The 137497-nt window shown below is 44.7% G+C and overlaps 5 protein-coding genes and 1 pseudogene across 7 annotated transcripts; 2 read left to right on the forward strand and 4 right to left on the reverse strand.

Moving 5' to 3' along the window:
* Positions 1-15404: 15404 nt before the first annotated feature.
* Atp5mg (ATP synthase membrane subunit g) lies at positions 15405-22147 on the reverse strand. Its single transcript, XM_032909900.1, has 3 exons — positions 22014-22147; positions 16926-17086; positions 15405-15643 (listed from the first exon to the last, which is right to left on the reverse strand). The coding sequence occupies exons 1-3, from the start codon at positions 22063-22065 to the stop codon at positions 15545-15547; spliced, it is 312 nt and encodes a 103-aa protein (XP_032765791.1). The 5' UTR covers positions 22066-22147; the 3' UTR covers positions 15405-15544.
* A 2784-nt stretch (positions 22148-24931) lies between these two features.
* Ube4a (ubiquitination factor E4A) lies at positions 24932-67300 on the reverse strand. Of its 3 annotated transcripts, none has more exons than XM_032911447.1 (21): positions 67191-67300; positions 64938-65034; positions 60316-60477; positions 53667-53897; positions 52776-52888; positions 51610-51762; positions 50669-50828; positions 49926-50128; positions 49147-49338; positions 47002-47335; positions 45619-45739; positions 43338-43642; positions 41983-42115; positions 40787-40974; positions 38060-38160; positions 37844-37957; positions 35491-35665; positions 33891-34071; positions 32853-33000; positions 31233-31390; positions 24932-27743 (listed from the first exon to the last, which is right to left on the reverse strand). In XM_032911447.1, the coding sequence occupies exons 3-21, from the start codon at positions 60434-60436 to the stop codon at positions 27617-27619; spliced, it is 3258 nt and encodes a 1085-aa protein (XP_032767338.1). In that variant the 5' UTR covers positions 60437-60477; positions 64938-65034; positions 67191-67300; the 3' UTR covers positions 24932-27616. The 3 variants fall into 3 exon arrangements, with proteins under 3 accessions (XP_032767338.1, XP_032767341.1, XP_032767340.1); XM_032911449.1 differs by having other exon boundaries at positions 24934-27743; positions 53667-53840; XM_032911450.1 differs by lacking the exons at positions 64938-65034; positions 67191-67300 and having other exon boundaries at positions 53667-53840; positions 60316-60439.
* Positions 56078-57389, forward strand: LOC116907136 (annotated as a pseudogene).
* Positions 67301-70381: 3081 nt separating the features above from the next.
* Positions 70382-76243, reverse strand: Cd3g (CD3g molecule). Its single transcript, XM_032910376.1, has 6 exons — positions 76117-76243; positions 74923-74946; positions 73623-73850; positions 73003-73134; positions 70867-70910; positions 70382-70465 (listed from the first exon to the last, which is right to left on the reverse strand). Exons 1-6 carry the CDS (start codon positions 76169-76171, stop codon positions 70400-70402), a joined length of 549 nt encoding a protein of 182 aa, XP_032766267.1. The 5' UTR covers positions 76172-76243; the 3' UTR covers positions 70382-70399.
* Positions 76244-77623: 1380 nt separating this feature from the next.
* Positions 77624-82237, forward strand: Cd3d (CD3d molecule). Its single transcript, XM_032910455.1, has 5 exons — positions 77624-77762; positions 80711-80929; positions 81340-81471; positions 81857-81900; positions 82092-82237. Exons 1-5 carry the CDS (start codon positions 77708-77710, stop codon positions 82161-82163), a joined length of 522 nt encoding a protein of 173 aa, XP_032766346.1. The 5' UTR covers positions 77624-77707; the 3' UTR covers positions 82164-82237.
* A 10395-nt stretch (positions 82238-92632) lies between these two features.
* On the reverse strand, positions 92633-103727 carry Cd3e (CD3e molecule). Its single transcript, XM_032909845.1, has 8 exons — positions 103664-103727; positions 103443-103544; positions 101176-101193; positions 98288-98302; positions 95704-95919; positions 94565-94732; positions 93993-94039; positions 92633-93251 (listed from the first exon to the last, which is right to left on the reverse strand). Exons 2-8 carry the CDS (start codon positions 103489-103491, stop codon positions 93195-93197), a joined length of 570 nt encoding a protein of 189 aa, XP_032765736.1. The 5' UTR covers positions 103492-103544; positions 103664-103727; the 3' UTR covers positions 92633-93194.
* Positions 103728-137497: the final 33770 nt, after the last annotated feature.

Here is a 137497-nt window from a genome sequence, read left to right on the forward strand (position 1 = left end):
TTGCTTTGTTTTTAATATGAATTTAAAATGGGGGAAGGGACAAAACCCGAACAGGGAGGAAAAAAAATGTGAATGGCTTTGAAACTGAGCAGTTTCCAGCTGGATAGGTTTAAAGTCAGATTTAAATGACAGTCAGTGTGGCCCACTGCCTTATCTAATGCCCTACCCTACATGAGCTCCTCAGTCACAACTTGTATTTTTAAATATGTATTTAATTGTGGATGTGTCTGTGTGTGAATATGAGAGTGGGTGGTCACATAAGACAGAGCCATCAGATCCCCCTGGAGCTGGGGATCTAGGCAGTCGGGAGCCACCCTCCAGTATTGTCCCTAAACGAGATGTCTGTGTTTATGTAAGTCATGGATAAGTCTGAATGTATGGGCTAAGATTCCCTGCAGCCACCCAGTCGATTTTCTAAGGCTACCAGGACCACAGGTCAGTTGATCTAATTCAGAACAAATTTTTATCCGTAGATGGGATGGAAAATCTAGGTGAGGATTAAGGTCATGGCCAAGGTACAAGAGGAGAAGGAAGTGTGAGTTAATAATAACCTAGGTTCTGCCGTCTTAATTCCAGGAAGCTGCCCCTTAGCTAGGTGGACAACGTGTTGATTGACAGACATTCTTAGAGGCATTAGAAGCTGCTGGTTCTAGAGTTCTAAGATGGAGTCCATAAGGAACAGTGTCAGTACTGAGTTACTAGAGATCTGTCATTTAAAAAGACCATTGAAGGGAGAGTTGGTTGTTTTCTTTCCAGCAATCATAACTGGCCTGAAAGATTTCCCAAAAGCCATCCTTCTTGATTAGTTGGGTAAAGGTATTTTGGCATGGCTTCATTGCTTAACTAAAAATAGTACCAAGGGCCAACACTACTGTCCCCGCATGCTCAGAGGGGTACATTCCCAGCCCCTTGACATGTTTTGGAATATATACCATAATGCATACTTTAAAAACATTCAGCCGGGTGTGGTGGCACATGCCTTGAATCCTAGTACTCAGGAGCGGAGGCAAGTAGATCTCTGTGAGTTCAAGGACAGTGTGGGCTACAGAGTGAATTCCAGGACAGCCAGGACTGGTACACAGAGAAACTTTTGCCTGGATGGAAAGTTGGCTCAATGATTAAGAGCCGTTGTTTTCCAGAGAACTGGAGTTTGATCTGCTGCACCCACATACAACCATCCATAACGTTAGTTCCAGGAGATCCACGACCCTCTGCTGGCCTCTGCTGATACCAAGCACGCATGTGATGCATAGACATGCCTGCAGGCTACATACCTAAACATATAAAAAAGTTACTACCTCTGCATAGTGTATGCAGTGCATGTATGTAACCATCACATGGCACCTCTGCACAGTGTATGCACATATGTAACCATCACAAGGCACCTCTGCACACTGTATGCACGTATGTAACCATCACATGGCACCTCTGCACAGTGTATGCACGTATGTAACCATCTCATGGCACCTCTGCACAGTGTATGCACGTATGTAACCATCACATGGCACCTCTGCACAGTGTATGCACGTATGTAACCATCACATGGCACCTCTGCACACTGTATGCACGTATGTAACCATCACATGGCACCTCTGCATAGTGTATGCACGTATGTAACCATCACATGGCACCTCTGCACAGTGTATGCACGTATGTAACCATCACATGGCACCTCTGCACAGTGTATGCACGTAATAACTATTACATGGCACTCCATAAATACCTATCATTTTTATGTGTCAGCTCAAAATAATTTAATTTACAAATTCAGGGGTAGACTCTTGAATAAAGCATACCCACTACTTGTCTTTGGGGAGATGACAGTACAAAACATAAACAAAATCAGAAGACATAGCTGAAAGTTTGGGACAAACTTTCTCTCACTGGTCTTGACCTCACCAAGTAGGCTAGGCTGTCTTTCTAGTGCTGGGATTATAAATCATCATGGTTTTTATTGCTATTGTTATTTGTTTGTTTGTCTTATGAGACAAGGTCTATGTAGCCCTAGCTGGCCTGAAACTCTATGTAGATGAGGCTAGCCTGGAATCACAGAGAACTGCCTGCCTCAGTCTCTCCAGTACTGAGATCAAAGGTGTGTGCCACCACCTTAACTTTTGAGTACTCTAGGCTTCAACTCATCACCTCACTGACTGAGCTATCTCCCTATCTTTAAGACTTCACCAGGTATGATGGCTTGCTTCTATAATCTCGGAGGAGTCTGAGGGCTGTGGGGCCATCATGGGCTACACATTGAGAACCCCATCTCTAAACAACGATGCACTGGCTTATGTGTGTCTTATGTCAGCTTGACAGAAGCTGGAGTTATCCAATTGGAGGGAACCTCAATGAAGAAAATACTTCCATAGGACCTAGCTGCAAGGCATTTTCTTAGAGACCGATGAGAGGGCCCAGCCCATTGTAAGTGGAGCCATCCTTGGGCTGGTGGTCCTGAGTTCAATAAGAAAGCTGGTTGAGCAAGCCATGTTGAGGAAGCCAGTGAGCAGCATCCATCCATGGCTTCTGCATCAGCTCCCGCCTCCAGGTTCCTGCCCTGTTTTCAGTTCCTGTCCTGACTTCCTCCAGTGATGGACTATGATCTGGGAATGTAAGCGGAATAAACCCTTTCCTCCCCAACTTGCTTTTGGCCGTGGTGTTTTGTTGAAGCAATAGAAACCCTCACTAAGACATCAGAAAGTTGAGCATGTGTGGTGGCGTGTTCTTGTACACTCAAACCTGTGACGCAGGGCAGGAGAATCACTGTCGGGGGCCAGCTTGATCTACAGAGAAAGCTGTAGCTTGAGATACAGAGTGAAACCCTGTCTCAAAAAAAACAAAACAAAAAAACAAAAAACTGAGACAAATGCTTTTTGTTTCTTTAAATTGACAGGCTGTGGGTAGCTATGCCAGTGTAAAGACCTGAGTTAAAGCAGCCAGAACCCATACAAAGCTGGACATGGTCTCATGGACCTGTAACCTCAATCTGGGAGAATAGAGTATAGGGAAAGGGTCAGAGACAGGAGGATTGCTAGAACTGTGAGCTGCCAAGCTAGCTCTGAGTACAATGAGAGCCTATCTGAGGGGCCAGGGATAGAGCTGGACTCCAATGTCTTCTTCTGGGCCTTCCAAATGTTCATAGCTGTCCATACCCACACACGTGTGCATAAACCACATACATCTCCCTCACACTCAAACACATTCATACATATGTGGTAACTAAGTAAATAACTATTTGTAAAAAAAAATTAAAGCTAAAAATTAGGCTAGGCAGTGGTGGTGCACGCCTTTCTTTGATCCCAGCACTTGAGAGGCAGAAGCAGGTGGGTTGCTGTAAGTTCGAGGTCAGCCTAGTTTACTGAGCAAGTTCCAGGATAGCCAGGGCTACACAGAGAAACCCTATCTGGAAAAGGAAAAGCAAATAAATAAGTAAATAAAAGTTAAAAAACTGGACTGGAGAGATGGCTTAGCAATTAAGAGCACTGACTGCTCTTCCAGAGGTCCTGAGTTCAAATCCCAGCAATCACATAGTGGCTCACAACCATCTGTAATGAGATCCGATGCCCTCTTCTGGTGTGTCTGAAGACAGCTACACTGTACTTACATATAATAAATCTTTCTTTAAAAAGTTAAAAACCAACAACAGAGTCAGGCGTGATGTTATACACGCTTTTAATCCCAGCACTCGGAAGCAGACAAATCTTTGTGATTTCAAGGCCAGCCTGGTCTACATAGCAAGTTCAAAGTACAAAGCCAGTACAAAGCAAGTACAAAGCCAGCCAGGGCTGCACAGTGGGACCCTCACAGCAAACAGACAAGCAAATGAACAAAGGAGAATTGATTTTGAAATGTGAGCAGAGAGGAGGTCGTTACACCATTGTGAGTTGTTTGAACTTCTCAACTATTGAGGGTCAGGTTTTCCACTTTCCCTTACTCCTTTCTCTGGTTAGAGCCCTCTCTACCAACACAGAGCCCTTCCAGTTGTTTAGGACCCAGGGAAAACTGTGCTACCCAGGGCTCTGACACAGGGCACACCTTGTATGCCATCACTTGCTCCGGCTCAACTGAAATAGATTATCGTCTCTGTGGGCTGGAGTTGAGATGTAAAAGGGAGAAAGACATCCCCTTCCCCACTCCAGTCCTTCCCAGTGTAGTAACCACCACCTCCTGAAGAGGAGAGAAGGTAGCAGGAGAGGTCAGTCAAGGAAGACATGTGACTCCCTTATCTTAATGTGGGAGTTTACCATGTTTTCTTCCTCCTGGGAAGGGCGGCTGTGGGGCAGTTGGGCCGGATGATTATGGTTAAGCAAACAGGTTCAGGGGCTCCAAATCCAGGTCCATTTGGCTTCAGCATTTACCTCTGGTGCAGTGGGAGTGAAATTTGGACCCCAGAACTGAAAATCAGTTTGCTGCTGTGTGTGGTGCTGCACATAGACTGAGGCAGGAGGATCTCTGTGAGTTCTATTTAGTGAGTTACCAGAGTTACAAATCGAGAATCTGCCTTAAAAAACAAAACAAAACAAAAAAAAAACCCAAAACCAAACAAAACTAGAGAGAGAGAGAGAGAGAGAGAGAGAGAGAGAGAGAGAGAGAGAGAGAGAAGGTATCATATAACCAATGTCCACTAAGAGGACAAAGCTGTAATGAGGTTGAGGGTAAGGCAGTGAAGGAGCCCCACTCTCCTGTCTGCTTGGTCATTGGTGCTTTCATTTTTCTCTCCATGACTCCAAGTGTCCCTGGACGTGGTGGCCACTCTTCCATGGTGTTCTAATTGGTGGTGTTTTAGAACTCGTCTTTATTTTTGCCTGAGACAGGATCTCACTATGCAGCTCTGATGGCCTAGAATGCACTGTGTTGATTGGCCGGAGCTGAACTTATAGCAATCCTGTCCCTGCTTTCAGGGTCCTGCCATTATAGGTCCTGCTGTCAGGCTTGGCTTAAATGACTTGTTCTCTTGCGTTCCCTACCCTCTTGAGACCCAGGGTGAGGTGACATTGGGGTAAAAATGCAGGCTGTCCTTAGGGGAAATGGTAGCTTTTTTAACATGCAAGCTATAATTCCAAACCACACAACAGTATTTTAATTGCTTTTGGATTTGACAACACCGGAATTGGAGTTTCTGAAGATAACCCTTTTTTTTTTTTGCTTCATGCGAGAAGCCCAGGGTATAATTCGTATCAAAGCCCATCTATGGGTTGCATGTTGAAACCCCTGTAAGGAAAACCATGCTGTTTATGATGTTCTTTCAGCTGCACAGAGGATGTACCCCGAAATGCGGGCTTGGCAGAGAGAGAGTTCAGATGGTACATTTCTGAAGCATTCCAAGGATTTTCAGGCGTCTATTGCGTAAGCGCCCCCTCCCCCCCTTAAAGGCGCTTCAGCTGCCCACCTCCTGTCTCTTCCTTCCTGGCCTCAGGCACAAGCATCTCTGCTCCAACAGCCAGCAAGCAACACAATGAATCAGGATTCAAATCTGTTTGAGCGCTGGAGGTTGAGATGCAGGAGTGAGTCAGCTGGCACCAGCTCGGGAGCAGTCTCAGCCTGCAGGCCTTCAGGAAGTGAGTCCCCCAGGCCAGCATCTCCCTCGGTGGCAGACTGCCACCAAAGCCTGCTGTTTATCAGCCCGGGACCAAATGCAGCAAATAGAGTCTGCTTTTTTCCTATTTTGAAACCCTACTATATAAGCCAGATAATGTGATAGGCTAGGATTGCAAAGGTGACTTGGATACCCTATCTTCCTTAAGCAGTTGCAGTGGACGGAGTGAGGGAAATAAGGGTAAATGTAGCAATAGAGTACAGTGATGTGGGCTATACAGGCATCCATAAAAAGCAGGGAGGGCAATTTGGAAAAATTTGAAGAGACGGCTCAAAAGAGGTGATGAGCTGAAAAAAAGGGAAACAGAGATGTGCCGAGTAGAAGAGGCTAGGACCAGAGGCAACAAGAGAAGCTTTTATATAACACGGATCCTGAATTGATAAGCCGACTCTCCCCATCAGAGGTTGTACGAGTGAGTTCTGTGTGCTTGGCGCTCGCAATCTGCAGCACCTAGTTCAGGCAAAGTGTGCCACTTGCTGTGCTTGGTCCCAGGCTGATAAACAGCAGGCTTTGGTGGCAGTCTGCCACCAAGGGAGATGCTGGCCTGGGGGACTCACTTCCTGACGGCCTGCAGGCTGAGACTGCTCCCGAGCTGGTGCCAGCTGAGTCACTCCTGCATCTATATTTACATGGGTGCAAACAGGGTAGGTGTGCAGATGATGTCTCCGAAGTGGAAGGGCTCCAACTGCTTACATTTTCTTAGTCAAGTGGGAAGCAAGATCATCTGTTGATGGAAATAATCATGGCCTGAGGAAAAGAACTACAATATGATTGGCACGTCTTATGAAGTGCCGTCTCAAGGTTCTGATTATGAGTATAAAATGAAACTGGTTCTCTCAGTTGTTTTCTCCAGCGTAACTTAGCTTCATGGGTGAAATACAGAGTGCTTAGATTAAGCCAAGGATGTGGTTTTGGCAATTTCCATGGTGAGAGGCAAGGAAGTTGAAGGCGTGCTTGAGAGAATGATAACCAGAGACTGTTAATAAGTTTGGAGAGCGGGGGAAAAGTCACGGTTATGAGGATCAATTTGCTCATGGTCAAACTGTGTTCAAATAAATGTAGGTGTGCATTTGGGGGATGGGCTGGTAGGCAGTTAGAAAGAGATGCTGGTTTCATAAGGACACAGGGAAAAGTACTAAAGAAAGGTGGGCGCTGGTCGTTGGGAGCTTGGAGAACTGAGATAGGGCCTGGGAACTTTCATTTCTTAGACCCTTGGTGGGAGCTGGAGAGATGACTTCTCAGGTAAGGGTGCTTGCCTTGAAGCCTGAAGACCTGAGTTTGATCCCTGGAACCCATTTATCTTACAAAAGAATCAACTCCCACATGTTGTGCTCTGATCACGACAAGTGTTCCACACACATACAAAATAAATAATTTTTTTCTTTTTCTATTTTTCAGAGCTGGGGACTGAACCCAGGGCCTTGCGCTTGCTAGGCAAACGCTCTACCACTGAGCTAAATCCCCAACCCCAAAATAAATAATTTTTAAAAAGATCCTTAGTGGCAGGATGCTGCAATTTTGGCAATCAATGACCAACATGTATGCTGAAATTGCAGAGTAGTGTTGTAGCAGTGGTTCTCAACCTATGGATTTTGATCCTAGAGGGTCACATATCAGATGTCCTATATCACAATCACATTTACATTATAATTCATACCAGAAGCAAAGTTCGAGGAAGGCCACAAAATAATTTTACGGTTGTGGGTTACCACATGAGGAACTGTCTATATAAAGGGTCGCAGTGTTAGAAGGTTGAGGACCACTGTGTCATAGAGTGACAGTGAACCAGGAGACAAAATGGCCATGAGATAAAAGAGAGTGTGACCTGGTGATTGATTGGTAGGCAACCAGGGGAGTAGTAGACCTGATATTTAAAAGCTGGTTTTTATGAGAACTGATTAGAAACTGTGTGGCTAAACAATATTTGGTAGCCAAAATGGGACTAAGGCAAGGTTATAGATGGATGGTGAGGAGCCCATGCATGGAATGTTCTGCGTGTGGGAGCCTTCTGTGTGGGGAGCAGGTGCAGGGAAGCGCACTGCTAAAGTGTATCCCTAGTAGACTGTGTTGATACTCATGACAAGAGTGATCAGGACCTGGGAGAAGTAAAAAGCAAGCTAATTAGGGAAGAAGTCCCACCAAGCTCTTTAGCATTTAGGATTAGGAAGATCACTATCTAAGAGAAAATAAACCTTAGTATAGTTTGAGAGTAGAACCAAACAGAATTGAAGCTGTAAGAAAGCAGTTCAGAATGATCTGTATCAACGTGCATCAGTGCATTTAGACAGGGCTGTCTAAATGGGGATCCTGAGAAAAGCCGGGACACCGTCTATGACAGCACTGTTGCAAGGACCCATTTGAGCTCCATCATTTACTACCCACAGGTCCTAGCCAGTCCCCATTGTTCCTCCTGCTCAGCACTAGACCTGTAAGGTGGGTAAATCCTGTATGTAATGTGCCTTAGAGAAAGTGGGGGGCTAATTGAGATGGCCAGTATAAGTGCTTTAAAAATATGAACACTTAGCTGGGCAGTGGTGGTGACAACTTTAATCCCAGCACCCAGGAGGCAGAAGGAGGTAGATTGCTCTGGGTCCCAGGTCAGCCTGTCTACCACAGTGAGCTCCATGCCAGCCCAGGCTACATAGTGAGACTATAATATAACAATAACAACAACAAAAAATTTTCAAAAGAAAACAAAAGCCCAAACAATAACAAGACAAGAAGGAGGGAGGAGGAGGAGGAGGAGGAGGAGGAGGAGGAGGAGAAGAGGAAGAAGAGGAGGAGGAGGAGGAGGAGGAGGAGGAGGAAGAAACAAATGTATTGAGTGAGGAATACACAGAAGAAAGACAGGTATTTAAGGGATGATCAAGTGAGAGCAGTCTGTTACCCAAAGAAAACAATAGAGATATCACAAAGTAGAGGATACCCAGCATGGATAGTTTCACACACACCCCCTCCCACCTTCCTCCTGTCTCGTTCAAGAGCACTAGTGATCAAACCTAGGGCCTGGCTCATATAAGGCAGGCGCTCTCTTACTGAGCTATAACCCAACCTTGGCTTTCCTAGTGGTCTCATTTCCTAGCTGGCCTCTGCCTCCTAGCTGCTGGGATTACATGTATGCAGCACCATGTCTGACTTCATATTAGTGTTTTTTTTAATTGGATATTTTTAAATTTACATTTCAAATGTTATTCCCTTTCCTAGTTTCCTGTCCATAAGCCCCCTATTCCATCCTCCTCCCCTTCTTCCATAGGGTGTTCCCCCTCCCCACCCACCCTCCCTTCCTGCCTCCCCACCCTGACATTCCCCTACACTGGGGGGTTCAGCCTTGGCAGGACCAAGGGCTTCTCCCATTGGTGTCCAACAAGGCCATCCCCTGCTACATATGCAGCTGGAGCCATGGGTCAGTCCATGTGTACTCTTTGGGTAGTGATTTAGTCCCTGGGAGCTCTGGTTCATTGGTATTATTGTTCTTATGGGGTTGCAAGCCCCCTCAGCTCCTTCAATCCTTTCTCTAATTGGGACCCTGTTCTCAGTTCAGTGGTTTGCTGCTAGCATTCACCTCTGTATTTGTCATGCTCTGGCAGAGCCTCTCAGGAGACAGCTATATCAGGCTCCTGTCAGCATGCACTTCTTGGCTTTATCTAAGCAGTGTCTAGTTTTGTTGGCTGTGTGTGTGTGTGTGTGTGTGTGTGTGCTGGATTCTCAGGTGGGGCAGGCTTTGAATAGCCATTCTCCAGTCTCTGCTCCAAGCTTTGTCTCCATATCCACTCCTATGAATATTTTTGTCCCCCCCCTTTTTTTTTCTGGGGCTGGGGACTGAACCCAGGACCTTGCGCTTCCTAGGTAAGCGCTCTACCACTGAGCCAAATCCCCAACCCCTTGTTCCCCCTTTTAAGAAAGACTGAAGCATCTGCACTTTGGTTGTCCTTCTTGAGCTTCATGTGGTCTGTAGATAGTATCTTGGGTAATTCGAGCTTTTGGAATAATATACCATGAGTGCATACCGTTTGTGTGTGTGTGTGTGTGTGTGTGTGTGTGTGTGTGTGTGTGTGTTTTGTGGGGGGAGGATTGGGTTACCTCACTCAGGATAATATTTTCTAGTTCCATCCATTTGCCTATGAATTTCATGAAGTCATTGTTTTTGATCGCTGAGTAATATTCCATTGTGTAGATGTACCACATTTTCTGTATCCATTCCTCTGTTGAAGGGCATCTGGGTTCTTTCAGCTTCTGGCTATTATAAATAAGGCTGCTATGAACATAATGGAGCACGTGTCTTTTTTGCATGTTGGGGCATCATTTGGGTATATGCCCAGGAGAGGTATAGCTGGATCCTCAGGTAGTGCAATGTCCACTTTTCTGAGGAACTCCAGATTGATTTCCAGAGTGGTTGTACTAACTTGCAATCCCACCAACAATGGAGGAGTGTTCCTCTTTCTCCACATCCTCTCCAGCATCTGTTGTCACCCTGAGTTTTTGATCTTACCCATTCTGACTGGTATAAGGTAGAATCTCAGGGTTGTTTTGATTTGCATTTCCCTGATGACTAAGGATGTTGAACATTTCTTTAGGTACTTCTCAGCCATTCAGTATTCCTCAGCTGAGAATTCTTTGTTTAGCTCTGTTCCCATTTTAAAAAAAAAAAAAAAAACATTTATTTTACGTATTTGAGTACACAGTTGCTGTCTTCAGACACACCAGAAGAGGGCATTGGATTCCATTACAGATGGTTGTGAGCCACCATGTGGTTGCTGGGATTTGAACTCAGGACCTCTGGAAGAGCAGTCAGTGCTCTTAACTGCTGAGCCATCTCTCCAGCCCCTGTATCCCATTTTTTTAATAGGGTTATTTGGCTCTCTGGAGTCTAACTTCTTGAGTTCTTTGTATATATTGGATATTAGCCCTCTGTTGGATGTAGGATTGGTAAAGATCTTTTCCCAATCTGTTGGTTGACATTTGTCCTATTGACAGTGTCCTTTACCTTACGGAAGCTTTGCAGTTTTATGAGGTCCCATTTGTCGATTCTTGATCTTAGAGCATAAACCATTGGTGTTTTGCTCAGGAAATTTTCCCCAGTGCTCATGTGTTCGAGGCTCTTCCCCACTTTTTCTTCTATTAGTTTGAGTGTATCTGGTTTTATGTGGAGGTCCTTGATCCACTTGGAGTTAAGCTTTGTATGGGTCGATAAGAATGGGTTCAATTTGGATTCTTCTACATGCTGACCTCCAATTGAACCAGAACCATTTGTTGAAAATGCTATCTTTTTTCCACTGGATGGTTTTAGCTCCTTTGTCAAACATATTGTCTTTAATGAAAGATTCAAAGGATGAAGAGATGACTCAGCAGTTAAGATCATTTGCTGATTCTGTAGGGGACCTGGGTTTGTTCCCCAGCACAAGCATGGTGGCTCTAGCCACCCCAATTCCAGGAGATCTGACGCTCTTTTTGAAGCTTCTTGAGCACTGGGCACACATTTGGTGATATAAGGGCAAATACACATAAAATAAAAAGTCTACATTGTTGTTGTACAGGTGTTGCCGAGCAACTGTTGCGGATGAAGTGGTGTGGGCTGCAGAAGCTACCATCCCTCTCCTCACGCTTCCTCTTTACAGACCGGAGACCCAGGACACGCACCCTATGCTGTCTACCCCAGCTTTTGTCACAGAGGACTGAAATTGCCTGTTCATGGTTCAATTGTTACCTTTTTTTTTTTTTTTAATAAAAAAACCCCTAAAACCCTCAAATAAACAAAAACAGGACCTCACTATTTAGCCCTGGCTATCCTGAAATTTAATTTATAGACCAGGACTGCCTTTAACACACAGAGATCTACTTGTGTCTTTTTTCCAAGAGGCATGGACCACCACTCCAGCTTGTTAAAATCTTTTTTTCTAATAATTTTATCTTTACTGTTCTTCAAATGCTGGGATTTCTTTTCCTGGTGTTAGGGATCAAACTCAGAGCTGTGTTTGCTGGGTAAGCTACATTCTCGGCCCAACAGTATAGTTTCACTGCCTCTGAGAAAGGGTCTCACCATGTAGCTCAGGCTGGCCTTGAGCCAGTGGGTAACCTAAGCTGGCCTTTAGCTCTTGATCCTTCTGCCTCAGCCTTGAGCCATAGGCTTGAGTGCCACCCACCTGGCTGAATTCAGTCAATGTTCTGATTCATGCATCCCAGGTTGGTCTCACTTTTATGTGGCCTGCTTTACACTTTTGATTTTTCTGCCTCTCAAGTGCAGGCATTACAGAACATGGGCCGCAGGCCTGGTTTATGCAACTCAGGGAACTGAGTCCAAGACTTTGAGTGTGCTAGGCAAGAATTCTACCAGCTGAGCTACATCTCCAGCCCCATGCCATCCTTTTTCTAAAACACACACACACACACACACACACACACACACACACACACACACACACACACACACACACACACAAAACGTTGTCAGATGGGTATGGCTGGGCACATGTGGAGGTCAGTGGGTAACTTGCAGGAGTTTCTTTTCCCCTTCAACCAGGGGTTGAACATCAGGTTTGGTGGCAAGTACCTTTACCCACTGAGTCATCTTACTGGTTCCAAGGAACAGCTCAGAATAGCCTCAAAGTCATGATCCTTCCACTTATGCCTCTTCAGCATCTCCTGCTAGTGTATATAACCAAGCAGTGCAATTCTCTCCCCCTCCTCCTCTTCCTCCTCTTCTTCTGGAGACAGGATCTATGTAGCTCTGGCTGTTTTGAAACTCACTCTGTAGACCAGGTTGGCCTCAGAGATCCACCTGCCTCTGCCTCCAGAGCGCTGGGATTAAGTGTGCCACCATGCACAGCTCCAAGGCAGTGCAGTTCTTAAAGTGGCATAAAAGACATTTCATGTTGTTCTCAATGTGCTGGCGATCATCTTACTTCCGTCTCCTCTCTACTACTTCACACTAGTGTTCTTCCAGAATGCCAGAAATATAAGGTGTGTTACTTTTTCGTGTCAGTTTCCTTGCTACATAGCCAAGTATGATCCTGACTTTTTTGTGGAAGAAATTTTATCTAGATTGAAACATTGCATCCTACAGGGAAGCTCCTTATGCAGGAAGATAAATAACTTAAAATAGCTTCAGGAAGCCCCTGAAACTGACCAGATTCACTAGGTCTCTCCCTACCAGAGTTAATAATGAAAGCTGAGAGCCCCTCAGATGGAAGGAAAGTGAACCTGAAAGAAGACTCCTAGATCTGACCATCACCTGCTTGAAGAGGTTTAGCCTAAATGAGACCAATTTATACCAACTTGGCAAGAACACTCTTCCAACCTTTTGCAGTATGCTGTAGGTTTCCCTAGCTTCTCTGAGCTATTACCTGTTGCAGTGGGCTTTGGTGGTGCCACTTTGAGTCATTTCTGCTCCTGTAAGGAACCCCAATAGAATCCATTGGTTTGCCAAGTTAGACTTCAGTGGTATCCTTATTTGGGTCTGTCATGAAATTCCTGTTTGAGGTAAATGTGTGTTGTATCTTCCCATGAAATGTTTGGTCACACAATACTTAATTTAAAAAAAAATGTATATGGGTGTTTTTGCCTACATTTAATATGTGCATGCCTGCTGTCCAGAGGCCAGAAGAGGACACTGGATTCCCAGGAACTTGTTAGAGATGATTGTTAGCTGCCTTGTAGGTATTGGGATGAACCTGGGTCCTCTGAAAGAGCAGCCGGTGCTCTTAACTGCCAAGTCCTTTCTTCAAGCCTTGACCTTTGACCATCCAGTTCCACCTGCCCTGCTGGCATTACACATGTCCACGTTTTTCTCCATAGAACAGCTTTGTGGTTGTCCCATACCCTACTCTCCACTGTTCTTGGACTGCATTCTCCTGGTTTGAGACTGGGGCTCTAAGTAACCTAGACTGGCCTCACACTCCTGCCTCAGTCTTGAGGTTTTCTTTAGGTCATCTCCAGAAAGCCTCTTTTGGTCCATCTTCTCAACATGGTCTGGGTTAGCGTCTTCCAAGTTTATCTTCCATTGTCCTCATCTTAAAACCAGACAGAGCTCTTAGAACTGGGACCAGTCTTGAACAGGTTTCTATGCTAAGGAAGTACTTGGATGGTACTCATAAGCAACTGAACTACAATGAAAACCAAGCCATCAGTATTCACACATTCCATGAAACTCCAGTCTCTGCAAGGAGACAAGGTATGTGGGAATGATAGGGACCAGCAGCCTGGTGAAATCCAGTGATCACTACTTGCAGCTATTTTAATTCAGGAAAATGCAGACGCAGTGTAAGTCACAGAGGTGTGTTGTGGGGGAAAGCAGTAGAGAAGACGGAATGTCTTCTGGTGTGACTGCTGCTTTACAACGGAGCATTACATATGAAAACCCACTTGAGTTTAGGCTACAGCAGGCACTGGCTGAATTCCTATCTTGGTTGTGTTTTTCTCCTGGTTAGCTTTACTGGTCATGTACTACATAGAAAGGAAATTCATCTAAGTCGTCATAGAAGTATCCCTACAGTCCTGTGCTATGCAACTTACATGACAGAGTATGTACAGATACAGCATGACTTAGTTTGGATCACTTGTGCTCATTTGAACATTACTTTATATTTTACAAGAGAACAGTCTCCATAAAGACCTTGCGCATATCTAGAAGAGCTGTACTGTTTCTTCATTAAGGTATAGAAGCTGTGTTCCAATTGTGGGACTAAAAGGACAAAATTAAACACTATTACTGAAGGAACAATACTGTACCACAGGCTTATGACTTTAAGAACAGGTTAGAATAAGACCCCTGAGCCAACCAGAGACTGCAGGGTCTGCAGCCACGGCAACACTGGATCAGCACCTCTTCTAACATCCTCATGAACCGCTCCACAAGACAAACTGATACTAATCACTGTTTATTTCAGCCCATAATACACTACTTAGACCCTTGGATGACACCACTGGAAATGTTATCTACTGGATCTTGCAAAACTACAAAACCAGATTAATAATATATCCCAGTTAGACTATTCTTTGAAGAAAGACAGGATCTGTCTATATAGTCCTGGCTGTACTGGAACTGAATATGCAGACCAGAATGGTGTTGAATTCAGAGACCTTCATGAACACTAGGATGAGAGGTTCCTGTCACAGACTGTCCAGTTACACGGGTCTTTTACCGTGCCCTACTGTCAAAGACGTTATAATCGTATAGCTAAGCATACTACCCTCTTCCTTCTTGATGCAAATATTCAATCTGAGGACTATATCAACATTTTAAAGAATATTGTTTATGAGACAATGCCTCACATAGCCCAAGCTGGCCTTACACTCCTGTCCCTCCCCCATATTTCCTTGTGAGACAAAGTCCCATTATACATTCAGGTTGGTCTTGAGCTCCTTGACTCAAGTGATCTTACATCAGTCTTTTCTGTTGTTGGGCATATGCACTACACCTGTTTAAAGTTTCAGCCTCTTTCTCTTTAGAGATAAGAGCTTCATTGTTTAACTATTACTGGCCTGAAACTGTGTAGTCCATGCAAGTTAGCTTTAAATCTGAAGTGAGCCTCCCAACTACTAGGATTACAGATTTTTTTTTGGTAGGTGGGAGAGACAAAAGTTTCTCTGTGTAGCTCTGGCTGTCCTGAACTTGCTCTGTTGACTAGGCTGGCCTCGAACTCAGAGATCACCAACCTCTACTTCCTGGTGTGCACCACCACCACCATTAAATTTTAAATTAAAATTTTAACCATCATACGTCCATGTACTATGTATATTCACAAGTTTTTCCTAATTGCAGGTTAAACAAACATACACTTAAACCTGTATCAGGGTAACAAAGCCAAAGACGACTAACTTACTATCAGGAAATACTGTCACTGTGCAGTACTTGACAGAGGAAACACTGCCACTGCACAGCTAGCATTTTATTCAGATAGCAGTCTCATTACACATGGTTCAAGATAAGAACTCAAATCAGAAGTTAAAGATTGGTCTTCAAACATTATAGCCAACAATGCCACGTTTGCCTATGATCTCTCCGATATAAAACCACATCCACACCTCAGTGGCCACCAAACCATTCAGCACAGCTTCCTGGAAAAGAAAAAGCACAAATTTTAAGGTACTTTAAAAAACAAACAAAAACCCAACACATATTTGAAACTGTTCTCAGGATTAACAGAGAATGTAAGGATGATATTAAAATCACAGAACAGTTTTAGCCAAAGCTAGGAATTACTGATATTCAATGTCCAACTTCTGAGAGCCTTGAACTTTCAATTTTGTGAGGCAAACGAGCCTGAGCTTATAAACTGTTTCAAAGAGATCTTTAAAGGCCCGAACTGGCTTAACCCTTTCATTATTATTTTACGAGACACTTTATGGGTCCTAAAACAACCCACATCCTGGAAGTGGCTCACACATTAGACAGGGCATTCACAGGAAGGCTTCTCTCTGAACAGAGACTTTGGAATAAGATGAAGGACTCTGTCTTCCTCCTTCTTTCACTATCATTTGGATTAATTTTTTCCAAGTACTCAGTATCTATTTTATGTTCCTGACAATAAACAAAAAAAAAAGAAAAAAAAACAAAAACAAAAAACAAAACAAAAAAAAAAAAAAAAAAGCAAACCACACATAGTTCTAGAAAGCATTGCTTCATTCAAATGCAAACTTAGAATTACAAAGTCAAGTTGGGGAAAAAAATCCTTCTATAAACAAACTGGACCTTTTTACTATTATTAATAACATTTTTGGAGGTCATTTTCCTCCTTCAGGTGGACCGGGGGGTATTGAAGTCTCCTGACTGTCACCCTCCCCCAGGCAAAGGCTCTGATCACAGCAGTTACTAGACATCGGTGTACTTAAAGTCAAGTTCCATGGGCTGGAAAGATGGCTTAGTGACTAAGAGCACTGACTGCTCTTCCAGAGGTCTTGAGTTCAAATCCCAGCAACCACACGGTGGCTCACAACCATCTGTAATAAGATCTGATGCCCTCTTCTGGTGTCTGAAATACAGTGAACTTATATATAATAAATAAATCTTAAAAAGAAAACAAAGCCCAAAAACTATATCAGCATGTTATAATATAGTAGATGGCATTAGAAAGGAGAATGAGGTTCCCAGTAACTCGGGACGCTCACCTTTTTGCTCTATAATCACAACTAGACCAAGACAAAAAACGGCTGGATTACTTCTATCCAGATGACAAAATGAGAAAAGAAAATGTCTTTCCTTGGCAGTCAAAAAAGAGACAATCTCTCATGTTGGAGTTTGCCTTACTGGAAAATACATATATTAATCAAAAGAACTGGAAATATCCCCAGGGAAGACACTTTTCAATCACAAGCATACTTTTTCATTTAGCAGAATTACCTTAACTGTGAGGTGTTTGAAGTTACCAGTTTGGGCATTGTGAATTATATTTTTCATGCTCTGAATAGCTGTAGGGATTTCACCAAGGGTTGGGGGAACCAGCTCAACCCTGGCATAGTGCCAAAATGTGGCCAATCGAGGCTTCGAGTAAGTCACGGCAGCTGCAAAACAAAACAAAACAAAACAAAAAATCCAGGGTGAACTCACTACAGATGGAAAGAAGCAGATGTGTGGGCTGGACACAAATATTTATTCATGTATCACATCCACTCACTGCTTGGACTGAATGTGCACCCAGTGTCAAAGTCAGAGTTGCTGCTCCCTGGTAACAAGAAGCTTTGAAGATGCAGGACACCTGTGTCACAGGGACACTCCGCCAGGCAGGAAGCGCTGAGCAGTTAATGTCAGACGCACTCACTAGTGGCCAGCTAGTGCTGTATTCATCTTTGAATGGCAAATCAAATGGTGTAAAGTTACTCAGAGCTAGGCTTGCAAGGACAAAAGCCTATGTTCCTTTGTAGAAACACCAGATTTTGAAGAGAGGAGGTTCAGAAGGGGAGAAGCTATGTAGAATGAATAGTATTAATAATAAGATTGAGGCTCATCACAATATTGGCCACAAGTCCAGAGGAAATTATACCCATTAGTATCCATTCATTTTTGGTATCCTTAGTGATATGGGCTGGCTTAAATCTCTCTTACCAGAGTAGAGCTGCTCCCCTTTCAAACGGTGCACTCAATAAAAATAAAATTTACATGTATTGGTAAGAAGAACCAAAACTAGAATCTGTGCTGGGTGGTGGTGGCTCACACCTTTAATCTAATCCCAGTACTGAGGAGGCAGAGGAAGGCAGAGCTCTGTGAGTTCAAGGCCAGTCTGGTCAACCAGTGAGTTCCTGGACAGATAAGGCTACACAGAAAAACCCTATCTTGGAAAACAAAACAAACAAACCCCTAGAATTAAGCTGAAATTCCTTGATGTAGTCACTATTTTGAATCAATGAATTTAGCAGAAGATATAGTAACAAAAGCAACACAGGGTCTCGGGATGTAGCTCAGCGGTAGTGCATGTACAAGATCTTGGACTGAAGTTATAGCAGACAGTGACGGTGATAGAAACGCATACAGAAACAGATGTATGGTGAGGCAGCAGGAATCTGATGCTGCTGGATTAGGATTATATGTACATAGAGGGGCACAAAACAGTCATTCACTCACTTTTTTTTTCTAAACAGGTTTTCTCTGTAACCCTGGCTGTCCTGGAACTCATTCTGTAGATCAGGCTGGCCTCAAATTTACAGAGATCTACCTGCCACTACCGACGTCACTCAGCTACTTATTTATTCATTTTAAAAGATTTTTTGGGGGGGGGGCGCTAGAGAGATGGCTCAGTGGTTAAGAGCACTGACAATTCTTTCAGAGGTCCTGAGTTCAATTTTCAGCAACCACATGGTGGCTCACAACCATCTGTAATGGGATCTGATGCCCTCTTCTGGTGTGTTTGAAACAGAAACAGTGTTCTCACATACATAAAATAAATAAATCTTAAAAACCAAAAAAGATTCATTTTATTTTGTGTGTGTTTTGCCTGTATGTATGCTTATGTATGTGTGTAGTGCTCAAAGCTGACAGCAGAGGGCACCAGATCCCTTGGAACTGGAATTGTGGTTGTGAGCCACCACATTGCTGCTGAGAACTGAATTTAGGTCCTAAGCAAGAGCTCTTAACTACTGACCCATCTCTTCAGCCCTAGAGACAAATATCTATGTATACAGACTAACGTGCAATTATAGGTATGTCTGATACCTGCTGAGCTGGCTAGTTTTGTGTCAACTTAACAAAAGCTAGAGTCATTTGGTAAGAAGGAACCTTAACTGGTTGAGTAGTGGTGGTGTCACCTTTAATCCCAGTGCCCAGGAGGCAGAGGCAGGTAGGCATATCTCTAAGTTCGAGGCCAGCCTGGTCTACAGAGTGATTCCGGTATAGCCAAGGCTACACAGATAAACTCTGTTTCAAAAACAAAACCCCACAAAACCCCCAAAAACCAACCAACCAACCAAAACCAAAAAAAAAAAAAAAAAAAAGAACCTCAACTGAGAAAATGCCCCTACCAGTTTGGCCTGTGGGGCGTTTTCCTGGTGACTGGTGTGAGAGCATCCAATTCACTTAGGGTGGTGCCACTCCTGGGCTAGTGGTCCTAGGTGCTATAAAGAAGCAGGCTGAACAAGCCACAGGGAGCAAGCCAGCAAATAACACTCGACTCTAGGTTCTTGCCCTGATTTCCCTGGATGATGAATTTCAAGCTGTAAAAATGAAATAAACCCTTTCCTCCCCAAGTTGCCTTTGGTCATGGTGATTTGTTGTTGTTGTTTTAAAGATTTTATTTATTTTATATACGTGAGTGCACCATCACTGTCCTCAAACACACGAGAATGGGATCCCATTACAGATGGTTGTGAGCCACCATGTGGTTGCTGGGATTTGAACTCAGGACCTCTGAAAGAGCTATCAGTGCTCCTAACCACTGAGCCATCTCTCTAGCCCAGTCATGGTGTTTTATTACAGCAAAAGAAACTAAACTCAGACATCTGTCCACTGAGAGAACTTTGAAATGGACTGTAGCAGCAAGGAACAAACCCAGAACCTAGAGGGTAATCTGTGAATTCCATTGTTTAATAAAAGGACCCAGGGCTCCTTGGAGAAATGGCCAAGGCCAAGGCTAAGCAGAGAAAATAAAGAGATGACTTATCATGTAGAACCAAAAACTAAGAAGGCATGTCAAAGGGGGCCAATTAAAAAAAAACCAAAAACCTACAGGCTGCCAAGGCTGGCACAATCTCAGCAATAAATAACGAGATAGAACTAGATACAAGAAGTATGAAATAAACTTAAAAGAGCCTGTGCAATCTACAATTGAAACAACAAACAAGAGAGAGAGGGAGAGGGAGAGAGAAATGGACTAGAAACAGATCTTCCTCACAGAATCCCACTTAATTCATGTAGAAAATGGACTTACCCGCCACTCTAACAGAAAGCCCTCTTGCTCTGGTTACTCGCTTGTAAAGAATGGCTATAGACACATAAGGCCTGTCACTAACAGGATGTCATTGTGATGTTTTCTGAGGGGTAGTGAATGAAGATAGGAGGTGGATTTGCTGAGAATTCCAGGAGAGGGAGGTGTACACATGAAAATGACTAAAACTGTTACATAAATGTATGAAACCGCCAAAAAAGGGCAGGTGCAGAGTGCAAGCAGTAGCCTCACAGCGGAAGACTGCCCGCCACATCAGATCAGCAGATGGGCATGCAGACCATCAGGGCTATCCGTCTCGGGTATCTAAGCAGACATCTCCAAGTGGCCAAATCATGAAAGCAAATATCAGATATAAGAAAGGGAAACAGACACACAAGACAACTAGTTGTAAGGTAATACCCTAGAATGAATACAGACTCATAGGATATGAATGGAAAAGCTGTGAAACCCACATAAAATTTAGAGTTTAGTTAAGAAAAAAACAAAACAAAACAGAAAAACCAGACTTTGACCTTTCTGGGGGAAGTATGATAATAAAGTTACTGACTTCTTCCTTCAAGCAACATTCCTAAGGAACTGAGAGATCCAGTTAGCAGTCAGTATCAAATACTTTTTACATTCACATTTAATACACCAGCCTATGCTGCAGAGCAAAAATCTACTTAACGTTCTGTTTTCTCAGAGCCCTCATTTTTCAGTACTTCTAGAACAAGTTATCTTATAATTACAACAGTGGAAAGGGTTTGGGTTTATGTTTCATGACCAAAGTTTACCTTGGCAATGTCTTTTGTTATTTTGTATTTTATCAATAAAACCAGTTTTAAATTCCTGAATACAAGCTACCTAAAAGATGCAAAAGTCATACAGCTGGGAAAATATCCCTATGAAATACTAAAGTTAGCACCTCAAACCATCAAAGTCCAAATGTCAAAGCCTTTTGGTTGCATTGGTGTGAAAACTGTAGCACTTGCTGCAGAACACCTAATGATTTTACTATGCAAATTCTTTGCAAAACAGTTGTTGGCAGCCTAGGGTTCCGAGGGAAGGAATCCAGTATTTATAGACTCTGGCACTTTAAGGGTTTCAATAGCTCACTATTGTCTGGCTGGTGATGAAGGGGAGAGAAAAATGAATTACTAAATATCCAAGCACAGCAAAACAGGTTCGAAAGCTCAAAATTACAAGTTTTTAAAATTCCACCTTCTAGGGCTGGAGAGATTAAGAACACTGGCTGCTCTTCCAGAGGTCCTGAGTTCAATTCCCAGAATCCACATGGTGGCTCACAACCATCTGTAACGGGGATCCGATACCCTCTTCTGGTGTGTCTGAAGACAGCTACAGTGTACTCACATTTAGAAATCTGACCTTCAACCGCTTTATAATACAGTAAAGAAGGAAATGTAAACTTAATCTCCTGCTTCAGAGATAACAATAATTTCTGCTACTCAGAAGAGAACTGTATCGATTGAATATACTGCTCAGGCTTGTAACGATTCAGTGTTTATCTGAGAGATCTCTGTCTACCAGTATTTTCAAACAAAACAAGCCCACGAATGCCAAGCCATCGTTCTGAAGACGACTGCTGACAGGCATCGTTTTCTATGCTGACTGGGGTGAGGATATTCATCCCCACGCTCCAAATTCCCTTCGTCGGACTCAGCATTCTCTAGCATCTGACCAGGATGGTAAGCAAACATAACTTTCATTTAAAATTTCTGATGACTTTCTAACAACTTCACTGAGACCCAGATCAGCTATAAGGTCTGATGTGTGACCTCTCCCCTGTTACCGTCGTCCTCCCCTTCCTAGATCTCCCGGCACCGTAATGGGGCGTCATGGCGTTCGCGGCGGAGTGAGGCCGGGCAAAAATCACACGACCACACTTAACAGGCCCGGTTAGGGCCCAACAGCTTGTGCGCCCTAGGCAGCCAGGGACAGGCCAGGCGAGGCTGGGGCTTTGCAGTTGCCTCCTGGAGGCCCTCCCGACGCCCGCGGGCCCCTTGGTGCCGCAGCACACTCCTTCCCCTCACGATTCTCTCCCGCGCTGCGCTCACCGGCCACCATCGACGGTGCCTTGTCCGCGAGGTTACGGATGAAGTTGGCCATGGTCTAAGGTGGAAGGTTCGTCTCCCCGAACCACCGGCTGAATGTCACCCCCGTAAGGACCCGCGGAAGGACCCCTTCCTCACTTCTAAGGTCAGGCTGCCCCCTCTATGCCTGTTCAAAATATATAGGTATTGCTTCCGTGTTTGTGGCATCTCATTAGTCAGATTACTTTGTTCAGCACAAGTAAAAACGTAGATATAAATAAAATGAGGCAGGATAACACGTGGAGAATAACGAGATTCCTCAGGAACCAGGCATAACTTGGGACAGCTATTCACGGTGGGCCGGAAGATCGTTGAAGTGGGGAAATGCGCATGCGTCATTGATTTTCTTTGCTTCATCGCCACATTAGCTTGCGGCAGTTTCGTAGCTTTTCAGAAAGCATGGATATCGAGGCTGGAATGCTTCACAAGATGCTTGTGGGTCGATATGTTCGTCTTAAAGGCATAGCAGGGCCAAGGTCAAATAAGAACTTTAAGGGGCCACATAGGCCTTACATTTATGTGAGTCACCCAATCAACGACTTCTTTTTTGTTTTTGTTTTTTCCATTTTTTCGGAGCTGGGGACTGAACCCAGGGCCTTGCGCTTGCTAGGCAAGCGCTCTACCACTGAGCTAAATCCCCAACCCCAACGACTTCTTTATTTGACTTCATAATTCCGTTTTCCTCCGCAGCCAGCATCAGAATTGGGATCCAACCCGGCTTTTGGGGATTTAGCTCAGTGGTAGAGCGCTTACCTAGGAAGCGCAAGGCCCTGGGTTCGGTCCCCAGCTCCGAAAAAAATAACCAAAAAAAAAAAAAAAAAAAAAAAAAAAAAAAAGGGTTGGGGATTTAGCTCAGTGGTAGAGCGCTTGCCTAGGAAGCGCAAGGCCCTGGTTCGGTCCCCAGCTCGAAAAAAAGAACCAAAAAAAAAAAAAAAAAAAAAAAAAGACAAGCCACTAGGAGCTGTGCGGACAAGAGGAATGAAGTCGTGTGTTTTGAGGGTGTGCACTGTGCCAGGCATTTGTAATTCAGTGGAAACATGCTTTGGGTATTGTCCCCTTAGAGACTAAGATTCCTAAATAGTCATACAAAGAGTATCAGTTGCAAGAAAAATATAGAAAGGAACATAAGAATAGGCCTAGTGCTGATCTGAGAAAACGTGGAGATCCTTGATGTGTAAGAAAACATACAAACTCCAAGGGCTTGTAACTTTGACATTATGTTTTCTTTTTCTTTTCTTTTTTTCTTTTTCTTTTTCTTTTCTTTCTTTCTTCCTTCCTTCCTTCCTTCCTTCCTTCCTTCCTTCCTTCCTTTCTTTCTTTCTTTTTTTTTTGGAGCTGGGGACCGAACCCAAGGCCTTGTGCTTGCTAGGCAAGCGCTCTACCACTGAGCTAAATCCCCAACCCCAACTTTGACATTATGAATGAAATCCACCACCACCAAAACCGAAAACCCCAAAACTATGTAGGAAACTATTTGATGAGAACGCGTTCTGGAAAAAACCCCAAACTTTATAAGTAAAACTGATGGGATGGTTAAGTAGCAAGAAAAATTAGAAGTGGGATCAAGGAGTCAGAAGCATTTCAATGTGGGAAAGACAAGCTGCCTTAGACAGTGATGTCAAATTAAAGCACGAAAGACAAACTGGGTGATGAAACCCATTATAACCGCATACAGAAAAGCCTCAGGACTGGAAGTTATAGGCCAGTCTTGGACTAGGGTAAGACTATGCATTTGGGGGAAAGATAGGCCAGCTAAGTATCAGCACGAACATCTGTGACATTAACTAGAAAAGGTTTCAAAACCTTAGAAACCAGATTGCATCAATGAAGAAATACGGAAGCAAAAGAATGTCAGACAACCCAAGAGGAAGGTGGAACTCAGGAGAAACTGAACAGTTAAGGACAGGGAGACAGCAAAGAAGGTAGAGGAGTTTGTTTGGGAATGGTGGGACCTCTTCCTTAAATGGGGTGAAGGGAGAAAAGTTTCCAAGTGAGGAATCTGACAAATGCCACCTGAGTGAAAAGGAAATGGGAGACAGAGAACTTGGGGTGAGCAAGGCTACATTTCAGAGTGTCTGAAGGTCACAGAGAAGAGCGCTGGGCAGTGGTGGAACCCACAGGCTTGTGGGCTGTCCAGTTGCCTGTAGTTTAGGTACTGGAGAGTAATGGTTAAATTAACCTAAGCTGAGATTCTGCATGTCATAGATATGGAAACGGAATAAGGACATGGTGGTAAAGTATTAAAAAGTCTATTATTTAGATTGGGAAGTGAAGCCATAAAGGAGCTAATTAGAATAAATAAGCACTCCTTGAGACTTGTCTTCTGAGGACAGCCTCAGGGTGCCTCCCTAAAGCAACGGTTCTCCACTTTCCCAATGCTGCCACCCTTTAATACAGTTTCTCATGTTGTGGTGACCCCATCCACGAAACTATCTTTTGTTGCTACTTCATAACTATAACTTCGCTGTTGTTATGAACTGTAAATATCTGTGTTTTTCAATGGTCTTAGGTGACCTACAGGTAGAGAACCACTGCTCTAAAGGTCTGTGGTGAGGCCAGTTAGGGTCAGCCAGGTCATACACATTTGCTAGTATCTTGCCTTTGAGAAAGTAGCAAAACCCACTAGGTTTTCAGAGGGGCTTCTGAAACTGTCACTATTTCTTTTTGTGGTAGTGGATTTAGCAATGTGTATGCTAAGCAAACTCTACCAAATTTTCCTTTGAAATGTCTTGATAAGATGCCTGGACTGGCTTTGAACTCACTTGGTAGCCTTGCCTGGCCTCACCCTCCAATCCTCCTATCATTAGTAGTGGGGATTACAGGCAGACACCATACCAGGTTGCCACTCGCTTTCAGTACTGTAAATAAAGGGATAACAAGGGTGGTAAGTCAGCTGCTCATTTATTAAATACAAGTTTTGAGCAAACTCCCCCCAGGCAAGTCTGACAAAAAGTAACCTTCCTGGAATGTTTCAAATACAGTTGTCGATCGAGTTGATTTCAGTCCAACCTTTTTGCTGTTTTGTTCTTCCTTTTCTGCTCTAGGTTCTTCCCCATTTAGCAGTTAGAACATGTGCACTATTTCCTCACATGCCAACGATGTGGCATCAGTCTGGCTTGTCATGGTACCCAGTGGGCTTTGCCCAATGGCTGCTTAGCAACCAGAACCAAATAAAGTAATGAAGCTTTTGTAGAGTGGCGTGCTGAGCAGCAACTGGCACCTTCGCCTGTTCTGTCAGGCTACTTCTCAAGTGGCCCTCCATTTTCACACACCCACAGAAAGCTATATTAAACAAACAACTGCTTGAACTCTAAATGATTTTCCAAGTTTAGTATTAGCCTCTTGGTGAGTTATGAGCTGACTGAAGTTTTCACTTTCCTTTTGTCCTCCAGCAAAGTCATCACGTAAAACTTGGTATGTCAGGAAGTCTTAACAGATTTACAGCTGCGGCCGAGTTCCAGACAAGACACCCTTTGACCTTTGCACATGCACATATGTGTCTTATTGTACCAGGATGGGAGTCCTTAGAGTTTCTTTTTCTGGATGTCTTTAAATTAGTTCACAGAAAGAAGGCACAGAGGACACTTGGTTTCCTCACCAACAGTGGCCTTAAGCTACACACTTGCTTTTGTCATTAAAGGTATTCAGCAGCCTCAGTGGTGTCACAGCCATTCATAGAAAAGTATCAGAAGAGCTTAAAAAACAAAACAAAACACAAACTTGCCAAAGAGGCTTACAGTCTGAAGGTTCAGTTCAGTTCAGAATACAGACAGAGACAAGAGACAGCTCAGAGCTCATCCGCCAGAAAGCTGCTGGGAACAGCTGTCTTCTGGAGGGTCTGTACCTATTTTCCTCCAGTTTTCACTTGTAAAACTGGGCTTTCCCTCATTTTCAAATAAGAGTGTAAAAGCATCCTCCCACATTAGCTTTGGAAAAGTTCAGAGCAGCGGGTAGAAGCTTATTTCATATGCAGTTCATTGCCAGAGAGGGAAAGGAGACTACTACAGACAGGAAATGAAGTTCACCTAAGAAAAGAAATCCTGTCAACATATACCTAAAGGCCCAGGGGCACACTGAATCAGCCTTAACCTTTTGGCATTTACAGATATGCCTGAGGCGTCCCTGTTTACAACAGGTAACATTCTTTAATAGCCAGAGTGAGGTGCTCTCTCTAATCACAAGTTTTCCAGTTGATAACAAGAAAAAAACACACAAAGGACTGCTATTGCAACTGTGTTGGAACTGAAACACTGCTTTCGTATGTTCTTTTGGAACAGTAATGTTCTGTAAAAGAAGCTACAGCCACATTTTCTTGTCCTTTACACCTCGGGGCTGAGATTGATATGATATAAAAACATCCCACAAAGGACTGAGCCCCTTACAGCAAAACAGTTGGAGAAGTGGGGCAGAACCACTTTTAACTACCCAGAGATAAGTAGATTTTTAAAATGGCTTGGGGGCAAGATTTTGCTTCAATCTCTATTAATTGATAAACTAAGGCTAGGTGAGAAGCAGCTCTTAGAAGCCAGGTCACAGCCCAAACACTAGCTATGTACATCGTATAGTCTTCGGGTTTTACCTGACTAGAACAAGTAAGTGAGAAAACACTGCCACACACTATATAAATCTTACTCGGGAAGACATGATATAATGTGGCACTCAATTAAATGAGACCAATAAAAAAAGGACACAGTATCTGTGTGTTTAACACATACATATACTGCATTAAGTGTCCTAAAATGACATTTTCATATAGATACAATATTTATTGCGTATTTTACCCAGGCCTAGTCCTTGAAGCACAAAAGAGAAAAGGGCCCCACGGCTTATTTATCCTCTTACTGGAAGTTCCATATAACACTGTCACTCACTGAAAGATCCTACAGCTACTTTTTTGATGGTGAGATCCTCATAGGAGTGTCTGTGATGGTATCATTAAGTGACAAGATAATACAAACGTTGTATAAGATTACCTCATCCATCAGCCAGAAAATCTATACACACACTAAGGTATTTGCATTTATGTGGAAAGCGACTCTGCAATATTACAGAGCTATAGTAAGGCCAGGTGCTTGAGCCCAGACCCTATGGGTAGTAAATACCCAGGACAGTAGGGGCTTGGATGTCATCAGCTGGCACTGAAGGACTGACATCATAGACTTAAAAGCAGTGCTCACTAAAAAAATGTCTGAACCGTCCTTGGGAAGGGAAAGAATAAAATGGCAGGACATTTTTGTTGTTGGACTTAATATAATTTAGGGTAGAAAAGGAAGTAAGAAGTATAGGAAAACCGAGGCTGAAAATTAGTGATGATTTATAAAGAAGCTGTGAGGAGAATTTCCTGTGAGCCAGGGAAACAACAAGGTCTTAAAAATCGTAATTATCATAATTTGCACAAGAACAATTTTCTAATTTAAACAACAAAGAATGAAATACCGCCACCCCCCCCAAAAAAAAAACCAACAAAACCGAACAAAGAAAAGGGAGAGGATCAGAGGCAGAAAGAGAGAAAGCACAAGCAACTGTCTACACCCTGGGGCATGTTCACGGTGCAGAGTTCACAGTGTTTATTCAAGCTGCTCCTTTTGTTGCTTCCTCTCTGCAAGCCACCGTTGAATTTTTTCTTTCAGTTCTGTGTTTGGCCGGATCTGGTCCATGGTAAGGGGACTACGATTAAAAGGATCTGTTTGGTCACTAGGACAAGAGAAGAATGAAAAGTGAGTTACTTCTGAAAGTTCTAAGACCCTAAGACGGAGTAGAGCATCTGAGCATCCCATTTGCCCTGTGGCTCAAGACATGGTGCATTGTAACTGCGACTCTGGGGTGAGAAAGAAGGAAATGAACAGGATGTGATGTGAGAGTCTTCTTCACTCACTCTGTCTCTACCTCATAATAAACCTTATTCAACTGCATTCAGATTTTTGTTTTGTTTTTGTTGTATTTTTCTTTCAGTGTTCACACAATGTTTCTCCGGGTAGCTTTGAACTCTGAGATCCACCTGCCTTCACCTCCCAACTGCTGGGATTAAAGGTGTGTGCCACCACCTTCCCAGTGCCATTCAGATATTGATCCTAGTGGTTTTGGGGTGGGAGAGATAGGCCAGAAGTAAGAGTATTGAATGCTCTTCTTGATAACCTGGATTCAATTTCTAGTACCTAAATGGAGTTTCATACCCATCTCTAACTCTAGTTACAGGGGGGGGCAATGTCTTTTTCTAACCTCTGTGAGCATTAGGCTCACATGGTACACCTCCACACATATAGACAAAACACTCATATCCATAAGTAAGATAAATCTTAAACATTTTTTTTTTTAAATAGATTTATTCACTTATTATATATGAGTACACTGTAGCTATCTTCAGTCACACCAGAAGAGGGCATCGGATCTTTTTACAGATGGTTGTGAGCCACCATGTGGTTGCTGGGAATTGAACTCAGGACCTCTGGAAGAGCAGTCGGTGCTCTTAACCGCTGAGCCATCTCTCCAGCCCTTAAACATTTTTTTAAATGCTATCTTTGTCATCAACCTTTAGATTTCTCTAAATCAGAAATCCTAGACACTTGTGTTATCATAACTCACCATCTGTAGGGGTTTCCTTCTTTTGAAATGGGGTTTTGTTATGCTTCAAATTGGCTTCAAATTCCTAGACACCAATAACCTCCCTGTGTAAATCTTCCATGTAGTTGGCACTGCAGATGAATGTCACCAAAAGGTTCACTGCTTGTAATTTTAGTGACAGATTACTAGGCCACTATAAACTGTTAAGAGATAAGGCCTTGTAATTGACTTTTGATTAAATTAGCTGATTGCTATGCAAGTAAATGCTGATGATGGTTCAGTGCTGAGAGAACTGATCAATAGCACAGTGCTGGCTCAGCATGTACAAGGTCCTGGGTTTGATTCCAAGCTCTACAAAAAAACAAAGGTGGGACCAGCAATACAGCCCTGTGTGTAATGATGTTTGCTGCCAAGGCTGAAGATCTGAATTTGATCCCCAGGACCCACGAGGTTGGAAAACTAACTCCTACAAGTTGCTTTACATCCACACTTGCGAATGCCACACTCACATGCACATTTGCTCACTTGTGAGTGAGTGTGTGTGTGTGTGTGTGTGTGTGTGTGTGTGTTACAGCAAAACCAACAAAGAAAGACCAAGACTGGCTGTGATATAGCTTAGGTGGCAGAGTGTAGGGGAATTTTAATCCAGCAACAGGGCTCTGGCAAGGGATCTCATCCAAAGCCCTTCTAGGTCTGTGTGATCTGGCTGGAAAACAGACACTCCTTTAATCCCAGGAGATTGAGGCATGCAGACATCTGAGTCAGTCAGCTGGGAGTCAGTGCAGTGCAGCAGAGGCAGTTGGAGCTGGAGAGTAAGAATGAGCCAGAGTATTAGAGCATATTGCCAGAGTTAGTGTGAGGCCAAGCAGATCTAGTCAGTGAGAAGCTGAGAGAAGCCAGATTGAATCAGTCAGCTTGGAGAGGACTTTGGGCCAGGACAGCTGAGTTGAACCAGCCAGCCAGAGTTCAGAAAGAGCTAGAAAAAGCGAGTTATTTTTTTTTCTTCCCTGCAGTGAGCCTCTGAAATGACAATTTCCTCAGGCAAATAAAAGATTATAGCAGAGTGCTTGTCTAGCACGCACATAGCCCTAAGTTGGATCCCCAGTACCACATAAACCAGGCATGGTGGTGCATGTCTGTGATTTCAGCACTTAGGAGGGGGAGACAGGATGATCAAACGCTGAGTCCTCCTCAGCTACACAGCAAGTTCAAGCCTGGGCTACATGAGACCCTGATTCCAAACAGATCATGATATACTTTAAAGACTGACTGACAGGATTGAGAGCACCAGGCTTCTCATAGACATCACAGAACAGCATTGTATAGTGAAAGTGTAAGAATACCAAAGGAAATAGAAAATACATTTTTAAATATTAAAAAAATCCTTAAATTTCAATCAACTTATGTATATTTTAAATAGGCACCATGGTCTTAATACTCCTTTATATCTTTTTTTTTAAAGAGAAGTAAGGGGGCGAGTCAAGCAGTGGTGTCACCTGCTATAGTCTAGCACTTGCTTGGTAAGCAGGAGGATCATGAGTTCAAGGTCATTCCAGCTACAGAGTGAATTTAAGGACAGCCTGGGCTGCATGACCTCCTGTCTTTAAGAAAGGGGGAGAGGCTAGGTTGGGTGCAGTGGTGTTTACCTGTGGTCCTAAGTCATTAGGACGTACTGCTGAAGTAGGAAGACTGCTGAGTTTACGAGCCTGAGCCAGCCTGTGTAACACAGCATGACCCTGCCTCAAGAATAAAAAGTAACAAAGCTGGGGGCCGCAAAGTTGGGTTAGCAGTTGGGAGGACATGCTGCTCTTGTAGAGGACCTAGGTTTGGTTCCCAACATGTCACATGGTGACACAACCATCCATAGCTCCAACTGCAGGGGATCCCACATCTTCTGGCATACATACATGTACCCAAATACTCAAACGCATTAAAAAACAATCAACTGACTGTAGGGAGCTGCAGTAAAAAACTCCAGTTACCAGCGTCCCTTCCTCAAGCTGCAGACTACTCTTCCAAAAGTGAAGGTAAGGGTTGCTTGGTCACTGACGAGCTTCCACTAATCTTTGCCTTCCTGTCTTTTCTCTGGACATCTGCAGGGTGACTGTCCAAACAGCACGCAGCTTGGTGAGTTTATGTTACACAAACTACCATACCCAAATACAAATACAGTAACTGAAGGGAGTGTAAAATCTGAGCTAATTCCTCCTCCCCCAGCTCAAGCCCATTTTTGATATTTTTACAATAAAAATAATTTCAGGTCAGAGCATCATATTTCAGGTTGAGATATTTTATAATGTGGGTACAATTTCTTTTGTTTTTTGAGATAGGGTCTTATTATGTAGCTCTGGCTATCTATAACTTGCTATGTAGATGACAAGAGTTTCAAAGTTATGGCAATCCTCCTGCCTCTGTCTTCCAAGTGCAATTCCAGGCTCCTGTCACCATGCCTAGCTAAGATTACTTAAGGAAGAAGTAAGAGCTATTCCTTTTAAAGTCATAAACAGGTGATAGCAAAATGCTACACCAATGAGTCTGCTGTATGGGAACCCACTGTGCAGAGAGCAAACATATGAAGCTAACACGGCTGCGCTCCTGAGGCAGCTCTGTGGGCGGGCATACCTGAGTAAATGCCTGGCGATGGTGGATCTGTCCACAGTGACTCTGGAAGACGGAAGCACCACAGGGTCAGACATCAGTGTGCTCATGATGGGGTCCAGGAACTCATCGCAGGCATCTGCATATGTCTCCTCCTCTTGTTGTTGGAGGTCTGCAAGAGACTGAGGAGACCACAGCTGGTTTCTAAAGTGAGCTCACAGTGCAGCCCTCAGACTGCTTAGTAACTGCTGCACCTTAATTGTGGTCATCAATAACCCTCCATCCGCAGTGACGCAGACAGAGCTCAGCTGCTGGGAATCATAGCTGACGGGGATGTTTTTAAACATTCTCGTGTGAATGCTGGCATTTGCAAGAGGAGTGGGTGGGAGGGCTGGAGTTGAATAATCACTAAGCCACTCACACAGTCTGTGCTTGAAAGCAGTTCCTGGTATAAGCAGGTTCAGAGATTTTAAAGTGCTCTGACATCTGACGCTGGTAAATACTTCCTTGTGGCTTTCTTTGGCAAAGCCCAGATCAATGAAAAAGGAAATTCAGCTGCGTGGTAATGACGTACAGTGTTAACCAGCACTTGGGAGTCAGAGGCAGGCCGATCTCGGAGGTCAAGGCCATCCTGTTCTACAGAGTGAGTTCCAAGACAGCCAGTGCTACACAGAGAATCCTGTAAGAGGAAACTCACTGTAAAGAAGGTGTCAGCCTTTTTTTGCTTTGGTGTGATTCTTTTTGGAGCCGGTTTCTTTGTGTAGCCCTGGCAGTCCTGGAACTCAAGAGATCTTCCTGCCTCTGTCTCCTAAGGGCTGGGATTAAAAACACGCATCACTACTACCCAGAGAGGAAGGTTTTCTTTTAGACGTCGGAGCCATGTGTTTTCCCTCTCCTCCACTCCTAATGGAGCTCTGCCATTGTCCAACTGGGGGATAAGCTGAGCACAACAGAGCATTTTAATCGCTAAATGCATCTCAGTATAAACCAACCATCAGAAGAAATGTAGGGGACAGAGCAAAGCCATAGAACCAGGGTCTGCAAACTACTCACCCTTGCTCGGTTTTTACTTATTTTGAGTTAGGAACTTGTTGTGTTGCCTAAGCTATCCTTGAACTTGGACTCCTCTTGCCTCAGCTGGGTGAGTGCCAGGCTATCACCAAGCCTTGCCCTTCCTCTGCATTTTATTCCAAAAAGTTCTTTTGCATTAACACTAGGTTTTCAAATCTTTCTTAACACTGGGACAGAAAAGTTAGTCTAAAGAAAGACTTCACAAATGCACATTCTTTTCACCTGATAGAAACATCTTCAATTTCTGCTCTTATTCTTCTGGGGCAGGAAAACATTTAGTAAGATGGCTGCTCCAGGGGGCTGGGGATTTAGCTCAGTGGTAGAGTGCTTGCCTAGTAAGCGCAAGGCCCTGGGTTCGGGTCCCAGCTCCGAAAAAAAAAAAAAAAAAAAAAAAAAGAAAAGATGGCTGCTCCAGTCAGTGACTGACTAGGAGGAAGTATCTGTTTCTACTGCCTCTAGGCATTAGAAAGGTGCCCCTTTTCTCCTGGAAACAGGGCAGAAGCAGCCGAGTTGAAATGGCAGTCTGGAGTTTCTTACTGACTATCTGAGGAAACAAGCTGTCCTCTTCCTCACCTTGATTCTCTCTGCCAAGTTACTGAAAGCCACGATCATATTCCCGGGCTTATTGATTTTCTTCAGGACTCGGACTGTCTGTGCAAAGAGAGTAGGGGAATAGGAACGTCCGTCCTTGGGCACAGTGGCACAGAAATTCTCCTCATCCCTGAAAGGTCAGCATTAGAAAGAAACAGCATTAGAGCACAGGTCAGTGTGGAGAGAGCAGATGGGCTATAGACAATCATCCCAGCACTTCCAAGCCACCAGAGCTCTACTGAACTAGAAAGGCATTTTATCTTGTGTGTATGTGTATCTCTCTGTGTGTGGTATGTATGTATACATGCATGCATAAGGATATCTATGTATGAGGGTGTCTTCCTCAGTTACACGCCAGACTGGTTTTGAGACGTGGTCTCTCACTGATCTAGAACTCACCAGTTTTGTTAGGGTGAATGACTAGTACACTCCAGGAGTCTTTCTGGATTTTGCTGTCCCAGTACTGGGTTACAGTGCATGCTCCTACGTGCAGCTCTTTAGGTAGGTCCTAGGGATCTGAACTCAGACCCTCCTGTCTGTGTGCCAAGCTTTTACTGACTGAGCCATTTCCCTGGCTTCACATCCAACTTTCTTTCTTCATCTTATGTTGGTTTTTTGTTTGTTTGTGTTTTGAGACAGGGTTTCTCTGTGTAGCTCTGGCTATCCTGGAGCTGATTCTGTAGATCTGGCTAGCATTAAACTCAGAGGTCCACATTCCTTTGGACTCCCAAGTACTGGGATTACAGGCATACACCACCACATTAATTTTCTGTACTATAAAGTATTCCATAGCCATAAAAATATTTTCACCAACAGTAGTATAACCAATAATGTTTATCTTTGTACAGATCAAGGCAGAACAGACCAGTTAAAATCTCCCATTTCAAACTATAAAGGGGTCCTTGTCTATCAGCAAGAGATGAGCCTGCCTCCCCCACTATTTTCACACAATAGCTCACCAGCCACTCTGCTATCAAAATATTAGCATCCCCAAGGCTTGCTCACGCCAATCTCAAATACCCAAGATTTAAGTAGATAGTGCAGATGTCTGATACAAGCTGCTGAGGTTTGAAATCAAATTCGCTGAAGTCCTTGACTTTGAGAGCACCCATCTTGGGGCCAACCAGGTGCTGCAGGAAGTAGTTGAGCATGGAGATGATGCGCTCGGCCAGGAACGGGTGCACGAACAGTGACTTGATCTCTGGAGAAAAGCCAAAGTCTTAAAACTCAACACAGCCATAATTTTCTCCTTACATTTAAATTTATTCAAGACCTTTGAGGATTTTTAATTACATAATACGTTTTCAGTGAAAAAATATAGACAAACAAAAATCAAAACCAAATAAACAAAAGGAAAGAAAAGCTACTACCCAGACATGAACACTGTTAAAATATTTAAAACTACATTTTTGTGTGCACCTGCATGTGTTACAGCAAGTGTGTGTGGGTCAGAGGACAACTCGTGGGAGCTGGTGCTCCCAGGGATCAAACCGAGGTTGTCAGACTTGGTGGCACAGGCCTTTACCCATGGCTCCCACATCTGTCCTATATTTGAGACTTCATTTTCATTCCCTTATCCTTTCTCTTCTACTTTCTATCTCTTTTTTTTTCCTGTTCCACTTCAATGACAGTGTTCCTTGAATTTACTTTTTTAACCCTTTCACTAAATATTTAAAGTTACATTTTTAATATTTAAAATGTCTTTTCTGTCATTTGTGGCTTTTGTTCTTGGTTTGTGGCCACCTTATTCTTCTCTGATTTCTTTGTACTGATAAAGTTTTTAAAAGAGCTTTAAAAGTTGATTTCTGCATTTCTCATTAGATGGTTTCCTTTCACTCCTGCTCTCTGGCTGCTCTATCACACACACGTGCACACACACACACACACACACACACACACACACACACACACACACAATCTTACAGTATAGATTTTACAAATACAGCACCCTTTAGTTCTGAGTGCGTTTCAGGCACATGTGGCAAGTGGTTACTAAAGGGCAGTGATGCTCTGATGAGAGTGGAGATAAATGTTGTTTTGAAATCTACTTCATTTAGCCAGGATGGAGATAGTTTTCAGATTAATGTGTAAGAGAGAAACACGGATGATGTGCAGTATCTATGGCAGCACACACACAGAGGCTTTTGGGTGGTAGGGATTGAATCAGGGCTCTGCACATGCTTTGCATGTGCCTCACTAAGCTACACTCCCAGCTCCTTCAGGAGAGCAGCGTATAGTTTCTGACATGTCAATAATGAGCGCCATCATCCTTTTTGAAGTTTCTCTGATGTGTTTCAGTCTCAGGTGTAGAAGTTACAATCACCAGAGTCTAATTTTCTTTTGGATAGGGTCTCACGCATGCCAAGGTGTCCTGGAACTTACTATGTAAATGCCGCGATGACCTGTAACTTGTGAGCTTCCGGCCTCAGCCTCCGGAGTGCCGGGATTACGGGTGTGTGCCACTAGGCAGGCTTTCATACAGGTGAGGGACGCACTCTACTGACTGAGCTGCACCCCCTGTCCTAGATTCTAAACTCTTAATTTTGAGCTGGGCTGATCCCTCAGTAAAACAGACCTTGATTTCTCCATTTTTGGGGACAGCATACTTTCATGTTCTTACCTGATGTCAGGAAGGAAAGGGTCCCAATTGTTTCATTGGACATGATGTTATGGAAACGTGCCAGCTGCCCAAACATCTGCAGACCTGCCTCTTTCTCTCGGCGGGCTTCTGGCGTCAGGCTCTCCCATTCTCCTCGGTCTTTCTCAATCTGCTGAATCTTTATCTTGCTCAAATACTATAGAAACCAGATAAGAGAAATGGAACTGAAGGGCCATGACATTTAAGAGGGCTTAATTAAAATCCAGTCATCTGGGTTTGGAAAGGAGGCTCAATGGTTACAGGCTCTTGCTGCTCTCGTGGAGAGGATCGGGGTTTGATTCTCAGCACCAGCACTGGGGCTCACAACCACCTGTTAACTTCAGTTCTGAGGGATCTGCTATCCTCTTCTGGCCTTTATAGGCATTATATGCATGTACATAATTCAAACAAAACAATACACATAAAAAAAAAAAAATCCAGAGCTGGAGAAGTGGCTCAGAGATTAAGAGCACTTGTTCTTGCACCATGTAACCACCTGTAACTCTAGCTCTAAGAAATACGAATTCTTTTCTTCTCCCAAGCACCTGCATGCATGTAGTGTCAATACATATATGGAAACAAAACACTTATACACATTGATCTTAAAAAACAAACAACAAAAACCAAACCCAGTCAGCAAAGCTGGGAAGTTTAGAGGCCAGGTGAAGCCTTTGTCACTGTAGGGCTAAAGCCTAAGAACTTTGGGAGGAGCAACAAAGTAGTTCATGGGTTAAGGTGCTTGTAATCAAAGCTCATGAACTGCATTTGGTGCCCAGAGCCCTCATGGTAAAAGGAGAAAACAGACTCCTATAAACTGTCCTCTGACCTCCACCTGCACACTGTAGCAAGTGGACACACACAATATAAAACTAAATTTTAAGGGATTTTTGGAAAGGAAAAAATAGTGTCCTCATACAGATTTGTCTCAGCTTGTGTAAACAGCTAGATACTGCCCAGAGCCAGGAGCATAGCCAGAGATGGAAAGGAAGATCAGTGGAGCAGCGTATGGAAGCCAGGCTAAACCACAAGGATGACACGAAAATGGAGTCCTTCCTAAAACATATACATACAACACAAAAGGTTCAAAACTACCTAAAACATACACGTACAACACAAAAGGCTCAAAACTAAAGTTCTACAAACAGACCCTATATCCAGAGGGAATCATCACTACTTAAAACCCTCCCTTCTCCTCATCCTTCCTGTTACAGGAAATAATGAGTTAACCTAGCTTAAGAGAATGCCATCTGCTTCACGCCCTGAATCATATTGTCCTTACTTAACAGACATGGTTATAGCAGGAACTGTTCTCATTTCCTCAGAGAGCCTGGGTTAAGTTTCAGAGTGCAGGCTTATGAAAAGAGCGGGAGGCAGACCCCTCTCTCAAAGCAAGCACAAGTTACTTAGTGGTTATCAACTAGAGCTCTTGACTGTCCTGTAGGCTACCTTCAAACTAACCCACACCATCTTCCTGAGGGTCACTGCCTAGTCACTCTGAGCTCCTGCCCTGCTGCAGGCCCAATGCAGAGCACACAGCTAAGCCAGGACCAAAACCTCTGTAACCTGGAGCTGAAACAATCCTTCCTTCTTTAGGTGGTTTTTCTCAGGTACTCTGTTGTAACAATGAAAGTCTCACAGTCACTGACCAAAATTATGATCCTATGATTTTTTTTTTCTGTATTGTTGGCCTGTTGGTATAGCTTATTTTGTCTTTATCACACTTAAAAAATATTTATGCGTATGTATGTGTACAACATGTCTGCAAGAGGTCAGAAGATGGTGTTAGAATTGGAGTTACAGGTGTTTGTGAGCTGTCATTTAGGTGCTGGGCACTGAACCAAGGTCCTCTGCAAAATTCATAAGTACTCTTAATCTCCCCCAAGACCATCTTTTAAACTCTCATCCAAAGAACCACCCAAGTCCAAAATGACCTTTGATCTAGTGAAATGCTAAACCTAGAAAGCTGTATAGAAAGTGTTGGGCACACTATTATAAAGCACATACGCCAGTGTGCAAGAATGTTTTAGAGCAAGGATTACTCTATTATAATTAGCAGGTCAAAGCGATATACTTTTTGCCAGTTGTAGTGGTTTATGTCTGCAACCCTAAAACTCTGGGAGGCTAAGGTGAAATGATTCCTATGAGTTTGAGGTCAGCTTGAGATAAAGACTGAGAGAGAACTTATCTAAATGCACACCAACCAAAAAACCCAGAACAAAACATAACGAACACTTCTCCACTACACCCCACTACCACCAAGGTCGATGAGCTGAAGCCCTTCTCACTGAGATCACTGTAAACAGTATAGGAACACACACAATATTTACTTTTTTACCTGTATGGCTTCATCCAAAAGGAAGATAGCATCATTCATTAACAGGTTAAGAAATCGGAGGAACAGTGGGGGATTCATAGCTTCTAAATTCTTAGAGGCATAGTCAGCCAAATCCTGTAAGTCCCAGCCCAAGAAGAAGATATTTTAGTGCCAAACCACGTACCAATGGTTCTGAGGCTGACTTGAAGCAAATAGTACCATAAAAGCCTCTCTTACCTTAATGCTCTCCCGATAGCAATCTGTCCCCCACATGTATCTTAGGATGGGATACATAGGGCGGCGGTAATTAAACTTCTGTTCAAATTGGTGGGGGTCCCCTAAAGTAAGGCAAGAGTGAGAAATCAGCGAGGGTGGTCTAACAGAGAATGAACAGGACGTATGTGTATGCATTTTCTTTACTCTGAATGTCAAGGCTGCTGCCAAAATCTTCCCTAGGGGTTCCTCCAGCCCACACTCCTTGGGATGCTGGGGGTAAAACCTAGGCTGTAGCTACAATTCCTACACGTGACATGTCCACAAGACCAGCCGACATTCCCACAGGCAGCACCAACGAGATTCAATGGATGTGGGCAAAAGCAGGGGCAGATGTGAATGGGGGAAGGGAAAGGGAACATGTTGGGAGTTTCCAGAGGAAGTAGGAAGGGGGAGTTGGGAGTGGATATGATCAAACATTCTTTACATGCATGAAATTGTTAAAGAATAAAGATATTCTATTACAACATATGCATAACACACAAAATGTAAGTCTTGTATATGTTGGGTAAGCATACTATGACTGGGGTTCAACATCCCCAGCCTTTGCTAGGAATCCCCATCCACCCCTACAGCAAGACAAGGTTTCTCTGTGGATCCTCGGGTCGCCTGGAACTCATGTAGGTCAGGCTGGTCTCAAACTCAGAGAAGTGTTCCCGAGTGCTGTGATTAAAGGTGTGAGGCAGCATGCCCAGCTTTCTCTAGCAATTTCTAAAGCCTAGAATTAGGCCAAGTGTTTCGTTTGTTTGCTTGACAAATAAGAGGGAAACAGATCTAAAGGGCAGCTTACTTAGTAAGGAGTCAGTACAAAGTTGTTTAAAAAAAAAAAAAAGTGAGGCCTTCGAGATAGCCACTATGGCATTCAAAGTCACATACAAAATGGGACACTAAGTGATCTCCACATTCTTTATAGACAATATCCCAGCCATGGGGCTAATTGGCACTTGATTATTCCAAAAAATCATGCCAAGAGCTAAAAATCTTATACGGTGTTTGAAGTACAAGTAAGACCTCTCCAACCTCGAAGGGTGAAGCTAGACAGATAGATATAGTGGCCAGACTAGATGCCTAGGTTTCCTTGTTCCATTTAGTACAAATGTCCTCGCCCCACCCCCCACTTCTCACACTGACTTTTTTCCTTTCATTTATTCATTTATAACCCTTTTGCTATATAACCCAAAGTATTTTCTTTTTCCTTTTGTTTCCTTTCCTCTTCATTTCTTTCCTTCCTTCCTTCCTCCCTCCTGACTTATCTACCTCCTTCCTTCCTTCCTTCCTTCCTTCCTTCCTTCCTTCCTTCCTTCCTTCCTTTTAGTGTTTTGTTTTGAGAAAGGGTCTCTCTATGTAACCCTGGCTATCCTGGAACTTGCTATATAGACTAGGCTGTCACAGAGCTTCACCTACATCTGCCTCCTGAGTGTTGGGATTAGAGTCAGGTGTCACACTTGGCTCTAGGATGGCTTCTGATTAAGCCGTTCTGTCTCTGTCTCCCAGGTGTTAAGATTGCACCTCTCTGCGTGGCTGAGAGCCGTTTCCAATCTTTACTTTCAGATTAATGGAATGCATTCCATTACAGTTCTCTGGCTGTACGGCCACACAGTGAGATCACCACGGTGACTGCTGGGCAGCTCCTCAGGGAAGGTTCACACATACTGTGACGGTGAATCATCATTCTGACTCATTCTTTATGTGAGAAATGGAGACCCAGAGGTAAGTAAGAGACAAAGGCAGAAAACAAATGTGGGCAGTTAGCTAATAAAATGCTAAATGCCTTTTTTAATGGTAATTGTACATGTTACCAAATGGCAGAAATCCACTTTAAGAAGACTCTTATGTAACTGCTTAGCATGTCTTGACTACTAGTTCAGACAAAGCTCTGCTTAATTGAAACTCAGGTGATGAGAACTGGAGAGAGATAATGCTGTCTACTGGTACTCTTTTAAGTGTGTGTGTGTGTGTGTGTGTGTGTGTGTTTATACATATTTGCATGTGTGTCCATGTGTGTAGGTTTGTACATGTACATGTGGAGGCTGAATGTCTACAAGTGCCTTCCTCAACTTCTCTCCTTTTTGCTCTTTGTTTGTTTGAGACAGGGTTTCTCTGTGTAGCCCTGGCTGCCCCTGGAACTCACTCGATAGCTTCATAATCCCTGTCCTATGAGTCTCATCAATGCCTGCTGGCCTCGAACTCACAAGGATCCCCTTCCCTGCCTTTGCTTCCACTACCTTGCTTCCACTTTGTTTTTTTTTGAGACAGAGTCTCTCATTAAATCAGAACTCAATGATTTGTCCATACTGGATGACCATCAAGCCCCAGGCATCTTCTTGTCTCTGCCTCCTTAGGACTAAATTGGTTGCTGTGCTCAACGTTTAAAAACCTGGATTTTAGGGCTCAGTCTCAGGTCCTCTTGCTTGTTGTTTGTTGTTTTGTGAGACAGAGCTGGTTGTAACACTTTTAGGTGTATGATATATACAAAACAATTAAACATTTTTAGCATCTATTTTCTTACTATAAAATGAGAACACTGTAGATAAACTCTTCAGATAGACAAGTTAACAACACAGTAAAAATAAAGCACCCAGCATAAGCCTGGCACACAGTGAGTGCTCAAGGGATGCTGGTTGACAATCTGTGATCAAGCTGTCAAACTCTTAGTTCTCAGCTCTAGAGCTGGCCGTGTGACTTCTTTACCTGTAAATTCGATGTCCACAAAAACCTTGATCAAGGCTTCAGAGAGTTGGGGAGCGTATGGAAAGTTGCAGAACACACGTTTCCGGTGGAACACACTGGACACCAAGGGGCTTGGGGTCTGGTCCAGGTGAGGCATCACTGCTTCTAACACCTCTGCTAGTTTGGCCCTCAGGTGGGGATTCTTCATTCTGCAGAGGGCAGAGAGCACAATGAGCAGGAAACATAACTCCCTGATCGCCTCTATTCTACACCGGGGCAGTATGGACTGTATCACTATTAAATATAGAAAAGCCACACCTGTCTCAAGTGTGTCAGTACATAGTCCTGGCTTGCCTGAACTCCCTATGTAGACCAGGCTGGCCTTGAACCTGCAGCAATCTTTCTGCCTCTGCCCCCTGAATGCTGGGATTATAATGTACACTATCATGCCTTCCCACTTAGCTCTCTAGAGCACAGCTCACCATGTATGAGGGAGCACTTGGAATGCTTAGGACATTCACTTTTCTTCTCTATAACAATGCATTATTTACTATTACTATTTACTATTTTCTCAGACAGGCTCATTTTGAATAGACTTGCCTTCCAAGCTTTCTGAGTGCAGATAATTAGGTTATAATTATCCGACAGCTCCATAATCCCTGTCCTATGAGTCTCATCAATGCCTGCTGGCTTATGGCCAACTTCCTTTAGGTCTGCTCAGCTCAGTAAATCGGGCTTCTATATATTTCTCATTGATACGTCTTGAGAAATTGTGGACGTCTTTTTATTTTGCAGCAAATATGCCCTTTTGTGCATAAAAATAGTTCCCTTTGGCCCACACACATAACACCCTCCCTTCTCTCCCCCGAAAAAAACCCAGTGAAGCAATTCTAAAACCACAGTATATAGTAAAACCACTAGACTAGATGTAACATCAAGCCAGGATGGTTTACTGCTTATCCAACTCAAACAGCAGGAACAAGCTTTGGTTGAAATAATTAGTAAAAGAGTTTAGCATCTGTCTGCCGCTGGTCCAGCTTCTCGTATTCTGGTTAACTATTTTAACCAGGGGCAAGCACTGGAATCCTATTAGTGCCTTACATGCAGGTTCAAATTCTCGGTGGGCAAAGTCCTCTGCGTACTAAACCTCACCACAGCAGGCAGAATGTTTTGTGCCTCTAACCAGTGACTGGGGCAAGCGTCCAGCACATCCTCACCTTTCTATGCTTCCAGTGAAAATGGTGATAAAATGAAGGACATGCTCCAGGGAATCTGCTGACGTCTCCAAAATGTCCTCAGCAAAGCGCCGGAGAAAAATGAGGAAATCACCTAGGTTATCTGCAAAAAATTCTGAAAAAGATTCACTGGAATGAGCCAAACATTTGTTCACTGGTCCCAAACAACATCCCAGTGCCTTCTTCACATAAATTAATAAAGGTTTAAAAAAGCCCAAGTCTTTTATGTACCAGGGGTGGGGATAAGGTAGTAGCCATAGGATCGCTTATCTGTATATAAAGCTTTGTTCTTATCCAAGTAAATGCACGAACAGCAATGACACAAAGAACTATTAACACTGCCACTCTGTGCCCCCAAGGGTTGGCCACAGTTTAAGCCACCCTTTAGGTGTGGCTAGTTATACTAGGTGACTGCAGTGAGGAGCTCCAGGATGGTCCTCTAACCACTCTCCCCTTTGGCATCAGATCTCTGCAAGGTCCCTTTCTGCATTCCTCTAGACTAGGAGATCCCCTGCTGTATGCAGCAGAGGACATCATCACTGTGTAGACTAGGACATACCGGATGTACGCAGCAGAGTACATATTTTCAAGGTTAGTTAAGAAAGTTTGCAGCTTTCATTTTGGTCACCTGTGCTGCCACATCGTGAATGGCACGAAGAGATGTATGAGGCTTTTGGCGAGCAGCTGGGGCCTGATAACAACCAGCCCTTGTTGAGTCCTTAGAGTCCTATGGTTCTGACTGACAGCTTGGCCATAGCTTCACTAGTACTCTGAGCTAGAATCACATAGCCAAGGGCTTCTGGACTTCTGATGCAAAGGATTGTGTGAGATAACGTTTGCTGTTTTAAGCTGCTATATTTGTAACTTCTTATATAGCAATTCGAGACCAGCACAGTCTTCAAGAACATTTAATCTGATTAGTGACCAACATCTACTGACCCCTCACTGACAAACATATATATACAATCTCCCTTCTGAGTTAGTAAGAGGGGATTTTTTTTTTTTCTAAAAAAAACCTCAGGGGGAGCTAGACAGACAGTTGAATACTTTGAAAGACAAGCAATATTAATGAGAACCTAAGAGCTGTGAAAGCCCTGGCTGCAGTTCATCTTTTACAGGCTGTTTTCTGACAGTCCCAGCATCGGAGACACAAAGCTGAGAAGCAACTGCTGGGGCCCCCCACGCTTGGCCAGGAGATTCTTGTAAGTTTGTGTAGTTTCTCTAAAAACAATGGAATGATAACTAAGGAAGGGTGTTTTGAGGATTAAGCTTCCAAGGTGACCCACTTAAACGTAGGTGGCTATTAATAGGATGTTCCCAAGGGACAGGCTGCTTACCTGGCACATAAGCCAAAGAGCTGTAGCCATCTGGCAGGGGAAAACTTAGCTCTATTGGCTGAGAGCCCTCATTGCCTATGGCCAGTTGAACCAGCAGAACAGCCATGGACACCTGCAAATTCAGGCAGTTCTGCAGCATCTGGGGTTCAGTCATTGCAGTCTTGGTAGAGAGATAGATGGTCATCAGGCGCTCGAACTGCTCACGGAGATTGTCAGCAGCAGGGCTAGAACTCTGCTGAGCATCTCGCCAGGCAACCTGCAGCCGATGCAGATTTTGGTTGATTTTTACCATCTGATCATGCAACCTGCCCCCGAGAAAGCAGAAGAGACTGGGTCAGGGAGGCCCAACGTGGGGGCAGTGTAGACTAGACCATACCAAAAAGCAAATCCTTGTTTGTTTCTTCTAGTGTTCTACTGCTGTAGAAAGTTGCGGGGTCAATGACACAGAGGCATTCACAAACGTTAGCGACTGGACAGAAGCAAGGTATACTGATCTCAGAAACTGTTACCATGTGCACCACAAATCCGGAGCTAATTATGAGAGTGAGCAGTTTCTACCACGAGCTGGATGCAGAGAGCGTGGTTATTATGGAAAGCAGCCATTTTAATGAGGCAGCGTATGAGCAGCCCAGCACAAGCTTTAGAGCACACAGGCGGATCGGAGGATGATCTCTGCGGTGAGGAAACTAAGCAGGTGAAAAGGCTCGGTTTTAACAGTCACACCTAAAGTAGCCACCAACAGGCACATAACCTAAGAGCAGCTAGCAGCACTCTAGAGAATAAGATGACTATTCTTCCCAAAAGCTCACTTGAATATTGAAGGAAAGACCTGGGACTAAAAGCCACTGATAACTGGTTCTACATGTACAATTGTAAATCACTCCTTTGGTTCTTGTGGCCAGCTACCAGGGTGACTGACTGGGAAACTAGATGCCAGGCATCTCTAGGTCTGAACTTAGATTGTTGAGCGGATCAAGCACATGCTGAACTTCTGTTACCACACTTAAAATGTCAACGACAGGTCAGAAACACTGTCTAATGAAGACATATTTTTACTAGCTCTCCCCAACCCCTCGCCACCAGTTACTTTTCTGTCAGAGGAGTTAAAAAAAATACAAAAACAAAACAAAACAAAACAAAACAAAAAACCCTTACATTAAGTATCCTGAGAAGCCACTAAAAAAAAAAAAATCAGTATTTCAGGCCAGGTGTGTGATACACACATTTAATCTCAGCGCTTAAGAGGCAGAGGCAGAGGCAGGTAGAACTGAGGCCAGTCTGGTCTATAGAGTGAGTTCTAGGATAGCCAAGGCTACACAGAAAAATCCTATCTCAAAACAATAAATAAGCAAACAATCAGTATTCCTGGGTCTGGGGAGATGGCTTAATTGAGAAACTGCTCATCTGTCTGTGCAAGCAGGGGACAGGCGTCTAGTTCCTCAGCACCCATGTCAAAGATGAGTGCGCTGCTGTGCTCCTGTGCTCCTCATGGGGACATAGAAACAGGATCCCTGGAGTCCTGTTGAATCAGTGACTTTCAGGTTCAGTGAAAGATCCTTCCTCAAAAGACATGGTGGGGGAGCATCAGAGAAAGCCACCTGACACTGATCTCTGGCTTCTACATCACACATGAGCATGTGTGCCCTGTTCCTGTCAATTAAAAATAAATAAATATGCACTTTCTACAGATGGGACGTATGAGTGAGCTGTCATTTCCTCCTTATGCTGGAAATCATTCTCAGCTAAATAAGGGGAGAAACTGTGGAGTGACATGTGGCTGGTTTGCTAGAAATGGACGCTTCTGGAACGTCTACACAAGCTCTCAGCGTTCCCTCCCTTAGACCCCTTCCTCTCAGGTCCACAGTTCCTCTGTGCTCAGACTGGTCTGTCTGGAATCCCTTATCACCATTCTCTCTACTTCCCTAAGTTTTGTCTCTGGTCTTTGGGCATCAGAAGTAATAGAATTCAAGGGTAGAGAAAGAAATGTAAAATGAAAGTAATCGAATTTTCCTAGATAATAACAAAAAGGTAAGGATTGAAAAGTTGACAAATGTGGAGAAAAATATTAGCACAATGTAAATTTTAAAGAGAGAGAGAAAACAAAACAAAATGAAACTGTAAGCGCAATCTGTATAAAGTTGACTCACATAAATTTAAACCAGTGCATGTGACTTTCCCTGTACCATCCTGACAGGGCTCTTGAGACTCACTGCCCACCTTTGAGCTGTCAACACAACTAACTGGGCCAACAGTTCTTTTCCAACAACATCAAAGGACTTACCTGTGAAATCCCAAGTACAAGGTATACTCGGTCAGGGCCAGGTTCTCGGTCACCAGATTGTAGCTCTGGGGGAACACTGGCTCCTGCACAGCTGGGATCAGACAGGTCTCCTTGTCTAAACCTGGAAGGATCGAAAGGAATGGTGACACACAGCTCTCCAGACTCCGGTCTTGGGCTTCCCTCTCCCTCAGCCTCCATATTCCTACAATGGTATTCCTCACAACACATCTCCAACTACTTTGTCTAAAAACACTTTCTGGCCTCCAGCTATCTACAGAAACAGCTAAATCTCTTTCACTGAACCAATGAAATCAGCAAAAGACTAAAATGAGTACTGATACTGTATAGTTTCCAAGGGGTAGGCAATGGGCCATTTCCATCCATCTATCCATCCATCCACCCATCCATCCGTCCGTTTGAGGCAAGGTCTCTCTGTGTAGCCCTGGCTTTCCTGGAACTTGCTCTGTAGACCAGCCTGCCCTTGAACTCACAAAGATCCACCTGCCTCTGTCTCCTGTCTGCTGGGATTAAAGGCATGGGCCATTACCACTTGGCCATTTCTACTTATTCTATGCTTTTCAGTGTTTAAGTTATTTTTTGTGCAGATATTAGTTTAATTTCTAAGAGGCTAAAATTTAATGCCCCCAAAACCTAGAAGGAAATAGATCAAAACCGACGAGAGAATCATTCTGAGCAATAGATCAGGGCCGATTCCTTTCTCTTCTCCATATTTAAGTTTTCTCTAATCTGGTGCCAGCTTTCTCCCTTTCCACCCTGCACTCTTCACCCCTCCCACCCCCTTGCTCTAACCATGTAGAACTTCTCACTATTCTTCAATACATTTTTCCATAGATTTTTTTTCCAGACAGCCTCAAACTCACAGATCACCTGCCTCTGCCTCTGCCTCTGCCTCTCTCTCCTCTGCCTCTGCCATGCTTGCTGCTGCTTCCCAGGCTGTCACCTCTACATCCGTCACTGTCTGATACTCCTGCTCCTTTGCCAGGTAAACTCTGATTTGTCTGTTAAGACATGAGGACGCCAGCTTCTGTAGAGCTGACCATTCACCCCTTCTGGTGCTGTTTCTACTGTTACCCTACCTGTCTGACCTCTTCTGGAACCTCTGAGTTCATGGATAGCAGCTGTGTGTGACTGCATTTTATAAAAGATGAGGGAATGAATATTCAAGGTTGCCAGAATCAGACAGAAGGTCTCATTGAGGCCTATTGTTTAAAAGGTAACAGGTGCTGTTTTTCAAAAATCCATGTTGAAATCATTTAACTTGTTTTCATCTGTTTGAACGGGGGTACTTTCTCAAAGGCCAAGGGAGCCAATGCCTCAGAGGTAAGACACGCTCTGTTTTGAAGAGCCCAGTTCCCCGCCTACCTCTCATATGTACACTTTTAATTTTTCGTTCTTCATCATTCAAGTCCTTGAGGACACAGTATGTGGGGTTAAAGGTGAGGAGCCGAGAGGATCTGGGTTTGCAGAATGGCTGGCACAGCTTCAGGAGAGCAGCACCCAGATTCAGAAAGAAGGCATCCGAGGCATACATTTGGAAGAAGATTTCGGGCATCTGATTGGCCCAGATCTTGGTGCGGCCTGCATTTGCATGCAAACAGTTTCCAAGCCAGAACAAGATACCATGCTTGGTTTCTGGAGAGAGCTGGAGCAGATTCTTCAGCATCTGGTAGATCTTTTCATGGAACTGAGCCATGAACTGTTTAGCCAGAAAACACAACCACAGAACATTCCAATTTCACAATCCTGGTATTTTCTTTTCTGACTCCTAAGCCCCAGCAAATACAAGTGTTTAAACGCTAATCTTAACCTTTCCCTTTACTCCTTTTGTACTCCTTTTCCCTGTCTCTGTCTGGATACTTAGGAGACTTTTTCTGGTCAGCTGCCAAACTGCGCAGAATTGAGTAGCTTCCCAGTAGGGATTTCTATTGGTACAGTGCGGTGATAAATCCTTGGGATCTGTTTTCAAATGGTTTTCCTAGCATTACTCAACTCTACCACTGTAGTGTGACACTAAGCCATAAACAAAACAGACATGGCTTCAGTTAATGTGTGTTTTTAATTTTTATATTACATTTATTTGGTGTCTATGTATTTAGTGTGTGAGCATGACATGCTAGAAGTATGTATGAGCATGTACAGGAGCAGTCTGTCTCTACTGTGTGGGCCCTGGGGAACAGACTTGAGTCTTCAGATTGGATGACAAGATCTTTACTCACTGAGCCATTTCGTTGGTCCCAGTAAATCTTTCTTTACAAGAAACAAAACACCAAGGGCAGTTGGTTTGGCCACTGTTATAGTCTGCTCAGCACCTGCTTGACAGCACTGTGATGACTGAACAGTTTTGGCCTTCTAATGCCGTGCCCTCAGACTTCTGCTAAATTCTGTTAAGAGGCCTACGCATAAAGAGGAGGAGGACAGGGAAGATTTACAGGATGGTGTTTAGTCTAAAGGTTTATGCTCTGAGTGACAGTCTCTTAGTGAGAAGGGCAAGGACTGAAGAAGGGGTGTGCAGCGCTGTCACACGGGGCAGTTCTCACTACTGCCAAAGTTCATCTCTCTTTTTAGTAAAGGACCTGAAGATGGTCATTTTTTTTTGTTTTTGTTTTTGTTTTTTTTTGTTTCCAAACTTGGCTTTAATTCTGATTATATGCTGAGCCTTGACCCTCATTCAAGGATAAACCTTGACTCTGGTCACAGGGTGAACCCTGATTCCAGTGTGAGCTCTGTCCTTACTTCTTTTTTATTTTATTTTTTTCCGAGACAGTGTCTTTCTACATGTCATGGAGCTCACTCTGTAGACCCAGCCTGCCTCTGCCTCTGCCTCCGCCTCCGCCTCCGCCTCCGCCTCCGCCTCCGCCTGCTGAGATCACAGGTGTGTGCCAACGGCCACTTCTTTGCTGCCTTCCCTTTTTTTGTTTTTTGAGACAGGGTTTCTCTGTGTAGCTCTGGCTGACCTCGGACTCAGAGATGTGCCTGCCTCTGCCCCCCAAGTGCTGGGATTAAAGGTGTGTGCTACCACCACCCTGCCCCTTCCTTTATTTTTCTATAGTACAGGTTAGCCTAGTATTGGCTATGTAGTTCAGGATGACCCTCAACTCCTGATCCCCTGACTCTTCCTTTTTTTTTTTTTTAAAGGTTTATTTATTTCATGTATGTGAATACACTGTAGCTGTCTTCAGACACACCAGAAGAGGGCATCAGATCTCATTACAGATGGTTGTGAGCCACCACGTGGTTGCTGGGAATTGAACTCAGGACCTCTGGAAGAGCAGTCAGTGTTCTTAACCACTGAGCCATCTCTCCAGCCCCGACTCTTATTTCCTCAGTGCTAGGATTACAAGCATGTACTACCCCATCCCCTCAGTAAGGAGGCAATTTTGTTATGTTAATATGACAAAACCCAACCAGACCACTTAGCTTTCCTCAACAGGCTGAAGCAGCCTTATCCCTACATGGTTCCTTGGTCATCTCAAATCAGGGACGGTGACACCCTGGGAAGCAGTCCACCTGATGGATGTTGGCCTCCTGTACTTTGATCTCCTGAGGACTGGAACGGGATGGATTCAGGAAGAAGCCATGATTCTCTACCACACCCGGAGTCTTTAACAAGCACGAGATATTCAGAATGACTCCCAGCAAGGTCTTCTGATACATCTGCCCATTGCTAGGGTCCTTGGGCTGAATGTACTCTAAAAAAACCTGTAGGAGGACAAATCCTATTTACTCAGCTGTATGATGACATAAAGGGATAAGATGCAGGGTCGCAAAGAATTCAGTCTTTTATAGCTCCCACCCTTTTACAGAAAACTTTTAAACATTTCTTTTTTTTTTTTTTTTTTTTGGATCTTTTTTTTTCGGAGCCTGGGACCAAACCCAGGGCCTTGCGCTTCCTAGGCAAGCGCTCTACCACTGAGCTAAATCCCCAACCCCTTTAAACATTTCTTTATGTATCTATTCACTCATTCAATGTGTGTGAGTATAGTATAGAGGTCAGAGGACAACCTGTATGTAGGGCTTGGTTCTCTTCTTCCACCACATGGGTTCTGGGGATCAAATTAGCTCTGCAGACTTCATGGCAAATGTCTTTTTCCACTGAACCATCTCACTCAACTTTGCTGTGTAGCTGAGGATAGCACTAATCCTCCTGTCTCCACTTCCCAAATGCTAGAACTCGAGGCATGTGATTCCACATGTGGCCTTCGATAGTCAATATTCTCGTGCCCTCAGGACAGGAAGCATCAAGTATTGAGATGTCAGCACCAGGAGCATACGATGCTGAGACCTACCTTGGCCATATCCTTCTGCCTGGTGAAATAGAGAAGGATGTCCAGGTATGCGTACAGGAGGATCTGGCAGAGTTCCAGATCTTTTATTCGGCCAAGTAAAATATCAAACACTGGAATCATGACTTCAGGAAATGTTCGAACCTCCTCATCCAACAGCAAGGCTTCAATGACCTCTTCTAAAAACTCAGTCACATCTTCAAAATCTAACAGAAGACGGATGAGAAAGGAAGGAGGCTGTGACAACTGTTGTTTACACAGGTTCCTGCTTTCTGTCTGTCTCTGCTGTGGTGTAGCAATTGAACTGAAGACCTGTGAATGCAAGGCAACTGTTCCACTACTATTTGACCAATGAACTAGATACCCACTTCCCCACATTGGCTCTTTATGACTTATTGACTTTTATTTGATGTGGATGAGTGTTTTGCGTGCACGTAGTGCCTTCAGGGCCAGAAGAGTGCAGTGGGTCCCCTAGAACTGAAATTACATGCAGTTGTGAGCCTCCATGTGCGTGATGAGAACTGAACCGAGTCCTCTGGAAGGGAAGCTAAAAGTGCTCTTTTCCACTGAGCCCTCTATGGTATGTTTGAGAATTCTGCTAGTATTCAGGCTTGAAGATCAAGGCATAAGCTTCCTTCCTTAACTTCTGTCAGAATCACAAAGACTGAGACTCTCTAACACTGATAGAGGAGTTTTAAATTGGTATTCTAAATTCAGATATTCAAAGACCTTGCTTCTGTACTCACGGGCTCCCTGAATAGCTTCCAACATCAAGTCTACCAGCTGCTCATGGATGTTTTGGTCAACATAGATCTCTGGGGTGAGGAGAACTGTTCGCGTGTTGGACACAGTGAGGTTTCTGCACTGCACTGCAAAGGGGAGTAGGTTTTCTGGAACTTTGGTAATCTGCAACGAAGAGAGAAGAGCATACAGCTTTTATAACATGGGGCAAGGGTAGGTACAGTAAACAGGACAGAAAACATCATATCCCCAAACAGTACTGGTTTCTTTTCTCTTGGTTTTTTGAGGCAGGGTCTGTCTGTGTAGCCCTGGCTGACCTGGAACTCATTTTGTACATGAGGCTGGCCTTAAACTCAAGAGATTCACCTGCCTCTCTGCCTCCTGAGTGCTGGGATTAAAGGTGTGTGTGACCACCACTTGGTAGTATTGGTTCTTGGGAACTAAAAGTTCCTGACAGATTTGTAGTTTGGCTTTAGGCCGACATGCCAAAATTCTAATCCTGAAGATAAGTTTAACCCAATTAAGTCTCTCCACATCATTGGAAATGTTAGAAGATTTGGATTTTGTTTGGTTCCTGTTTTATTTTGGTCTCACTACATAGTGTAGGCTAGCCTGGAGCTCACTGTGTAAATATGTAGACCAGGCTAGCTCTGAACTTGTAGCAATCCTGTTTGTGCCTCATAAGTGCTACCACACCTGACTGATCTGATATTTAGCTTTCTTTTTTGTTGTTGTTGTTTTCCTTTTTTAAAGGTGTGCTTTCTAGAGAGGTTTGTATAGAGAACAGGAGACACTGGTTAGCTGGAAAGAAAGATGGACCCCACGCCACAAAAAGGAGACAAGGATTTATGGCCCTATAGTGCCAGATATACCAAAAAATACACATTATGTCAGGAAAGACCCTGAGCCTCTCTCTCACATGCTAACACAGGGCTCATTCATTTACCTCTTCCTTGGCTCTTTGGAAGCAGGAGTAAAGGTAACAGAAGATGTGCCGCTCTCCTGCATCTCGATCAGCAGAGAGGTTTAAAGTTGCAGAGGAAGTCATGCTGATCAAGTGGTTTCCTGGATCTTGAAGCAGTAACCGAGCAAAGATGGCCTATTAAGAAAATAAAATGCTGAACTGTTGCGAGGTAGAACACTACGATAGAAGAAGTTTGATACATGCTTTGGCAAGAATCAGATGTAGTCAGAACGGTGGGCGAGTCTTATTACCTCAGGAATGTTAGAAACTAGTTATATACATAGTTACCGTAAATTCAGGCCCCAGTGTCTGTGACAGTCACGGCAGAGTGGGCACCAAATGGCTATGTGCTCAACATGTTGAAAGCATGAGTGACAAACCTTCACGTAAAATCTACGCTTCCATGTGACTGCTGCGTGTCAGACACTTTAAGTGTGAAAGTGAAATGCCAAGTGACCTCTTTCCTCTCCATCTTTTAAAATCTTTATTATTTTTAACTAATCATACAGTCTGATTATTGTGGGCTCTGATATCCTAGGAAACAGGTGTACTTGATGGATGTTGTCTTCTGTACTTGATCTTCTGAGGACTGGAATGAGGCCAGAGGACATGGGTGTCCTGCTCTGTCACTGCCTCATGCCCTAGAATTCTGATTAACCCGGGAGCTCACTATTTCCCACCCAGCAAGTCCCCTGAGACACTCTGCTCCCTCCTCCTGCTCCTTTCTAGCACTGAAATGTTGTCCCACATGGCGCCATTAGCTTCAGTGGGTGCTGGCCATCCAAACTTGGGCACCATCTTCCCAGACCAGTTCTGGGCTTTTGAAAGTATGTAAAAAAGAGGTGGGCCTTGTCTCAGGAACCTAAGACTCTTAACAGGAGTGATAAGACAGGTTCATTAAAAAGCTTCAAAAGACAGTGACAGTTTGCATAATAAATGCACATGAGAGGAGGGAATGACAACTCTTTTCTGGCAACTCTGATGACATCTTAACTGGTTCTTAAACAGTGGATTTGGATGTGTGGCCAAGGTGGATAGAAGAGTTCAGAGGGGAATACCACACAATGGAAGAGGCGGAGGCAAGCAAAGCCTCGTCAGAATGAACAGACTCATGGCTGCTCTGCGGAGGGCACATAATCAGGAGGTACCTGCTCCACGTTGCTCATATCCAGCCAGTCTTGATCTTCCAGCTCCACTGCCATTTCTTCCAAGTACACGCACCGACTGGGGATGCCGTTCCCACTTTTCAAGTTTGGATCACCTGTGAAAGTTTTCATCTGACAGGTTAAGGACAATGTTCCTGTCCTCATGACACTGGTTTTATGGTCCCTCCTGCCCCTGCCGCCTCCCTAGTGCTGGAGACTAAAGGCATATACTGTTTGCTCAGCTTCCAATAGCTGATCTGGATAGCAAGTCTCTTGAATTCAGAAATAACCACAGTGATCTTGATACACAAAGCAGTTACAGAGCAGGCACTGTGTGGATTCTCAGTATGACATGCAGGGAAAAAATTCCAGACACCAGCATTAACTTTAGTGTTGAATTACAGATAGGGCACAGAGGGAAAACCCTTCTGAACCTCTCACCATCCATCCAAAAAGAAAATGGGGTTAGCTATTCTTTTAAGGAAGAACAGATACCAACATGGCAGAAGTTAGATCTATTGAAATAATGTTTTTAGGGAATTAAAACCTTAGTAAGGTAAACCCTATGTTTTGGGGTACAGGAGTGGGTTTAACCATTAAACATAGCAGTTTTCTTTCTTTCTTTCTTTTTTTAAAGATTTATTTATTTTCTGTATTGAGTACACTGTAGCTGTCTTCAGACACACCAGAAAAAGGCACCAGATCCCATTACAGATGGTTGTGAGCTACCATGTGTTTACTGGGAATTGAACTCAGGATCTCTAGAAGAGCAGTCAGTATTCTTAAGCACTGAGAGCCATCTCTCGAGGCTGACATAGCAGTTTTCTAAGAACCAAAGTAGCTCCTAGCCCGAGCCAAGAGGGAAGAATTCAATGGTGCAAGTCTGCAACTCACTGTTGTCCAGAGTAATGAGGAAGATCCTTTGGATCATGTGATTGATGTTGAGTTGTTCACACATTTCTTGGTGTGTCCGGAAAGAGCGGCTGATCTCAGACACTGAGTAGTCAAACTCATCCAGGCTCTCCGACACACTATTATCCGAGTCATCTGGGCTTGCTGGGAGCTCATCTGCCGGAACATGTAGGCTGTTACACAATGCTCCTTCCTCAGAACCAAACACACTACCTAGAAGGAATGTAATAACAAAAAGGACAATTGCAGGTGTGAAACAAATTATTCCTCTCATTAATGAGCAACTTAAGCCAGGCAAGTGCACTCTAGGATTCACAAATTCTGGCTATAAATCTTGCCTTCTATACAGTAAACTTTTACTACTTCAACCCATAATTGTACCCCTTCCTGCCAAAATTAGCAACATTACCTAACCAGCAAATCTTAGAGAAAAAAATTACCAAGTAGGTCAAATGACTCTAATTATTTTAAACGTATGGCTGTTCCTTAAAGAACAGGTTTTATTTTGGTAACTCTGCACTCGGGAATATATCCTGTAGAAGCATTCCTTGAACCACCGTTCCTTACAAATAACTGCTTAATTCTGCAGTCTTCCACACTCCTGTGCTCATATTCATTTCCATTTTATTAAAAATCCTGTTGTGCTTTTTAGCTGCCTCTCCCTCTTTGGACATTTATTTTGTTCATGAACAATATGTGTTAGTGCGCTTGTGCAGGACAGACGGCAGCCTGTAGCAGCCAGCTTTTTCCTTCTGTATGGGTCCTGGCGTTTGAACTCAGGCTGTCAGACTTATGTGGCAGGCACCTTTTCCTGCTGAGCTGCCTCTCGGATTTTTTTTAGGATAGATTTTTAAAATGATGTGTACACGTGTATTCTATGTATGGGGATGTGCATGCTGAGTCATCTGTCCATCTTTTTTTTATAATGACAGATCAGTACCATACTTTAAGACATTTCCCCCATATTTTGTATGTGTATGTTTATATGCTATGACATGCATCTGGAGATCACAGAACAGTCTGCGGGAGTCCTTTCTCTCCTTCCACCACGTGACTTCCAAGGACTGCACTCAGGTCATCGGGACTGGAAGCCACTGACACACCTCTCCAGTTCCTTAACCAGCTTTAAAGATGTACTGACTTATTTTTATGACTATGGGGGTTATGTCTACATGTATACCTACACACCAGAAGAGGGTGTCAATCCCATGGGACTGCAGTTACAGATGGTTGTGAGCCACCATGTGGGTGCTGGGAATTGAACTCAGGACCTCTGAAGCACAGCCAGTGCTCTTAGCCACAGGATCATCTCTTTAGCCTCTCAACTAGCTTTAGTTTAAACACCAACAATTTTTCCTGTAATTCCTTCTTCATTCCGTTTATTAGTTCTTTGTGTTTTTTGAAACAGGGTCTCCAGTTTTTCCTCACACTCCTCATAAGGTTGATCTAATCCTTCTAATCCTCATCTCTACCACCAAGTTACTAGAGCCAAAGGGCTGCACACCCACCTGTTTCTTTTTAATGTGGTTGGGGCTTGCTAGGTGACAACTTCACCAACTGAACTGTATTTCTGGCCCTACTTTTTGTTTTTCAGAATTGTCCAGGCCAGCCTGAAACTGCGTGGGAGAAGAAGGCCTCACCTCCTGATCTCCTGCCTGAGCCTCTGAGGAGCTGAGATTCCAGGCCTGGACTAGAGGGTCCCGCCCACCTTGTTCCTTTTAATAGTTACACTGTCATGCATTTCTTGCCTTTATTATGACTTATGTAGCCACTTAAACTCCCTGTTCATTCATATTTTTGTAAGACAAATTTGAGAAGTAGAATTGGCTCCAACAGCTTGAGAACTTCAGGGTGGATGAGATTGCTCAGCAGATAAAAGCATTCGTTGCCAAGCTTGGTGCCTGGAGTTCAGTCCTTGGAAGGAGAGAACTGAACACAGCAAGTTATCCTGTGACTTGCACGCACGCACGCACGCGCGCACACATGCACATACATGCACACACACACGCACACACACACACACACTAAATGTAATTCAAACATTTTGAAAGAGCTTAAGTATTTTGAAAGTTAACCTAAGTTATTCTCAGAGAGACTGTTTTTATCTACACCTAGCTGTGAGAATGAGAAAATGTCTCTTTAATAAAATTTAATCTAGTTATAGAGAATAGAGGACTCTACACTGAAAAGAGGGTGCTCAAGGAGGAAAGGCCTACCTAACCACAAAAGAAAGATTTGAGCATTGCTCCCCTTCACTAAGGAGAAAGCTGACTGCAATATGAACTCCAAGTGACAGAAGACATATTTTTTAACTGGCTTACACTGAGAACTGATTCCTGAATCAACTCAGCGTGGCCTCTAGAGGAGATGGGCATGGCCAGTGTCCCTCGGTGATGCCTTCCTAGGTTAGCCCTCAAAGTCTTTCCATCAACAGGACCAGCACACATAATTTATGCATGGTGTCTGATTTTTTTTCTACCCAAACATGGGAGATGTGAAAAGCTCTCTCAGTGAGAGAGGGCACAAGGTCAAACTGTCACCCACACTTATGGATATCGAAAGGACTCCGTCACCTCACCAACGGCCTTAAAGTTTATTACTTGCCTCTCAGTCATGTACAGCCATCTACAGTTGCAACTGTCCTTCACAGTCTACTGCTGCTCAGACACACATTTGTTCGGGAAAGAATTACAACTGCCTATTCTCACAGTTCATTTTCTGTCATGACCATGATGCTCTCTCTCTCTTCCATGCCAAGACTCAAAACAGTCTTCATGGACCATTTCCTCTTCGGATTTGCTGATGTCAGCTCTATGCTTACAAACCAAGCTTCTAACTGTATGTCTTTGTGACATAAACCACACCATTGTGTCTCTTATACTAGGAAGGAAAACACTGTTCTAAGAGCAGCACTAAATCCTGAGGGTGTCTGTCATTCCTAGTGCTATAGATCCTGATTCACCCCAGAAGCACTCAGGAGGCACGGCAGTGTAACAACCTGCTGTCATCAGCACACTCGTTTACAGAACAGAGATGGATCTGCTCAGTGGCATGATACCTGAATTCTGTCAGAAATATCTCAAGTTAACTTGGAGGAGAGGGACCAAAGAGTATAGTCTTGGAAGGAGTATAGGACAGATGCCAACTATATGACAGGTGCATCTTTTGGGAGCTTTGGAATACAAAGCTATCAGAAATGTCTTAGTTCAAGGAATATATTTTTAACACCTCCCTGTCTGAAGCCTTCTGCATGGTAATCCTGGAAGCCACCAGCTGTGGTCTACAGGTTGTCAGCACCGAGGTTGGTGGGATTCTGGAAGTCTTTTCAGAGAACCTTATTATTTTAGGTGAACCTGCAGTAAAATCTTTGTGTGAAGGGCTAGAAAAAGCTGTTTCCCAAGTGAAGTTGGGGACATTGCCAGCTCCTGAAAACATCCACAATATAGTAAAGGTGCTCTCCACCTGGCGGGGTGTGGCAGAGAGGACTGAGGTATACAGGATAGTGAATGAAACCGTGCTGCTGATGCACCAGAGGCTGAACTGGCTCACCTCTCACTGTGGCCCAGTTACAGGCCAGTTTTGCTTTGCTGGCTGTGCTCAGCTATCTCTTCCTCACGAACCTGAGATGGGTGACTCCTGATTCTGTCACTGATGTGGCAATAGGCCACTGGGCCAAAGGGAACCTGGACACATGAATGTCCTTAAGATACAAACGATGAGATTGGTAAGGAATTCAAAAGCAGGTAGAAGTGAGCTGGAATTGTAAGCTCTAGACAGTTCTATTAATATAGTTGACAATAATCTTGTTCTTTTGTCTTGGGGCTTCGAAGTTAACTTGTTAAATTATGGTACCTCTGTGGCACTCACTGCTCCTTTTGAGGAGAGCTAACCATTCACACAATTCCTGAGCACGGAAGCTCCTCGCACTTCAGACTTTAGGGAGGAGAGTTCGTTCGACCACTGCGGGTGAATGTTTCCGATGACTGAAATCCTTCCAGGGGAGGCCTTTTAACATTACATTTTGGAAGCCCTGGGTGCCAGGTCATTTTTTTGGCCACTCTTAACGTTATGCCAACAATTTGACACCCACCAGGCACTTACAACCTTTCTTTAGGGAAGTATGAGAAGTTATGAGAACTACTTCAAGTCAAGTTCATGGTTCATATACCTTAGCTGGATCCTGAAATCAATCTCACGCATGGGTCCACTCACTAAGGGTACCATACAATCTGAGTAGGCTGCCAGCATGCTTTGAGCATCTTCTGTTTGATGTTGCACTAGGTGGTGCCTGGGACTAAGTGCTAGTTACTGTGAAGTGCCCCAATCTGAGGAAACTGCCCGATCCCACGCCCCAAGAACTGGAGTGTCACTAGGTGGTCACTCCATTATCCTGTGTATATGAAGAGATTTTGTTTTTTAAGTTCCAGGGGCTGGTACCTACTGTTGATGCTAGCATAGGCAAACCTCCACTTAAAGACAATCATGTATGTCTGTTGTGCATGTATGAATGACACGTATGTAGGGTAGAGCAATGTTTTCTGTGTCCTGATCTTGACTGGCACCTCTAGCACACATGGAAACAGGCTGTTCCACCCTGTTACTTACAATTATTTGAAGGTAAAGTGAACATTGAGTAATTTTTAAAGAGATTGTATTGCTTTTGATGCTATAATTATACACATAAACTGGGGCTATTAAAATATGCTTGTGGCCAAAAATAAAGATGAGAATGACATTTTAAACAAACAAACAAAAAATTTAATTTTTTATTACATTTATTTAGTGTGTATGTGTGGCTGCATGCTTGCTACCGAGCACAGACAAGGTCAGAGGACAGCTTTTCTTTCCTTCCATCATGTGAGTCCCAGGGACTGAACTCAGAACCTCAGGCCTGGGAGCAGGGCCCTTTAGCCACTGAGCCATCTCACCAGCCCCTAACTGTAGCCTTAATGGGTCTCTGTACATTAGTGAGAGACTGGAGTTTTCATCACTTGATATTTAAATTACTTATTACATCTTGTCTTCTAGTCCCCCCTCCCTATTTTCCTTATCAACTGAATTCCTTTAGTGTTTTAAGAACACTTCAGTTTGCCTCTGAGGAGGGCACTCGCAGGAATGCCCTTAGAAGCATAATGCTAGTCACTAGGAACTACACGGGTCTACAGTTGCTTTTCTTCCTTGACAAAATGCTTTTCTGAAATCTGGACCAGACTCTCAGAAGTAAGAGATGCTTCCATGTGCGAGTTCAGCAGACCTGAGCTCAGCATAAGAGGCCAAAGATTCTGGCAGAAAACTAATTGCTGTTGACAGACAGCTTGGACCCTGTGGCAAGAGGAACTCAGTGTAGACAAAATAAGGTGACCAGGTACCAAAGAGTAACAGAAGAGCATGTGCCTGCCTTATTCTCAATGCCTACTGCTCACAATGCTCTCAGCTCCAGTCTCAAGCCTGCTTACAGCCAGTTAAAAAGCCGTGCACTTATTTTCTTTCGCTTTATCTATAGCCTTCCTTCCTCCATCCATCTTGCTTTTCTTCTGTTTATTCAACCCCAATCATGAAGCAAGGCCAAAGCTGAGCCACGCCCCTGAACTCTATACTTTGTAGATAAACGTAAGGGAAAACGTAAACTATTTCTTCTTTTATTAAAATAAAAAACACTATTTTTGGGAAAAGGGTGGTCATTTCTATTTTTAAAGATTATAACTCAGGCTGGAGAGATGGCGCAGTGGTTAGGAGCACTGGCTGCTCTTCTAGAGGACCAGTTTCAATTCCCAGCAACCGCATGGTGGCTCATAACCACCTCTAATGGGATCTGGTGTCCATTTCTGGCATTCAGGGATACATGAACATAGAGTATGTATGTATATATAGTAAAATAAATCTTTTAAAAAAAAGAGATTATGACTCTCCCAGGGACAATGTGCTTTAGAAACGTGAATACTAGAATTAATACATCAACAGAAAGAAGCTGTACTTGATCTTAAATTCAGTTCCATACGAGGAAAGCCATTTTTCTGGCTAGTGAGAGATTATTCTGAGTTTTGTTTTTCTTCATTTAAAGCAAAGGATTCAATCCTCAGCAGTCTGTTCTGACAGCAGTAAGCTACAAAGGGAGACACTGAGCAGAACCAAAGTTACACTTCACCTGAGAGGTCTTTTAAAGTGCTGGAATTGACAACTCTTCTTTGGTCAGAAAACATTTCTGGCTTATATCTGGTTTCTACAACTGTATGCAGCCTATTTACCACACCACCTTGGTTTCCTATGTTAAAAAGCTAGTAACAGACCTTTCCCCCGCCTTGACTAAACAACTCGACAGCTTTGGGATCACAACTGGCTAGGTGTCCTGTGGACCCACCTGTTAGACAGTCTCTTTTTATGTGAGTGAGAAGACAGGAGGGGGGAAGGCCCCAAACAAAATGAGCCACGACAACTAACATCAAACCAACTTTTGCTTTCACCAACAGAGACAGACAGACAGATGGATGGACGGATGGTAAAAGCAAAACAACTTCGGCCCCAAACTTAAGTTCTAATTGTGGTTTATTTCCTAAAGAATCCTTCCTCAGGAAGATCTGGGCAGACCTGGTTCTAGGACGGGGCATCTGCTGCTATTGGCTCCTCTACTTACCAGACTGCTGTTTCAGCTGCTCTTTGTGGATTGCTGCAAACTGCTTGGCATCAGCCAGGGAGCCAAAAAGAGCAGCAAAGGGGTTACTTGAGATGTTGTTGTTATTCTCCTGGTCTGTCATTTCACTTTAAGGTATCCTCCATCCAGCCCTAGGGGGAGCAGCTATGCAAAGGACAGGAATTAGACTCAGAAAGGCAGATGACAGATGACACAATCACTGTAATATCCCCACCACTGTGTCTTTTCCCATCTCTTGAATACTATGCTTTGGAGTAAGACATGCCAATTCCTGTTCCCAAACTCAAGACATATTTGGCAAGGTAGTTACCAGCTTACCAACTGGACACAGCTAAAACTTAAAAGGCTTAACAGAGAGTGACTGCACTGATGGGCTGCCAGGTCTCCATTTCCTATACCTTGAAGAAAACAGGCTAAACAAAAGAACTACTTCTATTTCCCATTAAATGTAGCACTGTGACAGGACAAAAATTATGGATTCCCCATAAGATTTTAAGCTAGCAGACTAATTTTCATTCACATGGGGAGAACAAGGTGGCACTTGTCATATTATGTAGATGAGGAGGACCTTGAACTCCTAATCCTTCTGCCTCCACCTAGGCGCTAGGATGACAATCATGCCTGACTTGACATTCAGGTTTGGAATACTGAATCAAGGTCAGAGTCAGATTAGCTGTTAGGTTTGTGGGTCTTTCATCCATATTAAATAACCTAATTCTACTTATAGGTTTCAAACTACAGATGTGGGACTGGAGAGATGAGTCAGCGACTTTCTGCATCGGCTACTCTTCTAGAAGCCTTAGTTAGGTTCAGCTCCCTGCTGTCTGTAACTCCAGTCCCCGGCGTCAGATGCTCTCTTCTGGCCTCCATAGGCATAGATGCAGGCAAAACACCATACACATAAACTTAAATAAACTTAAATAGTTAATACAGTTAAAGGGACAGGATTTCATCACATAGCTTAGGTTGGCCTTGAATTCATGCTCCTCCTGTCTCAGCCTTTGGAGCGTAAGGGTTACCGGCATGTATCATGTCTTACTAGTCTTTGTTTGACCTTATAGTAATTTTTACTGCTTATTTTTTATTTTATATTCAAGAAACAAATTCAATTGTGAGGTAGACTGTCTAACATAAAATAGATAAACCACCTCAAAGATGAGGGGATAGGACTAAAGGAGAAAGAACATTTGATCTACATCTAGTTAATTCATTAATTGGTCTGTATGTTAAGACAGGGCCTCACTATAAAGCTGAAGCTTCCCTGGAACTCGATGGCTCGCCTCAAACATATGATGCTCCTGCCTCTGCCTCTGGAGCCCTAGAGTTATAGGAGTGCATTACCATTGCATGGTCTTCCCAAGGCTGGCCTGAATTTGTGAACCTTCAGTTCATTCTTCATAGAATCACACTTACAAAAGCTAATACAGGTTGGAGAAGTTAGCCTTAATCACTGGAGGAAGAGAGTTTGTATCACTTCTTGGCACTTCTGAGCTATTTCCATCATTTGTTTCATGGCCTCTGCTATTTTTCCTGCATAAGAGCTAAAAGCTAATTAGCTAGTGACAGCCAGCCAGGCCAGGCTCCTCTCAGGATGGTGCAGGGCTTTCCTACTCCAGGGAAACCATCTGCTAGATACTGCTTTACTTCTTTCTTTCTTTCTATAATGTATATAACTGCATTTAATAAAAATTATTATATTTTATGTTAGAATTAACAGTTCTTGAGAGGACTTTCATCTATGCAATCAGAGAATAAGTTGAGTTCTCCCTTGATTCATGCGATGCCATCCTGAACTATCCCATTGTTGGCAAGCTACCACTGTCCCCCTACCCCAGGTATCCTGTAATCTAGAAGACAGCAGGAAGTATAGTGAATTTTTGTTATTTTGGCTTCAGAATATCACCACCTTTTCCCTCAATACAATACACTTAAGTTTTCCCTCTGAGTATCAATTCCACTCAAGACATATGTTCAGATCTCATCCGCAAGCTCCCGGAAGGAGCAGAGAGGACAAAGTGACGGATCCAAGAGTGGGCCAAAACTCTACAAGGCTTATGGGAACTGTAAACAATGTCTTTGGGCTGAATCTGTAGAGAAGGGAACTCTTGCTTCTTTAGTTGCTAGGTCAGCAAAACACAAGCCTAGAGTCGCCATCTTTACACCACCTACAAGATTCCTAACTCCAAATGAAGCCAACCGCACAGGAAAACAATATTTTAGACTTTTCAGTTATAAGAGTCAACAATAAAAGTTTGAGGCACGGGGCTGGGGATTTAGCTCAGTGGTAGAGCGCTTACCTAGGAAGCGCAAGCCCCTGGGTTCGGTCCCCAGCTCCAAAAAAAAAAAACCAAAAAAAAAAAAAAAAAAAAAGTTTGAGGCACACATATATGCAGGCAAATTCCATAATGACATGAGCCACTGTGAAGTCTGTATACATGTACATGTGCGTAGAGGGATATAAGTGTGTGGCAACAAAACTACACGTGTGAAGCATCTGTGCGTGTGTGGCATACATGTATGCAAGTATGGAGGCCAATGGAGGATGCTGGGGATCTCCCTCTGTCACTCTCCTTATTCCCTTGAGACAGGGTCTTACTGAACCTGGGGCAAAGATGACAGCCAGCTAGCACTACCAATCCTCCTGTCTCTACTCCCCATAGTGCTAGGGTTACAGGTATACATGTGGACACATCTAACGCTTTATGTGGGTGTTGAGGATGTGAACTCAGGTTCTGTTTGTGTGTCAGTAGCTCTTATCCACCCACTAAGTCGAGTCTCCCTGTGTAGCCCAGGCTGGATGTTCAGTGATCCTTCATCTCAGTCTCCAAGTGCTAAGATTATAGGCAGGTATCGCAATGCCTGGCTCGAATTATTTTATATTTTTAAAAATATAAATGAATGATCCAGATCATTAGATAGGAGACAATGATCTGCATCATATATATAAAAAGAAAGCCGAGAGCCAGGAACACAGATAATAGGACAAAGATTCTCAAAACTATCAAGAGTTTAGTGTCACTAATGGCATCGTTTCCTTCTTAATTCTATACTCTTCCATTATACAAAGAAGCTAACTTTTTTTCTTTTCTTTTCTTTTTTTTTCCGGAGCTGAGGACCGAACCCAGGGCCTTGCGCTTGCTAGGCAAGCGCTCTACCACTGAGCTAAATCCCCAACCTAACTTTTTTTCTTTTATTGGATTTTTTTAATTTAAATTTTAGATATTATCCCCTTTCCTGGTTTCCCCTCCAGAAAACCACTAATCCATCCCTTTCCCCCTGCTTCTATGAGGGTGCTTCCTCACCACCCCCAACTCCCTCCCACCTCCCCGCCCTGACATTTCCCTACACTGGGGCATCAAGTCTTGACAGGACTAAGGGTCTCTTCTCCCATTGAGCCTGACAAGGTCATCCTCTGCTACATAGGCGGCTGGAGCCATAGGTCCCTGTGTACTCTTTGGTTAGTGGTTTAGTCCCTGGGAGCTCTAGCTGGTTGATATTGTTGTTCTTTTGGGGTTACAAACCCCTTCAGCTCCTTCAGTCTTTTCTCTAACACAAGCTAACTTTCTATTACATCTTTCCCCTGCTTATAATGGAATTTTAAAACTTCTACAATGCACTCCTGGCAGATCAACTTTGCTAGCCTTTAGGACCCTTGAGGACAAATTCATATCTGATTATTCTTTCTTCTGTGTCTGAATCTATCCTCCAAACCACAACGTTTAAGCAAATGTTCACGGAGTGTCTTAGTCTTCCAAGTGATTACTCCTGAGCTGCGTGTAACCACATCATTACTCAAAATCTACTTCAAGGTACAGACTTATTACATCTGGAGATGCGGCAGCAGGTCAGGCGCTCAGGCCAGACATTGGCTCTTCAGGACCTGTGCATGTATAGAATGGAGAATGAAAATGAGCCTGTTGTCACCTCAAATGCTGCTTTAACTGTCAGCTTTAACTGTCAACTTAACAGACTCTAGAGTCATCAGAGGGGAAAGCCTTGAGATTGCCCAGATCAGATACTTCTTTGGCGGAATTGTCTTGACTGATAATTGATGCAGGAGGGCTCAGTCCCCATGAGCGACACTGTTTCCTGGGTAGGTGGTCCTGGGATGTATAAGGAAGCTAGCTACTGGGGCTGGAGATGGCTCAGTGGTTAAGAACACTCATTGCTCTTCCAGAGGTCCTGAGTTCAATTCCCAGCAACCACAAGGTGGCTGGCAACCTCTTCTGGTATGTCTGAAGGCAGTGACAATGCACTCATCTACATAAAATAAGTAAGTCAGTCTTACAAAACAGAAAGAAAGAAAGAAAGCTAAGCACCAGCCAGCCCACAGCATCCCTCCAGTTTGCGCTTCAAGGTCTTGCTTGAATTCTTGCCCTGACTTGCCTCAGTGATGGGCTGTGACCTTCAAGTGCACAAATAACCCTTTTCCTCCTTTGAGTTGCTTTTGCTTTATAACGACAACAGAAAGAAGACTAGAAAGACTGTTACAAACAAAACAAGGTTTTGCCTACCCCGCTGAAATCATCTTTCTTACATTTACTTAAAACCAGTACAGAGAATTTCCTTCTTTAGAAGCAAGGCTAAATCGTGTGACAACTTACAGGAAAAAAGGAGGGTTGATCGGTCACCTGTTGAGAACCTCGGTGGAGATCCCAGGTTAGACTTAGTCATTGAGCTTACACATGAAAATAAAAGTACCTAGAGAGAAAAGAGACGTCTGGTGAAATGGACCCTTGATATCTGGTTTGGCTTAATACTCACTTTACCTGTTTTAAATTTCCCACCTTGAGTTGAGTGGTGCGTACTGCAATCCTTGCATTTGGGAAGTGGGAACAGGAGGATCTTGATGTCAAGGCCGGCCTGGGCTACACAGTGAGACTCTGACTCAGAAGTAAGTAAGGGGTTGAAGAAATGGCTCTTTCGGAGAGTTTACTGCTCTATCAGAGGACCAGAGTTTGCACCCCAGTACCTAAAACAGGGCAGCTCGCAAATGCCTGCAATTCCAACTCTGAGGAACCTGACAACTCCCTCTGCTCTCTGTGGGCATCCACACACTCTTACAGATACACATCCATAAATAAATTCTTTAATAAAAAAGCAAAAAAGAGATGGAGGGAGTAAATGAGGAAAGGAAAGAGGTAGGGGGGGGGAGGGAGGGAAGAGGAGAGAGAAGGAGGTGGAGATGGAGGAGAGGAGGGAGGGAGAGGAGAGGGGAGAGGGAGAGGGAGAGGGAGGGAGAGGGAGAGGGAGAGGAGAGGGAGAGGAGAGGAGAGAAATGGCTCAGTGGTTAGGAGCACTTGCTGCTCTTTTAAAGGACCAGAGAATTTAGTTTCTAGCACTCACGTTAGTCAGCTTACAGCTTTCTGTAACTACAGTTCTTGGGGATCCAATACCCTTTACTTTTGTGGGCATTTGCATACATACAGCATGCACACACAGAAACACATATGTACATATAGGTAAAACTAAAGAATTCTTTTCAAAGAGAAACAGTAATGATAATAAAAACAAATCCCTTGTTTTCAGTTGCCACACCCATACCACACCCACTCTCTTGTTAGCTTTTGGGGTGGCACAAATACCAGCTCCCCAAAGCCTTTGGATTTGATTCATCTTTGGTTAGTAATTTATTTCTATATCCCTGCTGCAAAAGTCTACATATCTAAGAAGTGTCTACCAGTGGACCCATCAAATTCTCTCATTCTCTCTTGATTCAAAGTTTTACTTAAATAGAGTGCTGCTAATCCTTTAAGGCCACTATTGGTTCCTGTGAGCTTACAGATATTTAAGATCATAGACATGGTCCAGTTTTAAAGTAGAACTATAGATAACACTGAAAAACAGATGGCTAAAGCCAAGCTCTATGGGTAAGGTGGGGTGGAGTCCTGTGCTAGAGTACTTAGTATGTAGGAAGGCTTGGGTTCTAACCCCAGCAACCTCCTACCCCAAGCCCAAATTAAGCTGTATTAAATCATACCCCATAAAGTCTCTATTTTGGAATTTAAAAATATTCCCAAAGCAACATATGTACCTGGGAATACCTTCAGTGCTACATTGCGTGTCGTAATATAAATCCTTGCAATACCTTTATCTGCAAGCTAGGATCTCATCAGGTGAAACACATACATGCCCGGAAACAAAACAGAACACAACAAAATAAACAAAACCGCCTCCAACAAAACCTGGCATTCCGTCTTGGGTCCTATTTTATCTCACATTGTCTTCTCTCTGAGATCAAAAAAAGTCAATGACATTGAGACTAAACCAATTCTTACTCTAGGAGATAAAAATGGATCAAAAAATAACAACACTAAAGACCAAACTTCTGAGTTGTGGTGAAAAATGACTTCTCGACCCAAGAAAAACTCGAGCAGAATCCAGAAGAGCTACAGCTGCGAACCCATCACTCGCCTTAAACGCCAACATCTTGCTACATGCGCTCTATTGGTTTGATTACTATGACTCGAGCTTCATTTTGTCTCTTTGGCATCTGGCACTGTCGTTCACTCTTCACATTTATTCTTTGGGTTCAGTAAGAGATTCGTAGGCAGGAGGGAGACCCACCCACCCTGCGCCAGGTCCTAGATAAAAGAAGTCAAAAGACAGCCACAGTCCACACTCGGGCCTTTTCTAGCAGGGACTTGGCAAAGAAGAGGGAAATGTGCAGAGCCACCGGATGCTGCAGCACGGTAAAGGTTTCCAGATTAGACAGGGTCGAAGTCCAAGAGGGACCTAGGTCAGGCAAGCACTGGAGAACAGCAAGCATGCAGAGGTCTGGACTGGCAATTGTTTTGGAGAAAACCCGGGCCCACAGTCTTAAGACTCTCCTCCCGTCAAGATACCCTCCCTCTTACCAGAGCCTGGAAGGGCAGGAACGACACCTCAGAGCTACAGCGACCAAAAGGTTCTCACTTCCGACTCAGCAAGGCAACCGGAGCTGACATCATCGCTGAGCGCCGAGCCTGTTGGATCTCTACCTCGCGCCGGAAGTAGGGCGTTGTGGGTCCTCTTCCACTAATGACAGGCAAAACACGGATGAGGCGCACGCGCACGCTTGCTGGCAGCTAGCAGGGGGGCGGGCCGGAAGTGGCTTTGGGATTGGGCTAGGCAGCAGGGCGGGGCGGGGCGGGGCAGGGCTGGCGATGGCTTCGTATGTTTTGGAGTTTTGTGGAATATGAGGCTGGACCTTGGAAATCCATCTCTTGAGGGCCGATACAATATTGTGGTCTCTGGCTCTGCACACAGACTGTGGCTTTCTGCTATTTTACGCTCCCACCGGTCCTATGGTTTTTTTGGAGCCCTTTCACTCTTCTCGGCTTAGAAGCTGTTAATAATACCAACAATTACAATGTATAAGAAGTTTTGAGCAGGTATTAGGTGCCAGGCAGTGTGCTATTTTGAGTTGGACTTAGGTTTATTTATACAACGGTAGCAGTATACATCCTACAAATCTGGTTGATTCTTAGTTTTTAATTTTTAAAAATTTTATGAGCGTTGATCGATGTTTTGCCTGTATGTATGTCTGCGTGAGGGTGTCAGATCCCCTGGATATGGAGTTACAGACAGTTGTGAGCTGCCATGTGGGTGCTGGGAATTGAATCTGGGTCCCCTGGAAGAGCAGCCAGTGTTCTTTTGAGCCATTTCTCCAGCCTTGGTTCTTAGTTTTAATAAGGGAAATGAAAATTAAAACTAGAGTGGGACACGATAGGGCATGTTATAATTCTAGCACTTGGGATGTAGAGGCAGGAGAATTGGGCATCCAAGGTCATTCTCTGCTATCCAGTGAGTTGGGGCTAACCTAGGGTTACTTTAAACCAACCAACCAACCAACCAAAAACCTACCCTATTCTGAGATACCCTCTTTAAAAATCATATTGGCACAGCAAGAGATTGACAACATAGACAGTAGGAGTAACATAGGAGTAACAGGCACCTGTTTTGCTGTACTTGGTAGTGTATATCTGTATAACTGCTATGAAGTGAGATTTAGTTTAATTAAATTACAGGTTTAGATATTTTCCAACTATGCCTTTTATTCCTAATTTATTCCTAATACTTTACACATGTTCAAAGTGACATTTATTGTTAAAGCTAAAACAAAGCCCTAACAACAAAAAAAAATAAAAACAAACAAACAAACAAACAAACCAAGACAGAAGACAATGTTGTCTCAGACATGGTCCCCCAAATGCAACAAAACCTATAAAACGGAATTCATCAAAAAGACTTTTGCATTTCAAAAGTCACCATTAAGGAAGTGAAGTTGGGGCAAAGATTAATATTGTATGTCATGTAAAAAGCGACTGCTTCGAGCTGAAGGGACGGCTCAGCGGTTAAGAGCGCTGACTGCTTTTCCAAAGGAGGCAGGGTTCAAATTCCAATGTGTGCCTAGCAGCTCCCAACACTAACTCCAGTCTTAGGAATACAATGCCCTCTTCTGGCCACCCTTGGCTCTGCATGTGTGTCCTGCAAAGACAGACCTACGGCCCAAACGTCATATACACAAAATAAAAATAGTACAAAATAAATATTGACGTGGCTATATTGAAGTAGTGGCAAATATTGTTGAAGATTAAAGATTCATAAAAACAAAAAGCTGTCATGTTGGTAGGGATGTAAAACGATGCTGTAAGTTTAGAAAAGAATTTGGCAGTTTCTTTAAGAGCTAAACGTGAATTCGTCCTATGATCTGGCAATTCTTCATTCCTAGGCCTTTACTCCAGAGAAATGAAATTATAGTTGCACAAAGAGCCTTGCAGGCTTGGCTGTGGTGGCGCAAGCCTTTAAGTCTAGCACTTGGGAGACAGAGGCAGATGAATCTCTGTGAGTTCAGGACCAGCCTGGTTTACAAAGAGAGTTCCAGGATAGCTAGGGCTACACAGAGAAACTGAGTCTTGAAAAAAAAAACCAAACCGAAACCCAAACAGAACATTGCAAAAGAATGCTCACTGAGGCAAGGGATGAAAGCATCCAGATGTCCTTGACTGGGAAATGGACAAGCAGTGGATGGCCCACAAAATGGCTTCTCAGCAACAAGCAACAAAATACATGTATACTAGGCTAGCTAGATAACAAGACCCTGCTCTAAGAGGTGAAAAACAAGCTAAAGATTTATAAAGATAACCTCACAACATAGATGAGCCCAGGAAACTTGCTAAAAGACACAGCGGCTTCAAATTATACAATTTTCTACAGAGTAAAGGAAAAGGAAACTTGAAGACACAGATTTGTGCCTACTTGGGGTTGAGAGTCAGCACAAGGGTCATTAAAATGGTAAGGATATCTTCAACTTGAATTACGATGGGGCGAATTTACTAAAAACGACTGAAAACAGGTGAAATCACTTAAAATAGGTAAATATTATCATACATCAGTTATATAACATACAAGTTTTATTCTTACAGTTTTTATTTTATGGGCTTGATGTTTGCCAGCACACATGTGTATCACATGTATGCCTGGTGCCTTATGAGGTCAGAAGAGGAATTAGATTCCTGGGACTGGAATTATATACTATTCTAAGCCACCATGGGGGTGCTCTTAACTGCTGAGCCATTTCTCCAGCTCAATGCAATTTTTTTAATGACAATATTTGGGGGGGGTATCTGGGAATCGCAGAAAAAACCACTCAAACACTGATCTCAGTCAAATAGGGATGGTTTATTACTTATCACACTGAGTGAGGGTGGGTACCAGTGCCATCAGGTAGATCATAGCCAAGGTCGATGATGTAATAGGCAAGACAGTCCTTCGTCACAAAGGAAATCTGTGGACGTTTGAGAGAACTTAATGAGGCTAAGAATAATTTTCAGCATCCGTGACTTGAGGTCCTGCTTTCAGAGGACTTACAGATACATGCAGCACACAGCACCCATTCATTCTTAAGTCTAGGCAGTCAGTCCTGGTACCAGCGTCTTTAAAAAAGAGACTCCACAGTCAACTCCCGCCCTTTCCCATCCTTATTAGAAAGAGATTGATCAGCAACTAGGAAACATGAAGACCATGCAGAGGCACTGCCCTGATCAGTGATGAGGAACCCACTTACTCTGAATTCCTGCTGAGTTCACTTCTTCCTCACTTGGTTTCCTTGGAGACGGCTGTACTGTTCATATTCCCGGTCCTTGAGGGGCTGAAGAGGACAGCAGCAGCATCAACTCATTGCTCTATCCATCATTAATTAATATGAAGCATGGTAATTGACTATTTTTATGAACAAAACCTTGGGATGGCTGCTTCACAGCTCTAGGAGCCAAAAACGAATGAGGAGAGGAAGACCACATGGAGTTTCCTTGGGTGGTTCTCTCAGTCAGTGCGTTCTTGAGCTTTTACCCCCACGAGATCCTCATCCCTGTCTCTTAGCCTTTCTCTTTATTTCTCTCCCATGCTATCCCACACAGCGACCATTGTGTTGTGTGGCGTGCCATAATTAGCATCTCATCCCTGCAGTAGCTCTCCAAATAACTTGCCTCCAGGCCCAGAGATCCACCCCAACCGACCACAGTACTGTTTTTCTCATCCCTGCTTCTTTACCTGGTAGACCTGTTCATTTTGCAACAGAGTCTGCTTGTCTGAAGCTGCAGAAAAAAATAGAGAAAATATATATTCAAAGACAGAATGATAATAAATTGAATTATTCACATAATAATTCTGGATAGAAAAGGTAGCAGAAGAATACGGACCACTTCCAAAAGTCAAAAGAAACTACACACAAGAATATATACGGCGCAAGTCCATTTCTACAAAACTAGAATGAAGCAAAACAGCTCTGTGGTCAGGATAGTGCTTATGCTTAGGGACAGGTGGTGGCTGGAAGTGACCATCAGTGGGACATCTATGGTGTTGGTAATGTGCTGTCTCTTAAACTGTCAGATGCATGAGTACATTTACTTTGTTCATTTTTTAAAGCTATATTCTTATGGTTCACTTTTCTATATGTAGACTTCTTCTGGAAGGACTGGGGGTGTAGATCACTTGGTTGAGTGTTTATCATGTGTGAGATCATGAGTTTGAGGCCCGACACTGCATATACTGGGTTTTATAGCATATACTTGTGAACTGGAAGCTTGAGGTCATCTTCAGCTACATAAAACTCTCTCTCTCATTTTAAAGAATGTTTTTCTTTCTTCTTTCTTTCTTTTTTTTTTTGGGACAGGATCTCACAATGTAGCCCTGGCTGACCTGGAGCTCTCTATGTAGATCAGTCTAACCTTAAACTTAAAGTGATCCTCCTGTCTCAGCTTCCCAAGTGCTAGGATTGTAGATGTGAGCCTGAGTGCTAGGGTTGTAGATTGGCTTCAATAAAGAAGTTTGTATTTTTGAGACAGGGTTTCATGACATAATCCTTATCTGGCCTGAAACTTGATATATAGATAACACTGGCCTTAAACTCACAGAAATCCCTCTGCCTCTACCTCTGGAGTGTTGGAATTAAAGGTGTGTGCCATTATGCCTGTCTTCAGCATAGCATTAAAACAGATAGATAGATAGATAGATAGATAGATAGATAGATAGATAGATAGATAGATAGGCAGGCAGGCAGACAGGCAGAAAGGCAGACAGGCAGACTGATAGACAGGGAGGAAGAGCATGGTAACTCATGTCTCTAATCTCAGTCCTTGGGAAGAACACCACAGATTTGAATCAGCCTGAGCTACACAATGAGTTCTACCGAGGGCTACTGTATGGAATCCTGTCTCAGAAAACAATAACAACAGCAACAGAAAAGAAAAAGAAAAAGAAAAGAAGAAGAAAAAGAAAAAGGAAAAGGAAAAGGAAAAGGAAAAGAAAGGCCAAATTTTAGGCCAGGCAAATATTCTGGGATAATCGGAAATGCCTTTCTTATCATACTTCCTATCCCACAGAGACATAAGGTCATCGATTATTTTAATTCACAATATGCACTGACTCAGTCTCCCCACTGGCTCTATTTTGACAAGAAGGGAGGCAAGGGTTTAGTTGGTCCTATCTCTCAGAGAAGGACATTCTTTTACTTCTTGTATCTTCCAGTACACGGACATGATCTCAAGGCTTCACACATAACATGTAACACTGAGCTATATCCCCAGCTTGTTTGCTTGCTTGCTTGTTTGTTTATTGAGACAGGATCTCCTGTAGCCTAGTGACTTTGCATTCACTACATAGTCTTGTACGACCTTGAGCTTTGGATCTTCCAGTCTTTGCCGCTCAAATACTGGGATTCCAGGGTTATGACACCATGCCAAGTTTTATTCAGTGCTAGGGTCTGAATCCAGCGCTTGATCAAGCTAATTAGGTGTTCTTCTAACAGAGCTACATCTCCAGCTCCCCCCTCGGCCATTTCAGACAGGCTCTTATGTAGACCAGGCTGGCCTCAAACTCTGTATGTAGCTGAAGATAACCTTGACTTTCTGATTCTCTAGCCCCTGTGTCGTGAGGGTTGGGATGGTAGGTATATGCACCACATCTGGTTAAACTGGTTCTGATGCATTGGACCTTAGGCATCCTGCAAACCAGGTAAGCACTTTACTAACTGAAGTATATCTCCAGGCCCCAGCCTTTTACAAATTTTATTTTAAGACAGGGTATGGCTCTGTTGCCTTGGCAGGCCTTGAACTCAGGGCCCTCCTGCTTCAGCCTCCCGAGTGCCTAGGATTACAAGCAAGTACCACCACATCTAGCTTCTTTTACCTCTTGACTGGCGAACTCCATCCTGTCCAGCAATGAAGTATACACCAACAGCAAGGAAGAAAATGCTGATGATTTCAGCGAAGATAAAGCCGGACACAGTGCCCATATTTAGCTCAACACAGTTCTCACACACTGTGGGGAACAAGGCAAAGGGCAGAGGCAGACCTCTTTCAGGATGGAAGGCAATTCTTGCATGCTCTTGTCCTCCTGCCCACCAGCACTAATGCCTCCCTCCTGGGCAGCAGGCGCCTCCTTCCAGTTTTCATCTTTGGAAAGTCGCTGGAAGTCTAAACAAGTCTACAATCAGGAGCTAGGTGGGGAAGGAATACCTGCTCTCCACTTTCTACAGCCCTTCTCTCCTCCATGTTTCGCATCAATCCCGGGTCCCCTCCTCCTAACTGACTTATGCTCTAATCCATGAGGTCCACCCAAAGGTTAAGCAGGTTGTACAGGGATATGATTCTTTAAGGAGCTGTAGACTGGTTGATATAAAACACAGTCTAGCCACTATTCCCACAGATCACTGCTCAGCATCAATTCCCGCCTGTCCTGGATGGTAAGGCCCCCAGAACAGTAAGTACTGCTGGCTTCCCAGCAGACATAGCGAAGGGGTCACATACGTCTGTAGTACACTTGCAGGAGCTTCGACTTCTTCTTTGCTCCTTGGCACTGATACATGCCTCGAGGGTCTTTGGCACCGTTGCCCAGATTCCACGTGCTTTTAGTTGCATTTGGAGGACTTATTCTGTGCCCGTCTTTAAGCCATGTGATAGTCTTCTCATTCAAGTCACAAGTCAGAAGTACAGAGCCATCTCCTTGGCTATCATCCACTTTTACCAAATGCTTTTCTGAAAAGGGAAAAATTGTGGCTCTGTTACGGGTCTTCGTAATTGACAGGAAGAGATCATTAGAACACCTTTGTTTCGTTCTTTCTTTCTGTTTTTCTTTCTTTCTGTTCTCCTTCCTTCCTTTCTTTCTTTCTTTCTTTCTCTTTCTATCTAGCTTTCTTTCTTTCTAACTAGCTTGCTCTTTCTTTCTTCCTTCCTTCCTTCCTTCCTTCCTTCCTTCCTTTCTTTCTTTCTTTCTTTCTTTCTTTCTTTCTTTCTTTCTTTCTTTGAGACAGGGTTTCTCTGTGTAGCCCTGGTTGTCCTGGAACTCACTTTGTAGACCTGTCTGGCCTTGAACTCACAGAGATCCTCCTGCCATTGCCTCCCAGTGCTGGGATTAAAGAGCATCTCCAGCTGTTAACGTGCATACAAATCACATGTGGATCACGCTAGAATTTCAGGTCTTATTTAGTGGTTCTGGGGACTGAGACCTGTTATTAACACACTCCTGGGTGATGCTAATGATGCTGGCTCACATATTTTTGAGTCATGACTCACTTCTACTGCAAGAACCAGACAATTCACTGCTGAGGTCCAGGAAAGCTGCCCAGAATGGGTCCTAGTAGGACATTGCTTTGGTTGATAGTGGAAATGTCAGTTATTCACTTCATCTTTTCAAAATTGTTCCCTTTCTAAATCACAAGACTATTGCTTTAAAAAAAAAAGAATGAATGAGTGAATGTGTTTGTGTGTATATGTGTGTGTGTGTGTGTGTGTGAGAGAGAGAGAGAGAGAGAGAGAGGGAGAGAGAGAGAGAGAGAGAGAGAGAGAGAGAGAGAGAGAGAGAGAGAGAGAGAGATGTAGAGAGATGCTACAGAGGGACAGAGGAGAGGGTGGATATTCTAGAACTGGAGTAGCAGGCAGTCGTGAGCCATCCCATGTAGATGCTAGAAACTGAACGTAGGTCCTCTGGAAGAGTGGGAAGTTCTCCTGACTTCTGAGCCAGCTCTTCCTCCCCTGAGACCACTGTAGGAAGCCATACTTCTGTGGAGTTCTTCAGAATTTGAGAATAGAGAGAAACCATTTCTCTTACCTTGTTTTTGCTGGGCCACGGTGCCTGTAAAAACAGAAGAAAGAGAAAGGATCAGCTGGGCACAGAGTCGTTCTGGTGGGCCAGGGCATTTGTGTGATCATGTGAGGTCAGGATTGAGAGAGATGCTAATCGGCGGCCATGGCTGTGTCTGTGCTTCTTTCCTGGATGTAGCCCGAATTACCAAATTGAATCACACTGTGTTTAATCGAACATGACTGTGATCTTTGGTCTACCTTTCTGGGTGGGGCTTCCTTCCTTCTTTGCTTCCTTCTCCCCTCTTCCTTCCTCCTTCCCTTCCTTCCTCCTTTTCTTTCTCTTTCTTTCTTTCTTTCTTTCTTTCTTTCTTTCTTTCTTTCTTTCTTTCTTTCTTTCCTTCCTTCCTTCTTTCTTAAGATTTACCTTATTTTTAGTTGTGTGTATCTGTGCATAGACGTCAGAACGAGACCATGTGTGCATGAGAATTCAGCTTCTTGTGGAGGCCAGAGGCGTAAGATCTCCTGGAGCTGGCGTTGACCTCTCCAGACTCCGAACTCTTGAGAACAGAGGAGGCCTTTGTTTATCTTTTTACTCTGGAGTCTCAGATATCTGGATCTCACCAGGCTTGTTGAGCAGCTAAGCAGCTTTGTGGACAAATAGTCCTTGGGTCCATCGTATACAGCCTTTTCTCCCAATTTCCTTATCTGGGCTGGGCTGTGTGTGTGTGTGTGTGTGTGTGTGTGTGTGTGTGTGTGTGCGTGTGTCTAAATGACCAGAATGTGGTGATTTCTCGAGGATGGCTGGCCTACAAGGAAGCCCAGGAATCCACCATCAGCCTCTGCCTTCCTACTGCTGACGTGATTAAAGAATGTGGCCCACACTCTCATTTGCAGTGGCTTCTAGGGACCGAAGTCTTGCAGCAAATGTCTAACTGCCTGAGCTGTCACTCCGGCTGCACTTGCTCTTTTCAGCTACTTTCACGTCTAAGATGGCGGCAGCGAAATCCTCTCCCCAGCCAATTTAGCCCTCTGGACCCTGTGCTTCTTTCCAGCACAGAGCAGGTGGAGGCTTCATTTTTTGCCTCTGCTTTTTTGACTTCTAAGATGACAGGTGAAGATGGCTCAAGGTTCATGAGGATTCCAATAACCCTGCCTCCCTGCTCAGGCCTTCTTCTCATGAGCCTTCCCAATGCGGTCAGACACTCGAGTAAACTCTTACCTTGAAGAAGAGAGATCACCAGGAAGAGGCCAGCCAAACCCTTCCCCTGCTCCATGTTAGTTTCTTTGCTTCTCCAGTAGAAGTGTCGAGAGTTCCTTAGTAGCCGGCCAACCAGCCACCCAGCCACCCAGCCTGTGCAGCAGCTGCCTGGCTCCGCCCAGCATCCGTTGAGCTGGGTCTCTGAGTAGAGGCAACACCAGGTGTCCCCAGCCTCTACTGCAGAGTGTGGGGAGCAGGGGCCCCAGCAGGGGTGCTGATGCCCTGGCATATCTCTTGTTTTCTCTTCCTGTTGTTAAGGCTTGCAGGAAAGCAGGTGGCAGGGAGTGAGAGTGAGGGTTCTAGATTCCCACTTGGAAACCCCTTTACCCCTAGAACCTCTATGCATAATGGGTTGAAGACTCCTCTGAGACTTTTTCTTCATGACAGTGACAAGTGTCCCTGCCTGTAGTTCTTGCTAGGACTGGACTTGTTTGTCACTTGATCCCAGAGCTCATAGATTTAGGCAGGACTTTTAGGCTGGAGTTCTGAATGGAAAAGCATCTTAGAGTAGACCTTCCTTAAGAGACTTTTGCCATTGTTCTTTTGAGAACATCTAAACGGTACCTACCTGGAAGAAAACATCCCAATGGGATAAGTAGCTTATTTCTTGGTGCATGGCTGTGGGCTAGTTCCAGGGTATCAGGCTATTTTCTTCTTTAACCAGTCAACACAGAAAAGAAATTCTCAGACTTTCTATGTGACATCAGGCACAAAGGATAATTTTGTCCACAGACAGATGACCTTCTGACTACAACAGTGTGGAAAGTTAGATTCCCACAGCCCATGATAGAAAATGTCTATTGTCTCCTGGGGAGGCTCAATTCAATATTATTAAGAAGACTCATACTGAGAGGGCTTGATGTGGCAGGGATCATGGAAACACTTCTCCCCAAGTCCTTAAAGTGATGTTGAGGGAGACAAACTCTGAGACACTGTGTGTGGTGCCATGGGTACAATGTGCTGGACCTAGGATTCAGATGTCTGGCTGAGAGGGTACTCAAATCCATCTTCCCACTGGCTAGAAGCAGCTTGATGTGGTGTCCCAGAGAGTCCTGTGAAGGGTTCTGAGACTCGACAGAAACGAGAGGAACTGCTAATGTGGCTTGTGTAATGGGCTCATAGCTTCTCTCAGTGGATCTGAAGAGGTGGCACACTTTCTTGTTCATGGGTAAAAGTAGTTGTGTTGTCAGTAGGAAGCCCAAAATTTACTTTGTTTCCAGTGACCCAGGAAAGGCTATTCTAAATTTCCTTACATCTAGAATTCGGAATCAACTTCCCTCATATTCTCTGCCCTGCCTCATCCCAAACTCTCTGCTCCAGAAAGAGCAATCTGTGCCTGTTCGTGTCTTACTCTACCCCTAGCCCACTCTTGCCTTGACAGCTTTATATCATCAAAGGCAGAAGAAGGTAGAGAGGCAGAGTTCTTCTAGCCCCTCCCCCACTCTTCCTTTCTCTGAATACCCATGAGTCTGTTGACGGAGGGGAGTGCTCGCTCACCCAGGCTGGTCGTCCGGTGACTTGCCTCTATTCCGTGGATGAGTCCCTGTGGAAGATGGAGCACAATGGGATTCTGGTTAGTCTGATACTGGCTACTGTTCTCCCCCAAGGTAAGTGAGACATCTTCAGTTGTGTGGAGGATGGACCCGAGAAGGGCATTATTACTGAGAGAAGTCCACTGGAAAGTGCATCTCAGTTTACCAGGCTGGGGACGATAGAAGGTTGAGGCTAGGGGATAAGAAGCAAGCATTTGGCTTTGACCTACTCCAGCCAAGGCTCACATTGGTTTTGATGGTGTCTCCAAACTCTTTGGACCAGACATCTGTAAGAAATGGTTCCACATTGCATGTCCCTAGGCCTAAGACTAGTAAAGGAAGAAGTTATACCCATTGCCCCGTCTAAGGCAAATGGCCTCTTGGAGTAGGATTCTTGGTCATGTGACCACCTGGAGCCACAGCTCAGAATTTAGGAGTAATCTTTAAGAGAAATATTAGCTTTAGCTGAATGGGAAGGACAGCGGGAGGATATGTTATATTTAAGTCCGGAAGTGCCAACTCTTTCTCTGTCTGCTTTTAAAACAGAAAAGTGGGCTGGGTAGATAGTGCAGGGGCAGGTCTCTAGGAGTGCAAAAACAAAACAAACAAACAAAAAAACCCGAAGACAAACAAACTCCAAAACAACCCTGCAAAGCTCACATCTCAGAACTCAGCAGTCCCAGGAAAACTGGGTCAAATGGTTACCCTAAGAGCTGTCCTGGCCACCAGAGATTTCTACAGGAAGTAACTCCAAAGAAGACGGGACTTTAAGAGGAGAAAATGATATACACCTGTCTTCTCTAGCATACTCATATATATTCCTGCTTCAGAGGCAGGAGCAGCCATTTTGGCGTTTTCTGGAGGATGCTCTTGTGTTCAAATGGGTGACTAAGTAATGAAGCGCAGTGACACACAGGCTCCAGGTGAGGCTGACTGTAGATGTGGCAGTGCCCTCTGGGCTGTGAGGACGTTCTCAGGCTTTCTGGGAAGGCTCAGTGTGGTTATTTCTAGTTCACTCCGACTCCCACCTGTCCCACGAGACTTGACGTATATGGAGCCTCAGGCATAGAGTTGATGCATATTGGTGGTCCTTTCTCCTTAAGCAAGCATGGAAAAGACAGTAAAAATTATAGGGGCACAGGAGCCACTCACCCCAGAAAGTAGTTGAAGGCTCTCACTAGGTAAGCTTTGAGAATTTCAGCACAATTCACATTGGCTGTGAAAGTGGCTCTCATGCTACTCTTTCCCCGGTATGGGTATTTTACATTACAACAGTAACACACCAGGCCTAACGCCTGAGTGAACTCGACCTTGGGCAGGGCCTCGTTCCTCTCTAGAACATTTCCTAAGACCCTCACAAATAAGACTACTTGCTTTGTTTACCGTGAAGATCTCCTGCCTCTGGCATCCCTAACTCTAAACATTTGTTCGGTCAATTGTAACCCTGTTTGATGCCCATACCAACCACTCCGTGAACTAATTCATTTAGGTTTCTTAGCAACTCTGGGGATAAGAACCTCAAAACCCTCCAAAATGGTGTATATAGCTGTTGTAGAGAAGTGATGCATCACTCACTCCTTGGGAAGCCATTCTGGAGTGCCTCTCTTAACACTCATGCTTAAAATCTATATTAAAATACCCTTCTATTAATAGAATATAAATAAATTATATTAAGATCAACCCAGCTCATCTTAAAGTTTTCTGTTCAAGAAGATCTGGGTTTTACTTAAGTTTCCTCAAAGATTAAAGAAACTCCTCAGGCTGTTGCTGGTAACAGCATCTGTGTCCAGCCGCCTCTGACAGAACTACCAAACTACTTTTTCCCTCCCTTTTGAGATGGGAATCTCACTCATGCTGTAGCCCAGGCTGTCTTGGAACTCATTATGTAGCCTAGGTTGGCCTTGCTATCTCAGGCCTTCTCCTGTCTCAGCCTTCCAAGGGATGAGATTCCACATGCGAGTCACGGTGCCAGTAACTATATATACATTATATGTTATTATATATTATATATATGCAGTGCTGGAGATCAACTCTAGGGCATTTCATATGTCTCTGCCATTGGGTTATGTTCCCAGAGAATCTTCTTACATGGGATCACTAGGCTGGTAATTCATTACAGCTCCTCTCTGCCACAGGGGTCACTCTTTCATAGTGAGTGTCTCATTACCCTGGCAGACACTGGGACAGAGACAACAGAGAAGAGGACGAGAAGTTACAGTGAGAAAGTTATTGGCTAGGAAGAGGAATTAGAAGCCTTTAGGATAAGAGGCACAATCTCCAGGCTAAGAATATCCTCTGCCTTCTCAGGTCTCTTGGGGACCCCAGCAGTCAAACCGGTGGTCTAAACTTAATTTCAGGAAGGTTCTCGGATCAACACAGCTTCATGGTTTTTGCTTTTGCCCCCAAATCCCTCAGGATCTGTGTCCTAGTTTGAATTCTGTTGTTGTAATAAAAGACTTTGCTTGGAAGCCACTTAGCAGAGGAAAGGATTTATTTGGTTACAATTTCAGGTCAGTCTATCATTCAGAGAAGTCAGGTCAGAAACGCAATCAGGAGTACAAAGTAGCAACCATGGAAGGATGGGCTTCCTGGCGCCTTTGCTGGTTCATGCCTATACTGCTAGCTTTCTTAAACAGCCCAGACCCACCTGCCAGGGAATGGTGCTGCCCTCAGTGGTCTGGGCTCCTCCGGCATTAATTAAGGCAATTAAAACAAACTCTTACAGACATATCCGCAGGGCCTATGTAATGTAGGTGATCCCTCAATTAGAGACTCTTCTTCAGGTGACTCTAGGCTGACAGTTAAAGCTAATTTGGACAATCTGCTTGGACTAATCTGCTAATTTGGTTTTCCCCATGCCCTCCATGAACCTGTAGTTCTGGAGAACTTCCTGAAGACTCTCTCTAGTTGCTCCTGCCCCTTTCACTAGGCATCGTATCCCTTACCACACAAATGGTCCGTAAGTATGCCCTTCAGCAGAACAATGAGAAAGCTGCCTCTGACTATGGCATCTTTCTTGTCAGGGAGCCCCTTCAAGATAGAAGTGGTTGAATATGAGGACAAAGTGTTTGTGAATTGCAACACCAGCATCAGGCATCTAGATGGATCAGTGGAAAGATGGTTGACCAAAAATAAATCACTCATCTTGGGCAAAGGCATCCTGGACCCACGAGGGATGTATATGTGTAATGGGACAGAGGAGCTGGCGACGAAGGTGTCGACTGTTCAAGTATATTACCGAAGTATGTGCTCCTGGGCCCACTGGGATGTGTGCACGGGCCCTGTGGGTGTGGGAACATTCTGGCTAAAAGCAGATGGTGGCAAACCAATTTACAAAGGGCACTCATGGTGGTAGGAACCAGATGTGTCCGGGAGTGCTTCAGAATCGGGGAGAGTTTAACTGAGTAAGGCAGAACAGCAGGGCCTGGCTTGTTACTGCTGGCCAGGAGAGGAGCTTAACCCACTTTTCAGTTAAAGCCCCACGAAGGTGACGTGCCTTCAGCAATTCCTTGGGATAAGGGCAGAGGTGGAAATAGCAAGGTCTTTACAGTCTCACTGATGTGTGCGTCTTGGAACGGGAGAGCCTAGGGTCTGTCTAGGATCAGAGATGGTTCCGTGACCTTGAATACTCTCTTCCTCCTCTCCCCAACAGTGTGCCAGAACTGTGTGGAGCTGGACTCAGCCACCATGGCTGGTGTCATCATCACTGATCTCATCGCCACTCTGCTCCTGGCTTTGGGGGTCTACTGCTTTGCCGGCCATGAGACCGGAAGGCTTTCTGGGGGTCAGTTAGTAGGACTTCCCCTCCCTCTCTCTTCCTCTTTCCCTCTCCCTCTCTCTCTCTCTTCTTCTTTTCCCCCTCCCCCCAACCCGTGTGTGTGTGTGTGTGTGTGTGTGTGTGTGTGTGTGTGTGTGTGTGCGTGCGCGTGTGCTGAAAGATGGGGATGGTGGTAGGGCTGGCATCATCTGGAAGTTTCTCTGACAATGTGTTAGGCACTCATAATGTACTACAGGGCGTTGAGAGAACTTGTATGTCTGTGATACCCATGCAGACTTCTGAGGGTAAGAGAGGGTGTGACTGACTTCAGAGCCTACCCACCCCTGCAGCGTTCATAGGTCTCTGCATCTCACCTTCCCAGCTCCCAGTAACTTTCTATCCTTGCTTCTAGCTGTTGACACTCAAGTCCTGTTGAAGAACGAGCAGCTCTATCAGGTAAGCCCTGAGGGAGGTGGCAAAAATGGGAGAAAGGAGTGAAGACTAAGAGACCTGACCAAGAGACCTGACTATAGGGGTTGTGACATGTGTGGGGAGTCCTGAGGGTCGGGGAGGAGGAAGGGTCGGCTTATCCCTGGATCTCTGGAGAAGAGTTCAGATGTGATCGAGTGCCCTGCTTCTCATCTCAGCCTCTTCGAGATCGCGATGATGCCCAGTACAGCCGTCTTGGAGGGAACTGGCCCCGGAACAAAAGGTCTTGAGACGGAGGTTTCTCCGAGTGCTATATCAACGGTGCCTTCCCCTTGTGCTCAACCAATAAAGATGTGTTCCTTCAGTCAGCAGGCGCCTGTGTTTTCCAAAGCATGGGTTGAGAGTTGTCCTAGCATGGCTGAGTTCTGCCCACCTGTGGCCTGTCAGCGGTTCCTCTCCTCAGACCAGACAGGCAGTATGAGGGACAGCTTCCCATCTGGCTCCTTGGTATTTCTAACCCTGTGGGTTTCCTGTGGGGAGGGTCAGCCCAGCCACTCTCCTTCATTGCCTGTTGGTTCCAGTCCCTAGCATAACAACTTCCGGGGTTTTGCCCAGCAAAACAGTCCAGAGCAGGCTGCGATGTTTAGAAGCTGAGCCACAAAGAAGTTTCCATGACGTCATGAACGGGCGCCGCAGAGCAGAGTTTTGGGACTCAGGGTGTGTGTGTGTGTGTGTGTGTGTGTGTGTGTGTGTGTGTGTGTGTGTGTGTGTGTGTGAGAGAGAGAGAGAGAGAGAGACAGAGAGAGAGAGACAGAGAGAGACAGAGAGAGAGACAGAGAGAGAGAGACAGAGAGAGACAGAGACAGAGACAGAGACACAGAGAGACAGACACACAGACACAGAGAGACAGAGACAGAAAGACAGAACTGTCAAGAACTTTCTTCTCACCTGGATTCTGGGGATTGCACTGAGGTCATCAGGCTTGTGTGGCAACTCTTACCCTCTGAGCCATCTTGCCTGCCTTCATCCCCAAATTAATTCAAAATGAAGAACATAATGACTTCCAGGTGTTTCTGACAGTGTTGCGGGTCTTGCACAGTGCGAATTCATTCGGCTTTGGTCCTAACACACAGTGTTTGCTCTAGGCGCTTGTCCACTGCCAGACCAACAACCAACAACCACTGCCTGAACCACCGTGGCTCAGGCTTGAGCTCTTGTGTGCTGTGTTATAGATCGCACTGTTCTTACTGTACATACAGAGTTTCCTGTTGTTGTAGAAACACAGGGGTTTCGGATGGAATCAAAGACTTCTAATATTTTCCCATCCTCCCTCAGCATGTAAATACCAAATCAGTACACCCTGGTGCTGTGTTTGAATGCTTGATTTTCAGATTTCTTTGAGTTGCTGGGTGAGTTTCAAAGAGAGACGTTATATGAATTTTTGCTTGAGATCAGGACAGAAGTTCCAACAAATTTCAAAATGACCCTAAGGATTCATCGGAGAACATATTTATATAGGTTAATGTTCTCGGCATTGACAATAATAAAATGTAAAAAAAAAAAATCGGAGATTGAGTTTCGTGAAGCCCAGGGTAGCCTCAAACATATTATGTGGCTAAAGATGACTTGCAGCTTCCACTTTTATTAGCATTACAAGCACATGCCACCACTCTTGGTTTTTGCAATGGTGTGGATCAAACATGGGACCTCATGTATACTAGACAAGCACTCTACCAATTGAATTACATCCCCAGGCTTAAAAAATCTCTCTCCTCTCTCTCTCTCTCTCTCTCTCTCTCTCTCTCTCTCTCTCTATCTATATATATATATATATATATATATATATATATATATATATATATATATCCCTGGCTGGTTTGGAACTTGCTACAAGGTCTAAACTGGCCTTAAACACTCAGCAATCTTCCTTCCCCTCCCTTCCAAGCATCGAGATTACTGGAATGTACTGTCACACCATCTTTGCTCTCTCCCAATTTAGATGTTGATGGTATTAGCAGGTGGAGCCTCTGTAAGAGGCTGGGTCCTGAGGACAGAACCCTCCCAAATGGGATGAGTGCCTTTACCAAAGAGGCTTCTGAATGAGTGCTTGCCTCTTCTGCCACAAAACCTCCAGCTCTTTCCAGCGCCTTGTATTATGAAGTCGGAGCAACTATTTCCAGCCCTGATAGCTGCAGAGCTTTCTCCTTATCCTTTCAAGTGCGTTGCCTGGTCTTCGGCTGGAGATGGGAGGGGCTCCTCTTCAGGTCTTTAGACTCCTATGCTCTCCTAAAACATTTTTGCTGTCCTCTGAACCCCACTGAGTCTCCAGCCTGTTATCTTTGTGAACTGACATTCCTCGAAGAGGCTGCATGTGTGTTGAAGACTCTGAAGACTGATTAGAGCTCTTGTGGTTGTGGAGAGTTGGGATGGTGCAGAACTAGATCCACGGTTATCTTGGGCCATCAATGGTCCAGAAGCTTCCGCCAACCCCAGTGCTAAGAAAGTCATCAGATTGGATCGGAAACCTAGAGATTCCTTGTTGTAATTTGCCCACCTGCTGTTCCCAACAATGCATTCGGCCAATGCATGCATTTAGGAGTTTATTTTATGACTACAAAGAAACAATACTGACTGCCAGGGGCATTTGGTGGATAAGAGTGCTGTGCAAGCATGAGTTCAAGTCCCCAGCACCCATTTGAAAAGCTGAGAATGGCTACAGCAGAGACAGGTGGGTCCCAAGAGTGTCTGGCCAGCCTGTCTTAAGGCAATTGGGTGGTAGATGAGAGAGGGAGACACTGGTGACTCTTTGGACGTCATGCCATGTGTGAGCACACCTCTCTACACACAGTTCCCATAGTGGAACAGGGCAACCTGGATCAACGTTCAAGGGTGTGGCACTCATAGTTGACTCAAGATAATTGACTTCTCTACTTTTTTTCATTAAAAATATTTATTTTATTCTACATTTTTTTTTTTTTGAGACAGGGTTTGTTTGTGTAGCCCTGGCTATCCTGGAACTCACTCAGTAGACCAAACTTGTCCTCAAACTCAGAGGTCCACCTGCCTCTGCCTCCTGAATGCTCGAATTAAAGGTGTGCACCATCACACCTGTCAAAAGATTTATGGGTTTTTTGTGTCTTTATGTGTATAAGTCGCATGTGTGTAGATGCCCAAGGAGGCAGAAGAGGGTTTCAGAGTCTATAGAGCAAGGATGCTGGAATAGGATTCCGGTACTCTGACAGAGCAGGGAGTACTCTTAACTACTGAACTCTCTCTCCAGATCCTGCCCCTTCCCCCCTTTTTCATCTTTTAAAAGTGTGTGTGTGTGCATGGGCACACGAGCACACACTTCATGACACACTTGTGGAGGTCACATGAAGGTAATATTATGTTTTAAATGTAAATTGCTGTGCTAACCTGTAAGGCCCACTTGCCCAAGCACAGACAACTTCCTGAGATGTTGGGAGCTGTTGTTTATGTAAGATAATAAGCCATGAGTTTTTCTTCTATCAACAAGCTTGGTTGCCCCACCTGCGCAGATGTGCTTAATCACGTGTGGGTGGGAGATCTACAGTCAGGATGTATGCTTGCTCCTGATTGGACAAACATAGGAAGTATGTAGCCTTGTGGATTTTGCTTTTATAAGCCCCTGACTAATGTAATTTGGGGCCAGAGTCTGGGAATACTGGGTATGGACCTGACCAATATCCATTGACCTGGCCAGTCTTTAATAAAGCTTGCTTCAGATTTGGCTCTAAATTTGTGGTAGTGCTCTTATTCTCACTTGATGGAACTAATATTTTCTGGAGGCCCCAGCGACATCAGACCACTCATCCAAATTCTAAGGCCTGACTCTTACTCTGGGACTCGGGCTGAAGGGCCACCTCAGGTGGTGCCCACTCTGATATGTTCCAAGGTTCTGAAGTGTACTTTCAGTTTCCTGGACTATTAGAGTGAACTACCATGCGGAGAAAAACAGCAGGCATCTATGGGGACCTCCCCTGGTAAGTTAAACTAACTTCCTGTGACATCTGGTTCTGTTGGGATTCCCATCTGGGATGAGGAGGGATTCTGTGGAACCCAAATATTCTCCCATCCAGGACAAAAAATAAGATGTCGCATCCACCAACCTGAGGTTCTTGGTCTGGTTTCCTGTCTTGTCTTTGCAGAAGTTTTGTTGCAAGATGGAAATGGATCAGATTCACCTGAACGTATGAATGATGGTGGCCACATGTTTTGTTTCTGACTTGTCTCCTTTGAGTGCGTGAGCTTTTTATTTCTGTGTTTATTTTCACTGTCTCTGTCTCTTGTACTTTCTGGGTTCTGTGTTTATTGGTTTTGTTTTTGTTGTCCCTGTCACCACCTGATGCCAGCCTCTGCTGCTGTTTACCATGGCAGCTTCCATGGACAGTGATCAGAATTTCATGTCTCCGAGCCTTCTGGTCACTGGATTCAGTTTAGCAGGTGTCTTAGTTAGGGTTTTACTACTGTGAAGGGACACCATAACAGGGGTAACTCTTATAAAAGAAACCATTTAACTGGGGCTCTGGCTTACAGTTTCAGAGGTTCAGTCCATTATCACCGTGGTGGGAAGCAGGGCAGAATCCAGACGGACATGGTGCTGGAAGAGCGTAGAACTCTACATCTGGATCCAAAGGCAGTAAATAGCAGGAGGCTGTCTTCTGCTCTGGGTGGAGCTTGAGCATAGGACATTAACGCCCACCCACCACAGTCAGGCACTTTCTCCTACAAGGCCATACTTACTCTAACAAAGCCACACCTCCTAACAGTGACACTTCCCATGGGCCTTATTCAAAGCACCACAGTAGGGATTCATATATCTTTGAGTGTGAATATTAAACTTGGGGTTTTTTTTGTCCTGTCTTATTGAAAAGTTGGCTCTAGAGTTGAGTTCTGGCTTTCCCTTCTTGCAACCCAAGCATGGTTATTTAAATTTCCTCTCTGTCCTATGTCAGGGAAGCCACATGATTTTGTGACAGGGAAAAGAGAACAAAGCAGAGCACCTTAGACGACTGGTTTCATTTAACTGCCTAAAACTTCTCCTAGGATATAAACTTCATCTCAAGATTTGTAAGACTATTATGTGAGTCTCTGTACCTCAAGACTTGTAAGTTTACTAGATATGGTTAAAAGTCTATAAAATCAGTAACAGAATGTTAATTAAAATTCATAATACAGGGAGTTGACAGAATGTAGATATAACTAATCTTAAAGGGACCGTGTTGCATGATGCTATCTTGGGCTATAAGCAACATGTGGCTTGCTGTCATCTTAACTGCTGTCCCCCAATGGGATGGAGGCTGCCCCATGGCTGGAAGCCATAATTTGTTAGGATTGGAGAGGGTGAGTGACATGTGACTTCACCACCATCTTGACCAAGGTGACAAGGTATAACCTAACCAAGGAGGAAACAACAGGTCTCCAAGATATTTTGGGTTAGGATGGGTTTTTGCATGACAATTCTTGTCCTGGAAACAAGTTATTAAAAACAAGGTTTATGAAAGATAAGATTAAAAGCAATGCTTGTTTAATAAGGTATTAAAGCTGTGCCTCCATGTGTTCTGTATACCATAATGTACCTCCTGCTGGCAGCCACACTTTGTAATGTAAGAGTCATCCAAGGGGTAATGGTTTAAAAGGCATGGCGAAGTCATGGAGAGGAGCTGAGGCTTGGCACTTTATAAAATGTGTTTCATTATTATGTCCTTTATTAATATATAACTTAAGAAATAAATAGGGTTGGGGATTTAGCTCAGTGGTAGAGCGCTTGCCTAGGAAGCGCAAGGCCCTGGGTTTGGTCCCCAGCTCCGGAAAAAAAGAAAAAAAAAAAAAAAAAAGAAAGAAATAAAAGGCTAAAGAGTTAGGCCCACAGCTGTAAGCACTAAACACTAAACATTAGAAACTTGGATATTCCTATCTATGGTAAAGCAAGTCCATAGAATGTCTCTTCTTACCACAGGTCTATCCAGGCTGACAGAGGCTGACTTAAGAAGCTTCCTTGGCTTTGCTAACTTTGTTAGGCTTTAGATATTTTGAGAAGCTGAGTCTTACAGGAAGCTGTGATATTCTGTAATGGTGTGCTATGAACGGACCAGGAGAGTAAAGGTGCCAGTCTCCCTATGGACTGTTTTTTACGATTTAAAGTTTTATTTTGACAACAAAAGAACTTCAATTCAGAAACTGTTATTTTTAAGGCTAAACCTAACAGGGATAAAGCCATATAATCTGAATCTTATAAAAACTACTAACGTATCGTAAACTGTTAGAGATAATTAAGACACTCATGTTAATAGTCACTTTATGAATGATTAAATTCTTTAATATGTTCAGAAATATGCTAGTAGTCATGCTAAATACTAATGAAATTTATTGCAGGAATAACCTTTATTTAGCTTCTTGTATATATTTTCTAGGTTAAGCCTAAAGCAAACAACGAAAATCAAATAAAATTTGCTTAAAACCATGTATATTTAATAGATAATGGTCTTCAAACTTTTTAGAGATCTGCAGAATATGGCACTTAAATATTTAATAGAAAATCCTTCCTGTGGTAGAAATGCCACTTCCTAGAAGCAACCCCAAGATCTCCAAAGAAGATGGAAGGGGCACAGACCTGAATCATGGTCAAGCTAACCACTTGGAAAAACTGCCCCATGCCTTGCCTGATGCCAAAGCCCTGTACAACCTGTGGACACTGTTGACAGCCTACTCTGCCTAGGTCAAGGTAGGCCAATTTCCCTTAAATCCTCATCCACAGGAAAACCTCTCAGACCTCCTGGGTTTGGTAGCTGAAGGTCTGTGCTGTCCTGTGGAGAAGCTGAAAATGTAATGCTGTCTTATGTGATAGCCAAAGACTTATAAACTCTGAGGCCCAATGAAGTTAGTGAGACCATAGGAGCCCCATAGGGTAATTGTCTGGGTAGCTGGTAAGTCTTTATCATTTGAATTGATACAGAGGCCATTTGGTTCCTACTTCTTGTTATAATTTATCCTTCTCTGATCTCTGATGGTGTTGAGGACTGACTAGCTCTCTCAGTGTGGCAGCAGGAGGCACCCAGCTTCTCCCCAAGGCTGTAGCTACTTTGTTAGTTCATTTCATCTGTAAAAATCAGCTCTTGCACTTTCTAGAGTTGCTAGGCCCTTCTGCTGTGAGAGGCAGCCAGGTGCGCCTTGCTAAGAGGCTTCACGTTGAAGGATAAACAGGTTTCAAGTGGAACCTTTTACTGCTCCTTTATTTAAAAAGGTTGTGTTTTTCAGGGACTCCTCTCAGTAATCAACTACTTGTGTGTCATGGAAAATGATTGGATAGAAATAAAAGGTTTCAAGCTTAAAAAAGATCTGAAGACCTGAGGAAGTGATTCAAGGTGTACAAAAAACAAGAAATGTTTCAGATTCCGTTCCTTCTTGCTATGCTATCATCAGACTAAGGTTTCAAAAAGTTCAGAGTTTTCACATTGAGCAGTGGAGTTCTGATCAGCTGGTGAAGCACTGACTGCCGTGATCCATTGCTAGCTCAAGCTTTTAAACTCCTTTGGTTGTTTTCTGAGTGCAGACTTAATGGCGCTTCTCTTCAGGCTCAAAACATCTCTGTCCAGTCTACATACCCAGCCCCCTGGACAGAGAAAAGAAAGTATAGCCTTTTAACTGCAAGCTTTCTCTATGACTCAAAGGCATGAGTCTACTCCAGCCATTTTGCAGACACACCTGCCAGCTGCCTTTTCTACAATGTGGATTTTTTTTTATATATCTTTTTTTTTTTCAACGTGGATTTTAGTACAGATTACAAACACTGGTAAACTTCTGTCCCTGGTCTATATCTGTCCCAGCAGAATTTCTACTCGGCTGACAAACACCATCCAGGAGTCAGCTGTGGACAACAACCTGTTCCAAACGACCGAAAGCCCTGGACTTGCTCAAAGCCGACGTGGAGCAGTCCAGCAGATATGGTTGCTCCCTGTCCCTTCAGCTGGGTCAGATAAACAGATGCTTCTGCTGCATCCCCCATTGGCTGAATCCCCTCCTGGCCTCTGACTAGTGTTCCAGCCTTCCAGGGCCCTGGCAGTGATGTCCTAATTTCTTCAGGAAGTACTTAGAGAAGAGAGCGCATTACCCTTTACCCTCTACAAAAGGCTGGAATGTTAGGTCAAAAGGAAACTCCATGGTCCATGGGACAAATAGGTACCTACAGATCCTATTGGCGTAGGAGGAAAGGTACCTACCTGCTAAAACCAAACAGACCCAGATCTATTAACGAGTAGATTCATTAGCTGAAGTACGTCTAGGACATGGTAGGACACGCAACCTGCTCTATGTAAAGTAAGGCCATTGTGTGGCTTTAAGAAAAAAAATTGTCGTTTCTCTGCAAACTACTCAGGAATCATCAGAGATAGTCCGGCTGTACTAAAACAAACAAACAAACAAACAAACTACAGAAAAACAGGTCCTGAGATGAGACAAATGATGGGTTCCCATTTTCATTTTCTGGCTCCTCCTAGACAGTACTTCTGCTGTCAGTCATCACAAGGCTGTTTCTGCTAATTACTAATAACCATGTACCATTAATGCCTTAACTAGATATGTAAATTGCTGTCTGGGTGCCATTAATATGGTTATTAGGTCTTAATATGAGCTGGTACCCACTACAGAGTCAAGGATTTGACTCAGGATGCACAACTCAAGAAGGAAACGTGATGGCCAACATTGTGTTTAAGTTTAAATCACTGTGCGTAAGAGATTTAACTGTTAAACACAATACCTCTAACCTGTAAGCCCTGCCTGCCCAAGGAAGATAATTTCCTGGAATTGGGGGTGCTGTTGTTTATGTAAGATAATAAGCCATGAGTTTTTGCTTCTATAAACACGCTTGGTTGCCCCAAACGCACAGGATGTACCTGGTCGCCCATTGTCAGCAGGTTCACCGCCCAAACGAACATCGGGGTGCATACTCACCCCTGACTAGATAAAGGTGGAAAGTAGGTGGCCTTGTGGGCTTTGCTTTTTTAAGCCCCTGACTTACAATCGTGCTCTGGAGATAGTGGGTGGGGACCTGGCCAGTATCCACAGACAGGACCAGTAAAAAGCTTGCTTCAAATTTGTCTCAGAAATTGTGGTAATGATCTTCTTCTTCCCTGGTGGGGTCAGCAGTCAGAGGACAATTTATGTAAGTTGGTTTTCTTCTACCATGTAGGTTCTGGGATCCAAACTCAGGTCTTCAGGCTTGGTGGCAAGCACCGTCACCTGCTGAGCCGTCTTGCTGACTCCAGAATAAACTGTCTGCTATTCTATTTGGAGTAAAATATGTGTTTTGCATGACACCCACTTTCCTTGGTGTAGCATCTGCCTTCATTCTATATTATCCTGCCTCCACCCCCTATAGAAAACAGATCAGAGTTCAGCTCTATCTTTAATGCCTCCATTTTTCCAGAGACGTATTGTAGGAGGAAGAACATTGCCATGGTCACAGTCATAGTGGGTAGGTGTCAGAGTGCTCGAGTTAGAAGCAGAGTATAGTAGTGCACACTCTGAATCCTGGCACTCGGGCAGCAGAGGCACAGGGAGAGGGATCTCTGTGAGTTTGAAGACGGTCTGGTCTACATAGTAAGTTTCTAGTCTGCATACTGAGTTCTAGGACAGCCAAAGCTACATAGTGGGACCCTGTCTCAAAAAAAAAGTGCCCTGGAATTAGAAAGCTGCTAATTCTAGCCCTGCATTTCACTTCACATGGATAAATGATTCTACCTCTCCGAGCCCACTATAGATGGAAGATGACAACATCTGTTTGTAGAGTCTAAGGATTAAATGAGGACAGATGTAGGACTAATAACAACTTCTGGAGCATACATAGTTAATGCTCAGTAAACACCAAATGTTAATGCTTTTGTCATGCTGAGCTATAAATGTCCTTGATGGGACACAATCAAATATATGCAGGACAAAATCTGCCATCCCTGGGACAGCCTTATTAGTGGTTGGTGATGGGCAAAATCATCAAGGCTCATTTTAACATAAGAATCAATGCTTAGAGAGAAAAAGGTGACAGTTTAGTGGAGACCAACTAACAAGAGCTATAGTTACAAGTCCAAGGCTGAGTGTGGACCATGCTAGGCACAGAAGTCAATGTCACATAACGAATAACCCTGAAGTCAGCAGGCATGTGTCTGAGGGCAGAAAGGTGGAAAAGAGAGTCTGCTGGCTTGAGCTGGCCTAGGAGAGCTTGCCTGGGCTCTGGATTCCTCTCTCCTGCAAGCAGAGTGCGTGGGAGACCAAGAACCACATTCTCTCATCGCTAGCCTCCAGTATGTGGTCCCTGGCTGCCACCACACCTCTCTCATCCTAACTCCCAGCACAGCCCACATCCTGTTGCATAACCACCACCGCCTGGGGCTTGGGCAGCTGCCTCCAGGGCAGGAGGGAACTGCACAGTGAGGGTTTTCTCCACTTCCCTGGGCTCTGCTCATCAGCGTTTCCTGAGTCGATGGGAGCCAGCATCTCAGCCCCAACTCCCTCCTCACCCTCCTGTCTCTGCCTTTCAGGTGCCCTGGGTGTCTCATTCATTTTATGGACCAACCACTCCATCAGGGACCCATCCACCACTCTCCGCACCGTTGGTGATGTGATGTATGTGGAGGGCTTGTTAGTGTCCACCTCCTCTAACAAGCACAACACTGAATTTCTGGGCAGGGTCTGAACTTAGGACACAGGCTGCTTTGAAGGATCTTCAGAAGAAAAGAGACATATCTTTTCCAACCAACATACTTTATTGCTTTTGCATTAGCAGAGAAGAGCTTGGTATATTGATGGATATGAAGATGACTATCCAAGGACCTAAGGTGAAGCCTGGAAAGGGGCCTGTGGCAGGGGCTGGGTCAGGATCTATGAATGGGGCAGGACCTATGCCAATGATCACCAAATCCATCCCCAGAGAAGGGCGTAAAATACAGAGGTAGAAAAACAGAAAGCTATAGGAAAGTGCTGGCTATGAGGGCCCATTAGGAGAGGGAAGGGATTGAAGGCAGAGATGACATTGGTGAAGAAGGGGGGAGCTGGCAGGGAATGGCAGCAGGGCAACTGAGAAAAGTATCCCCACAAGGTGGCTGGCTGACAATCTGACCAGTCATGATATTTCAAAGGATATTGAGTCAGCAATGTCCCAGTACTGGCTTCTAGCAAAGGAAGTGGGAGAGGAAGGTTCTAGGATGCGTGTTCACCAGGAGGCTGAAGAATAAGGCTGTGGACTCTGCCGCTTGTCCAGAGAACAAGGAATAGCATGGGTCCACAGAAGGCAGTGTCCCTCCTATCTGTCAGACTGCTCTCTGATTCAGGCCAGAATACAGGTCCCGTTGGCCTTTGCGGATGGGCTGAAGATGGAAGGGGAAAGGTGGTTAGGACGGTGGGAGGAAGGAGATATGAAGGAATGAAAAGGAGTTGGAGCATTGGCTGCAGCCCGAGGTGAGACCTCTGAGCTTGAGTCAGGAGGAGCCTGAGCTTCCCTAACTCAGCCATGGAGGCTGCAAACACTGACTTTTTCGAGGGTCACTGGAGTTACTGAAATCCTTAAATACCCCATTCCTGGTGCTCTAAATTTTGTTCAGTTCATCCAGTGTGATAGAGAGAATCTCCAATGACTTCTGGTACACAGTCACATGGAGGGAAGCCCTGGTGCCAGGCATTAACTTATCAATTGCCAAGTCAAAGGGCAGCCTGGTGGGAGAGGGGCCGTGGTGCCTGGCTGCATGCTTGTGTATGCACTTTCGTCGACTGTCCTAGGGCATGCTAGTGGAACACCATTCTTTTCTTATCTCTCTGGTTAACATTTGCAAATGTGGTATTCTCCATGGCTGAATCTCAGCCAAACAAGAGAAAGAGACATGTCTCCTTTCCTCTAGTTCCCTGCCTCTACATGGTTGTGGGAGCCAAACAGCCTTTGAGATAGTCCTGTTATAACATGAAGAAGGCAGAGAAGGCATGCACATGGGTAGCCTGTCCAGGGAGCTCAGGCAAGCAGCTTGAAGCGACTGGCAGATAAGAAGGACAGTTCCTGCTGGTGTCTCTAGGAGGAGCCCCCTCCAACTCCCCCCACCCCCTTCATATCTGGTTACCTCATAGTCTGGGTTGGGAACAGGTGGCGGCCGCTCCTTGTTTTGCCCTGCAGAGGACAGAGAGTACTATTTCCATGCTGAACACCAGTCTTGCAGTGAAGATGGCTGCTAGGAGATCCAACCCAAGGGAGGGCAATCCTCTCTGTTCTTTCTTCTAATCTCCTTTTCCCATCCAGCTACCCTTCCTTTGCTTTCCTTCACCCCATCCCTAAGGCCTCCCATGCCTCCTCCTCAAGTGTGACTCCTCCATTCTCTCTGCAGTGGGGAGGGAGAGGAAGAGGAAGAGGTAGGAGCTAAAAATCTTGAGATCTCTCTGCCCATAGCTTGGGGGATTGAATCTGTTTACTGCAGCATACTCCAGGCATCTGAGGAAGCCCACTGGATTGGCTGGTCAGTGTTGGTCATCAGAGTTTTTTAGGGTGGAAGGAGAGGAATGATTTTGAATGGGGGACCCTTGATAGGGATCTTGGTATTCCCAAGAATGTGCTAAAGAAGCGGTTTGGAATCTGCTGTAGGCTTGGTGCCCATCCTGGCCCAGGCAAAATGTCTCCTGACCCAGCCCTGGGCTTTACCTCTGGGCCTGCCACCAGTACCAGTTCCTCGGGTCACAGGCTTGGCCTTGGCCTTCCTTTTCTTGCTCCAGTAATAAACGACCATCAGCAAGCCCAGAGTGATGCAGATGTCAACAACGATGATTATGGATACTGCTGTCAGGTCCACCTCCATGCAGTTCTCGCACACTGCAGGGCACAGGGGTGGGGGAGGGAGAGAAATGACCCAAGAAGGATAATACCATGATATGGGAGAAGAGAAAGAAACAAAGGAAGACAAGTCTTCCTTAGACACCTGCATGCTGGCCAGCACCAGAGTTTTCCCTGCAGTGGTGTCCCATGAGAATGACAATAAGAAGCAATGTGGGTGATTATGGTCACAGGCTCTGGTGTCTCAGCTCCATCACTCACTAGTTGTGGGGAGTTTTCAGTCCATAAAGCCTCTGTTTTCACATCAACAAAATGGGAATAAAAATGTGCTCAATATGGCTGATGTGGGGATGGCAGGAAAGGATCCCATCATGTGGGCCGTGGGGGTGGATCTCAGAGGCTTGCCCAGTGTCCCCAGGCCCTTGGATAGCTGAGGCATGTGTAAGGGTTACAGACATAGTACTTAGGCTGGAGGTGGTGGCACACGCCTTTAACCCCAGCATGCTGGAGGCAGATCTTTGAGAGTTTGAGGCTAGCCTGGTCTACAGAGTGAGTTTCAGGATATCCAGGACTGTTAAAAAAAAAAAAACCCAACCCAACCAACAAACACCAAACACCAAAGCAAAGCCTCAAACCAAAGACAAGTACAGTACCTAACAGATGGAGCGCTCATTGTCTATTGTGGTGCCTGGGTTTGGGACTTTTAGGTAGTGGCCCTGAGTCTCTCCGGATGTCCTTGTAATAGAATGGGTCTCTGAATAAGGGATCCCATCAACTCATGATTCTGGGTAAGTTACAAGGCAGGTGACCCACGCCTTCATCTGTGAGAAATTGCTGTTCTACACCTGGTACCAATGGGAGTTACCATGACAACTCCAGGCCACACCGTGCAATCTATTTTTCAGAAAATACTGAAATGTGTGGCCCCAGGGAGCCTGGGGTGGAGCGCAGGAGGAGCTGTGAGGTGATGGGGTTCTTGAGAAAGCTGTTTTGGGAGGAGCCCGAGTTACCTCTGGCTTTCAGGTACAGGTACATGTCTTTCTTTGAGCTTTCTGTGTAGCAGACATAGTAACCACTGTCCTTGGCTTCCGAGAAATCCTTTAGCACCAGGTGTTTCTCATTCTTATCAGGCAGGACTTTGTCATTTTTCTCCCACTTTAAGTTGCCTTCAATCTCTAGAGGGCACGTCAGCTCTACACTGGTTCCTGAGATGGAGACTTCATACTCTGGGGAAAGAAGAAAAGGGAGGAGGTGGGAGGGGAAAAGTCCAGGGAAATTTCACAAGTGTCAAATTAGTGCTTCAAGAAGCAACGGGATACAGGAAATCACTTATCACTGGGCAGCGTCAAGGTTTGCTTGGTGGAGAGATGTGTACTGACTGACTAGAGAAGTTGGGAAAGGGAATGTGTGAAAAGATGAGGGGCAGAGAACCTTCTGGAAGTTGGCTTTAGCATATAGGCAGTAGATAGGGACTTGGGAAGGGAGGCTGAAACTAAAGAAAACCCCACGAGAGTCCTTATTTGAAATCTTTCTAAAGTAGTTGTTGGCAATGAAACAAGAAGATCTTGGTTCTTGGGGCTGATCTCTCTCAATCCGTTTCCTCCACGCCACCCATCAGTCTCTATCTTCTGACGGGGTGTAAATAAAGCATTGTAAACTCACGTTTCTGTGCTCCATCATCTGTAACTGAAAAAAAAAAAGTAAGAAAAGAACTCTGGTTTACACTTCAATTTGAGGTAAGTGTTTTCTTTTCTTTCTTTCTCTTTTTTAATCAATTTTTATTTATATGAGTACACTGTCCCTGTCTTCAGACACACCAGAAGAGGGCATCGAATCCTATTACAGATGGTTGTGAGCCACCATGTGGTTGCTGGGATTTGAACTCAGGACCTCTGGAAGAGCAGTCAGTGCTCTTAACCGCTGAGCCATCTCTCCAGCCCAACATTGTCTAGTCAGATTAGATACCAACCCATCAAGAACTATAAGTCCCAGAGGAGAGGCCTGGATTTACCCCAAGATAGGCTCATGTATAATCCAGAGACTTCAAATTCAAAATGCAGGAGCATGTGCTCAGAAGCCATAACTGTGGAAACTAGATTCATAAGACAGAAAACTCGAGGACAGTTCTCCTACTTCAGTCAGAACCATCTTCCAGAGAGCTGTCACAGGGTCTCAGAAACAAAGACCTCTGTGAATGTGAATCACTGGCTCTCAGGTCTAATACATTTTTCATAATTTTCATCTGTTTTGAGACAAGGTCTCATGGGGTCAAGGCTGGTCTCAAATTTGTTATGAAGCTGAGAATGAACTTCAACTTCTGATCCTCCTGCTTCTAACTCCTGAGCGCTGGGATTCTGGGTGCATACCACCATGCCCAGTTCACGTGGTGCTGAGGATTGAACCCAGGGCTTTGTGCATGCCAGGCAAGCGTTCTGCTGGCTGAGCCACATCCTCAAAAGAGAAAGGCTCTTTCTCTTCTGTAAAGAACGACTTGACATTGCACTGTCTCTGAGTAGAGTGGGTTCTCCATTGTTCGGTTGGTGGGAGGAGCCAGAGCTGTGGGCAACAGAAATCCATTCATACAAACCACATTCCCTATTAACAGACATTGTTTTTGAGGTGGGCTGGTGGTCCTTCTAGGAGAGTTATGGCTGAATCCTGGACACTACTGGGATATGCGGGAGCCCTGACATGACAGAATCTGAGCTGGAGGAGAGAAAATGGTGCTGGGTGGCTCAGACACAGAATGCTCGTTCCTGCCTTAGTCTCTTAAGTGCCATGTATGTACTACGGCTCCCGGCTTCAAGTCTCCTCATCAGGAGGTAAAATGACGGCCTCAGAGGTGTTGGAGAGATTCGAAGGGACCCTGAAGGTGAAAGTGGATTCCCACAGCAGACACTCATGTGAAGGGCTGCTTTCGTGCCTCTCTTTCTTCCCGAGGTCCTGCTACCATGGAGAGCAGTGAAGAGCTCCCACTCAGCCACTCAACAGTCACGTGGCTGGGCCTTCACACACACAGATCCTGCTCTACCAGCCACCAGCTGGGAGCTGGGTACAATGAAATAGAGGGCAACTTTGACTTAATTTTTATCAATGATGTTTCCTAGAAAGCGTATGTGAATCAAAAATCATAAATAAGACAAAGTAATAAAGTAAATACATATTACGTTTAAGAGGTTTGTTTGAAAGGACGTTTAAAAAAAAAAGCTTACAACCCTATTGGTCCAAATTCAACGTCAGAGTGTTGGTTTGCACATGCTCATGCAAGAACAGGATATCCATGCTTAGAAATATCACATGCTGTGAAAAGTTTGTACACATCCCTTTTTACAAACATCCCTGGCATTAAGTTATTTACCCCTCATTGATTGGACTGTTATTTCTAAGCCTCTCCTCCCTTATTTAAGGCAATAGTTAAAACATATATGCTCAAGAAATGTTAACACTCATTCTTCTGTCCAAGTACTAGCCAGGTTTGACTGTGCTCAGCTTCTTTTTTTTTTTTTTTTCTTTTCTTTTTTTCGGAGCTGGGGACCGAACCCAGGGCCTTGCGCTGGCTAGGCAAGCGCTCTACCACTGAGCTAAATCCCCAACCCCTGTGCTCAGCTTCTAAGGTATACATCTCTCCAAACCCGCTCTCTCCTTGACACAGAGGCGTCACTATGTGGCTTTGAACTTGCTCTGTAGACTAGGCTGGCCTCCAACTCACAGTGCTGAGGTTAAACACCGAGGTTAAAGTGTATGCACCACCACACTCACTTAATCTCCTTTACAAGAGATTTAAAAGAAATTTTATGTGTATGTTTACTTGTTGGTATGCACAGAAATGTGTGCGTGCTCATAGAGCCCCAAAGGGGATGAAAATGGGTACTGAGAACTGAACTTTGGTCCTCTGAAAGAGTAGCAAGTGGTCTTAATGGCTGAGCCATCTCTCCACATACCCACCCCCAGGTTTATTCTCTATAAGCAGCAAATTTCTATAGTATTACTAAATTCCATCTACTGACTGCTATGGTGCTGCGTGAGAGTCTTGGATCAATCATTAAGCCCTCACCACAGGGGTGTACGTTGACTCCATTTCCCACACAATGATCGGATAGCACAGATGTAAGAAAGTTATCCATGATCACCCAACAGATAGGAAACTGAGTCAGGATTCAAACATGGCAGTCAAGCCTCAGGGGTGAAATTTTCTCCTCAGGCATCCTTCCACCCCAAAGTATAAGTGAAACCTTTAAAACTCAAGAACCACCTCCCCCTGGTAGCTTGGCTGTGCTCTGCAGAGTTTGTTATTATTATTATTATTTTTTTTGTATTTTAGTTTTTCCTTCTGCACCTACCCGTTGTGTGTAGCACTGCATAGCATCAAATATTTATGTCTCTTACAAGACAGTTGGTTTCTTGAGGACAAAGAACTAACAAAATATTAATATTCTGCTCATTTGCTCACTCAAACACTTCATAGAGCCTTGCCGGGAACCAAGGGCAGGCAAATGAAATGCTGTCTTGGCTTTCAAGGAACTTAGGGTTCATACAGAAACAAGCAGAGGGTGTGACCCCTACCTGGCTGTGTGCCTTTCCCCAACAGCATGCTCAGGGAAGCACACAAGCATACAGCTCTAAGCAGACATGGAAGCTAGCAACACAACCAGAACCGTCTCAGACAGATGATCCCAGCCTCCCTCTCTTAGCTGTGGTCCCCATTGTGGTGGTCCCTATAGTTTATTCTACATCTGAGAGGGGCCCATATAGAGCAAATCTTCTTACCAGGGTCCTCGATATCTGGAAAGGAAGCAATACAAAGCCGTTAGTAATATTCTTGTTGGTGACTAAGACCCCTCCTGTTTCCATAGGCTAGGACCCTCCCTTCAATCTTAAGAGCCCCCCACATCTTGAAGTTCCTTTGACTGCATATGACAAGCTGTTTGCAGCCTTAATTCTACATTCTATATCTGTCGGCCATGCACAAAATGGCTGTCATGGACACCGGGTATACAGTGAAGGAGAAGGAGCCTGTCACAGTTGCTGCTTTTGAACACAATGTTACTTCTCTGTTTGGAGGTGCTGACTGGACAGTGAGGCTCCTAGTTTTAGGATGGCCTTGATTCTATTTCCCTGCCTGAGAAAAAAAAGTTCAGGCTAGTGACATGTAGAAATCCACATTTAGACTATGGGTGCACGTGATTATGAATGTGCACCCAAATAAATGCCACCCAAAAGCTTAACCAAGGTCAACCTATGCGTGCATTCTGGCCAATCTCACATCCTCTACCAACCTCACATCAAACAGGAAAAGCAGAAGACCACTGATACTTTTTTTTTTTTTTTTTTTTTTGAGACAGAGTGCTTCTGTGTAACAAGCCCTGGCTGTCCTGGACTCACTTTGTAGACCAGGCTGGCTTTGAACTCACAGAGATCTGCCTGCTTCTGCCCTCCCAAGTGCTGTGATGAGAGGCATGAGCCACCACATCTGACACTTTTAACTTTTTGTTTCTATGTGTATGTCAGTGTTCCTGTGAGTGCATGCGTGTGCTGTGAACACATGCATGCGTGCGTGTGCATGAGTGAGTGTGTGAAGAGGTGGATGTTAGGTGTCTTCTGCAATAGATCTCCATCTTATTGCTTTTGGAACAAGGTCTCTAGCTGAACCTGGACTTTGAGGACTAGACTATACTGGCTGCAATGAAGCCCCAGGGATCTTTCTATCTCTGCATTCCCAGTGCTTGGATTGTGCCTGACTGACTCTTGTCGGGCAAACATTTTCCAGCTGAGTCACTTTCCCGAATCTACTTTGAACTTTTAAACAACTTTAAATCATTTGGACACATTGTTTTCCGCAGTCTCTTGGTTCTCTAACCTGGGATACAGCTATGTGGCAAAGGAGGAGAAAAATCTTTCACTGCTGTCTGTGGAATGTCTAAGGGAAGCCTTGACAAAACTACTCTCCAAATGCAGTCAGTTCTGAGGAACGCATTAAGTGATTTGGTCATTGAACAAGTGTCTTAAGTGATTTGGTCATTGAACAAATGTCATGGCACACATGCACACAAACCTACATAGCAGAGGTCACTGCTCAACTCAACTATATGGTGTACTGTGTTGTGCCCACAGTTCACCTATACCATACAGTGTAGACTGTTGTGGCCACCGTTTACCTACACTATAGAGTATAGACTGTGGTGTCCACCGTTCACCTAGACTGTAGAGGGAAGAGTGTTGTGTCCAGCCTACAAAGCTCTGCAGCATGTCATTCTACTGCATGGACAATCACAACACAAATGGTAAGTGTCTGTGTATGGACACACAAAACAGATACAGTGAAATACCCAGTGATGAGCGCCTTCCAGCTCCCTGTCATTGCATGGGGTGGCTGCTGTATACATTGTCCACCAGTTACAGATCGGAGCACTGTTATTTAGTGTGACGGCTAAATCAAGAGTCCTGGCACGACTTTCATAGCAAAGAAGGAAATTATATCTTACCTTCCTGGCAAGTGCCAACTGGAAAACAAGCAGGAGAAACATGAGTTAGTAAATGCTGGAAATGCCTGAAATTCCAAACAAGAAGAGTTGTGCTCCTGTCTGACCAGAACTGGCATCTCAAGTCCTTTCCTCCCACTGTCACATAACAGTACTTTCTATGCCACGGGGAAGACATTTACTGCAGGGGATCAGGCAGAGGCTCCCAGCCAATTCAGGAGGAAGCTGAACGAGGAAACGTCCTGCATTAAATGTGAATGCACGGCATTTAACACATAGAAGTTTAGAAAGCTGAGGCTCCTTTCCGGGTGGCTCAAGAAAGCAATGGAGCTCTGCCGCCGCCCCTCCATTTTGAAAACTGCTTTCTGCCTTCAGGCGGAAAACAAGCCCTTGGTGGGTGCAGGTGTTAGGATTTTTCTCATTCTGTCTTTGCTGGCCTGAGAGCTCAATTTTTCCGTTTGTTTTCTGCTTGAGACAGAGGTGGGGCTATTTGAAACTCATCAACTAGAGCTTGTGCATCCGGGCTCTGGGGGTCCCCTCACGTAACACTGACTTGGGTCTGTCACAGTGGCCAGCTCCCCCTGCACGGCCTGAGCACTCTGTTTATGAACAGTCTCCATAGAGGGTGAGGTGTTCTCCCATCCCCAGAGCAGACAGAGCGCATATCTACGATACTTGGGTCTTCGATATTCTCCTTACCTTCCTCCTCCCTCTTTATCCTTCCCTTTATTGTGTTTGTTTACATTTGTTTATTGTGTGTTTGTGTGCATGTGTGCTACGGGATTGGGAGGTCAGAGAGCAACCTGTAGGAACTGTTTCCCTCCTTTCACGTGTGGGGTCTGGGGAGGGAACGTAGGCTGTTGTTGTTAGCCTTGCCTTGATAGGTAGGAGGAACTTCAGCCACTGCACTATCCCATAGACTCTCCTCTTTTCTCTTTTATGTGTTTTCTTTCTTTCTTTCTTTCTTTCTTTCTTTCTTTCTTTCTTTCTTTCTTTCTTTCTTTCTTCCTTAATTTAAGGGAGAGTACAATTAATACCATAGACCTTTAAGAAAATGCCTGGCTGTTTCATAGTCTGCCCCTTGAGATTCAAAGTGTGTTCCTTGGACCGGTCACATTTAAATAATCCCAAAGCCTGTTAGAAAAAGGAGATGTTAAAGGAGGTGCTGGCGTGAGCTTAGAATCCCAGCATTCACCAGGCTAAGGCAGAAGGACACAGGGTTTTTAAGACCAGCCAACCTAGACTGTATCATGAGCCTCTGTCTCACAAACAGCCAGTCAACTCACCCGGGACCCCCAGTGAAGGTGTGTGCATAGCCAAGCTTGAGAAACCCAAGGTGAAGCAGGAAATGGAGGCACAAAGGCTGTGGTTCCGAGAGAGAGGAGCCTGGCTGTGGCAATACAGTATCTTCTAGGTCTTTGACATAAAACTCTCATGAGCCATTTGGCTTATGGAGTGCATGCAGCCCTCCTGAGCACAGGCTCTGTAGACAGACATCCCTGTTTTCCCAGACCAACTGCCGAAACTGCTGTTTAACAATGAATGATTGTTTAATCCTGCAGTGACAACTTCATCGTAAGACAGGGGCTGTACCACCTTTCTTCCATGGAAGAATTAAGAATCAAATTGATAAACCCTTGTTTCTTCATGCAGTGCATACACTTAGCATTGGTGCGTGTGTGTGCATGTGCGCGCATGTGTGTATGTGTGTGTGTGTGTGTGTGAGAGAGAGAGAGAGAGAGAGAGAGAGAGAGAGAGAGAGAGAGAGAGAGATTGCATGCGTGCCTGTGCGCTCTCAACTATCAATTATATCCCACCTTACTTCAGGAAAAGGACAAACTAGTTGAGATCTCTTGGTCACTTCCAAAAGACTAGAAATTACAGTGTTTGTCTCAAAGATACTAAGCTGGGACGAGCCTGAGTCTAACTATCCCGTCTCCCCCAAACCAAGAGAGGTGCTATCTCTGTTCATTTCTTGTTAGTTCTTAGCGTTGCTGAGTTTACAGACAGATGGGCTTATTATCCTCTTCTCTCAGTTCGTGAGATCAACCCAACTGATTTCCTTTGCCCGTCTCCTGAACTGTCTGTCTCCCCGCACCTGCGCCACATTTCTTTCTGGTCCCCAGCCCTCATCCCACCCCCACACCCCCAACGGCATCACCAACAGTTCCTTGAATCTTCTAGTCACTGAGACACCAGCTGCACCGGGCAAGACTGTGAGCATTGCAGTGGCCTGAGAAAGCACCACCCTTTCATTTCCCACTACTCACCTGCTAGGAGGCTGAGGCCCAGGATGCTCCAGAAAGCGTTCCACCGCATCCTCTTAGAATGCTCTCTCAACTAAGATGGCGGACACGGCTGGCTCATTACTTCTGAAAAGGAAACAGATGACGTTTTCAACATACTGGCTGCATGTGAAGACTCTGGACCACCGTTTGCCATAATATGAAGGGGGAGGGGGATGGGGAGCACTTTACAAGGAGAGTCTTACCATTTCTGAAGAAGGCACCAGAAGCAGGCAGGGAGGCAAGTGTCTGAACCCCACACAGGAAGTGTACACAGGGGACTCAGGGCCCGCCTGCTCCACGTCACTTGGAAATGTTCGAGGCAGAAGCCTCCGCCTTGGTTAACTGAGGAAATCCGGGCCTCACCGCTTTCCCATAAGGATGAACAGCCCGGGGATTGCTCTAGCAAGCCTCCAAGAATGCAGTGAAAAACACCTACCTACCCGTGCCCTGTGCAAAGAACCTCCACACTGAGGGCGCCTTCCTTATGCATAACCCCACCAGCCGAGGCCGGAAGACATTGAAACACTCAGGATCTGCCTTCTTTTATGATGCCCTTGGATTTGAGCAGCAGGATAGAGCCGTTTAATTAATAATCTTCGAGGGGCTTGGTTTGTCTTTCTTTCTTTCATTGCACATCACATGCAGGGAAGTTGCTGGACAGTGAGAGCGCCACACAGCTCCTATCAATGTCCTGACGCTATGCTAGGGGCTTTAGTCCTGCACCCGCTGGGGTAGCTTTTAGCATTAGTATTTAAAATCTAGCAAAAGTACATTCCAAGTTATAAGCAACCATCTTTTTCTTTGTAGAAAACATTTATTGACTTTGCTCTTTGATATTTTCATAGATGTGTAACACATTTTCTCATCATTATTTTCCCTTTCTCAACAAGTCTTCTTTTTTTATTAAAAACTTTTACATTATTTACTTACTTATTTATTATATGTGTGGGTATGTACATTCCACAGCACGTGTGGAAGTCAGAAGGCAACTTGAGGTATTCTCTCTAACATGTGAGTCTCAGGTTTCAATTCAGGTCTTTAAGTTTATAACCACAAACAGCTTTATCTGTTGAGGTATCTCTCCGGCTCTGTTTCTCTATATATCTATGAGTTTAATGAAGGTTATCTGTGTGACAGTGGATTTGGAACTATCTACTGGAGCCTGAAGAGCTCCTCAGAGGGTACAGGACTAAAGAAAATGACTGCTTTTCTTCCAGAATCTATCTACAACCTATTGCTCGGCAGAAAGGCTTCAGGCCCCAGAAGTCCCGCCCCAAAGCATGATTGACTGTTGATAGGTCCAGTTAGGTGTAGATCCACTGCTGGCAGCCACAGCTATTATAAAGTCACGCCTGCATGGGCTGTGCCCGGCCTAGAAGACTGTTTCACAGCCCTTCTCCCAGTTTCCTACTCTTACATTCTTTTTGCCCACCCATATCCCCAGATAAGGAATAGTATCAGACTCAGTACCCAGAGGGACCTCCCTCTTCTCAGAGGACAAGGGGAAGGAAGCCGGAAGGAAGCATGGGGGAGGGGCTATCTGACGGGGGAGGCTTGGAGGAGAGGGGGCTGCGATTGGGATATAAGTGAATACGTTAATTAATTAATGGAAAAAAATTTGAAATCTTTTCGTGTATGTATGGAGTTTGAGTGCTTGGACATGTATGTGGTGCTTGTGGAGGCCAGGGGTGGACACTAAGCTCTCTTTCTCGATCCCTTTCTACCTTAGTTTTGGTCGGGGTCCCCTTTCTGCCTTGTCTTTGAGTCAGGGTTCGCTTTCTGCCTTGTTTTTGAGTTAGGGTTGGCTCTCTGCTTTACTATCTCACTCTCCCCCCTTTTCCCAAGAGATTACCTTTTACCTGATCTCTGACAATTCCATACACGTATGCAATGTATCTTGATCGTATCCACCTCAATTTCTCCCTTTCACTCCACTCCCCTCAGACACCCTCAATACATTTCTCCCTCCTCCTTTTTTTTTTTTTCCGCCCCATGTAACCCTCTGAGCACCGCTGCCTGCTGGAATGCTGCTTGGTAACCAGAGCTGCAGTGAGCTCATGGGTATGGAGGCCATGCTGTCCAGAGACAGCACTTTGTGGCTCTTTCTGACCTCTCTTCCTCCATGTTCCCTGGGCCCTAGGGGGTTGAACTTAATGTTATGAGGCTCTCTGCCAAGTTCCTCTTTCCACCAGCATGACTCTTTGAGGTTTTTAGATGGGAAAAGTTTAATTATGGAAGTGATACTTCATTGCTTCTCAGACTCTTGGCTAACCTCAAGTGTGGGAGTGATACTCATGCAGATTAAAAACAACGCAGAGCTTAGGAGGGGTGGGTGTATAATAAGAACACCATACCCCACTCATCTCACCCCTATGCCTGCCTTTCCTCAGGGGCAGAACCACATTAACGGACTCCTTCCTTCCCTCTGGGCTTATCTTCACATCTCACAAAGTGCACTGACACCCTTTGAGTTCTCTGGGAAAGGAACCTGGAGGTGGAGAGCTCTGTGCAAGTGGCTCATGGGAATGCAGAACACCTGCAAAGGAGGGAGGGAAGCCAGGTGGCAGACAGAGAAAGTCAACCTCAGAGGTCTCTGCTAGGGCCTCGGAGTGCTGGCCGTGCTCACCGTGATGAGCACAGTGTTTTCCTGAATCACGGCAAAGGTCATGTTACCCAGTAGTTGGATGTAAGCAGTTCCTGGGAGGCGGTATGGACTTGGGTGAGGCAACGGGCTCTCCTGAGGGTGATACCTGGGGCCTGGCTGTTTGCCACTCTCAGCAATCCTATCAGCTGGGGTAGCAAGGGGTCCTGAAGGGGGTCCTAGATGTTGTCACACAGATCCGGTTCACAGATCCTCTCATCCTCAAGCAGTCCTTTCAGGATCTTGATCTATCCCTTTCTCTTAAAAAAAAAAAAAAAAGATTTGTTTTATGTGGAGTGTTTTGGCAGCATGCATTGTAAGTATATCGTGTGTGTGCAGGACCCAAGGAAGCCAGAGCAGGGCATCAGATCCTTGAAGATGGAGTTACAGACAGTTGTTAGTTGCCATGTGGGTGCTAGGAACTGAACTTGGGTTCTCTACATGAGCATCAAGTGACCTTAATCTCTGAGGCATCCCTCTAACCAGAAGTTTTCTTTTTCCCTTTTTAAGATTTAGTGATTTATTTTATGCATATGAATACATTGCCACTGTCTTCAGAAACACCAGAAGAGGGCATCGGATCCCATTACAGATGGTTGTGAGGCACCATGTGGTTGCTGGGAATTGAACTCAGGACCTCTGGAAGAGCAATCAGTGCTCTTAACCACTGAGCCATCTCTCCAACCCCCAGCAGACAGTATTTTTTTTTCTACTGGGGGTTCAGTATTAGCAGGACCCAGGGCTTCCCCTTCCACTGGTGCTCTTACTAGGATATTCATTGCTACCTATGAGGTCAGAGTCCAGGGTCAGTCCATGTATATAGTCTTTAGGTAGTGGCTTAGTCCCTGGAAGCTCTGGTTGCTTGGCATTGTTGTACATATGGGGTCTCGAGCCCCTTCAAGCTCTTCCAGTTCTTTCTCTGATTCCTTCACTGGGGGTCCTATTCTCAGTTCAGTGGTTTGCTGCTGGCATTCGCCTCTGTATTTGCTGTATTCTGGCTGTGTCTCTCAGGATCGATCTACATCCGGCTCCTGTCGGTCTGCACTTCTTTGCTTCACCAATCTTGTCTAATTGGGTGGCTGTATATATATGGGCCACATGTGGGGCAGGCTCTGAATGGGTGTTCCTTCAGTCTCTGTTTTAATCTTTGCCTCTCTTTTCCCTGCCAAGGGTATTCTTATTCCCCTTTTAAAGAAGGAGTGAAGCATTCACATTTTGATCATCCGTCTTGAGTTTCATTTGTTCTAGGCATCTAGGGTAATTCATGCATTTGGGCTAATAGCCACTTATCAATGAGTGCATACCATGTATGTCTTTCTGTGATTGGGTTAGCTCACTCAGGATGATATTTTCCAGTTCCAACCATTTGCCTACAAATTTCATAAACTCGTTGTTTTTGATAGCTGAGTAATATTCCATTGTGTAGATGTACCACATTTTCTGTATCCATTCCTCTGTTGAAGGGCATCTGGGTTCTTTCCAGCTTCTGGCTATTATAAATAAGGCTGCTATGAATATAGTGGAGCACGTGTCTTTTTTATATGTTGGGGCATCTTTTGGGTATATGCCCAAGAGAGGTATAGCTGGATCCTCAGGCAGTTTAATGTCCAATTTTCTGAGGAACCTCCAGACTGATTTCAGAATGGTTGTACCAGTCTGCAATCCCACCAACAATGGAGGAGTGTTCCTCTTTCTCCACATCCTCGCCAGCATTTGCTGTCACCTGAGTTTTTGATCTTAGCCATTCTCACTGGTGTGAGGTGAAATCTCAGGGTTGTTTTGATTTGCATTTCCCTGATGACTAAAGATGTTGAACATTTCTTTAGGTGTTTCTCAGCCATTCGGCATTCCTCAGCTGTGAATTCTTTGTTTAGCTCTGAACCCCATTTTTTAATAGGGTTATTTGTCTCCCTGCGGTCTAACTTTTTGAGTTCTTTGTATATTTTGGATATAAGGCCTCTATCTGTTGTAGGATTGGTAAAGATCTTTTCCCAATCTGTTGGTTGTCGTTTTGTCCTAACCACAGTGTCCTTTGCCTTACAGAAGCTCTGCAGTTTTATGAGATCCCATTTGTCGATTCTTGATCTTAGAGCATAAGCCATTGGTGTTTTGTTCAGGAAATTTTTTCCAGTGCCCATGTGTTCCAGATGCTTCCCTAGTTTTTCTTCTATTAGTTTGAGTGTGTCTGGTTTGATGTGGAGGTCCTTGATCCACTTGGACTTAAGCTTTGTACAGGGTGATAAGCATGGATCGATCTGCATTCTTCTACATGTTGACCTCCAGTTGAACCAGCACCATTTGCTGAAAATGCTATCTTTTTTCCATTGGATGGATTTGGCTCCTTTGTCAAAAATCAAGTGACCATAGGTGTGTGGGTTCATTTCTGGGTCTTCAATTCTGTTCCATTGGTCTATCTGTCTGTCTCTGTACCAATACCATGCAGTTTTTATCACTATTGCTCTGTAATACTGCTTGAGTTCAGGGATAGTGATTCCCCCTGAAGTCCTTTTATTGTTGAGGATAGTTTTAGCTATCCTGGGTTTTTTGTTATTCCAGATGAATTTGCAAATTCAGACAGTATTTTTAACTGGTGAGCCATCTCTCCAGTACACCAGAAGTTTTCTTTAAAATATTTTGTCTTTGAAAAATTTGAACATGAATAAAATGTGTACATTTTATCCACCTATATTGTCTCCCCCAATTTTCCCTGGGGCCCACCAACATGCTTAGGGCTTTATGTCCTCTTAAATAATAATAATAATAATAATAATTATTATTATTATTATTATTATAGTAATTATTATTATCCTCTGAGTCCAATAAATCTTAATCATGTGTGCACGAGTGTGGAAATGAGTGAGTGCAGGGTCATCTACTGGGGAAGGTCAACCTACAGGCAGGCACCCCCAAAGAGAAGTGCTTCATCCTCTCTTAGTGGTCATTAATGGTCAATAGCTCCTTAGTTAGGAGTGGGGTCCTGGGCGCTGGAGAGATGACTCAGTGGTTAAGAGCGCTAACTACTCTTCCAGAGGTTCTGAGTTCAATTTCCAGAAACTACATGGGATCCATGTGATGGGATCCAATGCTCCTTTCTGGTGTATCCAAGGACAGTACACACATACATAAAATTAAAAAATTAAAAAGAAAAAGGAGCAGGGTTTCTGGAATCCCGTGGCTTGATCCTGTGCAGCTCTTATGCAGGTAACCATAGCTACATTGAGTGGATGTACCACTCACGCCCTTCCAGAAGACAGTGTTTCACAGCTTCCCTTCCCACCCTCAGGCTCTCATGTTCCTGCTGCCTACTCTTCTGCAGAGCTCCCTGAGCCCAAGATGGGGGTTTGGAGGTGAGGAGCAGAGCTTCGCTTCTTTTCTTTTCAATAATTTATTTATGTATATGAGTACACTGTCTCTGTCTTCAGACACCAGAAGAAAGCATCAGATCCCAATTCAGATGGTCGTGAGCCACCCTGTGGTTGCTGGGATTTGAACTCAGGACCTCTGGAAGAGCAGTCAGTGCTCTTAATCGCTGAGCAACCCATCTCTCCAGCCCAATGGATCTTTTCTTAAGCCATCAGGCTAGCAGCTCTAGAGTGATGTGGCATATGATAGGACCTGGGGGGCCCAAGCTCACCTGTTCATTAACATACCTTTTGTGGTGAAGTGTATCTGGCCATGATGCTCTGTAGGTCACAATGCTCATGGATCGGATAGGATAGGAATTCTTACATGGTACGACTAGATGAGACACTGTATGCACAAAAGACAATCCCTTAACCAGGGTGTGCCAAATAAATTATTTTACCAAATGAGTCCATCTGATTGTGGCGACTGACACTTTCAGCGCTTGGGGGTCTGGGGCAGGAGTGCCCTAAGTCTGAAGTGAGTCTGAGGTATGTAGTAAGTTATATGGCAGCCTGGCATATAGAGTAAGACCCTGTCTCAAACCAATGGTAATAACAATGACAACATCAATGACAGCAAGTATTTCAGTTAGGGTTTTATTGCTGTGAAAAGACACAATGGCCAACACAGCTTTTATGAGGGACAACATTTAATTGGGGCTGACCTCTGGTTTCAGTTCAGTCCATTATCATCATGGCAGTAAACATGGTAGCATGCAGTCAGACACCGTGCTGGAGAAGGAGCTGAGGGTTGTACATCTTGATCTGAAGGCAACCAGGACGAGACTGATTCTTCTGCACTGGGCAGGGCTTTAGCACTAGGAGCCTGCCTACACAGTGACATGCTTCCCCCAACAAGGCCACATCTCCTACTAGCGCACTTTCCATGGACCAAACGTATTCAAACCACCACAACAAGTCTCCAGGCTTGGCCTGGAAAGGGATTCCACTTTCCAAGAAGAGACTGGTTAGTCTGCTCCAGGATGACACCAACTCAGGGGCTCAGCACAAGGACTCTTACAATGGTGGCAGGAGCTTTGAGGGACTTGATGAGTAAGAGGCTATACTGCTGTGCCCACATGTAGCTCTACCATCGCCACCACACTTCGTTCACAAGCTTGGTTGATTCGGGGTTGAGAGGGCCACAGCAGAACTAGGTGTCATAAACTGGCTAAGTCATTTTCTTCTATTTTTGTGCTGTGCCCTCTGTCAGACATATACCTCTTCCCCAGGCTTCTGTGTCCCCAGGTTTTTGTTAGGCCCTTGACCGATACATTGAGTCATTTATCGCTGCCCATGAGCCTCTGCCCATTCTGACTTTAGGCCACTTCTCCTTCCGTATAGAGCGGATGCTCAGGTACAACGCCAGGTGCTCTGCCGGTGGCAGGGTCTCCCCTCACTGCTGTCCTCAGCCATGCGTGGGGCTGCACGGTTGCAGCTTTTTATCTTTGACTTTCACTCACATGCTCAGGTGACATTTGACAACAAAACTCAGGCTTCTTTCTCCTCTTCCAGCCGCCCAGGGAGTAGCCCAACATGCAGCCAGCCTCAGGCTGAGCTGAGGGTGAGGAAGTGATGTATGGCTTGGGAGTCCAGGCCTCAAACTCCAGTTGTGGTGGCGGCTTGTCTTCCTGCATTCATCCCCCAGACAGAGCTCATCCATTCTGTCTCACAGCCTTGTGACTTCCTGGATCTGACAGCTCGGCCACACCCCCTAATGATTCCACAGCCTCCTAAAGCGTTATCATTACCTGGGGATTGAGCTTCCAAAGCATGAGCCTGTGATGCTTGGCACATTAACCTCTCCAGTCGCCTCAGCACTTACCCAGTTGAGTCACCTTGAGATTTGACTCTAGTAACTGATTTGATGGCCAGGAGGGGGATGGGGTTAGTGGTGCCTTGTAGGACACATCCTCATGTGAGGCCTTTAAATGTGTGGGCCAAGTCTGTAGTCCTAATGGTTCAAGGACAATCTGGAGAATCAAAGCTTCTATTCCCTCCCCTCCAATCCTTCCCCTCCCCTCCCATCCTCTTTCTTCTCATCCCATTCTATCCCCTTCCTCCCCATCCTTCCCCTCCTCTCTCTTCTCTCATCCCACCCTCTCTCCTCTCATCCCATCCTATCCCATCCCATCAATTTCAGGGGTCCGAGTTTTTCTTACCATGGCCCCAGCTCTGGCATAAACAACTGTCGTAGCTCAGAATGTACTGTCTGTGTCAGTCACTTTCCTATCACTGTGTTAACACCACAGTGAAGGCAATTCATAAAAGAAGGCACTTAATCTGGGGCTCACAGTTTCAGAGTCCGTGGTGGCAGAGCAAAGGCACGGCTGCAGGAACAGCTGAGAGCTCACACCTTGATCTAAAAGTAGGGGCAGAGTTAGAGAACACAAGAAATGGCAAGGAGTCTTTTGAAACCTCAAAGCCTGCCCTCAGTGACACACCTCCCATCAAGGCCACACCTCCTAATCCTTTCCAAACAGTTCCACCAGTTGGGAACTAAGTATTCAAATGTGTGAGTCATTCTCATTCCATTCCCATAATGTTCTCTGAAACTCCTACTTTGGTGGTGGGGGATGGGTTGGGGGGAAGGGGGAAGTGGTAGGGTCTCACTGGGTAGCTCTGGTTGGCCTGGAAGTAACTTCCTAGATCAAGTCCAAGTTGGCTTTGAATTTGAGGTGATCCTCCTGTCTCTGCCTGAGTCCAAGTATTATAGGCAGATGTCGTCATGCCTAGCTTCTCTGAAATTCACCTCGTACTTTAAGACCCATGGCTGAACTCAGTCTGCCCTCTGGCTGCAGAAGAGGAAGGCCTCCATGTGTTGCTGAGAAGGTGCTCCCCTGAGTCTCTCGCCTTCCTGTAACCGGTGATAAATTACTCAGAACCTGTTATTTCCACCGCCTCATCTTGTTTTCCTTCCTCTCTCTTTCCTTCTTCCCCTCTTCCTCCTTTGGGGTTTTTGGTCCTCTGCATTTTCATTTAAGTCTAGAAAAATCAAGCTCCACTAATGAAAAAAACACTGAAATTTATTTGAAAATTTTATTAGTACACCATTACAGTGAGTCTGGCCATTCAACTTGGTAAAAATGGACAAGTTCCAAATACTGTATCCTCTGCTCCAGGAACATACTATTTGGAACCCCCATTTCTTTAGGATTTCTTTCATGTCTTTCACAATATTTTATAGCCTTTTCTGTAGATATTTTTCATCCCTTTAGTTAGAATCAGGTTTTATTAGATCTGTCTGTGTCTGTCTGTCTGTCTGTCTAGCCATCCATCCATTCATCTTTATCAATCTATCATCTATGTATCTATCATCTATCTATCTATCTATCTATCTATCTATCTATCTATCTATCTATCTATCTATCCATCTATCTGTCTATCTATCTATCTTTCTGTTGTGTTTATGTGTGTCGGTGAATGTAAACCACTTTAAATCTAAAGGGGACCAGTGAACAATTTCTGAAGTCAGTTCTCTCTTTCCACCACAGAGTCCCCAGTCACGAACTTAGGCTGTTGCACTTGGCAGCAAGCTCCTTTACCTGATGAGCCACCTCACTAGCCCCATGCTTTTGATGTTAATATAAGCGACACTTAAACTGTTTATTTCCTGCTTGAAACAAGCATGTAGAAAAAAGCTGAAATTGGGTACCCTGAGCATGACGGGCTCTGATAGGGTAAACCACAGGAGAAAACCTGACCGGAGGTGCAAGGCCCAGAAGGCAGAGCGATTGCTGTTTACCTCAAAGGCAGATGTGGGTCAGGTCTTTTCAAAGCAGCTCAAAGTTTTGCAGATTTACGGGCTGGACTTGTGGGTCTGGGTAGAGATAGATTTACAGCTCCCTGAGTCCTTGTGGGGTCCTTGCCTTTGTTTCTTTGGGAACTGGGCTCAGAACAGTACTGTGTTTCATGGAAGTCTGTGCGGGAGAGGCTGGAGACCTAGAGGCTGGATAATAAAGGTCAATGTGAAGTCTAGGGGCTGAAAACCCAGACTGAGCTTTGGGGGTCTCCGTGCTCCTTTCTTCAGTCCTCCTGGTGTTCACTTTTCCTTCCTTGCCACCTGCCCTGTGCATACAGCCTCACAAGGCTTGCAGGAGTAACGACTTGACACTAGTTTACAAGTTCTCAATTTTGAAAGGTCAAACTTCTAAAATAAACTTAATATAATTTCTGTGGCTCTGATTCTTTGAACAACCTCCTCTCCCCTCGTATATTGACCTTACATCAAGTAATTTTGGTAAAGGCCTTGCCCCCATCCCCTGTCATAGGGAGAAATTACAGTATCTCATTGCAGATGATACTCACCTCAGGCTGGACCTGAGAACTCTTCACTCTACTGCCTCAGCTTCCTATGTACTAGGATTACAGGTGTTTGCCTTTATGCTTGACCCCTGAGATTTCTTCTTGTTATAGTTCTTCCCTAACGTACGTAGATGGTCTCTGTATTAGTCAGGGTTCTCCAGAATCACAGAATTTATGGAATATCTCTACATATTAAGGGAATTTATTGTAATGACTTACACTCTGTAGTTCAACCAACCCAACAATGGGCAGCTGTGAATGGGAAGTCCAAGAATCTAGTAGTTGCTCAGTCCCGTGAGGCTGGGATCAGGAAGAAGTAGGTTCCGACAGGTGTGCTGGCAAGCAAGTGCAAGCACATGAAGAAGAGCTTCCTTCTTCCAATGTCCTGATGTAGGTCTTCAGCAGCCGTGGTCCAGATTAAAGATGTGTACCACCATGCCTAGATCTGGAATCTGCTTTGTCTTTGGCTGACCTTGAACTCAGAGATCTGCTTGCCTCCTGCTCCTGGGATTAAATGCTGGTACTACTTTGCCTGGGCCTAAACTTTTCATGGCCCCTGTGCCTCAAGATCTCCATGACAAGATCCAGGTTAGAAGTCTGTATCTTCCAGCGTAGAGTTCTGGATTATAGGTGTGTCCCCCATTTCTGAGTTGTAGTTCATTCCAGATGTAGCCAAGCTGACAACCAGGAATAGCCATCTTCAACTTCGAATCTTTACCTTCTGCAAATGTGAAAGGAGTTCCATTACTCTGCAGCTGAGTCTCCTGATAGAATGTCCCCTTGGGGTTAAACATCCCTGAGGCTGCCTTAAGTCCTTCCGACCATGTCAGAAAGTAAAGGGACTTTACATTTGTCATGGGTACAGGCTAACAAAGCTCTGCATCCTCAAAAGACCCAGGATTCATTTTTGAAAAAGGATTCCTTTTATCTTTTCAAATTATATGTGTATGTGTTGGAGGGGGCTGTTGAGCGGGTGGGTAAGAGTACGTTCGAGTGCAGAGGCTTTCCACGTCCAGTAAAGGGTGTCAGGTAATGTGGAGCCAAAGCTAGAGCCGGTTATTAGCCTCCTGATTTGGGTGCTGGGAGCCAAACTCTAGACCTTTACAAGGGATGTTGGGTACTGTTTGTTACTGAGCTGTCTCTCCAGCCCCCACTGCTTCGCTTAGAACTGCTTTTTTGACCCACCCTCATCCCACACCTCCTGGGATATTCAAGATGATCATAGGTAGACCTGCCACGCCCCCTTTGATCGGCATGCTCCAGGTACTCAACGGAGTTTCTACTCCCTATTTCAATTTGTCACGCTAAATAAACTTCTGCTTAAACTGTTTGTGTCCCTTTCCTTTGGAAAGAGAAACCACAAAGAAATCTGCTGCAAACAAAAGCCATCCGTATTTAGTAGAAACCATACTTTATTTCTCAGTTTTGATCTTTTCCTGAGCTAGCAGAAGGTCGTGCCAGCCATATTATAATGAAGTAAAGAACGGGTGCTCAACGGTGGACTGTGCTGTCAGCATCTGGGGAGGCTGTATTGTTTCTACCTCCCATCGTGCCTCTAAAACCCCCATCTATGCGTGCATACAAGATGTCTAATATCCTTTTAGCAGGGGTTTTGTGTCAAGATGATTATGATCAACTTTATGCAGGTGGGCATAGGCGCTCTGAGCATGGTTAAAGTAAGCAAGGGCAGGCTAGCACATTCAGTGGCTCAGATATTTTAAATGCTTGCTTAGTGAACGGTATTTAAAATTAGAGTGAGCTTATTGGGACGTAAGTTGAGAGGCATCTGTATGAGTATTTGCACCTATAAATAAAGACTCCTTTGGCTGCACTCCATGCATTTAAACACGACACACTTTACTTGTTCAGTTATAATATATTATCATATCTGCTGATTTATCTGTGACCTATGGGATATTTTGAAATGTACTGCTGGAGTTAGCACGAGAAAAGATATTTAATTCAGTGAAACAGAACAAAGGGTTCAGAAATACACCCCAACACAGAGAGAGTCAGCTGATTTTTAGTGAAGGGGACAGGACAATGCAGAAGAGGAAGAAATGGCCTGAGAGAAACAAAAGGGAAGGTGGGCACCACAGCGCAGGCCTTTAATGCCAGCACTGGCCTTTAGCAGAAGATCCAGGTTCAGTTCCTAGTCCCTACACGGCAGCTCACAGCCCTCTTAACGTCAGTTCCTAGAGATCCATGCCCTCTTCTGGTCTCTGCAGGCTCCTGCTTGCAAGTGATGCCCAGACAGACATGTGGGCAAAGCACCCATAGACATAACACAAAAACAAATACAAACTAAATACATCTCTCAAACCATAAACAAAAATCAGCTCGAGATGAGTCAAAGGCAAAGGTGGGAGCTAAAGTATGAAGCCTTCAGAAGAAAACAGACGAGAGCATCCCTGTGACTTTGGAGGAGGCAAAGCTACCTTAGACACACAAATGGTAGCATAAAAGCAAAGAGGAATAAATTAGACTTTGTCAGAATCATACGCTTTAGTATTTTGGAGTACTATGAAATGAAAAGGTGAGTCAGAGAGTGGGAGAAAGGCTTCATAACACACGAAAATGACAAAGGACTTCTAAATATAGAACTCTTAAAATTTAATAACGAGGGCCGGGGAGTCGGTTCAGCATTTATCACAAATGCCTAAACCTGGGGGAAAAAAAACCAACCCCAAACCCAACAATAGACTAAATAAATTGTAGCATACTCATACAAAACAGACAGACAGACAGACAGACAAACAAACAAACAAAAAACAGCAAACCACGAAGCAATACAATTCAAGGGACCACGACACAGGCAACAAAGTCAGTCTCAAAGACAGCTTTAGGCAAAAGAAGGCAGAATACGTGCTCTATGGTTCCTTGCGGGTGGAATTCTGTAACACTAACTGGATTTATTGCAGCACACAGAGATTATTAGTTGCTTGGGGCTGGAGCGAGGCCATGGCTCGTCACAACAGTCTGGAAGGAACTTTATGTGTAATGGGAACGTCTAACATCTTAACTGTGGAGGCGTAGATATTTGTCAAAATTCCAGCGATCTTTGAAATGGGTGCGTTTTCTTCTATGCAAAATATGCTTCATGAAAGACATGTACACAGACAAATAGACACACAGGAAAATGGCTATAAAACTATCCAACGATATTGAAGTAAAAGACCGACCAAAGAGGGCAGGTTTTCAGTTGGCTTTTTTTCCCCCTTCATTCTGAGCTTTCATCAAATTGATATTTAAAAGCTGTTCTTGGGCTGGAGACATGAGTCGGGAGTTAAGAGCACTTGTTACTCTTTAGAAAGACCTAGGTTCAGTTCCCAGCACCCATATTAGATAGCTCACAGTCACCTGTAACTCCAATTCTGGGGGATCTGACACCCACTTCTACTATCCTTGGGCACCTGCACACAGTGCACATACATACACTCAGGCACACACACACACATTATGAAAAAAGGGCCAGGTGTGGCAGTGCATGTGTTTAATCCCAGGATTTGGGATGCAGAGGTAGACAGATTTCTGTGAGTTCGAGGCCTGCCTCTGGTCTATATAGTGAATTCAAGGCCTGCCAGGCATGCAAAGTGAGGCCTTGTTTCACATACATATGTACACATATACATCATACATACATATACATACATACATACATACATACATGTGTGTATATGTGTACACACACACACACACACACACACACACACACACACACACACACACACACACTGAGGTTTTGGGGCTGGAAGGAAAAGCCCTTAAGGGCACCTGCTTTTGCAGAGGACCTGGATTTGGTTCCCAGATCCGCAGTCACTAACTACTGTATGTAGCTCCAGTTTCAGGGATCTGACCTCGGAGGGCTCTGCTCATATGTGGTTTACACACATATGCACAGGCAACTACTCAAACACATAAGATAAAACAAAGCAATCTAAACAGAGCATTGTCTTTCTGTTTCTTCCCGGGAGAACAACAAGCATTTCTGGGTTAGAGGAAGCGCTAGGAGGCGAGCTCTGCTGAGGAGTGAAGGAGAGCACAGGCTACCCCTGGAGAGACACAACGTCATGGGGATTCTTTTCAAAATGATAAACACATAGAATCAGGCATGAGTTTATTATGTTTACCCTCTTATCTGATTACAGAAGCAGAGGGAATTTATAAGTTAAATGTAAAGGAGAACAGTTCAACTTGACAAGGAAAGAAACCCAGAGGGCTGGCTGGCCCCCAGGCAGTTCCAACTGATATCCAGGTTCCAGAACCTGCAGGTTATATATTAATAATATATATATAATAAATATATATTTAAGGGATGATTCAAAAAATATTACCTAAAGGAAGACAAGACATAGACATGCCTCGTAAGTTAAAAAAATAAACATAATGCCGAATTTCACAGCATTATGTTTACTGTGTGAATTACAAAGACATATTTAGGAAAATGTGATTGGAGAGAATCCAACAAATGCCTCCAAAGATGGCCCGAGGGTATAAATAGTGCAATCTGGATTTTCATCCTATATTTTTCTACATGTTTAAAAGTTTCCACAATGAATATGTATTACTTATATAAAAATAAAGATAAGTATTTTCAGAGCAAGGGATGGATAACCAACACTAATTTCCAAGTACGTATGAAGCTAATTCGCATGGATTTTGGCTTGCACATGTAGACACACTCTCTGGCTTTTTCTACCTTTCATATTTCTTTCTCAGGACTCTAGTTAGCTAGAGTCCTTGCCACACCAAAATCATATTGTTCCAGGCAGTGGATGACATATCCTAGAATAATAACTACCTACATTACATATAATAAATATCTATGTTGCCTCCACAAAGCTCAGGAAGCGGTGCAGAGAGTGGGAACACGGGAAGGTTGTAAGAACCAGAGGTCAGGGAGGGCCAGAGCAAACCAATGTCTGTTTTATCTGTGTTTGTTCATAATTCGTCATAGTACAGAGCTAAAGCCAAGCCATCTTTCTCTTTGTGGGGCCCTGTGTCAACTCACGCAGAGAGTTTGGATTTAGAAGCAGACTCTGGGGGTTGAGCTGGAATGGACTGGGTATCTGCCCTGTCTTTCACTCTTGTTTCTGCAAGACACAAAGAATTAAAAGGTGCCACATATTGGGGTTGGGGATTTAGCTCAGTGGTAGAGCGCTTGCCTAGGAAGCGCAAGGCCCTGGGTTCGGTCCCCAGCTCCGAAAAAAAAAGAACCAAAAACAAAACAAAAAAAAAGGTGCCACATATCAGGATGCTTTGCAGTTAGAAGACTCGGGCATTCAGACTCTTGTAATCAAACTCGGTATTAAAAAAATAATGGAATAGCATTCAGTATGTAGCAGGTGTTCTTTAGTGTTTAGTCACATTTTCTTATCTAATTTAAACAGTATTTATTAAATATGTGGAGGGCATGTCCCAAATTCTAGGCTTATTGATCATTCATTCATTCAGTAACTACAATTTATAGTGAATTAATGAGGGAAAGTAAGAGATACATGCTGTTATCTAATTAATAGTACATACTATATTATTATCACATTAATTCTTTAACATGTTCAAATATAATTTATTAGGTATACATTCTTTATAGATTCCACTTAGTCTTTACTTTAGTGTTTGCTCCAAGTCTGAAAACATTTGAATATCAGGTCTCTGGTCCAACCTGCTCTCTCAGCCTTTTGAAATCAGACACTGAGGTCTTTGCAGTTCCTTTAAGGTCCACCAGAGGGAGCTCTCTACCGTGGGTGTTTGGTGGAGAACAGTGATTCGGATCCTACACATTCACTCGCAAATACCTTACTCTGTGACTGATGATTTTTGGTGCTGGGAATACAGAAATGGACAAGACGCGATCTCTGTCCTTAAGGATCTCAGCCTAGCGTACAGGCCGAGATAAAAACAATAATGATTGTTTAGTGGCTGTAATAAAATGTCACCAGGTGCTAAGGGACTATTAAACTCTGGCTCCAGGGGTCAGGGAAGAGTTTGGTGAGCACCCTGAAAGAGAATAAAGGTTTATCAGACAAAGCACTCAGCAGTAAACACAGGCACAACCCAGAACATGGGAAAGAGACTGATAGCCAAGGGGAGCCGTAGCACGAAAGGCCTTAATTTTTAAAATGAAAAGAGCCGTGAGTCCTACTTAACTACAGCAAGAGGTCTTAAAGCCACTCTGGGGCAGAGTGCCTTTATAGTTGCTCACATATAAGGTGTGTGCGTGTGAGTGTGTGCGTGCGTGCGTGCGTGCCTGCGTGCGTGTGTGTTTCCTTTTAGAAACAGGGTCTCACGAACTAGCTCCAGACGGCTTTAAATCCATGGCAGTCCTTCAGGCTCAGTCTTTCAGGTGCTGGGCTTATAAGCACGAGTCGCCATCACCTCCGCTTTAAGGGATCTTATCTTTCAAAGGTTCCCTAGGGACCATTTATACACTTCAAAGTCGTCTTCAGAATGACTTTGTAGCCAGTACCCGGTTCAGGCGTTTACTTTTCTATCTCTTTTGGATTCGATCCATGTAACCTCGAATGTCCACACATCGAGCTCCCCCCACATAAACAGGAACATTTGCTGATGTGAAGATTAAAACAAAAAGATGATTCAAGCTTCTTAGTCAATTCTAACAGTCACTTTAGAAACATTCGTCAGCGTTGTTAGAATGAACATGCGGACCAAAAATGGCCATTTAAATAACGTTTCTTCCCCTTGACGGATGATTAAAAATTCGTTCGTATTTATTTTGTGTGTGTGTGTGGGTGTGTGACCTCATGAGTGTGTAAGTCAGAGGACAAATTTGCAGAACTGGTTTTTGCCTTTCTCTAGGTGGGTCCCCAGGATGGAACTCAGGTCCTTAGCTTGGTAGTAGGTGTCCTTACTTAACTCTGAGCCCCCTTGGTTACCAATGTCACTGAGACTTGGAGGGGATGTGCCACCAGAAGCAACGGAGTAATACTGCTGAGCTGAGCTGGGACTCTGGGTGGCTCCAGACTGAGCAGGCAGGAACACTTTCACCCTGTCCTGATTCATTCTAGAAGATTTATCCCCTCTGCTTGGACAAACATCTGGCTCCCTTTCCACACAGTAGCACTTCTGAGCTGACCAGTCCAACCTGCTTGCTCCCCTGAAGGCATCAGGTATCCAAGGGAAGTGGAGGAGAGCCTGCCAGGTCAGAACATTTTACCTGAGACAGCACCAGTGTGCTTCCTGCTGCCTTCAGCAGATCCACAGTGAAGCCCAACCAGAAAGTCTCACCAAGATTGGCTTTTAAGGATCGTGGGGGGTTGGGAGGGTGTAGGCAAGATGACTCAGTGCCTGTCGCTGAACCAAAGACCTGAGTTCAACACCCAGGATCCACATGACGAAAGTAGAGATCCAAGCCCCCACAAGTGGTCCTCTGACCTTTGCATGTGTGCAATGTCACGTGGGCACCCCCGCATGTCTACACAATAAGTAAATACATTTACAAATAATTTTTAAAAGGATGCTAAAGGTTTAAGGGTTCCTAGTCTGAGACGTACTTTTAATCAGAACAATGAACTCTTAGAAAATAAAGGGCCAGCAGGGCCTTAGAAGTCGCTTGGTTCAATCCCATTAGCTCACAAAAATGGGATTGAGGACCTAAGAGTTTAAATGAGGTCACCTTGTACCACAGCGTCCCTGGGACAGCCCTGGTGATACTTGTTTTTCCAGTGTGAATACTAGAAATGCCACTTTACTTTGCAAAGTGTCCTGGGTTGGACAGTAAATCCTACAGTCATTCACACCCTGTCTTAAGGGCAAAGCAAGAGTGAAAGCAATGAAAACCCTGAGACTTGGAACATGGAGAAAAGAAAACAAAAAAACACAGTGAAAAAATGATGAAAACCAGCATGGAACTCACACCCCTGCCAGACTTCCTGTTTAATGATTCTGTTGCAAAGTTCCATTTTTTTTTTTTTTTTGGTTCTTTTTTTTCGGAGCTGGGGACCGAACCCAGGGCCTTGCGCTTCCTAGGTAAGCGCTCTACCGCTGAGCTAAATCCCCAGCCCCTCAAAGTTCCATTTTTGTTTCTCAGGTTTTTGTTGGAGGCAATACATTTTTTTTCTTTATTAACTTGAGTATTTCTTATTTACATTTCGAATGTTATTCCCTTTCCCGGTTTCCGGGCCAAAATCCCCCTAACCCCTCCCCCTCCCCGTCTATATGGGTGTTCCCCTCTCCATCCTCCCCCCATTACCGCCCTTCCCCCAACAATCACATTCACTGGGGGTTCAGTAGTAGCAGGACCAAGGACTTCCCCTTCCACTGGTGCTCTTACTAGGATATTCATTGCTACCTATGAGGTTGGAGCCCAGGGTCAGTCCATGTATAGTCTTTAGGTAGTGGCTTAGTCCCTGGAAGCTCTGGTTGGTTGGCATTGATGTTCATATGGGGTCTTGAGCCCCTTCAAGCTCTTCCAGTCCTTTCTCTGATTCCTTCAACGGGGGTCCTATTCTCAGTTCAGTGGTTTGCTGCTGGCATTCGCCTCTGTATTTGCTATATTCTGGCTGTGTCTCTCAGGAGAGATCTATATCTGGTTCCTGTTGGCCTGCACTTCTTTGCTTCATCCATCTTGTCTAATTGGGTGGCTTGTATATGTATGGGCCTCATGTGGGGCAGGCTCTGAATGGGTGTTCCTTCTGCCTCTGTTTTAATCTTTGCCTCCCTATTCCCTGCCAAGGGTATTCTTGTTCCCCTTTTAAAGAAGGAGTGAAGCATTCACATTTTGATCATCTGTCCTGAGTTTCATGTGTTCTGTGCATCTAGGGTAATTCAAGCATTTGGGCTAATAGCCACTTATCAATGAGTGCATACCATGTGTGTTTTTCTGTGATTAGGTTACCTCACACAGGATGATATTTTCCAGTTCCCTCCATTTACTTATGAATTTCATAAAGTCATTGTTTTTGATAGCTGAGTAATATACCATTGTGTAGATGTACCACATTTTCTGTATCCATTCCTCTGTTGAAGGGCATCTGGGTTCTTTCCAGCTTCTGGCTATTATAAATAAGGCTACTATGAACATAGTGGAGCACGTGTCTTTGTTATATGTTGGGGCATCTTTTGGGTATAGAGGCAATACATTTTAAAGTCTTGGTTCATTAAAACAACAAGGAAAGCATGTCATTAGTTTGTGCTATCATGCTTAAATTCTATCTGACTGTTCAGAGCAGCTGGCTACAGAGTGCTTATGTTGAGTTTGGAGGAAGCGGTGGCTTTGCAGTGAAGGATTTCACTTTGTGTTGTCAGAGAAAAAAAAAAACCAACATATGCTTACACCGTTGTCCTAAAAGTCATCCATTTGCTGGCTGGGACTCAGTGTTCTCATTCAGAGACGCTCAATGGACACTTACCACTGCCAGCCAGGTACAGTGTTCAGTCCATGGGAAAGGAACAGTCTCTCCAATTGCTTCCATGAATGACTTCAGTCATTTTATAAGATAGTTACATGCCGGGGGCTGGAGAGATGATAAGAGTTCCAACTGCTCTTCCAAAGGACCCAGCTGTGATTCCTTGCAGCCACATGCCAGATCCCAAGCATCTGTAACTCCAGTCCTAGCAGATCTGATGCCCTCTTCTGCTCTCTGTGGGCACCGAGAATGCATGCGGTTCAAAGGCGTACATGCAAACAAAATACTCACACACATAAAATACATACTGCTCTTGCAGGGGACCTGAGTTTGGTTCTCAGCACCCACGACAGCAGCCCGTAACCACGTATAAGTCCTGCTTTAGGGAGAGCTGATGCCTCTGACCTCCTAGGACACCTGCGTTTATTTGCAAGTTAATGCAAATAAACTCTCTCTCTCTCTCTCTCTCTCTCTCTCTCTCTCTCTCTCTCTCTCTGTAACACATTTTCACAAAGGGAGTCCTGTCATGTGGGAGGCACCAAGATCAATATGCACTAGAATCTAGCAGCTTCCTATGTGTCCCCCTTGAATCCCTGTTCTCAATTTATAATCCTAGCTAGCCCATATAGAAGACACACGATCTAGGTATTTTATTTACAAGCTATACACCTAGATTGGGCAGGTTTAGAGCTATTCTAACTCACCCCCAGCTATGAAGTCCCTTATTACTTGCTGTTTCTCCTGACCGTATGCTCATCGTCTTCTCTTGGGGTAGCCTCCCTACCTTCACCTCTTCTTTCTTTTCCTCTCTTCCTCTACCTACAACCCCCTCGCTCAATCCTCAAGTCCCACCTTTCTTCCTCTATTGCCCAATAGTGAGCCCCAGCCTTTTATTGACCAGTTAAATTGGGGAGCAAGGTTCACATAACATCATTTGCTGTAACCCGCAGATTTGTTCCTCAGAGGCAACCAGGTCTTGAGAGCCAGTATTTAACATTAGAATACAAACAGCATCAGACCAACCCACTAAGGAAGACAGTTCTTACCACCATCGATACATTTTGCTTGCATTAAGTCAATGTAGTTGATCTCACACAGTTAAAGTCATAGGGTTTTAAAATCACAAGTTGGGCTAGCAAGAGGACTCAGTGGGTAAAGGCACCAAGCTTGGCAACCGGAGTTCAATACTCAGGACCCACACGGTGGGAAAGAAACAACTTTTGAAAGTTGTGCTCTGACCTGCAGGTGTGTCCCATCGCCACCTAGAAACAACAAAGAAACAACAGCAACAGCAGCAGCAGCAGCAGCAGCAGCAACAACACATGCACACACACACACACACACACACACACACACACACACACACACACACACACACCAGTAGTTCTGGGATGACCAAGAGGTAATGCCATCAGAGTTATTTGGATCAGACCTTGTGCCCTGGCACCCCAACAAAGCCAGATATAGGCCTCCTTCCTCAATAAGCCAAAGAAAAAGATAAATTAGTAGAGACAATCAAGAAAAGGAAATCTATTCAGTGGGACGAGGGGCAGAGATCAGGGGGCTACCCCACACCTACATTCCATCACCCAAGTCTGTCGTCGTATCCTGCTATGAGATTTAGGTTTAAAAAGAGAGTCAGAGGAACCCGGTAGAGATGTGGTCTTGCCCACCACGGACCCAGCATTTCCTTGGCTCCTGTCTCTCCTGTAAATTGTTCTGACATGTGGTTAGAAACATGTGCAATCTCGTTCCTGGTAGCAGTTCCCACTTTGGCTGGCCTTCTTCAGAGGAGATTCCTAGGGAAATTCCAGTTTCTTGAAGGCCATTGTTTCTCAGTCAGATAGCTACATAGCTGGAGGGAGGGACGCAGGTATCTCTTCAGAGAGTGTCCTCATTCCTGCCAGGCCAGTTATAGCGAGGTGTTAAGAAACTAGTTCCTGGTATACAGGGAAGGTGCTAAGGCTTGCTCTTTTCTGTAATCTCTTGCTCATACCTGAGAAGTGTAGCATAGGTCTCCTAGGGTTCCTGCACTTCGTAGGAGTGACCACTGATGCTGGCTCTCCTGTCTATGCTCTTTTGAATTATAGATCATATACCTACTTCTCCTACCTATGATCCACTTGCCTGGGACACTTGTGTCACACAGTGTGTCTGCAGCCCCTTCTCCTCAGAAAGGACTACATTGGAAAACGAAATACACCCTCAGAGGAGTTCCCATAAGCTAAGGACCTGGGGCAGAAGGCTGCTGAGGCTGAGGCCAGGGTGGGGAGGATGATGCAGACCTGGACCTCATCATCAACTTGCCGATGGGATGGGCAAGACCGGACTTGCTGTGAGCTCTTTAGTTCCCTCAGCTTGCTGCGATTCTGTCTGCCCTCTAATTTCAAGTTCAGCTTTCTTCCAAAAGCTGATGTCTGTTTTCAAAGGCAAATGCCCTGTCCCAGAGGTGTTTACGAAGCAAGATGTTTCTTCCATTTTGCCTAGCTACGGAAGGTGTCTAAGGAGGGTCCATCTTTCCATTCACAGACACATTCTCCTCCATCTTGCCTACAGTTTGGGTTCTCTGAGTGCTTCAGGGAGTGGTGTCGGGCTGAGGTCTCTCACCTCCTAGCGCCCCCCTGATAAGTTACTATTCCTTTTCCCTTTCACGTGCATTGACCATCTAAAATCCTATCCCTTATTAGACTGCCCCCAAATTGCTAGAATTTGATGAGAAATTTTGAACACCATGAGACCAGAGGCTCTCCTTGCTGCGTCCTTGCTGTTCTGTCTCTCGGATCTTGAATTTGTGGGGTTTAGCTTCAGTTTGTTTGCTCGTGGTGCTGAGGGTTGAACCCAGGGCTTTGTTTATGCTTAGGCAGATGCTCTACCACTAGGCTGTGCCCCTAGCCTGAGCCGCCTTCATGGAGGAGTTTTGGGACTCAGACTTAAAACTTGGCTGTTGAACTCCATGGTCACAGTGTGCCCCCAGGCAGATCATTACAACCCCTCTCTTCCCTTTCTTACCTGTGAGAGGATTGCTAAAGTGCTTCAGAAGGTCGTGAGATAGGAAGATACTGAACGGAATCTATGGAACAACCGGTGGTTATAACTATTCCCGTGATCTTGTCCGTGACAGGGATCCCACAGCGCCTGGCTGCCTCCCCCTAAGTGAGGGCCTTGGCCTGGGGCTTGGCCCATGGGGCCCTGCTCTTTTGTTAACCCCTCCTTATTTCCCAGGATTCCTAGGTATCTAACCTTTTCAGAGAGTACCACATTCTTGTGCTGTCTGTCCTCTGTCTGTGTACTTTATGCAGATCACCTGGAATGTGGCCTCTCTGTCTCTCTCTGTCTTGGTCTCTCCGTCTCTGTCTCTGTCTCTCTGTCTGTCCTTGTCTCTCTTTCTCCCCTCCCCCTTTTGCTGGAGAACTCCTTATGGGGCTGATTGTATCATCTTCCTGCTTGAATTCCAAGGAGAGCGCAGGACACCTGGCAACTGCTTGAACCTGTTTGTTTTCTGTAACAGGAAGAACGAACACAAATTTCCAAGAGTTTCCCATCAGCCTTTTTTCTTTTAGGAGAGATGCTGAGAAGAGGGAGCCTAATATTTATTTCCCTTAGCTCTGAAGAGTCCCCCAGAGAGCAGAGGAGGTGGGCAGGGTGTGAAGGGAATTCCTTGGCACAGAGGGCTGGTAGACTCTGTAGAGAAGGGAGATTGTGAGGTAGAAAGCAAAGGTGGCTCAGGAGCTGACCTGTCAGTCAGGCAGACCTGGTTTTGAATCTGACTGGGTCATTAGTTACGTTACCATGGTTACACTACTTGATCTCCAAGGTTCTACTTTGGTCAGCTTCTGCTCACTTTCCAGTTAACTCTGTTAACTCAGAGTGTTAGACTCTGTCCTGAAGATGTTTCTCTGTCCCCTGTCTTCTCCCCTCACTCTAGGACAGTGACCTTTCTTCCCTGTGATAAAACAAAACAAACAGAATAGAAACCATTAAATGAGATGGTCTAAACTGAGGAGATGCACCCCCCTCCCCCAAATAAGCACACACACTTTACTGCTCCGGCCTTCCTGCTTTCTAAGTCATCCACATTCACAGCCATTCTGAGGGTTTCTTACATCTACATTGACCATATGAACCACGTTCTGGCCTGTGAACGGGATACTGTCAGTCATTGGGACCCCAGGTACAAGTCAGGAACAGCTTAAGTGACCGGAGCAGTCTTTACTGCTTCCAATGGAAGCACCACACTGTCTCCCACTGCTAGGCTATCCCTGTGAGCATTGGGACAAGCTAAAGTCGCTTTGGACAAGTGTCGTTCTCCCCCCCACTCCCCTCCCCCGCACACCCCTTCTGTCTTTCCTCAGCCACCCTACTACTTGACAGCTTCCTGGGTACTTGTAAGTGTGTGTCAAAATTAAGAAATAAACCCCAAATTGGGAGGCTTTTCTAGCTCACATCCCCTTCCAGCTGCCCCCTTCTTCCAGCTGCTCTGTAAGGTCTGTCCTTTGAACCAAAACTTATCTCCTTAGTAAGTCCCGCCCAATCTGCCTCCGGTAGCCTAGCCACCAGCCTGACATTTTATTTGAAATGGCTTCTTCTCCCCAGCTCACCGATCTCAGGAGCTACTGAGCACCTTCCGTGCAGCATCTCTAGAAACCACTAGCCTATGTGGAAGTCAGGTTTTGGAGGCCTTCACACAGAAGAGGGGGCTTTACAGGCAGAAAGGGGCAGAAGGAGCTAGAAACAGGAAAACCAGACTGTTTAGCTCAAGGGTACTTTCCTTATAGGGCGGGGATGGAAGAGAGCCCCGGTGTCTCTGGCCCAGGTCGATTGCTTTCCTTCTAATGGGTTGTGGAGACTCCTGGCTTGTTACAGTGGTTTAAACTGGCCCACTGCCTATCTGAGATTGGCTGAAATGGCAGCTCCATTCTGGTCTGGTTTGGTCTGCTGTTCTGACAGGCCTGGTGGAGGAGGCCAGTTCAAAGGAACAGCCCCTTGGTTAAGCTTTGTTAGAAAATCTCTGCCTGGCTGTCCTGGGAACATTCAAGACAACTACCCCTCAGGTTCCTTATTTCACAGAAGGCCTTTCACCTTTGACCTGTTCTAGAAACCAAGGGCTCAGCCCCCAGCACTTGGCCCTCCACAGCCGTGACCCCTCTAATCCTGTACCCTCCATCCTAGCCCCTTAGTATCTCGAAATTCCTTAGTGTCCTCAGTTGAGGTGAAATCACTCTCTGCCTGCTGGAGACAGCCTCTCTCTTCACCTTACCTTTTCAATCATCTTTCTCCAGTCACAGCTGAGTGATCTTTCTAACACGCAAATCTGACCCCCTAAACATTTTCCTTGCATCCCACCGCTCCTGGATAAAGTTCAAATTCCTGACCCTTTTCAGAGTCAGAGACCTTTAGAATGGACTGCTTATTAGATTTCCAGCCTCGTCTCTGGTCACCACTCACCTTTATCTCCGTTTCCTCCACGCATATCCAACCTTTCAATTGCTGCCCTTCCTGCCTGTATCTCTTCTGTGTCTTACCTGGGATCTCCTCTCAAATCCCCACCTCCACCGCTCGCCTTGTGCAACTCCTCAGGACTGTACTCAATTTCAACTTCACTGATTGGTGATTATGTGTTAAGTGACTTAATGGTGTCTTCCTTGGTCTTTACTCCATGGGAGCCCTTCATTACTCTCAGTAAATGTGCAAGAAGACACAGAGACCTATGTAGCAGTCAGAGCCATTGTTTAATACATGAGTTTGCTTGTTTGTTTGTTTGTTTGTTTGTTTTTGAGACAGGCTGTCTCAGTGTAATCAGCCCTGGCTGTCCTGGACTCCAGTAGAACAGGCTGGTCTTGAACTCACAGAGATCCGTCTGCCTCTGCCTCCCAAGTTCTGGAACTAAATGTATACACCTGAGTTTGCTTGTTTTCACCCTGCCTTATAACTACCTTCCCCACTTGTTTTCCCTCTTTCCTTTTCTTGGGGCAGGAGTGGGGGGAGAATAGTAAAAATGTTTAGCATGGCTCAGCAGGTAAAAGTGCTTGCCACCAAGCCTGATGACCTGGTACTCGCACGGTAGAAGGAGAGAGAACTGGCGTCTGCAAATTGTCCTTTGACCTCCACATGTGCACCATGACGTGTATGCGTCCTCAGCTTCCCAGCTCTCAAATAAATAAATCGATGGCAACATCCACAACAATCAAATAGCGTGATTATTTAAATTGCAGTAAACATAATCACATTGCTTGGCAACCGTCACCGTCACCGTCACCGTCTGGACTCTTTTCCCTTCCCTGGGCTGTGTCACCCTCCCAAGCTCTGTAAGCATTAAACACCCACTGTTCACTTTTCTCTCCCCGGGGCAGAATCAAATATACAGAGTCAGCATGTGTGCGTGTGTGTGTGTGTGTGTGTGTGTGTGTGTGTGTGTGTGTGTGTGTGTGTGTAGACTAGAGGTCAACACTGGGTGTTTCCCTCAGACATTCTCCACCTTTGTTGGTTTTAGATAGAGACTCTCCATAAACCCGGAACTCACAGCTAGCTGTGTTAGTCCTGCTGGCCGTAAGCCTGGGACCTGACTGCTTCTGCCCAGAGCTGCAATCAGAGGCACATGCCATGGTTGTACACCGGCTCCGAGGACTGAAGCCCAGTCTTCTTGTGGGCATGACAGACAGGCTCTTGCCAACTGAACCTCCCCTCCAGACCACTGGGTGACTCTTTTTTTGTTGTTGTCTTTTGAGGAACTGCCAAACCGTTTTACAGTTTGATTAGTGATAAACTAAATTTACGTTCCTGTCAGATACGCACAAGAATTCCAACCTCTTCACCATTTTGTCAACAGTAATTTTTTTTTAAAACAATAGCCATCTAAATGGGTATGGTTTTTAACTGAGGCTCTGGTTTGCATATCTCTGATGATTTCCTATGCTTATGAGCTATTTTATATATTGTTTGGAGGATACTTTTAGTATATTTTGGATTCTTTGTGGTTTGTAATTTATTTAATGTGGCTTGTGCCTATTTCTCATGGTCTTTTAATGGTTGCCTAGAATAAAGCAAAGTCTGTTTTTTTGAACAGGGTCTCACTGTTCAGGCTTTGTTAGACTGGAACTAACTCAATATACAGACCAGGCCAGACTCAGACCCACAGAGATCTTCCTGCCTCTGTCCCTGGAAGGCCAGGATTACAGGCTTGTGCTGCCCTGCCCAGTTTAAGGCGATCTTTTGTGATGTGGGCTGCTCCTCCCCAGCCATTGCTCTTCTCTGCCATAGCTTCAGTGGCCTCCGTACTTTTTAAACTCTAAGCATCCTCCGGTCTTCCGTGCTCCTGGGTTCCTCTTCCCAGAATACTTCCTCCTCACCTTCCTCAGACCTTTCTCAAGTATCATTTCGTTCAATGGGTCTTCCATGACCACCCCAGGTTTCTTTGCTTGCTACTGTGTTTCTTGTATGAAGAACAATGCCTGACGTGTCACAGTGTTCAAAGAGTGATTGTGTTGAATGAATGAATGAATGAATGAATGAATGAATGGTACAGGCTTGCGGTTCACAGCTGTGTTGACCTGACTGCAGATTCCATGGCTCCTATCCAACCACACTGGGTGCTTCCTCTCCTGGAAAAGCTTCCTCTCTGAGGCTTATGGGTGTCTCTACTGCAGTTTTGTCACCACAAATCATTAGTCTTGTCATGTTATAATCACCTATTCATTTGACTGTGTCTTCCAACAGATATCAACCTGAAGGCAAGTCCAAGTTTGTATACAACACTGCCTGGCAGTAGAGAATAGTGGGAATTTGAAAGACTCTTAACAACGTCTCTATAAATTGGAAAGAACCTGCTCACCTCACTGTTTAGAACACAAGACACAGTGTTTGTAAAATGCTTCCCACTGGGTGCTGGGTGCATAGTAGGTGCATTCTAACTGGTAGTGTTCATTTGTGAGTGATAAGTTTTTTTATCAGCTTTTTGTTAGATGTGAGACAATGAATCTCAAACGTTTGCTTAATGCTAAAAAACGGTGAGTGAGGAAGGTTGCCCATCAACATGTTATTATGGAAAAAAATTCCAAACCTGCATTTAAAAAAAAAAGAATTTTACAGTGAACGTTTGCTGTGCTTTCTTTGCTACAAATCTATGTACACACCCACCTCATTTTTGAATGCATTTTTAAAACTCAAAATAAATGTGCTTTTCCCTAGACAATAGAGGATGAGCAAGAACTTGGTATTTGTTTATAATCCTGTTTTTTTTTTTAAACACAGTCTTACCAAGTAGCCCTGACTGGCCTGAAACTTACTATGTAGACCAGACAGACCTTTGAACTTGTGGAGTTCCTCTGCCTCCTGAGTGCTGGAACTAAAGATGTGTGCCATCGTACCCAGCTATAATCTGTTTCTGATTGTTAGAGTAAAACTTACAGTCAACCAAATGTATAATTTTTAAAGAGTTCTGTCCAGTGTCTAATGCTACAAAAATACTATGGTTTTGATTACAAGTTCTCTCCTCCCCCACAGAGGCATGTGTTGAAGGCATGATGCTTCCCTCCCCCACAGAGGCATGTGTTGAAGACATGATGCTCCCCTCCCCCACAGAGACATGTGTGTTGAAGCATGATGCTCTCCTCCCCCACAGAGGCATGTGTTGAAGGCATGATGCTCCCCTCCCCCACAGAGACATGTGTGTTGAAGCATGATGCTCTCCTCCCCCACAGAGGCATGTGTTGAAAGCATGATGCTCCCCTCCCCCACAGAGACATGTGTGTTGAAGCATGATGCTCCCCTCCCCCACAGAGGCATGTGTTGAAGGCATGATGCTTCCCCTCCCCCACAGAGGCATGTGTTGAAGACATGATGCTTCCCTCCCCCACAGAGGCATGTGTTGAAAGCATGATGCTCCCCTCCCCCACAGAGACATGTGTGTTGAAAGCATGATGCTCTCCTCCCCCACAGAGGCATGTGTTGAAGGCATGATGCTCTCCTCCCCCACAGAGGCATGTGTTGAAGGCATGATGCTCCCCTCCCCTACAGAGACATGTGTGTTGAAGCATGATGCTTCCCTCCCCCACCGAGGCATGTGTTGAAGGCATGATGATTCCCTCCCCACAGAGGCATGTGTTGAAGGCATGATGCTCCCCTCCCCCACAGAGGCATGTGTTGAAGACATGATGCTTCCCTCCCCCACAGAGGCATGTGTTGAAGACATGATGCTTCCCTCCCCCACAGAGGCATGTGTTGAAAGCATGATGCTCCCCTCCCCCACAGAGACATGTGTGTTGAACATGATGCTCCCCTCCCCCACAGAGGCATGTGTTGAAAGCATGATGCTTCCCTCCCCCCACAGAGGCATGTGTTGAAGGCATGATGCTCCCCTCCCCTACAGAGACATGTGTGTTGAAGCATGATGCTTCCCTCCCCCACAGGGGCATGTGTTGAAGGCATGATTATCCCCTCCCCCACAGAGGCCTGTGTTGAAAGCATGTGCTCCCTCCCCCACAGAGACATGTGTGTTGAAGCATGATGCTCCCCTCCCCCACAGAGGCATGTGTTGAAGGCATGATGCTCCCCTCCCCCACAGAGACATGTGTGTTGAAAGCATGATGCTCTCCTCCCCCACAGAGGCATGTGTTGAAGGCATGATGCTTCCCTCCCCCACAGAGGCATGTGTTGAAGGCATGATGCTCCCCTCCCCCACAGAGGCATGTGTTGAAAGCATGATGCTCCCCTCCCCCACAGAGACCGTCCCCCACAGAGGCATGTGTTGAAAGCATGATGCTCCCCTCCCCCACAGAGACATGTGTGTTGGAAGCATGATGCTCTCCTCCCCACAGAGGCATGTGTTGAAGGCATGATGCTCCCCTCCCCCACAGAGACATGTGTGTTGAAGCATGATGCTCTCCTCCCCACAGAGGCATGTGTTGAAGGCATGATGCTTCCCTCCCCACAGAGGCATGTGTTGAAGGCATGATGCTTCCCTCCCCCACAGAGGCATGTGTTGAAGGCATGATGCTCCCCTCCCCCACAGAGACATATGTGTTGAACGCATGATGCTCTCCTCCCCCACAGAGACATGTGTTTTGAAGCATGATGCTCCCCTCCCCCACAGAGGCATGTGTTGAAAGCATGATGCCCCCCCCCCACAGAGACATGTGTGTTGGAAGCATGATGCCCCTCCCCCCCACAGAGGCATGTGTTGAAAGCATGATGCTCACCTCCCCACAGAGACATGTGTGTTGAAGCATGATGCTCCCCTCCCCACAGAGGCATGTGTTGAAGGCATGATGCCCCCTCCCCCCACAGAGACATGTGTGTTGAAAGCATGATGCTCTCCTCCCCCACAGAGACATGTGTGTTGAAGCATGATGCTCCCCTCCCCACAGAGGCATGTGTTGAAGGCATGATGCTCCCCTCCCCACAGAGACATGTGTGTTGAAAGCATGATGCTCTCCTCCCCACAGAGGCATGTGTTGAAGGCATGATGCTCTCCTCCCCACAGAGGCATGTGTTGAAGGCATGATACCCCCTCCCCACAGAGGCATGTGTTGAAAGCATGATGCTCACCTCCCCCACAGAGACATGTGTGTTGAAGCATGATGCTCCCCTCCCCCACAGAGGCATGTGTTGAAGGCATGATGCTCCCCTCCCCCACAGAGACATGTGTGTTGAAGCATGATGCTCTCCTCCCCCACAGAGGCATGTGTTGAAGGCATCCCCCACAGAGATGTGTGTTGAAGCATGATGCTCTCCTCCCCCACAGAGGCATGTGTTGAAGGCATGATGCTTCCCTCCCCCACAGAGGCATGTGTTGAAGGCATGATGCTTCCCTCCCCCACAGAGGCATGTGTTGAAGGCATGATGCTCCCCTCCCCCACAGAGACATATGTGTTGAACGCATGATGCTCCCCTCCCCCACAGAGGCATGTGTTGAAGGCATGAGGGATGATAGGTTCATGAAGCCTCCAGTCTGGTCTACACAGTGTGTTAATCCAAGTATGCATTTATAAGTGGCCACTACTGTTAGGAAGTGATGGAGAGCACAAGGTGGCATTCAGTTAGAGGGAAAAGGGCATGCTCTGGGAGAGCAGACAGCTTCCTGGGCATGAGCTGAGCAACTATCTAGGCCCATTAACTATCCATAATGTATCTGCAGTGAACATATGCGACTAAGGGCCAAAATATTGCAAGCCTAGTAAAACCTTCTTTAGTTTCCTGTTTTTCAAAAGTTATCTGTCTGTCTGTCTGTCTATCTATCTATCTATCTATCTATCTATCTATCTATCATCTATCTATTCATTATCTATTAATCATCTATCTATTCATTATCTATCATCTATCTATCATCCATCTATCTCTCTATCATCCATCTATCCATCCTCTCTCTCTCTCTCCATCCATTCATGTGGAGTAGAGGGCTGCTTTTGGGGGTCAGTTCTTCCTGTCTACTTTCTTTTGAGGCAAGATCTCTCCTGTTTCTGCTGCGTGCTCCAGACTACCTGGACTGTGAACATCTGACCCTCTCTTTGCCGTCACTGCTGGTTAAGCTGAGAAATTACAGATTTGCAGCACGGCATCCTGCTTTTTATGTGGGTTCTGGGGCTTGAACTTACATCGCCAGGCTTGTGAGACAAGTGCTTTTACTGGCTGAGCCACCATCCTGATGTTTTCTAAAAGTAGTAAAAGGTGACTGGTGTAGTAACTGAAACACTTATCAAAATCTAGAAGACTAATATTGCTGTAGGAAGGTCTCACGCCATGCCAGCCTCTCCAATCAATATGTGCCTCGCAGCCCTCCAAGAACAAACATTTAACACATGGTTCTTTCCCACCAAAAAGGCTCTCTCTCTCTCTCTCTTTTTTTTTTTTCTTTCATGTATCTGGTCTAACCTTGAACTTGCTATGTACTCCAGGTTGGCCCTGAACTCTCTATAGTGCAAGCAGGCCTCCAACTTGTGATCCTCCTGCCTCTGTTTTCCACAATGCTGGAATTGTAAGCCTGTTTCACCAACTCTGACTTTCACCAAAGCTTCTGGGACTATTTTATGACCGTGTATAAATGGAACCAGAGTTCTATGCATCTTACTAATTTTGATCAGCAGATTTTTCAGATTCATCCAAATGGTTGTGATACCGTCAGTCTGCCCATTTTTTTATTGCCCCGAATAGTATTCATTGTAGGAATATTTGATAACCTATGTATCCGTCCTTTTGTTGATGGTCCCCTGGGGTGTTTCCGGTTTGGGATATTAACAAAACTGCCATGAATATTCTCCTGGAAAATCTTCTGATAAAAGATTCCATTTCTCTAAGGTAAATACTTTGGGATAGAATTGCTGGGGTAGTTGTAGGCCTAGCTATATAAGACGATGTTAGGTTGTTTCCCCCAAAGAGGCCATGGGGAAGTTTCTCAGCATCTTCCCTAAGCAAAACCACAAATGGCTAAACTTTTCTGAACATTTTCTGTGTTCCCTGAGCACAGAGCACATATCACTTTATTCTTAGAGCTGCCTCCATGGCCACATATTGTCCTTTTCCATTTTATTCCTGAGGTAAATGATGATCAGGGAATTAAATATTGAAATCACACAGTGAATAAATGACTGAGCTTCTATCTGAACCCAGGTAAGTCAGAGCCCAGCTCTCATGGCTCATGCCTCCTACAGCGGTGTGTGTGTGTGTGTGTGTGTGTGTGTGTGTGTGTGTGTGTGTGTGTGTGTGTGTGTGTGTGTGTGTGTGTGTGTGTGTGTGTGTGTGTGTGTGTGTGTGTGTGTGTGTGTGTGTGTGTGTGTGTGTGTGTGTGTGTGTGTGTGTGTGTGTGTGTGTGTGTGTGTGTGTGTGTGTGTGTGTGTGTGTGTGTGTGTGTGTGTGTGTGTGTGTGTGTGTGTGTGTGTGTGTGTGTGTGTGTGTGTGTGTGTGTGTGTGTGTGTGTGTGTGTGTGTGTGTGTGTGTGTGTGTGTGTGTGTGTGTGTGTGTGTGTGTGTGTGTGTGTGTGTGTGTGTGTGTGTGTGTGTGTGTGTGTGTATGTGTGTGTGTGTGTGTGTGTGTGTGTGTGTGTGTGTGTGTGTGTGTGTGTGTGTGTGTGTGTGTGTGTGAAGTAGCTCTTGCTTTCTTTGGGAAATGAATATATTTCCCAAGAATGAAAGCTGGTCACAGTAACCGATTTTAATTCAGTAACTAACAGGAAGGATAGAAATGGTGTTAGTGAAGGTGCGATGACAGTACTGGTCATTTCAATGGGGTGTGGATGGCCGTCAGTGTGTGGACAAATGCTCAGAGAGCTTCTTCCGCCTTATCCCAAAGACAAGCTGTCTCTCCACCCTGTGCATCCATCTAGCTTCCTTCTTTCAGGAGTAAGCGAAAGGTGAAATCTCCAAGTCTCTTCCTTGAACGGTGTCTCCACTCTGTAATTAAAACAGGAGCCCGGGGCTTTACCGGAGAGACTGTGAACTATGTGCAGCAAGAATGTAGGGTAGAGTTCCCTCCTTCTGCTTTCCAGGGACCACAGAGCCCGCCTCAGACTCAGACTTTATTTGGATTTTGTCTAGAATACCCAGGGCATGGAAGAGGACGGAAGGGAACACACCTATTCCTTGGGGCACAGAGGCCACCTCTCAGCTAGAACTCTGTCATCTCCAGCTCCCTTCCTTATCTTGCACATGCTCTCTGAAGCAGAGGTCTGTCGGGAAGAATGCACGGTTGTCAGCTGTTGGCCAGGGAAGACTGGGAATCCTGGCTTTTGGGCCAGAGTCCATGACGAAGCCGAGAGACCAAATGTTGGCTGGCATCTTGGTTTCCTTCTTCCTCACCCACCTCAGCCCATTCTACTTCCTTTCTCACTCCCTCTGGGCTGAGATTGGAACCAGGGTATCAAGCATTGAGGCACATACTCTGCCACTGAGCGATAGCCTAACCCCGGACCTTATTTTATTTTTTAAAGATTTTTTTAAAAAATTCTTCTTTTAAAATTATGACATACAGATCTACATAGGCCTGTGTGTGGCTTTGTGCATGTGAGTGCAGAGCCTGCAGAAGCTAGAAGAAGATGTTGGATCCTCTGTGCAGGAGTTGGAGACAGTTGTGAGCTGATTGGGGGGGGGTGCTGGGAGCAGAACTCTGGTTCTCTATACGAGCAGCAAGCACTCCTAACCATTGAACCATCTCTCTAGTTCCCAATATTCTTATTTTTAAGGTTCTGAGAAATAGCAAAGTAATTGCACACTACTTCTTTACGCATGTGTGCACGTGCATACACACACACACACACACACACACACACACACACACACACGGTTTAGTGTGAAGAATGTTATAAAGGCTGCAGATGAAGAGATGCATATGGCA

Source organism: Rattus rattus, chromosome 8 (assembly GCF_011064425.1).
Source record: "Rattus rattus isolate New Zealand chromosome 8, Rrattus_CSIRO_v1, whole genome shotgun sequence".
NCBI classification, from domain to species: Eukaryota; Metazoa; Chordata; class Mammalia; order Rodentia; family Muridae; genus Rattus; species Rattus rattus.

Excerpts from the sequence above, each read along its gene's own strand:
- Atp5mg (XM_032909900.1), bottom strand. The coding sequence starts at position 22,065 with ATGGCCAACTTCATCCGTAACCTCGCGGACAAGGCACCGTCGATGGTG. Across the intron at positions 17,087-22,013 it reads GGCACCGTCGATGGTGGCCG|CTGCCGTGACTTACTCGAAG; the intron begins GTGAGCGCAGCG and ends TTTGTTTTGCAG. Across the intron at positions 15,644-16,925 it reads TCAAACACCTCACAGTTAAG|GAAGCTGTGCTGAATGGTTT; the intron begins GTAATTCTGCTA and ends TTTCTTTTCCAG.
- Cd3e (XM_032909845.1), bottom strand. The coding sequence starts at position 103,491 with ATGCGGTGGAACGCTTTCTGGAGCATCCTGGGCCTCAGCCTCCTAGCA. Across the intron at positions 94,040-94,564 it reads TACTGGTGGCAGGCCCAGAG|GGCAAAACAAGGAGCGGCCG; the intron begins GTAAAGCCCAGG and ends TGTCCTCTGCAG. Across the intron at positions 93,252-93,992 it reads TTCCCAACCCAGACTATGAG|CCCATCCGCAAAGGCCAACG; the intron begins GTAACCAGATAT and ends TTCCATCTTCAG.
- Cd3g (XM_032910376.1), bottom strand. The coding sequence starts at position 76,171 with ATGGAGCAGGGGAAGGGTTTGGCTGGCCTCTTCCTGGTGATCTCTCTT. Across the intron at positions 73,135-73,622 it reads CCTGCAAGTGTACTACAGAC|TGTGTGAGAACTGTGTTGAG; the intron begins GTATGTGACCCC and ends TGTTCCCCACAG. Across the intron at positions 70,466-70,866 it reads AAAATGAACAGGTCTACCAG|CCCCTCAAGGACCGGGAATA; the intron begins GTAAAGAAGCAG and ends TGTCCTCTTCAG.
- Ube4a (XM_032911447.1), bottom strand. The coding sequence starts at position 60,436 with ATGACAGACCAGGAGAATAACAACAACATCTCAAGTAACCCCTTTGCT. Across the intron at positions 45,740-47,001 it reads TAAAAGTGTACATATGAGAG|GTTTAGACAAGGAGACCTGT; the intron begins GTAGGCGGGGAA and ends CGATCCTTCCAG. Across the intron at positions 27,744-31,232 it reads ATCGCCAGGCATTTACTCAG|TGACCAAACAGATCCTTTTA; the intron begins GTATGCCCGCCC and ends CTCTTGTCCTAG.
- Cd3d (XM_032910455.1), top strand. The coding sequence starts at position 77,708 with ATGGAGCACAATGGGATTCTGGTTAGTCTGATACTGGCTACTGTTCTC. Across the intron at positions 81,472-81,856 it reads GACCGGAAGGCTTTCTGGGG|CTGTTGACACTCAAGTCCTG; the intron begins GTCAGTTAGTAG and ends CCTTGCTTCTAG. Across the intron at positions 81,901-82,091 it reads AGAACGAGCAGCTCTATCAG|CCTCTTCGAGATCGCGATGA; the intron begins GTAAGCCCTGAG and ends TTCTCATCTCAG.